Here is a 144,179-nt window from a genome sequence, read left to right as displayed (position 1 = left end):
CAAAAACCCATTGGCTCTTCCTAGTCACATAAGTGCCGCAAGATCAGAGCTCTGCTTTCAGATTTTGAGGTGCTTTTCCATACTTCTTAGCCTATGGTTAGTAAGATGTTAAATCAGCAAGTGAAAGATGTCCTTGTTCATAAAATTCAATTAACCTGGCATGTTACGGTAAAGTTTGGCATCAATCTTCAGCACTGCACACACACTTATTTTCAAGTTAGTCAGTTATGCCTAACAGTTAGAGGATAATAAATAAAATTGCCCTGAAAGAGGTGGTTTATGGAGTGGTTGCTTTCACCTTGCTTCAGTGATGTTGTTAAGGATAGGGAGAGGGCACCTGTACTGTTTTTCTCCTTTAAAGGACAGTTTCCTAGAGTCTTCCTACAATCCTTATTGCAGACATATCTGATGTTACAGAAACCATGTGCATAAAACTATACCTATCTATTGATTGTCGTATTCTATAAAGATGTATTAGAATTCCACTGTATCAGTGCTATCAACTCAGATTCCTATCAATTGGTTTCATTCTATTTTCTACACAGTCTTCCTACATCTTTGGAGAAGATTCTAAACATGAGAGGCAGTAAAGAGCTAATACTATGAGCACACTGTTTGTTCTTAAGAGTATTAAGAGATGGGCTTTCATTTCTAAAAATCTTCATTTTGGATTCCTAAATCTATCACCTCAACAGATTTTTTTTTAATTTAAGAAATTTTGTTATTCATTTACATACCAACCACAGAGCCCCCACTCATTTCATCCTCCTGCTCTTCTCCAGCCTTCCTCCCCACCGACCCAGCCCCTCATCCCCTCCTCTAAAAGGGTAAAGGATGCCATGGGGAGTCAATGAAGTCTGATACATTTAGTTGAGGCAGGACCAAGCCCCTTCCTCCTGCATCTAGGCTTAACAAGGCATCCCACCATAGGTAGTGGGCTCCAAAAAGCAGCTCCTGTATCATGGATACATCCTGATCCCACTCCAGGGTCCCCTCAAACAGAGCAAACTACACAACTGTCTCCCACATGCAGAGGGCCTAGTCTGGTCTCATGCAGGTCCCACAACTGTTGGTCTAAAGTTCATGAGTTCCTATGAGCTTGGTTCAGTTGTCTCTGTAGATTTCCCCATCATGATCTTGACCCCCTTTACTCATATAATCCCTCTTCCCTCTCTTCGACTGGACTCCCAGAGTTTGGCCTGCTGCTTAGCTGTGGATCTCTGCATGTGCTTTCATCAGTTACTGGATGAAGGCTCTATGATGACAGGGTGTTCACCAATCTGATTACAGCAGTAGGCCAGCTCAAGCACCTCCTTCACTATTGCTAGTAGTCTAGGCTGGGCTGGTCCTTGTGGATTCCTGGGAACTTCCCTAACCCTATAATGTATCCCCCTATCAAGACATCACTTTCATTGCTCTCTCACTCCATCCCACCCCCCAGCTCAACTATCCTGTTCCATCATATTCTCATCCCCCATCTCCTCCCCTCTATTGCCCCTCTTGATCCAAGTTCAATGGAGATCTCATCTATTCCCCCATCCCAATGCGATCCATGCATCCCTCTATGGTCCTCCTTGTTACCTAGCTTCTCTGGAGCTGTGGGTTGCAGTCTGATTATCCTTTGCTTTACATCTAGTATCCACATACGAGTGAGTACATACCATATTTGTCATTCTGAGTGGGTTACCTCACTTAGGATGATATTTTCCAGTTCCATCCATTTGCCTGCAAATTTCATGATGTCATTTCTTTTTACAGCTGAGTGGTACATATACACAGTGGAGTACTACTCCATTCTTCAGTTGAAGGGTATCTAGGTTGTTTCCAGGTTCTGGCTATTAGGAATAATTGTGCTATGAACATAGTTGAGCATGTGTCCTTGATGGTATGGTTGAGTTTGCCTTGGGTATATGCCCAAGAGTTGTATCATTGGGTCTTGAAGTAGACTGATTCCCAATTTTCTGAGAAGTTGCCATACTGAATTCTAAAAGGCTATACAAGTTTGCACTCCCACCAACAGTGGAGGAATATTCCTCTTGTTCCACATCCTCTCCAACATAAACTGTCATCAGTCTTTTTGATCTTAGTCATTCTGACAGGTGTAAGATGGTATCTCAGAGTCGTTTTGATTTGCATTTCCCTGATGACTACGGATGTTGAGCAATTCCTTAAATGTCTTTTGGTCGTTTGAGATTCTTCTGTTCAGAATTCTCTGTTTAGATCTGTAGCCCATTTTTTAATTGGATTGTTTGGTATTTTGATGTCTGGTTTCTTGAGTTCATTATATATTTTGGATATCAGCCTTCTGTCAGATGTGGGGTTGGTGAAGATCTTTTCCCATTCTGTAGGCTGTTGTTTTGTCTTATTTATCATGTTCTTTGCTTTACAGAAGCTTCTCAGTTTCAGGAGGTCCCATTTATTAATTGTTACTCTCAGTGTCTGTGCTACTGGTGTTATATTTAGCAAGTGGTCTCCTGTGCCAATGCGTTCAAGGCTACTTCCTACTTTCTCTTCTTTCTACTTTCTTTCTTGTCAGGTTCAGTGTAGCTGAATTTGTGACCTCAACAGATTTCTACACTGAATATCATCTATTTGCAAAGCCTGATATGGAGAAAGCGCTCATCTATATTGGTATTTTGAAAAGAAAGGATACATCCAGTTCTTATCCTGATTTTCCTAGACCTTCACACATGCTGTGCATGAAAATAAAGCTGTAACATGATGGAAGCAAAGCTGGGGTGGAAGGAAAGGCATCAACCATCTTTTTAACCCCTACCTCAATAAGGAAAGAAAATTCAGAATGCTGAGTTTCAGCACCCATGACTCCACAGTCTCCCTTTATCATAAAAACCAGTTACCTGCTATGTTTGAATACCCAGTACTCAAGTACTTAAATTGAAGGTAAATATGTTAGACTTACAGTCTTCCAGCTTTATGGTATATAAAGGGAAGAAAACAAGATACTTATTCTACATTAGAATTGTCATTATACCCCATAGATTATAAGTGATGATTAGACAATAACTAATCGTGTGCTTTTAAGTTATTTTATAGCATTTTTTCTGCACTTTTTATAGCCTTTATATGTAACAACAACAGACCTGGAAACAGGGAATGATGTTATGAAGAAGTTACTACCTACGATAGGAATGCCTGTAAGTTACTTTCAAGCTACTTTGACTTAAATTTGAGAGGTTTTTCTAAGATCCACATATGTACAAATGTGCATATAAAGATATACAGAAGACACTTGATCATGATAAATTTACAAATCATATTTTACAATCTCCTTTTAGAACTGAAACATCTAAGATATAATGATAGATTTTAGACGGACATTTTTCTTGAATATTTGTCTAAGGTTCATGTGAAATGAAACTCATAGCTCAATGGGTTTGAGCTATACTTTTAGTCTCCCTGGGCAATTTACATTTTCTATTGTAAAAAATAATTGAGATTATTTGGTCATAAGCACACATCAAATTTAAAGACTGCCAATCTTAGAGGGAATGATGTTCTTCTTTTTTATTTTTTGATTATTATTGTACTTCATATTTGGTATCTAATTCCTTCTCCTCTCCCATTCCTTATTCTTTCACTTCTCTGTGTATGGAGGTGTAGATGTTGTGTTTGGATGTGTTCTTTTTTCTCTCTCTCTTAATATTTATGTGTATGTGTCTATTTCTATCTCTGTTCTTCTTTCTCCTTTCTCTCTGCATACATATCTGTGTTTAACTTTGTCTTTTTGTGTGTAAATATACATGTGTCTCTGTGTACTTATGTCTCTCTTTGTGTATATGTTTCTCTGTATGTGTAGATGACCCTCTCTATCACCTATTGTGAGTCTGTATGATTTCTCTGTGTTGTTCTCTCTGTCTCTGTCTCTCCCTGTGTCTATGTCTGTCTTTCCCTGTGTCTATATCTCTCTCTCTCTTTCTCTCACTCCCATGGTGTGTTGTGGGGGGTGGTAGTGGTGTGTTTTTCTGCTTGAGTGTGTATGTCTGCTCGTTTTAATAATTAAGACTTCTACAGGAGAGTGCAATTGTTTTTAATCTGGAATCAACAATAAAGTCCAATTAATGATAACTCCAGTTAAAGCATATTTTTACTTTACCCACTATAGTAGGGTGCTAAATATTTCAACAGAATACTCTATTTAGATGGTTGTTCCAAATGGATCCATAGCACTGTGTACAGTAATTGTGTTGTGGAGCTTGTTTCAGCATCTGGCCTATTTTCTAGGTTAGACACATGTCCTTCCTCTCACAGATTGGACATCTCTGAATGAAAGCCAGAAGTTGCTTTTATTCCTAGGCATCCTCAAAGCCTCTCTGTTTTTTGTTTTTTAGTTTTTTGTTTGTTTGTTTGTTTTGTCTATTTTTCCCAGCCTTAGTCTTTCAAAGGATACTTTGCTCAAGAAATCATAGGCACTGAGGGTGTGTGGCTCTCTGGGTAATAGGTTGTGTGGGCATTTCATGTCAAAGTTCAATATTCCACACACATGTCGACAAACAGATGTAACAGATCTTGGAATAACCTTTTTCTTAGTGTTGATAGGCAAATGTAATTTTTTTATCCCATGGTCATTCAGATTCTATTGTGGATCAATTAGATCTAGGCTCCATCAGAAAGGCAAGGCAAGTACCCAAGGGTTTTCTCTTGAAATTGTCGCAGATGACTCAAACCTCTAGTCAAAAGACACATCATTAATACTGATCCTAATAATTTTCCTGCTGGAGAGCTGGGAATGGTGAGGAAAGGTATTTTTAAAGAATCCACTGTGAAAGATTATCTGTGATGGTTGGTTCTTTTTGCATCCCCAGAGTGCTCAATATTACCAACTATGGTTCTGTTGTGGCCTCCAAGAAGCCCCAAGCCTACTCCAAAGTAAGTAACAGGGAAAACTAAAGAGGGCTGACCAAGGCAATGTTTTCACCCTGAATTCTCAATGTTTTCGTCATTCAGTCTTAAAGTTAAACCAACATTAAAAGAAAATAACTTAAACATTATTTCATTCATTTAATTCACAATTACCAACTATTTAATAGAACCCAGTCACATGATACTATCTCTTTATGCAACAGTCTATGGGCTGGTGAAAAAAAAACCTGGAATTTTCCTGTGCATTTCCACACACGAAACAGAATTTTCCTAAAAAGACAAACAAAACAAGACTTTGGATTTCTTTTTTTTTTTTTTTTTTTTTTTTTTTTTTTTTTTTTTTAAGATTTATTTATTTATTACACATACAGTGTTCTGTCTACATGCCAGAAGAGGGCACCAGATCTCATTATAGATGGTTGGGAGCCACCATGTGGTTGCTGAGGATTGAACTCGGGACCTCTGGAAGAACAGCCAGTGCTCTTAACCTCTGAGCCACCTCTCCAGCCCCCGGATTTCTCGATTCTAAATAAAAAATTTTTAAATTTTCATTCATTGAAGACTAAAGACAATACTAGGGGCTAGAGAGATGTCTCAGTGATTAAGAGCACATATTAACTTGTTGTTCTTGCAAAAGGGCTGGTTTTCATCTACAACACCCACAACCATCCAAAACTCGAGTTTCTGGGGATATGATTCCCTCTTCTGACCTGCTCAGGCACCAGGTACAACATGGTGCACAGATATACATGTGAGAAAAAAAACACACACACATAAGTAAAACTGAAATTTAAAGACTTTAAAGAATATTCTGTTTACTCCAAACTATGTAGCTTCTGTTTTGGAATGAAAATGTGAAATCTAGCCATTTCTCTGAATCCATGTAAATATAGTCAGTTCACATCTCTATATGACCTCATTGAATGGAAAATATTCTGTTCAGACTTTTGGAGCCTTCCTGATTGAATCACCTGTTATTCCTTATGTTGCATTTTTCTGGAATTTTTCACAAGATTATTGACATATAGGTAATAGTAATAGACGATTTATCTGAAGCATTTGGATAAGAATTAAAAATCTGAGATTACCAAATCTGCTCCTGAGGCTGACCTTCAAAAGATACTGAAAAGGTGATGTTCTAAGACATGTAGTGACCCTCAGACAAGTAACAGTGAGGATGTCTGTTGGAGGTGAGAGAACATTACCTTGTTCAAACCTTTCTCACATATCCTAAGAACAATCTGTGGGGACATTCTTGGTTATTCAAAGTACAGAAATCAGGCTAATTTTTAAAAATATTTATTTAATAATGTCTGGTCCTTTTGCTTTTTATAAGGTAGATACAATTACAGTTCTCAATCAATGATAAGACAAATGTAGGGGCTTATTAAAAATATATTTAATTACTGAAAGGTGTCAACTTGGTAATATTTTAATTCTAAGGTTTGGAAGAGCTTTGTACATCATGGATGCTTCAGAAATCCCAAGAAATGAACAGTCTTGTTTATTTCTGAGCATTCATTTTGAATGTGTATTTCAACCCACAGGCTATATTCAAGTAAGTTATGCCTAGTACCTCATGCCTAGATTGTTCCATATTGATCCCTTGGAAGCTTCTAGAGTCTACTAATTTAAATGTTACTGTAACTCTTGATCTGATTGTAGCACTGTCACTGTATCTGTGTCAGAAGGAAAGGCAAAGCAAGAGCTTAATTATACTGGTGATTAATCAGAAACAGACGGGGCAAGATTTCATCCTTCTCAGAAAACCATATCCATGTCACAGCACAGACTCCAAGATTCCTTTAGAGAAGAAAAAATGTAAAACATGAGAGAGCAAGTAAGACATTTGGGCATTAATTCCAATTTTGTAGATGTATTTCTAGCCCACAGTCGCTGTCAGAACACAGTCCAAGAATGGAGTCGTGAGAGGGAAATTCTGAGTGCTTGTGAGAAAACTCCACAAGACCAAGACAACGGTCTTGTGACTTCAGTTTCATCAAAAACACAGAAATGTTTTTGGCGTGTGATTGTGTGCTCTTCCCAGGTGTAGCAGATAGGAGTGAGTTCATGTCAGCTGCTGTTACTCAGCAGCCTCTATGGAAAGTATGTTTGCCATGTGCAGCTTGTCCTTGTGACTGTGCACTTTGCTCAGGAGACTCTTCTTCACCCTCAGAGTATCAATTGTCTAATGCTCTCAATAAAGTTGGCTACCTCATGAGACTTTAATCCACCTCATGTTAAGGCTTCATATCTCAGGTTTGCGCCCCCTCGAGTGGTAAACAACTGCTGGGAGAGCAAAGAAAACATCTCTACATTAATTCCAATTTTGTGGATGTAGTTCTAGCCCACAGTCACTGTCAGAACACATTCCAAGAATGGAGTCTTGAGAGGGAAATTCTGAGTGCTTGTGAGAAAACTCCACAAGACCAAGACAACGGTCTTGTGTCTTCTGTTTCATCAAAAACACGGAAATGTTTTGGCATGTGATTTTGTGCTCTTCCCAGGTGTAGCAGATAGGAATGAGTTCACTTTCACGTCAGCTGCTGTTACTCAGCAGCCTCTATGGAAAGTATTTTTGCCATTGCAGCTTGTCCTTGTGATTGTGCACTTTGCTCAGGAGACTCTTCTTCACCCTCAGAGTACCAACTGTCTAATGCTCTCAATAAAGTTGGCTGCTTCATGAGACTTTAATCCACCTCATGTTAAGGCTCCATATCCCAGGTTCATGCCCCCTCGAGCCGTAAACAACTGCTGTGTGCAGGAGGCTTCTGTGTTTTCAAGGCAGAAACCAGCAGGCCTTAAAACTGTCACAGGGAGCACAGCAAAATCCCCCACACAGTGCGCTGATGGGCCTATGTTCTTCAAACAAAGTGACAAGTGGAAAGTTTTCTGTTTTTAGAGTTCTCAGCTTACACATCCTTACCTCATCAGAGCATCCCAGGGAGGCTCCTGACGCTCTGCGTGTACAGTCTACTTGGTCGAGAAGCACAAGGAGAAATCCAATATAACAGTTCATGCTAAAGCACATTGGCAGGTTTGCTCACATTCATTGCCCTCAGTTTCAACTCACATTCCTATTTTCTTCTCATAGAGCATGAGCATCCCTATGACATCATCATGAGAAACATTCAAAGTAACGTCAGTCAACGACGACGACGGAAATCAAGGAAGTGCACAGCTTTTCCTGCCCTGCCTGGGCTGTATGTGGAACAACCAGATCTACAGGGGCGATTCATCCTAAAGCCCACAGACCCAGCAGGAAGCCAGAAGCAGAGCAGTGAGTCCCTGACCTTCCTTCAAGTGGCCTTTCTCAATTCCAGTTTCTGTTATGCATACAATATCAATGCATAGTGTCATTTCTTGCTTGGAAAGGGGCACAATAAGGAACAAAATCAAAAACCAAACAACATTCCCCAGGCCAGACTTGAGAGAATTCTAAGTGCTGCAAGACTCACTTGTCCATAGGGAGAACATTTTATTCTTCCAGACAGATTGTCACCATAAGTATGCCAAGATACTGCCTACACATAACCATGTGTGCAGACAACTTTGGTCCCATTAGAATATGATTTCTAAGACCTGGATCCTCATATGTTCCCCATCATGTGGTTTCATGATCAGAGCAAAAAATGTCCTAATCACTACACTTAGACAAACCTGTAATGAAAGTTATACAGAAAGGTTACATGTACAGAAGGGGAGATCATCTGTTCTGGACTTGGGTAGAAATGGCCTTAGGATTGGAGCCCAGTCTCTAATCTCATTTCAGTTCACAAAACAACTTTGTTTTATGTGTGTCTTTAGATCTGAGTCTGAACTGGAAATGGACCCAATATTTATATACTGGGGCCTTTGAATTTATTTAAATATTTTTTTCAAATTACATTATACTTTCATTATTTTCCCCTTTCCTCTCCTTTCTTCAAAACTTCCCATGAACCACTTTGATTGCTTTCAAATTTTTGTCTTTTAAAACATTATGCCGGGCGGTGGTGATGCATGCCTTTAATCCCAGCACTTAGGAGGCAGAGGCAGGCGGATCTCTGTGAGTTCGAGGCCAGCCTGGTCTACAAAGCAAGTTCCAGGAAAGGCACAAAGCTACACAAAGAAACCCTGTCTCAAAAAAAATTATTACATATATACATGTATAAGCACATGTGCACACGAACATACACACACACATATGCTCACTCACTCACTCACTCATTCACACATCTTACTCAATCTGAATGATATTACTTGTGTTTTAAGGCCTGACTATTTGGTATTGGAAAGCCAACCAGTATATTGTATGCTGAGAAACACTGTATATTTTGTGTTTTGTTCTGTGACTCCTTTGTTTGCTGTTAATTGTAGTAACTTTTTTAAGATTTCACTATGGTCCAATATTCTAAAAGTAATCTCAGAAGAGGAAAAGAGACTTTGATCTCAGCTTTGAACTAACACATGGGGGCATGGGCCCAGAGTCTGCCTGACAAACATAGTCATGCACACTTTCTCATGAGGGCATCTGCTGCTGAGGAAAGAAATCTGACAGTGGTTCTTCAAAAAGCTCAGCAAGAAAGCTAAGAATGGGACACTATGACACTGGAGGACAAGAACACAGCTTGATTTGAATACCAGTGAGGGAGGCTGTGAGAAAGGAAATAACCGCTGAGGCCTCTGATGGTGTATAACTCAGGAAGCTTGTTCAACTGGCTATCAAGTACCTCATGATGTAATGGGGGCTAGACAGCATTGTGTTGTGAGAATTCCCACCGAAGAACACTCAGATCAAGTCTCTGAGACTAACAACAGTGTAGAGTATAGAGAAGAATACACACACACACACACACACACACACACACACACACACACACACACACACGACAGGATGAGTAACCAACTTAAGAATGTGGGGAATTTTATATCAAAAATGATAACCTCTTTGTATGCGTTACACCAGGTACATTATAAACTGGGAATCTGCGACAAAGGTTACATAAATGAAACTACTCTGTGTAATGATCTCATCTCCTCTTTAGATACAGAGGAGCCAACAGTTAAGAGAAGATGGCCTTTCATATCCTGGTTGTTCCACAAGGGCTCTGTACCTCACCAGGACCAAGTGTGCACAGCCCTGCCAGTTGTGAAGACAGGAAAACTCTTCGGAAAAGATCTGACTGCCATTTGTGAGGATGGCAATCTACCCACAGCAATTCTGGTAGGTCTCATATGGTTCTTCTCTGGCTGCCCTGAGGACAAAATCTTGCTTCTCCTAAATACCTCCCCCCTTCGATTCTATCATCAAGTGGAGAAGCAAGTGTGCATCAAATCATTGGCTTAAGAATAGGAAGGTAAGAGAGGGCTATTCACCACAAACGGTGTACTGGAAAAGTTGGATTAAATCACTTTACTGTAGTGGAAAATCTGATTACAAATAAACAATGCCTGAGGTCTCAGGGTTAACATTAGGGTGGGATGGGTACAAAAGGAGATAGAAGCAACAAAACCAGGTCAAGGTCCTCTTCGTCCACGCCAGCTCTGGCATTGCACCTGCGCACACCATTAGCCTGGTTCTCAAGAAGAAGGGACACCTGCTCTGTGCTGCCAGTGGAGTGACAGGTGTTTCTCTTTCTTTTCTCAGGACATACTATCCTTTATTGGTGTAAGAGGGCCAATCACTGAAGGCATCTTCAGCACACCTGGCAAAATAAGACCATTCCTATCCCTAAAAGAAAGGCTGGATTCTGGGACAGAAGTGAACTTGAACAACGAAAGTGTCCCTGTTGTGGCATCTATCTTAAAGGTAGGGCGAGTCCTCGCATCCTCTACACTCAGGATTCCTCCCAATCGGTGTGAGTAGTTTCCTGCATCATGTGTACTCTTGAAGGACAGTAGACAGGACTGATAGAAGTCTGATAAGCCAAAGGTTCCTCTGATGCTCACAACAGAAGGGTTCAAGCATAAACCAGTCACAGTGAAGGGTAAGGTGACTAAGTATCTTTTATTTGATTCCTCTGTTCCTCATGCAAAACAGGTTTCAAAATAATAATAGGGTATGGAGGGTCATTTTATACAGTCATATGAGTGTCACCTGTGTACATGCCTAGTCAGATGTGTTTTGTTACCAGTTTTCATCATTCTCTGTCACTCTTTAAGTTTTTTCTGAGAGGCGAGTTTTTCTTCCTTAGTAGAGCTTGCATCTCCTCCACATACACTTTGGCTACACATAGCCTGTAAGATCCCATGATTTTCCTGTCTCCCTCTCATGCAATGTTGAGATCCAAATGCAGGTCCTCATGGCTTTGAAGCTGGCATTCTTAATCACTGAGCCATCTCTTCAGCCCCACAAAATGATACTTTTATGTTACTATTAAAATTCAACTTAAATTACATCATTTCACTCCTTCCCTTTCCTTGCTCTAAGTTCTCATGTTTCCCATCAGCTTCCCACTTCCTCTCAAATACAGGGTCCATTTTCTTTAATTTTTGTTATTACATACATATATACATATACATCCATAAAAATGTTAAAACCACCTGATGAGTTCACTTATGGTTAGCAGTATATGCACTATTTCTTAGCCACCAGTTGGTATTGGATTACCAATTAGGGGGTTCATCTTTGAGGAAGACGTACTTTTCCACTCTCAGTAGTATTTATGTGTCTGTAGTTGTACATCTAGAAGTTTGGCTTCATGAAATTTCCCCATCCCAAGTTAGTGCTACCTAGGACGATATTTTTTTTTCAGGAATATTGTTTAAGCAACCATACTGTTGCTCAGTCTTGTGATATTTATTTGACAGTCACTATACAGAGACACACATTCCATTTCCTCTGCAACTTAGAGGATGTTGTTGTTTTTGCTCTTTTTTGTGTGTGTGGGGGGGGGGCACTCAGTTCTCAAATAAACTACACACGAGGCTTATTCTTAAGTATAAAAGCCCAGCCTTAACTTGGCTTATTTCTTGCCAGCTTTTCTTATCTTTAGATTGTGCCATCTACCTTTTCCCTCTGGGCTTTTCCTTTTCTTACTTCTGTATATCTTACTTTTTACTCCATGGCTTGCTATGTAGCGGGGTGGCTGAACCCTGGAGGCCTCATCCTTCTCTGGCTCCTTGATCTCCCCCTTCCCAGATTTCTCCTTCTAGGTATTCTTTCTGCCTGCCAGCCCCACCTATTTCTCTCTCCTGTCTCCCTCCTGGCCATTCAACTCTTTATTAGGCCATCAGGTGTTTTAGACAGGCACAGTAACAGTTTCACAGAGTTAAACAAATGTAACATAAACAAGAGTAACACACCTTAAAATATTCTACAACAATGTTACTACAAGCATTTTCTCTTGGAGAACGAAGCACATGAAAGAAAGTCCAGGCTCACCCAGCCTTTGCTTATGAGTGCATGGGTCCATGCAGTTAGATCACTTGTTTCAGAGTCATTAGGATAAGAAGCAAAAACTCCGTGATCATGGAGAAATTACCGTAATGTATATGTTTGTCATTTGAACGTAAGAGTTGAGATGAGGTATTGATCTCTTAAGTGTGTCCTAGTGTGCTCTACCCAAAATCTGCTCTTAGGTTTCTAGTTTTGATGGACTTTGAAAGTATTTTGAGCAATTTCTGTGATGTATATTTTCCACAAAAATATTTTTTTTTCTATGTATGTAAGGAGTTTCTAAGAAATATACCAGGAAGTGTGCTGACATCTAGACTATATGATGAATGGCTTGGTGTCCTCGACCAAGTGTATGAAGAGAAGAAAGTAGCTGCAGTGCAGAGGTAATGATTCACTAATTTCCTGAGCAACACCAACAAAAGAAGAATAATGTTTGCTTAGACACATTAGATCCTATACTACAGAATCATTTACTAAACATATTGACTGACAACAAAAGGTTTCAATTGTTCACAACACAGAAGACATTGTGAAAGGAGAAGTATGACTTGGCTAGTCACAATGGCCCATGCTTTTAATCTCAGCATTTATGTAACGTGTGTGTGTGTGTGTGTGTGTGTGTGTGTGTGTGTGTGTGTGTGCACATATCAATTAAATTTGTCTTTTTTTTCTGACTTTGGGGAGATATTTCAAGCATAATTTGTAGGACACATTCCTCCTTCCATTTTATTCTCAGGGGACCATGAATAAGATACAATTACTCATTCCCTTTCTTTATATTTACAATTTCATGAGTAAATTTTATTGTTTTAAAATAAGTTGTCTCTGTGTTCAGTCTTCTAGAGCAACTACCCCAACTGAATGCCATTCTTTTGAAACAACTTTTCAGAATATTATACAAAATTGAGAGAAACTCTGAAGTCAACCACATGACATCTTCTAATTTAGCCATTTGCATAGCCCTATGTATTCTATGCCTGCCTAGTTCCTGCAACTCAAGATTGGCAGATATCACCAAAAAGGTAATGAGACATATTTTATGCCTAGAGTAAACACGTCTTCACAATGAGATAGGAATACAGGATTATCCTGAGAGTCTGGGGTTTGGGTTTTTGTTGTTGTTGTTGTTGTTGTTGTTGTTTATTTGTTTTTGTTTTTGAAATGAGTGCACCCTTGATTTTCATTCATCTGGAAAGGAAAAATCATTTGTGGATTTTGAGTAAGTGGAATTTAAATGGGTATTTGAGCTCAGTGACTCAGTCCTTTGTCGACTGCGATTTAGAATGTTGTTAGACTAATCCACTGAGAACTAGTCTTGTAAAATGATAAGAAAACGGGGCTGGAGAGATGGCTCAGAGGTTAAGAGCACTGCTTGCTCTTCCAAAGGTCCTGAGTTCAATTCCCAGCAACCACATGGTGGCTCACAACCATCTGTAATGAGACCTGGCACCCTCTTCTGGCCTGCAGGGATACATGCAGGCAGAATACTGTATACATAATAAATAAATAAATAAATCTTAAAAAAAAATGATAAGAAAACATGGGTGCTGGATTAGAAAATCAAGACTGAACCCTTGATGTCATCACTGAGGAATGTGTGAATTTCTAATTGTTTTCAAGGTGGTTTCCCAATGAAACAAAGGCAATATGGATTGTTTTATCAGATATGTTGTTCTGAAATATGGTAGTGTGATTAAATATATCCTTGGCCTCTTGTTGCTGATTATGGTTGGATTAGAGACACTTTTCTATGGCAAACACATTTCAAATACTGTAATAAAATATCACAATTTATGACTCTCAGTATTTGGGTTTCTGATTAACTATTGATTGAGCAATTGCTCTTGGGCCTCTAAGAAGTACATCACAGGAAGACATGACTCAGGACATCTTTTCCTCATATTGTATAGAATTAATGAGTGGAAGAGAAAGCTAGAGTTCCAAACAACCTGTCATTGCAGATCCACAATTATCTACTTCACTCCAAATAGGCCTTACATCAAATATTTCCCAATATAATTGTAGGGAAAGGGGGCTGGCTAAAGAAACCCACCCTGACCCTGGAGCCCAGAACTAGGGAAAGATGGCTCAGATCAGGACAGAAAGAAATACAGTTAGGCTCAGATCAGAGTCATCTCTGCTCCTGGACAACTGACCTGTGAAACCAACCAATCACAGAGCAGGAAAGTAGCACCCTGACCCTGGAGCCCAGGACCAGGGAAAGAAACACAGCCTGGGTTTGGGACCTGAGCCAGAGAAATGAACACTTTATCCTCAAACCCAGAACTAAAGAAACATGCCCTGACTCTGACACCAGTACCAAAGTAACATTCTTGGTCTCTGGAATCAGAGTCAGTGAAAGAATGTGCCCTGGCCTTAGAATTAGTGTCAAAAAGCTGAGAAAGGCCAGTGAAAGAAACAGTTTGGCTCTGAAGTCAGGGCCATCTCTGCCCCTAGCCCACAAAACTGATCAATCCCTGGGCAGAAGAAATCTAGCCAATCCCTGTTGACTCTGCCCCCCAGACCTCCTATATAAACTGCCCTGCCTGGTCAGTTGGGGGCTCTTCTCTCCACTCTGGTAGAGGTAGATACTCTCCTGGACTCCTGCTTCACAAATAAATCTCTTTCTCAAAAGAGTTTTGGGTGCAAAGATCTTAATTCACTGGCACACTGAAGATCTTGCTGAGATGTCCCACAATGGACTGAGCAAAGAGGAGCTGAATAGAAGATCTTTGTTGAGACTTCCCACAGTGGACTGAGCAAAGGAGAGCTGAAAAAGTAACACTTTGCTCTGGAGCCAGAAGAGATTGCTACATTTCTGCAGGGGTTTCTCCTTTTGCAGAGTGAAGCAAAAAGTAACTTCTTAGGCTGGAGAAGCTGAGCTCTGCTAGGAAGCCCTCTTAAGTGGGGCTGAGCAAAGCTCAGCTGTAGCAGCTCTCCAGAAGAGGAGCAAGCTTGCTATATCCTGCGGGGAGACCATGCCCCACCACACCAGGTATAGCCTGACTCTCCCAAACAGTCAGGATATCCTTCCCTGATGAAGCAGTTCCATGCCTGACTCTCCCGAGCAGTCAGAATAACTTCCCCATCCAGGGATGAGCTGTCTTTTTGAAGCTCCAGCCACCAGAGCTGTCCTAAGCAGTTCAGGGTGTCCGGGACACCTCCAGAGCAGAGCTGTTCTAAGCAGTTTGAGGTGTCCAGGATACCTCACTTTCCTGGGCTGAATTGTCTCTTTGCAGCTCCAGGCAGCTGTCTGTAGCCCCAAGCAACCCCCACCCCCGAGTTGCAACAAACTTACTTATATTTTGGTGCCCAAACCTGGGACCAAGCCCACAGAGTTACAAAGTTACTGATAATAATGAACCTGTTTGTCAAGCTGTTGCACATTGTACTTGCACTGAGCAATCAGAGACACATGAACGCTGTTGCTCCGTTGGCTTTGCCTGTCTCTTCATTTTTAGTCACCCAGTAGGAACTTTCAATAGGATGGAGCCCACATTGAGGGTTAGTCTTCCCTCCTTAACTGTACTTTTCTGTAAGCATCCTTACAGACATGCTCAGTCATGTCTGTCACAAGTGGAACAAAAGTTACTCAAGTTAACAGTATATACCAGTCATCATATTGGGAGCATTAGAAATCATCCTCTTATATAGTATTGCACTGTAATGATCACACTTTATCATCTGATCTCAAAAATCTTCTTTCATATTTCTAACAGTGCCCATCCCCCCTCATATTTTATAGAAGTTGACTTTTTATCTGAATTTTGAACTACATACTTTTAGCCTAAGGCTCATATATATGATTTACAACCATGTGAAATGACAGAGACCCTTAGTATTTGCCTTGTTTTGTCACAGATTTCTCTTGTTAAATTCCTTATTGAGAATTATCCAAAAATATTTGGAGAAGACATTTCATCTCATTATGAGAACTCATTGTTTGCCCTGATGGGGAGAAGGCTTACAATTCCCTGGACACTCCAACTGACATTGTTGAGACAGAGGAGAAGGAACAAGAAGACAACCTCTGTCCCAGTGGGAGGACAAGACCCACAGGCAATGATGCAGTGCCCATAAGTCCAACTGCTCTTCTCCACAGTGAGGGAATTATAGGTAAGTATAGATGTTCTATTACCTTAATCTATGAGTTAGACACATTTATCACCTGAAAACATCATTTACAACAAACAGCTATGTAGCTGAAAGTTTCTTCGGTCCTGCCTGGCCCCACAGCCAGGATGAATCTCTCCCACTTGTGTCCCACAGCCACTTGGTTCCAAGTAAGCATACAGAGGCTTATATTATTTACAAACTGTATGGCCTAATGGCTCAGGCTTCTCGCTAGCTAGCTCTTACAGCTCAACCCAGCCCATTTCTGTTAATCGATGCATTGACATGTACCATTGTGGCTTACCATTACTTTCACATCTCGCTTCTCCTAGTGGTAGCTCACAGCGTCTGCCCCACTCTCCTTTTCTTCTCCTCTCTCTGGTTCAAATGCACTGCTTCACCTTATTCTGCCTCATCATTGGCCAAACAGCTTTATTTATCAACCAATCAGAGCAACACATATTCACAGCATACAGAAAGACATCCCACAGCACAGCGATTGGGAGTCTGATTGTGAAGTGAAACTTCACCTATACATTACAGGTGCTTTCCCGTTGTCAGAAACTGCCTGTAAAATGTCATTCCTTCTTCACAGTGGTCCTGAATTTATGTAAGAAGTAAATCCTAGAAGTGCCAAATATATAATCAATTAAGAATATGTGGAGAAATATTATGTACCTTGATATCTTGACTCCTGAGTGATTTTTATAATACTCAGAATAGCCACTCAATTTTGCCAGTCAGGGTTTCTCTCTTTAACAACCCTGACTGTCTTGGAACTAGCTTTGTAGAGCAGGGTGGTCACAAACTCACAGAGATCCTTTTGGCTCTACCTCCTGAAAACTGGGATTAAAGGTGTACACCACCATGCATGTTCTTTTGGAAGTCTTCATATAGCATAATATACCCATAGGAATGCTATGACCTCAGAATTGATCTCATAGTTCAAGGGAGAAAAGTTAAAGACTGTCAGAGAAATTTAGTCAGGCAAGTTATGAGATGAAGTGCAGATACTGCTCTTAAATTATAGTTGCCCTGTTTCTAGGCACAGGAATATAGTAGGAATTCAGCTGAATATGGAAAAGCTAATACCTGGAAGAAGCTAAGGGCCTTTGAGAGGATTAAGCCAAATATCAATGAGTATTTGGCATTATTTTTCTTTTAATATATCAGCTGTCTTCTGCTATTAATTTCATATGCACTCATAACTTCCCAGGAACTTTTAACAGTGTATTTTTCCTAAAATTCTTCTCAAGCAGCCTAGGCTGTAATGGCAAATGGTCTCCTGAATTAAGGTAAACACCCTTCTAGAGACACCACCTTGGAGACAGGCTAGGTGCATAGCCTTATTTCTTGTGCAGATGAAGCCCAGGACACACACACACACACCCCTTCCTCTCACAGGCCAAGTGGCATTCCAGAGCAATTGACCCAGGACAAAGGGTATTTTTTTTTTTTTTTTTTGCATACCAGGTAGAGGAAAGCAATTGAGACAAGATTCCTAGCCCAAGGAGAAAGCAACAAGGCAGAGTTTTTGCAGATTGTAGATGGATTGAGTTGGGTCTTGAGAGCAGGAGAGGAAGTAAGGAAGATGGACAGAGAAACAGACAGAGATGAAGATGAAGTTGAGATGGAAAGAGCTTAGTAGGAACTAGGACAATGACAGGACAGGAAGAGAAGGAACAGAGAGGAGCTAAGTATAAAAACAGAAAAGAAGCCGGGTGGCAGCAGTGGCGTTGGCGTTGGCGGCAGCGTTGGCGCACGCCTTTAATCCCAGCACTCAGGAGGCAGAGGCAGGCAGATCTCTGTGAGTTTGAGGCCAGCCTGGACTACCAAAAAAAAAAAAAAAGAAAAAGAAAAAGAAAAGAAAAGAAGCTATGTAGAGAACTGACTCAGAAAAATAAAGCATATGAACTAAAGAGTTTCATGTGCATAGATTCATTTAATATTGTCAAAGATTAGATTATCAGCTAGTTGTAGATTCTTCCCAGACCCTGGGAGAGGTCTATCAATGGGCTGGACCCCCGCATAGTCCCAATTATTGCCCATGGCTGTTCAGTCAAGAATTCACACAGGAGGACTCAGATTGTATACTACATCACTGCTTGATTCTAATACCTATATGCATAGCTTTCAAGACAAACACCAGAAATTACTGATTATTGTAAGTAAATTGGTTGCAACTCTTTGGGTTTTATGTCTTGGGTTTCGGCACCAAAAATGTAGGTAAATTGGTTGAAGCAACTCTGGGGAAATGTGTCCTGACTTCCTGGGGAGTCAGGCAACACCTTGAGCTGCTTAGGACAGCTCTGATGTCTGAACTGCAAGGAGACAGTTCATCCCTAGAGGGGGAGGTATCCCAGACACCTCAAGCTGCTCAGAACAACAGCTCTGCCCTGAAGGTGTCCCAGACAACTAGAGCTATTTAGCACAGCTCTAACTGCTGGAACTGCAAAGAAGCAGCCCAACCCTGGAAGGGAAAGTTTTCTGACTTCTTGGGAGAGTCAGGCCTGGAACTGCTTCAGCAGGGAAGGGTATCCTGACTCTTTGGGAAAGTCAAGGTATACCTAGTAAAATGGGGGGATGGTCTCCCTGCAGGATATAGCAATCCTACTCCTCTCCTGGAGAGCCTCTACAGCTGAGCTTTGCTCAGCCCCCACATAAGGGAGCTTCCTAGCAGAGCTCTGCTTCTCCGGCCTAAGATGTTGCTTCTTTTGCTTCACTGTGCAAAAGGGGAAACCCCTGCAGAAATGTAGCAATCTCCTTCCGCTCTGGAGAAAAGTCTTACTTTTCAGCTTGCTGTGTCCATTGAGAAGATCTTGGCAAAGATCTGTTCAGCTCCTCCTTGCCCTACTCTTTCAGCTCTCCCTTATTTTGTCCACTGGGGGAAGTCTCAGCAAGGATCTTCTCTATGCTAGTGAATGAAGATCTTCATACCCAAAGAACTCTTTTGAGAAAGAGATTTATTTGGAAAGAGTCCAGGAGAGTAGCTACCTCTACCAGGGTGGAGAGAACAGCCTTTTTTTCTAACCGACTAGGCAGGGCAGTTTACACAGGAAGTCTTGGGGGTGGAGTCAACCCCAGGCCCAGGGTTCTACTATCCTGCTCTATGATTGGTTGGTTTCACAAGTCAGTTGGCCAGGGCAGAGATGGCTCTGATCTTACTGAGCCAAACTGTATTTCTTTCTGCCCTCATTGGAGCCATCTTTCCCTAGTTCTGGGCTCCAGGGTCAAGGTATGTTTCTTTAGCCAGCCCCTTTTCCCTACAATTATACCTACAAGTATGGGACATATGCAGCTAGGTATCATGTCCCTCGGGATGCAGTCTCATTATTATAAATGTTATATTATTGGTTCTTGTCTGTGTGTCATGGTGATGCTGAAGGTATGTAAGCTATAAAATGAAAAGGCATGGAAGCGTTAAGTGAGTCCAATTATAACATACAGTGATTTCCCTTTTTTAGATTCTGAGGAACATGTCAAAATGTCTTTAATACATTTGATGATTACATGGGGCTCTGATATCAGCCAAGACAACGTGTGCTTAATTCCACCAGCACCAAATGAGGAACACCCCACTGGAAATTCTGATAACCCACTAGCACCAAACAAGGAACTTGTTGGAAATTCTGACATCCAATCGCCATCAAGTGAGGAACTCTTTGCTGTAAATTCTGACACCCCATTACCACCCATAAGAGACACCTCTTTGGGATGTCTCTCCTGAGTGTGTGTGAGGATGGCAGTCTGCCTACTCCAATACTGGTGAGTTTCACTCTGGGTGTCTACAGCTCTCCTGTTCAACATAATTTCCGGAAACCTCTGTTTTCAGTGAATTGTAAGACTAATGAATGTCTAGATAATCTGTCCATGAGAGTGAGATCCTTTTAAAATACTGCCTCAAAAAATTAATTCTGCAGAAGTTAAAACCATGTAATTCAAGAAAACTGGAAAAAAATAACAAAAACCTACAGTGTTTCCACGTCTTCCACTATTTTCCATAAAGACCCAAACCCACCAGCTTATTGGAGGAAGTAGGTCTATGGGTGAGACCCTCTGAGTCCCAAACCTCAACTCTTCCAGCTTCTTTCATGACTCTGAATTACTCTGGATTCTTCCTTAGTATCATTGCCACTGAGATTATTCCACTTTATAATTCAAAATATCTAGGGTGTTTTCTTTTGTATTATAAAGGAAGTATGTATAAGCATTGTTCTGTGGTATGTATTAACCATTTCATCCTAGTAGAATGTATTTACAAGCCACCCTATATGACATGAGCTATTTTAAATGTTACTAAATTGCCATTGAAAATACACTTTAAGTATGTGGCATCCATTTTAGCTCTATACTCAGTTTCAGGAATTTATGCTGCATATGAACAAGCTTGTCGTGTCAGAGACACGATAATTACTGTCCACACCTTGTGTATTTTACAAAATTTTCTGGTAACCATTATGATCATCCCAAATTTGAAAATAGAGAAAATATTCAGTAAAGGTTATGTATGGTAATCATTTTTACATACTGAAAACATGGAAGACGAATTGATATTCCCTTGGGTCCTTGACTGTGACAGCACCTTATGACATTAATAGTTGAAAAGAAAAGTCACAGACAAAGGAAATGAAAGTCTCTGTCAAAGGAAGTATAACAAGATAAAGCTTTCTAAAAAACACAGATTTTAAGACTCATTACAGGGCCCAGTACAGACAGGAAGTAATAATAACAGCTGGGACACTGGAAGGGAAATATACCAATAGTAACTGAGAAAGGCAGGTGTGGGAAAGATGTTCATAGAAGAGAAGGCAAGAGTAAGAGGGGACCATTCATCAAAACACTTGGGGACAGAAGTGTGAGTCAGTGCCGAGGAATAACTGATTCCAACAAAACCCCAATGTTTCAAATTAGGAAAAAGTAATTAGGGGAGAAGATATATCTAGAAGCTATAAAAAGAAACAAAAAAATGAAAGAAAAAATTCAAAATCTTCCTTCCTCCCAGGTGTAGCTCTGCACCCATGCCTGCCCTTGCTCTGGTTCTCAGTAAGAGACACACTGGTGCTTCAAAAGCGTGGATCTATAATAACTGAAGCTTTTCTTTACCTCACACAGGACATGCTCTCTATTATTGAGGAAAAGGGACTACATACGGAGAAGACCTTCAGAACAATGTCCAACAAATCTTTCCGAACCCTTAAAGAAAAGCTTGATAATGGGGAGGAAGTCAACTTGACTGAGGAATCTGTCCTTGTTGTTGCATCTGTCTTAAAGGTAAAGAAAGTTTAGCATCCTCCACACTCAGCATCCCTCTAGAGATGCATAAGTACTTTCCTTCCTTGAGATAAACTGATGATGATAGTTTCCTTCACATAATGACCTAAGGATAAGAGGCCTGATAGATAAAAGTCTGACAAGCTAAAGGATTTTCACAAAGACACAGTTGAAGAGCCTTCTGTTAGAAGTTAACGTCCCCATATGTTAGGTGTGCTTTGGTTTGCCATTGCAAAGGACTCCACTGATTTCACCTCTGACCACACCACGTGAGGAAATAAAAAAAGTAGTAATAGGCCGGGTGGTGGTGCACGCCTTTAATCCCAGCACTCAGGAGGCAGAGGCAGGCGGATCTCTGTGAGTTCGAGGCCAGCCTGGACTACCAAGTGAGTCCCAAGAGAGGCGCAAAGCTACACATAGAAACCCTATCTCAAAAAACCAAAAAAAAAAAAACAGTAGTAATAGTGGGGAAAGTGGTTTACAAATATATATATCCTTCAACTACAACACAATGGCTAGTCCACCAATTATCTGTAATAGGTTCACAGAGAGTTGGATGTTGCCAAGTACAGACATGAAATTGTTTCCATCACTACCAAAAAATAAATAAGTACTTTCACATTTACAAGACATTGCCATCCTAATCCTGTGTCAGATAATCAAGGATTAGCCTAAGCTACTCATGAAGAGTCTACCACATTGAACTTGCCATGGAGCTGTCTATAAGCAGTGGCTCTACAGCAAATACTATTGGTTTATTTTAACTGAGCCTTGTTCTGAGTTCACCACTCAGTAGACTCTGGAGCATTGGCCCCAGACATCAAGGGGAGAGATAATGCCTGAGTGTAGGCAAGGATAGTAACATCATGTAAACGTACCCCTTGATCCCTTCTTGACCCCAGAGGTTGCCAGGTGTGACTTGCTCTCAATGCCAGAAAGTTGAGACCACACAATGGGGAAGAAAGTGAAGACCAGTGACTACCAAAGCAGTCCTTGCACTCATAGCCCATTAAAGGTACAAGAAGACGTAGGATTTGTCTATTTTTCTCATTTTTCTATCCTTAGTGCTTCAACCCATTCTTGACCCTTTACAGATCAGGAAACACTAAAATGAGTCAACCTTTTGTAGCTGGAAGATTTTCTGTGACCCGGCCAGCTGGTGGTCGAGACAAATCTCTCCTACTGGTCTTCCCCACGTAAACACACAGAGGCTTATATTAATTAAAAGTGTTTGGCCATTAGCTCAGGCTTTCCACTAAACAGCTCTCATATTTAAATTCAGTCCATTTCTGTTCATCTATATGTTGCCACATGTTCTGTGGCTTTACCTGTGTGCTGCTCCCTGGATGGTGGGCTGGCCTCTCCCCCCACCTTCTTCCTGTCTCTCCTTTTGAATTTCCCACCTGCCTCTAAGCTGCCTTGCCATAGGCTGAATGGCTTTGTCAACCAATCAGAGAAACACATATTCACAGCGTACAGAGAGATATTCCCCCATCAACCTTTACTGAATCATGAATATGAAAGTTGATGGTGGTGTTTCCTGAAGTAGTTAAACCTGAGCTGTTCTTGGCTATTTATTGAGAAAAGTATATGTGTACATGTTAAGCTATTTTAGGTAATTTCATATCTGGCTCTTTTTCTTACCAAACATATTTAGAGATTCCTCCCATTTTATTTTAGTTTGGTCATTTATTTAGAGATTCATCTGTCTTTGAAACCCTCTCTAACCTCTAACCTAAGGTCTCACTGCATCATTCTGAGTTCTGAGATTTTAAGTGTGTAATATCATACCCACCTAAGCCTCACACATAAGTGTGCTAGCTTTTTGAAAGTGCAGTATATACATGATCAAACCTTGGGTTTAGAAGGAATCAGATAAAGGGATTTTGCCGTCCATCACACAAGCTGCTGCTTACAATTTAAAGAGTTGAATTTTTGCACAGTTAAGGGAGTGACTGTGAAACAGAAATTCTCAAATGGGACACAAGGAGGTCAGGTGAGAAAATTCAGCCCTACTCCAAGTGTGTCTGTAAGCAGAGCTCTACATGCACATTAGGACTTTTCTTACCATGAATTTGAATTAAAAGTTCTGATTCATCAAATTGTAGAATCAGGATGAGGTGTTTACCGACCCTGCCCTTTTTTCTGGTTGCTTATATCCAGGATGAGCACTTTTAGCAGAGAGTAGGTTTATTTTATTGCCACCACATCCAGACTCTTAGGTGAGAAAACCCAAGCTCCTGCTTCTGGGTTCCACAGTTGAGCTGAGATGCTGGGTAAATGATACATTGAGAATTCCTTAAAGAAGTGGGGTCTAATCCAGTGGTTCTCAACCTTCCTAATTCTCTGACCCTTTAATACAGTTCCTCATGTTGTGGTAACCCTTAGCCATAAAATTATTTTGTTGCTACTTCATATCTGTAATTTTATGAATTATAACTTAAATGTCTGATATGCAAACTCAAAAGGAGTCAGGACTCACAGGCCACGAATCACTGTTCTAAGCTGATACTTTTCAACAAAAATGTTTCTCAATAATTTCTCCAATGTATATTGACCATTGTGATTCTTTTTTTTAATATAAGGAATTTGTTCGACATATACAAGGAAGCTTGCTTTGTTCTGACCTATATGAAAAATGGCTTGAAGTCCCTGATAAAGGATTTCTGAATCAAAATATTGCTGCTATCCAAAGGTAATGATACATTAATTACTTGAGGAACAACACAAAAGAGAAGCAATATATTCTTAGAGGTATGTTAGCTTGTATTTACATGATTCTCACTGAAAGGATGTCCCATGCCAAGAGGTTTCTTTTGCTCACACAAAAGAGACACTTTATAAACAGATGCATTTCTCACTCATGTGTGTTGCCTCATGCCTGTAATCTCACTATCTGGAAGGCTGCAACATTATAATTGTCATGGTTTGGCAGACAGCCTCGGCTAGATATTTGGGTCCAGGCCAGTATAGAATACAGTTTTGAGTTCCTGCATGAGACAAATTAAAAGGTGTGTATGTGTGTCTGTGTGTGTTTGTGCATATGTGCATGTGTGTGGATGCGTGTGCCTATGTGTGTATGATGCCTGTGGGTTATTTCTGTCCTAAAATTGCCATGGAGTATTTAATGATATTTCACATGCTGAATATCTGACATTGATTGGTATATAGAGCTGTTACTGAATTCAACTTGCTGAACTCTAGTAAGCTAGAGAAGTCTAGGTTAGGTTCAACTTCAACTTCTTTGAAACATTTTCCAGTACAATACTCCATAGAATGATTTCTTAGGTAACAGAGGAGCTTTGAGCTCCTATTACCAGCCAGGACTCTAGCATCTCAGCCTTATCTATAGAAGCAGCTTTTATAAGTGTAAGGCTTAGTTTCATCAGTCCTGTTCAGCTCATCACATTCTAGAATGACAAATGATTGTTACATGTGTTCATATGAAGTTACATATTACATGTGTCTGTCTCCATGGTGTCTGGAGAGGGCAGATGGTTCCGTGTTTAGCATCTCTGGATGTTTCCATTCCCAGGACCCACATGACTGTTTGTAACAAGTACACATGTGGTGCACAGACACACATACATGATTTTCAAAAAATTCCCATGGTTCTCTACACAGAAGTGGTTTGCAGAAAATATCTTGGGCAATACTTTAGCTATATTCTTGACTTCTTTTGAATTCTGCTAGTTCTATGAACTAGTCTACAAAAGATTTATCCTTCTTTCTCTTGGTATTTACAGATTCATAAATAACGTTACTTGTAGGACAAACAAACATAACTGCCCCATTTTTTTCTGTTTAGTCTTTTATCACAGATACCAAAACCTAATTTCATTCTCTTAAGACACCTTATGAGTGTATTATACAAGATTAAAAGTCATTCTTCCATTAATCACATGGACGCTTATGGATTGTCAGTTCGCATAGCCCCTAATCTTCTATGGAGGCCTACTTCTTACAGCTCGGGATTTGGAGATGATCTCTCAAAAAAGGTAAGGGTACTTGTTCTCTGCCTTTGGGAACAAAGTCTCCACTGTGATCCAGAAATTGGGCATACCTTGGACAGATCATTGCTGTTAATGGACACTCTTGAATTGCATTCTTTTTGTTTGTTTGTTTGGTTGGTTGGTTGGTTGGTTTTGTTTTTTGAGACAGGGTTTCTCTGTGTAACTTTGGAGCCTGTCCTGTAACCTGCTCTGTAGACCAGGCTGGCCTCGAACTCACAGAGATCCACCTGTCTCTGCCTCCTGGTGTTGGTATTAAAGGTGTGTGCCACCACTTCCAGCTTGAATTGCATTCTTGTGAGGTGGAAACGGAAATGGTCTATTTCAGAGAGCTTTGGGAAGGGAAATTGAGAATGTGGATTGGAAGTAAGTAAATCATTTATTTCCTTTTTTTTTTTTTTTTTTTTTTTTTTTTTTTTTTTTTTTTGGTTTTTCAAGACAGGATTTCTCTGTGTAGCTTTGGAGCCTGTCCTGGAACTCACTCTGTAGCCCAGGCTGGCCTTGAACTCACAGAGATCTGCCTGCCTCTGCCTCCTGAGTGCTAGGATTAAAGGTGTGTGCCACTTCTAGAAGCATGTGTTTATTTGGGGCTTCAAGATTAGAATCCTCACAATCACAGCAGAGGAGCATGGCTGCCAGCAGACAGAGCAACTCAAACAGGAAGCTGAGAGCTGAGGTTCTTGTCTTGGACAGCAAACATGAAGCAGAGAGAGTACAGTGGAAACGGCTCATGGGTTTTGAAACCCTAAGTTCCAACCAATGACGTACTTCCTACAGGAACCCAAACCACCCAAATGGTGTCAAAAAGAGGACATCAAGTTTTGAGATACCTGAAATTAGAGGGGCATCCCATTCAAACCACTGCAACCAAACTCCTCCTCCTTCTCATCTCAAAACAAACAAACAAATAACAAACAAACAAAACCAAGGGGTAATCATGGTACCTGTAAAGTCACCAATTCAATTCATTCCAGTTCCTCTTGGCAGCATATCAGTTCTGAAATGTCTGTTTGCTTTCTAGTAGTTTCTTTTTCTTTGCAATATGTATAAAATTTTAACAAAATATTTTAATAAGATGCAAAGATCCTAGAATCTCCATTCCAGACAGAGACCTTGGAAAACAGCAGTATGCTTGCAAAAGGAAATAAAAGCTGGTGCTTAGGTGATTTCAACATTGTTTATTCTTTTTAGTCAATCTGGGACATACATCAGTGGATTTGGGAAGACTTACCTCCTCATTTAAGGCTGTCTAGAAATACACACAGACATACCTGGAGGGTTTTGTGTGTGTGTGTGTGTGTGTGTGTGTGTGTGTGTGTGTGTGTGTGTGTGCAAGGTAAATCACAATTTAGTCAGGTTAACAGTAAGAAATTTCCAGGGGGAAAGATACATGTCTCAGGTGTTAATAGGACTCTTGCAGGGGACCTGAGTTGGGTCTCTTATCACCCATGTCTGGTACTCTACAACTGCCTGAAGTCTCAGCCTCAAGCATCTGACCACCTTTTCTAGTTTCCATGGCCATCAAGTACTCACAAGGTCATATAACTGCACACACACACACACACACACACACACACACACACACACACACAGAGGCACACACACAGAGAGAGAGAGAGAGAGAGAGAGAGAGAGAGAGAGAGAGAGAGAGAGAGAGGCACACGCATGCACCATTAAGAAGGAAACAAAACATTAGTCATTGCAATGATATTGAAACTTTTGAAATATTGAAGCTTTTTCTATTTATTATAATGTACTATACTGATTGTATAATTAAATACATGTCCATAATATCCATAGTCATTTCATGGGTTCATATCTGTTTAGAGTAACTGCTATTCTCTTCATAATTCTGGATTTCAAGTTTTTTTTTTTCCTTTCAAGACTCTGAATGTCATATTTGATTGTAAACTATGTGGAATGACAGAGGATCCTGTTTTTGCCTTGTGGTGTTACAGGTCTCCATTGTAGAAATTCTTATTGAGAATTTTCAAGGGATATTTGGAGAAGATACCACTGTACTTCCTGAAGACATCGGAAAGAGTTGTGATGACATAGAAATGTCTTCAGATTCACTGTATGATGGTGAGTCTGACGACATGAAGGATGCCAGTGATGACCACAGTGGCTGTCCTGTAAAAGGACCTGTCCTAATGGTGATGATAAAGTATTCAAGAGTCCATCTGCTCCTCCTCAGGAGGACTGTCCTGCATGTAAGGGAAAGTTTTAAATCATCATCAAGTGAATGGAAGAATGACACCATTCCCTGATTCCATAAAGTTGTATGTGACCTCTCAGCAGCATTGGGCACATCATGATGTCACAGCATGGGGAAAGTTTTTTAAATAACACTTTAACTGAATTACATACATATATATGCATATACACACATTTATACACACATATAAATATATACACATACTTATATACACACACATGAATATATGTATATGACATGTGTATATTAATATGTAAATATATGACAGATGAACTCCTAATTTAATCATTGTAAGTACCCCAGAATATTGCTTGCTATATTTCTCACCTTTCTTTTCCATGGTACATGAGTCATGGTGGATATCTTGGATATTGAAATTGTTAGTTTTGAAAAGATAATTTACAATGATTTGTTTAAAATCTGTCAAACATTTTGGAAGATAAAGCCCTCTGCTACTGTCTATGAACTGTGCTATCCTTGTGCATAAACAATATTGTTAGTTTGATTTCATAACAGAGATCAGTCTTATCAAATACTTAGCATTGGTGTAAATATTAAATGACACAGAATCACTACAATAGATATGTGAAGAATGATCAAGAGGTTAAAATTTACCACAATCAACAGTTCAATTTCATTCAAATTCAGGTAGAGTGTGAACCAAGTAATTCACTGTGTAGAGCTGAGATGAGGTTTGTAGTTGATTTTCTTGGCTTGGTGGTATTTGTCTTATTGACTTGAGGAAATACACAGAAAATTATCTGAATTGATGTGACTCTATAATCTAACAATCTTTTTATCAAGATGACATTTTATGTTTCATTTAACAGTGAGCAATTGAACAACTTCGATATCCAGTAGCATCGAAGGTCATAGTGTTCTACAGAACCAAAAACTGGAGGATGATGATTGAGTCAGCTTCTGGTTGGCCAAGCTATCTTCCTGCCCATGATTTTTTCAGTAATTTGAGACATGAGTCCCCAGAACTCCATTGGGCTACATCCTTCACTTTCTATATTATTCTACTGAAAACCAGTTTTTGGAGACCACTTACAGCATTTAACAGAATTTGTTTGAATCTTCTGGTTTTATCCAGAAAGGAGAATTCCTTTTTAAAAGATATTGAGCATGTCACCATCAACCAGTGGAGAAACCCAAAGTGATGGTTTTAGAGTATGAACTTTAGTCATGAGTAAGAACTTCTCAGGATCCAACTCATTCCATTTGAGGGTTTCTGTCTACCTCCCACTTATCCATAATTTAGAAAACCTTATTATATGACATTCCTTCTGTTCTTCTATTTTGTCATATTTGTTACAAATAGTTTCACTTGCTATATTTTATGATGTATATTACATATTCTTTACTGTTATAGTAAATGTTATCCAATAACTTGATTGCTTAGACTCCAATGTGTCTGTCTGTTTCATGATTCTCCATAGTCTTTGGAGGACGCCATCTGGCAGTCTTCTCCTCTACCTCAGTTACTCAGGGACGTGCAGTTATGTGGCAGAGCCACTAGAATCTGTAGCATGTATCTTAAAAAGTTCTTATTAATAAAATCAAACCCAGACTAGATATTGGGGTGAATTCTAGAAGATCAAAGAGACAGAACAAGCCACAGCTAACCTTACCTGGCCAACTTCTTAGATGGTCTTGTTTCCTCAGACTGGATGCTTCTGTGTTCCTCATCCCAATGGATCTCAGCTGAACTGCTGCTCGAAAGCCTGAAGCTTAACCATCTAAAAGCTTAACCAGCCAAATGCTTCTAGTTCCTGGTCCTCACGCCTTATATATCTTTCTGCCTTCTACCATCACTCCCTGGGATTAAAGGCGTGTGTCACCATGCCTGGCTCTTTCCAATGTGGCCTTGAACTCACAGAGATCCCAGATGGATTTCTCCCTCTGGAACGCTAGGATTAAAGGCGTGAGTGCTACTATTTTCTGGCCTCTGTATCTAGTGGCTGTCTGTTCTCTGACCCCCGATAAATTTATTAGGGTGCACAATATTTTGAAGAATACAATACCACCACAAGAATCACTTTATTAGTCTTTTCTTCTGAACTCCCATTACATGAACAGATTTCTGAAACTGTATTTATCTGTAATTCCTTCAAGTTTCATACTTAGTTTAGTAGCTCTGACAACACTGTTTGCAAAAGCAATATCTTGGTATTCTTAACTGAAGACAATCTTATTTTTTATGTTTGAATGAGTTCATAAGGGAAGTATTTCTAGTCTCTGAGCTCAAAACTTCAAATAGTTAATACGAGTACTTACTTGTTTTGTTAGTATCTCCAGCCCCCTTACAACTTCATCAAGTAGGTGTAATTTAATAGTTTTTGAAAGATCACCACTAATTATTTCACAGAATTTACTCTGAGATACTCATCGATACCACTTTTGCCAGATACTTTTTATCCCTTTGAAAGTCAGTGCATGGTGATCACACAAGCATAAAGGTAAATGGAAATGATACAGCCCGGGCATCTGAAATTACAAAGCAGACAGCTCAGAGGTTGAACAAGGAGCACATGGCTGTAGAGATACAAACACAGAGTTCTTAATGTTCTGTTGCCAGGGAGAGAAACCTGACCCTTCTGATAAAGCCACTTTCACCACCAACAGGGATTGGAGAGCCAGTGTCTCCAACAGCAGGGAGGGTCCAGCTACTGTTTCCAGCAGCAGGAAATGCTGCTGAATAAACAGGGCTTTGAAATCCTCAGATATTCAGAGATGTTCTCAGAAGGTGAGCCTCGAATTGTTAAATCACAATGTTCATTATCACAATTATCAAAATCATCATCATCATTGTCATCAACATCATCATCATCACCACCACCATCATCATCATCATCATCATCATCATCTGCGCTCACACTTGTGTCCCACTGCACACTGGCATTTAATTCTTCCATTGATTACATCTTTTCTCAAGTGTGAGGTCCATTGTTAAGTACTTTGCATATAACATTTCATTTGGTAAGTTTTTAACCTAATTTTATAGATAGGAAAATTAGCTTTTTTGAGTCATAAGTAACCATCTTCAGCACAATTGGAATTTAAGGTATTGTGTAAATAACAATCCATCCAACTTTGTGTGTGTGTCTGCGAGAAGGGGAGATGGTGGGGAGGAAATGATGAAAACAGTACTTTTGTATGAAATTGTTAATAAAATAAAATGCAAAAATATTACTTGCAGTTCTTAAATATTTTTGTTTATATATACATACATACATATATACATATATATGATATAACAAATTTCTATCACTCATGCTAAAAATGTAAGTTTTATCAGAATGTGAAATGTAGGTATTATTTCTCAATGTGTCCTGTCAAAATCACTAAATACTTGATGAAAAAAAATGAATACATTCTCAGATATTAGCTAATCTCAGAAATTATATTACTGTAACATTCAAGAATATCTGTTTAACAAAAGGGTAGGTAAAGTAGGAATGCAGACACTGACCACTAAACTACAGTCCAGACCCATGTCATACTGATGTGGATTGTACAACTAAATGACCTTCTGATAACTGCCACATATTATGAGAGATTATTGTCATGACCCTGGATACACTAATCAATAGACAGAACCCTGAGCAGCATTGAAGACAGTACTTGGCAAAGCACGCTTCTGGCTCAAGAATAAACCAACACAGTGGACTAGGAGAAGCTCTCAGTCTTCCACTTAACATATACCATGTTCAAGAACGCTGGTTTTAAATTATGTCTTTTGCTCACCTGGAAATCTGAGAGTGTGTGGTCACGATGAAAGTTTTAATTTACTTAGAGAAATCATTCATGATCTATTATTTTTAATATTTGAATTATAATTTAATTACAACATTTCTCCCATTTCATTTCCCTAGATCTTCCCATATACCCCTCACCACTCTTCTTAACATTCATGGCCACTTTTTTCATCAAGTGTTATTGCACACATGTATGTATATACATATATATTCCTAAATATTCACTGTTAAGTCAGGATAAAGTTACTTGTATGTTTGTTTTCAGGGATGACTGTTTGGTACAGGACAACCAATTGGTGTGTTCTTCCCTAGGGATGACCACAATTACCCCTCCCAGCTTTCCTCAGTTGCCTGTGTTTCTTTGTCTAGAGTTCGGCCCTCAGGGACTTTTCCCCATTCAGTTTCTCGTGTACATGGGTGTTATCCTTGTTCAGCTAACATGTGGGCAGTCGTGTCAATGAGGCTTTATGGGTAAGGCTTAGGGAACATTGCAGAAGAGAGAGAGAAGAGTGTAAAAACCAAAGAATCAGGAAGTTTTCTGTGAGATTGTTTTCTTAGTAATATCAGAAGCCTTATAAATTTTATTTTGCTGAAAAAGGATAGAATCAAAGTGATATTTTATAGCCTGTTCATTTTTACCATATTAATCCTACCAATTCTTGAGCAAGGGATAATCTTTTTATCTTCTGTTATCTTCTTCAGTTTTGGGACAAGATACTGGTAAATACAGAGGAATGACAAGACACCATATTAGAGATGGTGCAAAATCTCCCCCTAGACATTCCTGTGATACTACCCCTTGACTCAAGGCCATGCAACTGGGCGTGTTTCAGAAATGAGTTTTAAAACATGGAGGAGGGGTATGAACACTCAGGATGAAGCACGGAATCAGGGACCAAACACTTGTTTTTATTTCTGTGGAAAGTTTCCTTGTTTGTTTTTAGTTCAATATACATTTTTAGGAATGACTTTGTTTTATCATATTATATTTATTCCAATGAGTGATTGATTGGGGGCAGTGATATGTGTGCCGACATTCCCTTTGTTGGTCAGAGGACAACTTGCAGGAGTCATCTCTGTCCCTCTCCCTAGGGTTCCTAGGGCTAGAACTCAGGGCTGCAGGCCTGCAGCAGGTGCCTTCATTTGCTGAGCCATCCTGCAAGCCCTAGTTTTGGAGCTATGTGGATTGGCACTGTTCACTGATGGAGACTCCACTGCAACTTAAGAAAATATTTTCAGAATGTTTATAATTTGCCTGTTACATGGAATTAAAAGCTGTGTTGGTTGACATAAGGGAGAATGCAAACAATTCTTCTGTTCCTTTACTGAAGCAAAAATAATATTCAGCTTAATATTTAATTGTCTTTTATTTTTAAGACTATAATAAAATCCATCATTACCCCTTCCCTTCCTTTTCTATAAACCTACCAGTATATCCCTCCTTCTGGCTCTCTTTCAAAGTCATGGCCTCTTTTTTTATTAATTGTTGTTATATCTTTATATATATGCATATAAACATATATATACATATATTCATAAATGGCTTCGTCTGTATAATGTTATTATATGTATGTTTTCAGGAGGTTTATTTTAGGTGAAGAAAATGTTTTCTCCAGGTATGTTTCTGGGCACTCTGGTCTAGTTAATGTCTATTTATCTAATTCATCTATTGATACATACTATCCAAATGACTTTACTTTATAATGAGACATAGTCCTCAAGTTTGAGATTAGTTTGTGCTATAAGCACAGAAATATGAAGTAGGAATTCAGCTGGCACTGATAAAGCTAAAACCTGATATAGCCAAGGGCTCTGCCAGAGGGAAGTCAAAACTCAAGAGTTTTGGTGATGTCGGCTTTTGAATATATTAGCTGTGTCCTGCAGTGAATTTCTTGTGTGCTATTGTAGCTTTCCCAATTGATTATTTTCTTCTCAAGAACTTCTAACAATGTGGTTGATCATTTATTGGACACAACTTCTATGCAATTGGGGTATTTGGATAATATCCCCCAGCTGCGGGTGTTACACAGTCAAGACTTGTAAAACAAATTTTAGAATGTCTTATAAAAAAAAAAAAAAAAAAAACGGAGCCAGATATTGGAGTAAATTCTGAAAGATCAGAGAAACAGAAAGAGCTACAGCCAACCTTACCTTGACAACTCCTCGGCCCATCATGTTTCCACAAATCCTCAGACTGAAAGCCTCTGAGTCCTCACCCGAAAGGGTCTTAGCTGACTGCTTAAAAGCCTCTAGTTCCTGGTCCTCATGGCTTATATACCTTTCTACTTCCTGCCTTCACTTACTGGGATTAAAGGCATGTGTCATTCCCAAGCAAAGACATGAAATCTCAAGTGCTGAGATTAAAGGTGTGTGCCACCACACCTGACTCTGTTCCCAGTGTGGCCTTGAACTCATGGAGATCCAGATGGACCTCTGTCTCCCGAGTGATAGGATTAAAGGTATGTGTGCCACCACTGTCTGGCCTCTATGTCTAATCTAGTGGCTGGTCTGTTGTCTGATCCCCAGATAAATTTTATTTGTTAGAGCACAAATAAAATATCACCACCACAAAGAACCCTTTCCCATAATCAGGTCTTTGTTCTTCTTATTCTAGCATAGACTTAGAGTCTGCTTTCCTGTAGTTATCCTCATTAGCAGACATCTGGCCAGTGCCATCTCCAGACAAGTATTTCAACTCAGACACTTCTCAAACATCCAAGGACAGATCGCAGATAGATGAGCACTAGCATGCCCTGAGCTCACCTACAGGAAAGAGAAGCTAACCTCACCAACCTTAAATCTTTAACTCCTCACCTTCACCCCACTTTATTAACACAAGACCCTAATTTAACAGATTTACTGCTTGCAATTACTAGGATGGTGTTTGGCCATCTGCTCGTTATGGAGATAAGATAAATATTTCCACTGATCCAATGAGACAACTGCCAAGGCCAGGCAGATGATAGCTGCCAAGCTTTGTTTCTTATGCAAATTAAGCTTAAATCCTCCTCTTTTATCTCATAGCCCAGGTGTTATTCTTAGTTCTAAAGATTCCTTCCTTTAGCCATGACTCAGAGTGAAAGTGCTTTTATGAAACAAATGTTACATGTTGTTACACAGGGCAGGTGCCTAGTAATGGAGAACACTTCCCCCACCCTGCCAGAAAATGGTGCCGCAAAGTACCTGAACCAGTAGTGCCACCTAAGTAAAAAAAGACAATTTTACTTTACTTGTGACTTATACTAACATATAAACTCCTAACTTTTACCTAGCCACTTGTAAGAATATAGTCTGAGCACATAAATTCCTCTTTAGATTCGCTAATTGATTCACTTAGTTGACCCTACCAGAGAACTTCCATTAGTCACTTCCCCTTTGGGTTGTAAATGAAAGCTGACAATTACTGCTGAATGTGTGGATCTTATCACCTCTCTCTATTACCCGAAAACTTCAAGCTTCGAATTGCATTGCCAAAGAATTACGCTTGTAAGTGTATACAGACCTGTACTCCCATGACACTGGTAGAATTGAGTTAGAAGAATAAAATGAATGGACTAAAAAAGCTCAGTGTACATAGATTCATTCGATATCCCTCAGATTAGATCCCAGCTGCTTGTAGCATCTCTTTTGGAGGCTGGGAAGAAAACCCCATGGGGCAGGTGGGGGGTGGGGGTTCGATACGTTTGCTTTGTTTCTCCGGTATCACTGTAACTATGCTGGGTTCTTCACATTTGTATATGCATATTTGCATGTGTGTACATACACATACTGATTTTTTAATATTTTCTTTTCACTTATAGCATTTCATTAATAAAAACTGCATGGGACATAGAATACTAAGAAGACATCAAAAACTGTTTATTTTGGAGCTGGAGAGATAGCTCAGTGATTAAGAGCACTGGCTGTTTTGCAGCAGTCCTGGGTTCTGTTCCCAGCACCTACATTGTGGTTCACAAATATCTGCAACTCCAGCTCCAGGGATCTAGTACACTCTTTTGTAAGAGCTAGTCATGCATGCAGTACATAGACATGCACACAGGCAGAATGTTCATATACATAAAATAAAGATTTAAAAAATTGTGAAAAGTTTATTTCTAAAAAAACAATGGGTGTCTAGGCAAACTCATGCTTAGTCCCCTTCCAGCTGCAAGAGCTGTCTCTCTGCTTCCCAGGGAAGTCTGCTGCCTTGCCCTTCACAAAGGGGAGCCTGGTTTCCACCCTTGTTGAGAGTTTGCAACTTTGCTGTCTGTGTCTTGATAGAGTTTAAACTCTCCTCCTACCTCATTTCAGAATCATAGAGGGAGACATTCAATTTTATTTTAATAGTTATAGAAGTAATGAGCACCAAAGTGACCTGTGACCTGATGCAAAGGCAGGCCCTGGTCTCATCCTAGAGTCTGACTCAGTGAAGGACTGGCCTACAGTTACACACTATAAATCCCTCCCCAGGTAATTCGGCCACACACTGACACTGGCTCTTCTCTACTCTCGGTGAAGAACCACTGCGAACATGACCATTACTGAACACTCGAGATCTCCATTTTAAAGAGAAAACCCTGACTGCGACTTCTAACACACACACACACACACACACACACACACACACACACACACACACACACACAGTTCCTCACTGAAATGTTTTATCCCATGAGTCGCTCTGGCCTTTTTAGTGTGATCTATAAAAGAGCAGCCTCCACCTGCAGTCTTTGGTGACATGTATCTTTCTGGAAGGAATTGTCATGAGCCTGACAATCTTCAGTTAAATGCTTTCTTTAGAAACATGAAAAGATATTTAAACTCTGAACAAAACTCAAAATGGACTCAGAATAGTTTATCATAAACTCTTGGGACTAGGAATATTTCACAGTTTGAAATATTTTCATAATTTAGAATATTTTATACATGCATACACACATACACACAAGACAGTTAGGGGAAAGGGAAAGTCTAACTGTAAAATTCATGTTTCATTTCTACCTTAGGTGGATATACGGAAGGCTATTTTACAGTATTCTACATATGGGACACATTTCCTTTTATGGCATCATGTTGGCCTTCAAAATTTTGGATTTTGTATCAGGGGTGCTCAACACAGGGGTCACTGATGTGTGCCAGTATGGGAAACACTGAGGGCAACCGGGCAGGTTAAAAACAGACACAGAGCTAGAGGGATGACTCAGTGCCTAAGAGCATACATTGTTCTTCTGTAGGACCTGAGTTCAGATCCCAGCAACTTGGGCAGCTCACAAGCTCCGGGGGATCTGACAGTCTCTTCTAGCCTTGTGGGTGCCTACACACACACACACACACACACACATACACACACACACACACACACACACACACACACACACACACACAATAGAGAGAGAGAGAGAATTTTAAAAATTTTTCTTTAGAAACGTCTGTCTTGATCAAATGATCATCTCTGTATCTTAGAAACAAATCTGAGAACTCTTACATCGTAAAGACCTCACGTGTCCTGTGTACACTTATGCTAATCTTCCATAAATTCAATGAAGTTTAAGGGAATCTCATTTTGAGAGAAGACACAGGAAGTCATTTCTCGTCAGATGTGCATGTGTTTGTAAAAGGGAGTTAAAGGTTGACAAGCTACTGTCCATGTCACCTCGGGAAAGCTTCACCTGAGCAATCGATTCTTTCTCCAGATGAGCTTGAGACCCACAAGTGATGGCCTTTTGATCCTGAGGAAAAGGCAACACCATCATTCTTTTTAATATTTAAGTATCACACATCAATATATCCATTTTCAATGCAAATGTCTCACCTTTAGAAATACTTTGAAAAATAACACTATAATATTTGTAAAGTCTATTGAGGGGTTCAGAATATGCATTGCTTGCAGACTGCTAGTCATGCTTATTAAAAGGACTCTGCTGTGTGTGGTGGCGCACACCTTTAATCCCAGCACTTGGGAGGCAGAGGCAGGTGGATCTCTATGGGTTCAAGGCCAGCCTGCTCTACAGAACCTGTCTCTAAACAAAAGCAAGTTCAACTTTAGGTAAATTCTGACTTCACTTTTGAGCCCTGTGCTCCTGACTATCACGTGCAGTGAGTTCTTATACTCAGGCCATGGCTGGAGATCATTCAGCCCCTTTTCTAGTTTCTCAATATCTGGAAACTGTGGCTCCATCAGCATCAGCCATGAGGATCTTCTCTCCTGGAGAACTGATTAGAGCCTGTATTCACAAATTCCAGGAGAAAGAGAGTTGCTTAGAACTAAGTTCAAACTCGATGGCATTTCAGTTCATTCTGTTTTAAGACACCCAAGAGTGAAGTATTAGGAATAATACGGCAGAAGGAGGCCAAAGTTCACAGCTAAGCAGATAGGAAGTCCCCACATGTATCTACTGTCCATTTCATTGTTGCAAAAAGTTTCAGACTCCTCCTCCTAATACCCTGGAAAGTATCAAGTCTGAATACAGTCAACTTGGAGAAGAAAGGAAGTCCTCAGCACTAACACAGAAAGCAGGACACAGGTCACACCATCTATGTGTCCCATTGTGGTAACATTTGTAATCTATGAAATAAAACTTGCCTGAAGATGAAAGGACATAGCCAGCCACAGAGTTAAACATAGAGGTCAGGCAGTGGTGGCACACACCTTTAATCCTAGCACTCGAGAGGCAGAGATCTGTCTGGATCTCTGTGAGTTCAAGGCCACACTGGACTACATGAGATTGATCCAGTATAGGAGAGAAACAGAGCCAGGCAGTGGTGGCACACATCTTTAATCCTAGTGTTTGGGAAGCACACATGCTATTAATCCCAGCACTAGGAAGGTTGAGATAGGAAGTGAAATGGCTGAGCAGAGAAAGGCATATCAGGCATGAGGAGACAGGAACTAGAAGCCTTTCAGCTGAGGACTCAGGAGCATTCAGTCTGAGGACTCGTGGAGACAGGATAGGTTGAGGAGTTGGTGAGGTGAGAAGTGGCTGTGGCTTGTCTCTCTGATCCTTCAGCATTCATCCCAATATCTGGCTCCAGGTTTTTTATTATAAGACCATTTAGGATTCATGCAACACCCCAGGTTAGTGAGTCACAGTGTTCATGTAACTTGAGGCAACTTGAGCAACACAGGAAGGAACCTGTCCCTAAACCAAAATGACACATGTGCTCTGGATATGGCTGTGCATCTGTAATCCCCACTCCGGAGGTAGAAGCAGAGAATTTCCAGTTTAAGGCCTCATATTCTTTTTTTTTAATGCCGAATGCCATTTATTGAAGGAGGGAGGAGGTCTTAAATATAGACTTACAGCACAACGGGAGAACCCTGGAGAGCAGAAGTTCGCTACCGATGTTTTACAATCTTGCATCTAAGCTGTTAATGCCCATTATGCAGGATACACAGAAAAGGAACTTCCCTTAAGCATTCAGGAGGGTGGAGCCCAGCAGGGAATTAGCATAGGGAGGATATCAAGGTCAAGGTCAACAAGCAAGGCAACAGTTACCCAAAATGGGGGGGGGGGCTACAGGTCCCCCTTTTACTAAAAAATGAGCTTCTGACTTAGGTTGCATGGGACGTCAGCAGGTCACCTTACCCGTCATGGAGACGCCTGTCCAGGCCACACAGGTGCTCTGTCTTAGGTTGGTGAGTGCCCCCCCCAGGTATTACCCGTCTATGAATACTCATTATCATACAGGCTCAATTGTGTGTGAGCTTGCAGGGTTAACTGCTGCCAAAGATCTCCAAGTGGTGCTTGAGATTATTGGCTACTTTATTTATCTAAGACAAAATTCTATCTACATAGCTTCAGTTCCATTCTGACACTCGGTTCCTCTCTGTCCCTTCTTTTTCTGTCCTCTCACAGCCCTAAGTAAGCTCTTCTGCTATCAATCTCATCTTCGTCCTCTGTTCCTTTGTCTTCCATCTTTCCTTCCTCTCCTCCTCTCCTGACCTAATTCAAATCCATCTACAGTCTGCAAAAACTTTTCCTTGCTCCTTACTCCTCTGCCCAAGCCACTCTCACCCTACCATCTATAGAAACTCTGCCTTGCTTTCTTATTTCCAGCCAAGGGACTCTGCCCCAACCAGGAATTCTGCCTCAGCCTTCACTGTACCTGGTTACACAAAAGCCCTTTTGTCCTGAGTCAATAGCTCTGGAATACCACTAGGCCTGAATGAAAGGGATGGTCTGAGCTTCATTTGCACAAGACACAAAGTTATGCATCTACATACCTGCCTATCTCCTAGGCTGATCAGCAGTAGGTCTGAGAAGCTTATACTGTTTGCCATTAGGCCTAGTAGTATATGAGCACACAAGAAATTCATAGCAGAAGACAGCTGATATATTAAAAGCTGAATATCATAGAATATTCCTTGATATTTGACTTTCCTCTAGAAGAATTCCTTGAACCTTCTAAGTATAGCTTTAATATATACAGCTGATTCTCTATTTCATATATTTGCAGCCCGCAGCACCCGACTGTGAATGCTTTGTGACCAGCTGACTCACACTCCTGCCTCTGTGACTTCCATCACTGAGATCTGAGTTCAGGGCTTAGAAACTCCTTGCCCCCAACTGTACAGACAGCAAAGGGGGTACTTCTTGTTTGCCATGGCAATAGTGAGGCACCCTTCTTGACCAAGAAACACCCCAGATCAGGACTTGGATTGAAATGAAGTCTAGTCTTAACTGCAATTTTCTTTTTCTTTTTTCTTTTTTTTTTTCAAAACAGGGGTTTTTTTTTCATGTTGTTTTGGTGGTTGTCCTGAATCTCACAGAGATCTGCCTGGCTCTGCCTCCTGAGCACTGGAATTAAAGGCGTGTGCCACCACCGCCCGGCTGGAGTTTTCTTACTGTGTCTATTTTAACTCAAAGTATTCAAGCTTCCTAGTGTGTTCCTCAAGCTTTTAACTAAGAGCTTGTATAATAATTCCATTCATGGTATTTATAGTGGATTGTAAGACTAAGGAGACTAAGACATTGGCATTTGGAGGGAGGGCCTCATGGAACAGAAAAGATCCAGTAAGAGATCCGCTCTTATTCACTCATTGGATATTGATGAAGGCAACACAGTGATTCAGTGGGGAAAGTAAAGTTTGTTCAATAGAAGAAGGGAGGGGAGAAAGAGGAAGTGAGGGAACGAAAGAAGGAAGAGAAATGTAAAAGGGGGAAATTTTGAGGAAAGCTGGTTATTTATATGAAAATGGAAAATCATACTTCACCACTTACCATAGACACAACTCAATTCAAGATGAATAATAGACTCAGTAAAAGTTAAAACTATACTTTTAAGCTGGATGCGGTGCTGTACGCCTTTAACCCCAGTGCTGTGGGATGGTCTGTATGTCAAATTACTCTGATTGGTCAATAAATAAAACACTGATTGGCCAGTGGCTAGGCGGAAGTATAGGCGGGACTAACAGAGAGGATTAAAGAAAGAACAGGAAGGTGGAAGAAGTCACTGCCAGCCGCCGCCATGACAAATGGCATGTGAAGACGCCAGTAAGCCACAAGCCACATGGCAAGGTATAGATTTATAGAAATGGATTAATTTAAGCTATAAGAACAGTTAGCAAGAAGCTTGCCACGGCCATACAGTTTGTAAGCAATATAAGTCTCTGTGTTTACTTGGTTGGGTCTGTGTGACTGGCGGGTGACAAAAATTTGTCCTGACTGTGGGCAAGGCAGGAAAACTCTAGTTATACCCCAGCACTTTGAAGGCAGAGGCAAATGGATCTCTGTGAGTTTGAGGCCAGCCTGGTCTACAAAGCAAGTTCTAGGACAGCCAGGGCTACACAGAGAAACCCTGTCTCAAAAAAACCAAAAAACACAAACAAAGCAAACAGAAAAAAAAAAAACTATACTTCTAGCATAGAAGAAAATACAGCAGAATATTTTTGGTAACCTGGGAGAGGGGAGGGTAGGCAACTGTCTCCTAAAGAGGACACAGAAAGCAATGAACAAAAAGTGAATAAATGAAAAACTTCAAAATTAAAAATACACCTTTAAAATATTTCCAACTAAAACCATATAACCACAGGTGGGAGAAAATATTTGTAAAGCACGTGTCTGTTAGAAGAATATGTCTGGGACATTCTAACAATTCCTACAACTCCACACAACAGCCCAACAGGGAACTTGGAGACAACATATTTTACTCAAACTTCAAATGTAACAGAAGAATCATTTAATGATTTTGAAAGGTAACATTCATTGGCATATAAACTTGTGCATTAAAAGGGAAATCATATAAAAACCAACATCTCTTTCCTTTATTAACCATACCCTACTTAATACAACAGTTTGGATAATAATGAGTAACTAAAAATCACACAAAAAAAACCTGAATTACATATAATTATTATTATTTTTTATTTCACAACCTTAAAAAATATAAACCATTAGGTATTTTGAAAAACATACACAAAATAATCATTTGGCATTTACAATATTAAAAAGTGAACGAAAATGGGCCACACTGTACAAGACAAAATGACCTCTGTTGGGAGAATGGACCGGGGGTCAAGGGCACGTGGTGGATCAGCACTGCCATTTTTCCCAGGGTCTCGTGTCACTAAAACCCATCCCATTTGGTTCAAGAAGACATGCAATAGGTAGAGGGTAACATTTTTGATTTAGTTCCAACACACTAATTTTCCTTTTCCTCAAGGAGACAAACTCAATGCAAGAAGAGCAGTGAAGCCCACGGATGTGGAGCATGTGGCTGGCTGCCACCTCCTCCTCTAGCTCTAAAACACACCCGAGAGAGAATGGTATGAACAGTGCATACAAAAGCCACCATCCCCATGTGGCTGTCTCAGGTGAAATTAAGTAAAATTTAAACTCTGCTAGCCATATTTCAGTGTTTACTAGACACATGTGACTAGTAGTTGCCGTATTGGGCATCACAGATATAGAACAGTTCCATATCACAGAAAGTTCTTTTGCACAGCTCTGGGTGTGGGAAGTGTTTCTTCTCCCTCTGCTTGGCCAGTACGTAGGCTGTGAGTAGAAGCAGCTCAAGAGGCGATCTCCCAGGATATTCCTAGATTGAGAGTAGAGTCGCAGAAGGAAGAGAGGTAGCGTTTCTGAGCACAGAGTGCCTTCTTCTGTGTATGAAAGGGATGGCCTTTATGGGGATCAAATACACAAACTTGGTTACCACCAAAATGTAATGAACATGAAAATGATGGAGCAGATTAAAAAGGAGCAAAAAAAAAAAAAAAAAAAAAAAAAAACCAACCCGTTTTGATCCCACACCAAAGCTCCACGAGGAGATCGTGAAGACCCCACTACACGCACAAACACAAATGTGCAGGCTTTCAGGATACTTGATTAGAAACTCCTGGTGCAGGGGAAGTTAGCTGCCCAGAGAGAAGCCAGATCTGATGAACATTGCCTGAGAACTAAGGAGACATCTTCATTCTGTGCAGCCATATCACCTGGTGGTGCGTTCTCACCCCACACAAGATGGGAGGGAGGAAACCATAAGTTTCACCTTTCTTGAACACTATGCTTCTGCACAACTGTACTTTGTAACCAGGGCATAGACTTCTGGTTGTCCACCCAAGATCCACCCCCATTGTTCTTATCTAGAGAGTTCAGATTTTAGTTAAAGGCAACAACTATATCATTAAAGAACCCTACAGAGGACAGTGGCCACTGACATAGTTTTAGCCTGTGTTTCTGATAAGCTCTTTAGAAAGATGTGGATTCAGACTGTCATGTTCTGCTATTCCTCCTGGCTTCCTTCTCCTTGTGGGGAGCCATGGAGACCTTATCAGAACCTGGAAAAAACATCACTGCCTCGTAATGGTGACATGAGAAACCACAAGACCCCTAATTGGTTCAAGTCCCTGCTTAGTAACTTCCTACTTCATTGAAACAACAATCCATCCTGATTCTCAACTGAGAGTAAGATTTCTTCCTATAGTAAAACAATTTTGTCTAAAGAGCCTGGACCTATGCAATAAATTCCAGTAACTTTGGAACATTAATGCCAACAAAGCAAAGGTTGAGTGTTGAGTGTAGAGCTTATTCACTTGGGCCCATCTGCTTATTCTGGATTTGTGAGACAGGCCAAAGGCAGGAGAAGTGAGCAGGGCCCTTCACCCAAGAATCTGCTGTTGCAGATCACAGGAGGGATTTTTAGCTTGATCCAGGAGGAGCTTTTTCCTTGTTTGTCGCATTATGATTTCTTTCCAAACATAGGGTGCCTTTCTCATTTCCCAGCTTCTTATTTGGTAAAATGCTCACTACTCAGACAACTAGACTAGCTTTTAATCTGAGACCTTATTTATTTATGGAAACAAAATAACAATTGAATATTTGAAGAATTTGTATAACTGATTCAAGCAAAAAACAAAACAAACAAAAACCCAGTAGTACACCTACCACTTAACTTGCCCTTATATGCAATACAGATACCTGACTAATTCTAAAGATCTTAGAGCTTTAATTGCAGACTTTGCTTAGATAAGTACAAATAGGACAGGCTATCTGCAAGTTATTTTGAAAGTATAGAACTCTGCAGATACTTTACATTCTGCATTAGTATAACTAGAATTCTAAAAGTCTCTAAATCATGACTTGCAGGGGAGGGGGGAGGACATTTCCCACTATCCTTAAATGGCTTAACCATTCACAATGCTCAAAATTCTCATCATTTATAATTGAATTCTAGCGCACTTAGTCTGAAACTAGGCAGAATTGGGAACATAGAATGTCACATTAAAAATAGGGTGCTGCGTGTTTTTTGCATACCTTGTTCCAAGTTTCCACCTCTGCAATGAACCAAAAACAAATCCTTTCCTCCCCAGAAGCCCGTGCACAGGGAGAACTCTGGGCAAATCCCCCATGCTGTAGGACTGCACCAGATGGCATCAGGCCCACAGCCACGCTTGTGCCCTGCAATTGACATACAGGCATGGGGAACTGTGGGCGCCATGGGCCCTGACCCCCGACTGTGAGTGGCTGCTGCCTTGCTTGCCTGACCAGGTGTCCTTCCTATTCAGATTCCCTGTCGGTGTCCTTCTCGGCTTAGGATCATCGGAGAGCTTACCGGAGGTTCTTTGTTCCTACATCCTGCTTGTGATGTAAACAACTTAGGTGCATCCTGTATTTGGTGTAAACAACTTAGATGCAAGAATGCAGAACTTTGGGTCTAGAATGTAGACCATTGGTAGCGAACTTCTGCCCTCAGGGGATCCTCCATTTGTGTTGTAAGCCTGTATTTAAGGTTTCCTCCCTCTTTCAATAAACGGCATTCGACATCCAAACGTACGAATGACTCGCTGTCTCTTGTCTCTATTTTTTAATCCGCAGCCCTTCGCTCAGACATGGTGAACGGTTAGTGGTAACGCAGGCGCTACTGCTACAAATGGAGGTTCCTACCGAGATCTGAGAAAGAAAGGACCAGCTGACGGACACTCTTGGAAGGCCGGCCGGCATTTTACGGTAAGAGTGGATTGGAATGGGTGCTACTAGCTCACAGTCGCTCCTCGAGGAACAATTAATTGGACTGTTGAGGCGGCAAGGCACTATCATTAAGAGCAAGACGGCTAAAGATTTTGTTCAAATCCTCCAGAATGCTAGTCCTTGGTTTCTGGTCTCCGGAGGATTTAATATACCAGATTGGGAACAGGTCAAGGTTGACTTACAGAAATATTTGCATAAAGAAGGACCTGATTCCGTATCCTTAGCTACTTTTTCTTTGTGGCGCTTGGTTAAGGATGCATTGCTTAGTGATGATATTGAAGTCCAAGAACATTTAAATGAAGCTAAAACTGTGTTGGAGGAGTCTCAGATAGAGGAGGCTCTCAGAACCCTTCAAACTTCTGATGTTTCTGATTCGGCAGAGTCGTCTTCCGATTCTGCAGAGTCATCTTTAGAGGGTGATGATGTAGAAGTCAGATCAGAAAAGGATGCTAGATGCCTAAGAGGGAAATCACAGATTTCTCGCAAGGATAGACCTCCAACCTATAATCCTGACTTTTGCAACACGGAGGTCCTTCCTTCCGCACCCATGGAGGGATTGACGGGGGGAGTTGCTTACCCGGTTATAGAGACTCAAAATGCTCAAGGGCAGAGACAAAGGGAGCACAATCCTCTAGATTTTAAAAGCATCAAACAGCTCAAGGAAGCTGTGATGTCATATGGGCCCCATGCTCCTTTTACCATCGCTATACTTGAATCTTTTTCTGCCTCAAATTGCACCCCTAGCGATTGGATGCAGCTGTGTCGCGCCGCTCTCTCTGGGGGGGATTATTTAATTTGGAGGAGTGAGTTTCAAGAACATTGTCAAACTACAGCTAATAGAAATGCTGCTGCAGGCTTCCCGGCTCGTAATCTTGAGATGCTCACGGGTTCAGGGCAGTATGCCACTTTACAAGCACAGATTTTGTATGATCCTGCAGTTTATGCACAGATTAGTGTGGCCGCTACCAGAGCGTGGAAAGGGCTACCTAATAAAGCTGCTGGTGAACAACTATCTAAAGTCATTCAAGGGCCGTCAGAACCATTTGCAGAATTTGTAGATCGCCTGCTTCAACTAGCAGGGAGAGTGTTTGGGGATGTTGATCAAGCCATGCCCATAGTAAAGCAACTGGCCTTTGAAAATGCCAATAAATATTGCAAGGAGGCCATTAGGCCTCATAAAAATAAGAGCTTAAATGATTATCTTAAACTATGTAGAGATATAGATGGGCATCACATCATGGGACAGGTAATGGCCTCAGCCATGAGGGGGATTAATTCTGGAGGAAACCGCCCAAAAACCTGTTTTGGATGCGGCCAGCAAGGTCATGTTAAGAAAAATTGTCCTGGAGCCCAAGCAACGGCAAAGACACCGGGACTTTGCCCGCGATGTAAAAAGGGGCATCACTGGAGTAATGAGTGCCGATCTAAGGCTGATGCTCAGGGAAATAGGTTACCGCCGTCGGGAAACGGGCAGCGGGGTCCGCTCCGGACCCCCCAAAGCCAGGTGTACGGAGCCCTGGATACACCTGTCCCATCCCCAGTTTCCCACCATCCCATCCAGTTTGTTCCTCGAAGGAACCCCTTTTTGTCCAAGACCTTATCAGAGGCACCCCTGGAAGCGCAGGATTGGACCTCTGCTCCTCCACCAGAACAGTATTAACACCTCAGATGGGTCCCCAGGCTCTCGGTACTGGAGTTATGGGTCCACTACCTGCAGGGTCTTTAGGACTGATTCTGGGCAGGAGTAGCGCTCTTATGCAAGGTATTAGAGTAATTCCAGGAGTGATAGATGAAGACTCTGAAGGGGAAATTAGAATCATGGTTGAGGCTGGTAAAGGGGTGACTATTATTCCCCAGGGTGCTCGCATAGCACAACTGCTTTTGATGCCCCGCTTTCATACTAATAATCCTTTTCTTAAACCACACAGAGGTGAGGGCGGATTTGGCTCTACGGGCCCTCTAGCGTGCTGGGTTTCCACCTTAGAACAAAGACCCATGCTAAATTTAAAAGTTAATGATCACAATTTTCAGGGTCTTTTAGATACTGGCGCTGACACTTCAGTTATTTCTTTAAAACATTGGCCCGAAGCTTGGCCCCTTAAAGATTCTACCTCTCACCTACAAGGTATCGGCACAGCTCAGTCGCCATTACAGAGCAAGCTACTTTTAAATTGGAAGGATGAGGAAGGTCATGCAGGAACTTTTCAACCCTTTGTGCTACCTGACATTCCAGTGAACTTGTGGGGACGGGATGTGTTGGATGGCATGGGAGCGGTGCTTACTACACAGCCTGTACAACAGATGCTGAAGAGTCAGGGCTACTGCCCGGGCAAAGGCTTAGGGAAAATGTTGCAAGGAGACCCGCTCCCTGCGGCAGACAAAAACTGTGTCACTAGGGGTCCTGGCGATACTAGAGGATTAGGATCTTTTCCGTAGGGGTCACTGCACAGCAGCCTTCAATAATACAACCGATAAAAATCACTTGGAAGAGTGATGACCCTGTATGGGTGGAGCAGTGGCCCCTTGCTAAGGAAAAATTGGAGGCTGTGTATGCATTGGTTAAGGAGCAGTTAGATGCTGGACATATCATTCCTTCCACTTCACCTTGGAACTCACCTATATTTGTTATTAAAAAGAAATCAGGAAAATGGAGGCTGTTACAGGATCTTAGAGCTGTAAATAAAACCATGCTTCTCATGGGAGCAACACAGCCTGGCCTGCCTGCCCCTGTGGCAATTCCTAAGCATTGGCAGTTAATTGTGGTTGACTTGAGGGATTGTTTCTTCACCATTCCTTTGCATCCCGAGGACAGTCCTCGCTTTGCTTTCAGTGTTCCTTCAGAGAATCTTAAGGAACCTTATCAGAGATATCAGTGGGTGGTATTGCCTCAAGGAATGGCCAATAGTCCTACTATATGTCAAATTTATGTGTCTTTGGCCCTAGCTCCAGTTCGAAAAGCTTTTCCAGGTGTTTATATAATTCACTATATGGATGATATATTAATGGCTGCTAAAGATAAAAAACTTGTTTTTGATGCCTTTTCTTATTTACAAGAGGTTCTTAGCTTGGCTAATTTACAGATAGCCCCAGAAAAGGTACAAGTATCTTTTCCCTATCATTATTTAGGTCATGAATTGTTACGCACGGGCATACGCCCACAAAAGATTACTCTGCGTATGGATCAGCTACGCACACTTAATGATTTCCAAACCTTTCTGGGAGATATTCAATGGCTTCGGCCCACTTTAAAAATTCCAACAGGTCAGCTTCGCCCCTTGTATGATGTCTTAAAGGGCGACCCTGACCCTTCATCTCCCCGTAAATTAACAGCTGAAGGACGTGTAGCCCTACAACGTGTGCAAGAGGCCCTGGAACAGGCTCACGTACAGTATATAGATCTTAATTCTCCCTTATTGTATTTGATATTTTGTTTTACTCATTCACCTACTGGAGTGTTTTGGCAAACAGGTCCTATTTTATGGGTACATTCCCCAGCTTCTCCAGCAAAAATCATCACTCCTTATCCACAAGCTGTCGCTCAGATTATATTTAAGGGAATCAAGATCAGTGTTCAAACTTTTGGTAAGGAGCCAGATATTGTGGTGACCCCATACACCCAGTCTCAAGTAGCATGGTTGCAAGCTAATGATAATGATTGGGCCATATTGACATGCTCCATGCAGGGTCAGTTTGATACTCACTACCCCTCCAATGATGTGTGTCAATTTTTTAAATTGCATCCTGTTATATTTCCCAAGATAGTACAAATGACTCCTATTCCTCAGGCCCGTGTGGTATTTACTGATGGCACTTCACGTGGTTTTGCTGTGGTGGTTTCTGGTAATATAGTAAAGAGAATAAAAGTCCAGGGCACTTCTGCCCAGGTGGCAGAGGTACAGGCGCTGTTGCTTGCTTTACAGATGTTTTCTGATGAGAGTGTAAATATTTATACCGATAGTCAATATGTGGCACATGCCATTATGCCTTTGGAAACAACAGCCTACATACCATCCATTTCTTCCATTCATGAATACTTATTGCAAGTGCAAGGACTTATATGGTCTCGCTCTCATAACCTTTATGTGGGCCACATCAGAGCTCATACTCAATTGCCTGGACCTCTAAGTGAAGGTAATCAGAGGGCTGACGCCATTACTCGTATGGCTGTCACATTAGTCTGTTCTGCCTTTGATAAGGCTACTCAGTTGCATCAGCGTTATCATCTTAATGCTGGATCTCTCCGTTATCATACAGGCATAACCCGGGAACAAGCCATCCAGATAGTTAAATCATGCCCTACTTGTGTGGAATTTTTACCTGTTCCTCATTTGGGAGTTAATCCTCGAGGACTTTTACCTAATCATGTGTGGCAGATGGACGTCACACACGTGCCTTCCTTTGGAAAATTACAACATGTCCATGTGTCTATTGATACATATTCTTCTCTAATTTTTGCTTCTGTCCATTCAGGGGAAAAGGTTAAGGATGTAAAGAATCATTGTCTTCATGCTTTTGCTTACATGGGAGTGCCAAAATGCATAAAGACTGATAATGGTCCTGCCTACAGTAGTACGGGATTTTCAAAATTCTGCCAAGATTTTTCTATTGTTAATAAGACTGGTATTCCTTATAATCCTCAAGGGCAGGCTATAGTAGAACGCTGCCATCGTACCTTAAAAACTTATATTGCTAAAGTAAAAAGGGGGGAGTTAGGGGCTCATCTCTCCTCTCCACATTCTATTCTTTCCCTTGTTTTATATATTTTAAATTTTTTATCGGTGGATTCTGCTGGAGTATCTGCTGCAGATAAGCACTGGAGGGCTCCTGTTGCAAATCATCCTCTGGTGCGATGGAAAGATCTTTCTACTGGCACTTGGAGGGGACCCGATCCAGTGTTGGTGTGGGCCCGGGGATCTGTTTGTGTCTTTCCGCAGGACAATGAAATTCCTCTGTGGGTTCCTGAACGCTGTGTACGCTCTGTGGCTGCTGCTGAATCCCAACATGGCAGAGACCTATTGGGCCTTCGTAAAAAACTCTCCCCTTCTGATGCCAATGGGGATTGAGAGCCCAATATGGCCAGCCTTGGCAAACATTATTGTAAGCCTAGGAACTGTAGCCATATGGTTGGATTCTTCAGAAGGTAATGTATGGTAACTTTTTTCAAAAAACATTGAGAATGTATCACACCTTGGAGATTAAGGATAACTCTGAAGGTCAATGAACTTCATTTGCTAACAGTAGCATGCCAGCTAAGCTTTTCGCATTTTGCAACCCCCCTCAAGCTGGTGTAGTACCTACTTTTCAGGAATGGCTCTGTGCAACATTTATTTGCCTCCTGAAATTCATCTAGCCTTTTTGAAGATACCTCAAAATTTGTGAGCCTGAATGTAGCCATTACTGAGGCCATTAGTTCTGCTCCTTGTTTGCTGTTTTTGTTTTCTGTTTTCTTTATGTTTCTCAGTTGTTCTCTTGCAGACCTGCCAGCCTAAGTAGTGCTGGGATCAAGAAAAATGGGCCTTGGTGGTTCGTGTTCCTGGAGCCGTGTCCATGCCAGTGGACCGTGGCAGCTAGACACAGATGATGCTCACACGCTCCAGAAGAGACTCTGACATCGCTGTTGCCACTGCTGCTATTGTTTCTGGGATTGCTATTTCATAATTGGTTACTACAGCTAGCACAATGGAGACCCTGGCAGCAAAAGTAGCTACCACAGTTAGTTAATCTTTCTTCTTATTGGGCATGATAAATTTAATTCCACTTTTATACATTATAATTGGCTTTGTAAGTTGTAAATTATTTAAAACTCAAGTTCCATTTGCTCAGGATACCACCTTACAGGACTCCTATTTGCGGTAAGGCTCGTTTAAATAGGGAATGGTTCAATTGCCTGTAGCCCTCTGGCTATGGGTGGGTTAGGACTCCTGCTGGTCTTTTCTGTGTCGCACAGATTGCAAGCCCAGTGCCACTTTGAGATCTTTGGCGGCAGTCACTCTACAGCTCACATGGTTGAGTCTGTATGATAATGAGTATTCAGAGACGGGTAATGCTTGGGCCGCTGCCTCCAACCTAAGACAGAGCACTTGTGTGGCCTGGGCAAGTGTCTCTATGACGGGTAAGGTGGTCTGCTGGTCCCACGCAACCTAAGTCAGAAGCTCATTTAATAAAAAGGGGGGACCTGTGGGCGCCATGGGCCCTGACCCCCGACTGTGAGTGGCTGCTGCCTTGCTTGCCTGACCAGGTGTCCTTCCTATTCAGATTCCCTGCCGGTGTCCTTCTCGGCTTAGGATCATCGGAGAGCTTACCGGAGGTTCTTTGTTCCTACATCCTGCTTGTGATGTAAACAACTTAGGTGCATCCTGTATTTGGTGTAAACAACTTAGATGCAAGAATGCAGAACTTTGGGTCTAGAATGTAGACCATTGGTAGCGAACTTCTGCCCTCAGGGGATCCTCCATTTGTGTTGTAAGCCTGTATTTAAGGTTTCCTCCCTCTTTCAATAAACGGCATTCGACATCCAAACGTACGAATGACTCGCTGTCTCTTGTCTCTATTTTTTAATCCGCAGCCCTTCGCTCAGACATGGTGAACGGTTAGTGGTAACGCAGGCGCTACTGCTACAGGGAACTACTTTATCAGACATTTTAGATTTTGCAAATGGGAATGTGACATCATTCTCATTCAACTTAAAATGACCTTCTCTAGTCAGAATTGTAGATTCATTGTGATTACAAGTTTGGAAATTAGCAAACAACCAAGATTGTCCTAATAAGATGTGAAGTCATCTTAAACAACTAAAATTTAGACCTAATTACTAAATAGTAAATTTGTCTTCTAACCTATGTGAAGTCTTTTTGTTGAAAAGGAAACAATAATATTGCATAATAAAATTACACTTACAAAATGAGCAGTTATTTTAAATGTTCCTGACTTACCAAATGCTTTAGTGCTAATTCATATTTACCTCATCTTTCAAAATATTATTGGCCAGGCATGGAGGTACATCCTCATCAGGAGGATGAACCGGGCAGCTGGTGTGTTCTAGGGCAGCCTGGACTTTATAGTGAGACCCTATCTTATTCATACATATAGTAGAATTCAGGGTTATTAGGATAAGGGTGTGGTCAATGAATTGAGTAATCCATACATGCAGAAGTATTGTGGATACCAGCACATTAGATCTAGTTCAAATGTGGTTTTTTTTGAGCCAAGCATAGTGGCACATGCCTGTAATACCGGAATTGGGAGTCAGGGATAGAATGACAAGTTCAAGGTCAATCTGGCCTCCAAAGCAAGTCCAAGCCAGCTCAGGCTACACAGCAAGACTCTGACCCAAGAAAATTAATGAACAGAAAGTATCTCTACTTTGGGAGATCAATTTTGTGCTAGGTCTTGGAAAATGATGATTGGATAAAAGAATTAGAAAAGGCAATTCTTCTCGAGATGTTGAATTTCAAAGGCAGAATTTCTAACTAGAGGGCAGGGCAAAAGATGCCACCAACACATTCTGAGGGCAGATGTGAGGAATCTTAACTTCTGTTTTAGAAATAAGTTCCAGGTAAAAGTCAGGTGAGAAGAATAAATATCCTGGGCAGGGCTACATAAATGACTTAGTGCAGTGGTAATAGAAAGGAGGCCACTCAGCCAGGCGGTGGTGGCGCACGCCTTTAATCCCAGCACTTGGGAGGCAGAGCCAGGCGGATCTCTGTGAGTTCAAGGCTAGCCTGGTCTACAAAGCAAGTTCCAGGACAAGTTTTCTATTCTCTCCAGTCAGTGAAAAGTTGCAGTGGATTATACTCCTGGACCCCGGGACTGTCAGCAGGGTGAAAAGATTACAAAATCAAGAAGCCATTTATAAGCAATTTATATTCTGATTATTTACAAAGTATGAAATGATCATTTTCTGTCCTTATAAACAACCATAATTGCTCATTAGTCACTCCCACGTTCATTTTCCATGTTCAGATTAACCATGCAGCCCTGTAACAAAACATCTCTGCATAGATGTCAGCTAATTAGAGGACTATTGTTCAAATCACAATGCAGATTCATGGCTGCTAAGTTTGGAATTCAGGCTGGAAATGGAAATCAAGCCTCACTATCCCTCTGATAAAGATGTGATAAGGAGACAAGAATTTACCCAAGAAATAATAGCTAAAATAAACCATTGTCTTCATTTAAAACTAGCTTTATTGTGTCAGAATGACATAGAATATGTAGGAAATCAACTTATTGTCTCCAGCCAAAATCATTTCTGGTAGTTACCCACTTAGACGGGGCTGTTTTTACTTTCCTTTAAATTATCAACTGTTCTCTTCTGCGTAGCTTCTGTATTATCAGCCTAGGCAAAAATTGATGTTGTGGGTTTTAACTCTCCATAGACTGTGCGCTTGAGTGTGTGTGTGTGTGTGTGTGTGTGTGTGTGTGTGTGTGTGTAAAATTAGTGTTTCCATGGCATAGTGTGTCCCATCCTGAGAAGATTAACCCCAAACCTTCCCGACTGAAGACAAATTATGTTTGCACCTCTGTACTATTTTCAAAAAAGAGGGGAGTCGTTAGTAAATTTGCAAATGTTCCGGGCTTCTTTTTTAACTCCCACAAGCCCCAGTCTCCTCTTTGACTTTTGCAAAGGTTCAGACATATCCTTCCTTGGCTTCTTGATTCTGGAGGAAGCTCTCCAATTCAGAGCAGAAAACCCTCACCTTCCAGGCACCTGTTTCTTGCATCCTGATACTTCTCTTTGATAGGCCCTGGATCTTCAGACACTCAGTCAGAGTGAGAGGCCCCAACATACCTTTTGTAAGAAGAATTCCACCACCCACTGTCCAGCTTTGCGGGGGTTCCCAGGCTGTGATCGGACTTTGGTCCTGGGTACCACCAGTCAAAGGCACCAGCCTGGGTCCCGATGACATAGATCTAGGAAAAGTGACCAGATATGATGAATGAAATTATGTCTCAAACTAACATTGACCTTATTTAGAGTGCACAGGTGGATTTTACTCTTGAGGGTCAGCCTTTCCCAAGATGTCTGATATATTAACCACAAACAGGCCTCTCTCGCTTCCTTTCTGCTAGCCTGCCCTCCATCCAAAGGTTATTTTCCAGGGAATCATTCTCATAATCACCCTCTGCTGTCTCAGGATCTAAACCCACCTTTGACAAGCCCGCAGACTAGACTAGGAATAGCAATCAAAAATAGGAGGAAATCCACCTTCCCGCCCCCAAACAAGTCACTGAATCATTTCTCCTGGGCACCACCATTGAAACTGCCCTCAAAGCAAAGCTCACACTCTTTAGTAATTTAGATAATTTTGTTGGAAGTGGCTGAACTGAGTTGACTGAGTAATAGAATTTTCCACCCTTAGATACAAATGCAGTTGGTCTGCGAGGAAGAGTTCGCAGGTGTGCATACCATTCTCGCCCCCAAACTGACCTCTGCGGGTCTCTCCTCCCAGGATCAGGCTTGCTCTAGAAGAACTTGGCTCCGGGGTCAGACTCCTGTTCCCGCGGTCCCCTGCCCTGAGTGGGTCCGGAGACCGAGGAGGAGTAGAGAGTGTGTCCCCCTGCCGCCGCTCCCGAGGTGTGTACCTGGATCCCGGCGGAACTGAGACCAGCTCAGCGCTGGGTCACACCGCTTGCTCGTTATTGAAACCCCACGGCTCCCGGTGCAGTGACAGGCGCCCGGGCTGCAGCGTCCCGGCCGTGTTGGCCACCGAGTTCTTCAGCTGCTTGATGACCACGAAGAGCAGGAGAAACAGCAGGAAAAGCAGGAAGAAGAAGAGCGCCAGGTAGAGCAGCAGATTCAGCTCCCACTCCATTCTGGGCGCTGCCCGGGAGGTGCGCGCTGCGTTTGTCTGGAAAGGCTCGGCGAGCTCGTCCCCGGGTCCCCAGCTCGGCTACGGTCCGTCTGGCCTCCGCGGCTCCGCGCCGGGACCCTTGGAGCAGATCTGCGAGCGCCGCGGAGCTTCTTCTGCGTGGAGATACCAGCTAGCTTCTCCAGAGCGAACTTCAGCGGGTGGAGACACGAGAAACCGCCCAATGTCCCTGGGTGTCTGCAGCTTGCTCCCTGCAGGTGTTCTTAAGATTCCCATTGGAGACAGCCAGTGGAGCCCCTGCCCCCTCCCTTCATAAATAATGTCCTTCATAGTGTGTACCACTCGCACCTTTCCAAAAGAGAGACACAAAATTAAAGGTGGCTGAAAGTGCCATGGGAAGGTTGGGAGATACTCTGCTGTGAGGTGAACTAGGGATGCGTCCACAGTTCCACTTCAAGCTGCCTCGCCCGTTAGAATTTCAGAGGCCATGCAAGACTGTATTTTTCTCCTCTGCGTTACAGGTCCTTACAGAAACACTAACAGTAAAATGCATTTCAAATGCCGTATTTTACAAAAGCTTTCTGTTGTTGGCTTGAAATTCAACTTCTTTTGGTGAAAAGAGAAACAAAAAGTCTTCTGTGAGACCCCACCCCAACATCTACGCGTTTGGAAGAACCAGTACCCGAGATAGTGATGCTCTGACAGAAACAAAGTGCCTTGTTACTGAGTATGCCCGTCAGTTTTTGGTCCGAGTCACAGAATGCATAAGAGAAATCACTTTAAGGAGGATAGGGTTATTCGGCGTCATCATTTCAGGAGTTTGGGTCCTGGTCAGCTGGGTCCATTGTTTTTAGGCCTGTGAAAATGGAAGCACCATGCAAGGGCCCCAGGACAAGCTGCTCCATCAGACAGCCAAGGAAAAAGAAGAAGTGGCAGGATCCAGGGACAACACTCACTCTTCAAAGCCACGCCCCGTGTTTTAGTGTTTCTAACCAAATCCACTTCCTGAGAGCTCATTCTAGCCTGAGTTTATCAATGGATTCATCCATCCATCGATGAAGTTTGTGTCCTCATGATCCAGTCACCTCTCAATTGCCACTACCAGCTGAGGACCACTCCCTCAGCACAGGACACTTTTGAAGGACACTTACACCCAAATCATAATATTGTGCAACTAGATACCCCAAAACTCAGTGACTGAAAACAGCAAGAATGTTGGTAATTTCTGCAGTCATCTGTCAGTCAAGAATTTGAGAGTATTTTAGTCAGGTGTGGTGGCTGGCACACACCTATAATCCCAGGTGTGTGTGTGTGTGTGTGTGTGTGTGTGTGTGTGTGTGTGTGTGTATGTGTGTGTGTGTTACTTAATCTGGGTGATTCTAGCTTGCAACTTCTCAAATGCTGTGTCATTTGAGGACTGACCTGCAACCCAGGTTCCCCTTATAGGACAAATAACTCACAGCTCCAGGGCGCAGTGCTGGTTGTTGGTGGGAAACTTCAGTCCCTTCAAAACGGGCTTCTCCATAGGCCTCCATAGCCACGTGTCTGGTACAACAGGTGAGGCAAGAGAGCTAGGCAGAGGCTTCAGGGCCACTGCATATTAGCTGCAGAAGTCACATGTCATCGTGTCTGCAAAGTCCTAATGGTTAAACAGCTCAGTTCCCCAGGATCCAGGGACAGGAACATCAGAGCTTCCTGGAAGCCTTCAAGTCTGGCTGTCACCAAAGTTTGCCCAGGTCATCTCCTGGGCCTCCAGCTTTATTTCATTCTTTATTTGTAAAGATATGAGAGCTTCCAAGCCTGAGACAGAGGGATGAGACCTGACAAACATATACCAAATTATGTGATGGGTTGAGCACAGTATGTGATTGTTCCAATGACATCAAAGGTCACACAGACAGGAGGGTAGGAGTAAACTGAAGGTCAGAGGACTCAGTTCTAGTCCTAGCTCTGTCTGGCAATGGTTAATGCTTCCCTGATCTCTCTGATCCCTTTGCTTACCTTGCCCTTGGATATGCTATGAGGATCAAAATGATTGGGATGTTAACAATTTATTTTCTACATATAATGTCAGGTACCAATACTCTGTTTTTTAGGATCTCCAATATTACAGGCTACTGTTAAAATTTTACAAGTCTTTGCTTCAAGCATCTTAGTGGGTACAGAGTTAATCAACAAATAGGTAGGTAGGTAGATCGATAGACAGACAGACAGACAGACAGATAGATGATACATAATTGTGATTGACCACTATCTCTGTCTCTTTGTCTCACTGTCTTTCTTTCTCTTTGTGTATGCATGTATATTTATATCGACCTACTTCATAGCAGGGCAATGTTGGCACTGGCTCCTAGGAATTACTGTTAAATGTTTTAAGAAAATTACTAAAATACAACTATTATTAGAAATTACCTCATATAAATTAATAATGTTAGCAACAAACGAATACATACTCAAGCCTCATCCTCCCATTGATTTTTCCATATATCTCCATCATCAATGCATTTAAGATGTGTCTGTTGCTGCTGTCAGATGGGCAAATACATGCTCCTGCTTGTTTCTTCCTAACCATGCTTGCTCAATGAAGGTATTTTCTTAGTTAGGGTTTCTCTTGCTGTGATGAAACACCGTGACCAAAAGTAACTTGGGTAAAAAAGGGTTTTTTTGGCTTATACTACCATATCACTGTTTATCACTGGAGGAAGTCAGGACAGGAATTCAAACAGGGCAGAGACAGAGTTCATCCCCAGGAAATGGACCAATGCTACAAATCAAGACCAGGGCCAGTTGTTAGTATTATCTAATGAACCACTGTCACAAGGCTACTAAGGAGTCTGAATTCTTATCCACATTTAACAGAATTCTGACTTCCCAGAATCCCAGCTGGGAAGCACCACATGTTCCTCTGGGTAGATTTCTCTGTTTTACCTAATCTTGGCAAGAGAACAGATCCCCAAACCATGCTTCCGCTGCTTCATCCTATTATGGAAACCTGGGTAGCAGATATAGTTTCTACCCGACTCTGAAACAGTGAAGAGAGAAGGGCATGAAGAGTCATGCTAGAAACACAACTAAATATCCTTCATTCCAGACTCAAACTTGGAAATGACAGACTGGGGCAATGATTGGAGAGGTTCGTATGTCCACTCTGAGGTGCACTGAGATTACGAAGAAGAGTCCAGTGCCAGGGCTTGGTTCCTTCAGCCCACTGCCACAGCAGCCTTGACTCCTGGCCCTTCCCAACTGGGCCCTCTGCCTTGTTTCCATTTTTTGTAAGCTGCCAGATGCTTCAGAGATTTCACTCTTGCAGTTAGTTGAGGTGGTTAAAGACAGCTTGCAGAGAAGCATGCTGACTGACATGAAATGCATTGCTTACACACTTCTCACAAGATAAGCACCATAATCAACAAGGTGTTTGATAGAAAAATCACATGCCAGCTAGGCTTCTGTCTTAGGGTTTTTATTGCTGTAAAGAGACACCATGACCACAGCAACACTTATAAAGAAAACATTTAATTGGGGTGGCTTGCTTATAGTTTCAGAGGTTCAGTCTATTATCACCATGACTGGGAAGATGTCAGTGTGCAGGCAGACAAGGCGCTGGAGCTGAGAGTGCTACATCTTACAGGCAGCAGGAAGTCGATTGAGACATGGTATCCTGAGCGTAGGAAACCTCAGAGCCCACCCCACAGTGACACACTTCCTCCAACAAGGCCACACCCACTCCAACAAAGCCACACCTCCTAATAGTGCAGATTATGGGTGCCAATTACATTCAAACTACCACAATATCTAATGGCTTAAAAAATTGAAACTGAAGACTGGAAAGAGATTCCATGACCTGATTATTTATCCCATGTTTCCTTGGATGTAGTTAACCTCTTTAGGTTGGAGTTGGTCTAGCACCTTCTGTTGGACTGTATTTGTAGGTACATAGATATTGCTTAAATTAGTTTTATCATGGAATGTCTTATTTTCTCCATGTATAGTAATTGAAAGTTTTGCAGGATATAGTAGTCTGGGTGGGCATCTGTGTTCCCTTAGAGTCTGCAGCACATCTGTCCATGCCCTTCTGGCTTTTAGAGTCTCCATTGAGAAGTTAGGCAATTATCCTAGTAGGTCTCCTTTATATGTTATCGGTCCTTTTCCTTCGCAGCTTTCAGTATTCTTTCTTTGTTCTGTATATTTAGTGTTTTGATTATTATGTGTGGTTGATATATTGTGCACCCCAATAAACTTATCTGGGGGTCAGAGAACAGAACAGTCACAATATTAAACACAGGTTTAGGCAGTGGTAGCACACGCCTTTAATCCTAGCATTCAGGAGGCAGAGATCCGTCTGGATCTCTGTGAGCTCAAGGCCACACTGCAAACAAAGCCAGGTGTGGTGGCATACGACTTTAATCCCAGCACTTGAGATCTCATGCCTTGCTTAGGAAAGACACACACCTTTAATCCCAGGAAGTGATGGTAGGAAGCAGGAAGATATACAGGGCGTGAGGACCAGGAACTAGAGGCTTTTTAACCTTTTAGGCTTTTGAGCAGCAGTTCAGCTGAGTTCCATTCGGGTGAGGATTCAGAGGTTTCCAGTTTGAGGAAACAAAATCAGCTGAGAAGTTGGCAAGGTGAGGCTGCATGTGGCTTGTTCTGCTTCTCTGACCCTCTGGATGTGGAGGTAGGGTGGGAGGACCAAGAATAATTCTGGAGAGGCCAGAATGGAGAGCAGGAAGGAGAGTGAAAATCATTTACCAGCATCCCAGCCCAGTGTGGCCACTGGGGGTCCCTGGTAGAGAGTGTTTCTGGGATCAGCAGCTGACCCAAAGGAATGCTGATAAGCTAAGGGAACCCTGGGTCTCCTCCAAGAGCTGGAGTCCCCAGGACTGGAGGTAGAGGAGGATGAGATGCCGCCAGAGGCAGGTTGCAGTAGAACAAATAAGAAGTCTGGCAAGACCAGGCTGAAAGTGCAGGGGACCCTCCCCTGGAGACCTTGAAGGCTGAGGTGGATGTGGTGATGCACACTTGTGATCCCAGAAATTGAGAGGTTGGGGCAGGAGGCTCAGAAATTCAAAGCTGCCTAGGTTGCATCAGACTCTGCCTCAGAAAAAAAAAATCTTGAAGGTCAACACTTCAAGTGAGTAAGTATCCTCCTGAAGAAAGAAGATGTTCTGGAAAGAGGATGAAGGATAAAGGTTTTATGCTGCCATGCTCAGATTCACTTCTACTTAGACTATCCATTATCTCAGCAGCTTAAATGAATTTATAAATATTAATAAATACTTTATGCATTCTCAACAGACTGCATTTAAACTAACTTTATTGCCGCAAGAATACCATTATGTTTATCCCATGCTCCCAGTATGTTCTAGCTGTCATAGCATTTTATATTGTTAAGTCTCAAACCCAGGGCCAAGTGGCTGAGATGTCCATTTAACCTAGTAAAGTGGACCTAGCTGCCAGGTTCTCCCAGCATCCCTCAGTCCTTACTTTTTACTCGGTATGGCTGGCATACCCTATCCTCCACCCTAAACTTCTCCAGCCCAGGGGCTGGGCTGCCCTTCCCCCAGAGGCTCTTCCCTATACAATCCAGCCATTTTGGTTACCCACGCTTTTGTTCCTTTGCCCTCCTGACTGCTGTACCTCTTTCCCCTGTCTTCCCCTCCCCTCTTCCCACATGACCCACCTCAGTCTGGCCATGTCCACTCTGGACTCTCTGGCTATGCTCTCCACGTTATCTACAATAAACTTTTTCCTCTACCACACCTAGGAACACTGATGTCCTTCCTTCTTATTTCTTCTTTACATTCATATACCCTAAGACCATCTGAATTTTGGGTTCCGTGATATAAATAGCTCAGAGGAACAAATCTTTCTCCTCCTAAGTATGCATATTAATGGAAATCCGTGGAAAGAAACCTAAGTATGTTAAAGATTAAAGCTGTGCATGTTCCTCGGCTACAAAGAACTCTTGCAATGCGCAGGTGGGAATGCTGGAGTCCACACCACCACCCATAATGTGGACTATGGACGGGGACACACACACACACACACACACACACACACACACACACACACACACACCACCCCCACTAATACAGCCTGCCTTGTTCCCAACTCCGTCAGGAATTGTGTATTTTCAAGCACTTTATCTCCTCCCCACGGCTCTCAGAATGGCTGAATGCTGCTCCAGACCCCACAATCCCGGCCTCTGACATCTGTGGTACATAGTTAAGAGCTATTTGACTGCCTGGTTCCTCCCCACCTTCACATGACGTATCCTTTGTCATAAGAGGCACCGCGGACATTTACCAAGAGCAGAGGCACAACAGCTTGTCTTGTAATTGTGCCGCAGAAACAAGGGCACCTGGAGTAGAATGTGGTCGGTTTTCAGTCTAAGCTTACCTGTTGGGGCCTACAGGATGGAGGCAGCTTTGTAGAGGAAGTCTGGGGGTGGGGGAGCACAAGGCTTCCAGAACCTTTATAAGGCTGGCTCAGTTGGGTCCGAAAGGAACCCAAGAGAAACCAAAGAAACAATTCTGCCCCGTGCTATGGTCTTGAGAGGTGGTTTGGCCATGATTGACAGGACTAGATTTTTCTGCACCTTTTCCCGGTGCCATGAGAACTGAGTTAGTAGATGTAGGGAGCTCTGATTAGATAAGGCAGCTTTCAAAGCACTTCATTATGTTCTGGAGATAGGATCCATACTCTGCTTCATTCATTCCTAAGTGGTACAAACTAGAGTCTCTTGCCATCCTTATTCGCCGTTGTCATGTGCCAGATGAGGACTAGAAAGGCTATGAGACTGTCACAGCTGTGGGAGGGTAGAAAGGTCAATCCTTCTACTTGAAAATGTTGTGTAAAGTTAACTAACCAACAGCAGCGTCCATACCTTATGCCTTCTCCTCTTCCCCCACTCCATCCCATGGGAATAGCCGAAGTGGTTATGCAATGCTTTTACAACAAGATTCTCTTCAGTAAATAAGACATCTGTGATGAGCTTCTCAAGTCTCATGGTGGGGGTGGCCCAAAACAGCTTGACCACACAGCTGCCATGACAAGCTTAGAGGCTCAGACACAGCTTCTGGCAGGCAACACCTGGACTCAGGAAAAGGAAATACCTGACATCCCAAACATTCCCTATACCCTAGACAAATGTCCATCAATCAGGGTCCTGAACCCTGGAAATCCCCTCACACCAACCTCTGCTATGATAGAAACCCCCACCCCACCTGGGCTTTGGGCTCTCTGCTTTCACTGCTGCATCGGACAGAGTCCACGCTCTGAGCTTGAAAATCAATTTGCTTTTACATACAGGATTCGGTCTCTGTGGGGGTCTTTTGGGGGTCCTTGTGATCTGGGCATAACAGTCACGGTCTAGGGATATCAATGAGGAGGGAAAGAAGCAAGGACACCTGGGACATCTGGGAAGAGAGTTCTGTGAGGGGTCTGTCTTAGTCAGGGTTAGCATTGCTGTGATGAAACAACATGACCAAAATCAAGCTGGGCGGGGGGAGGGAGGGGGAGGCGAGGAGTTTATTGGGCTTATGTTTCCACATCATAGTCCTTTATTGAAGGAACTCAGGACAGGAACTTATGCAGGGCAGGAACCTGGAGGCAGGAGCTGATGCAGAGGCCATGGAGGAGTGCTGCTTACTCACTTGTTCATAATGACTTACTCAGCTTGATTTTTTTTATAGAACCCAGGACCACCAGCCCAGGGATGGCACCACCCACAATGGCCTGGGCCCTCCCCCATCAATCACTAATTAAGAAAATGCCCTACAGGGTTGCCTGCCTCCAGCTCTATCTTATGGAGGCATTTTCCCATCTGAGGCTCCCTCTTCTCAGATGACTCAGGCTGACATAAAACTAGCCAGCACAGGGTCTGTAGGATGATCCCAAATTTACCACTTAGAATTCTTCTGTAAAAACCATTTTAGATTCTCTTCTCAGCTTAGAATGTCTTAAACACAACAGATGATGTATCAAATCTATCCCATTCCTGAAGAAAAATATTGAGTGGCAGATTGTAATCATGGCCAAGCAGTATTTCTTTAGAGTCTTTCCTGTAAGTTAGTCACGAACATTGGAGTCAATCCGACTGTGGTTAACCTGAGACGTGGATCAATACTGTCATGTAGCAAAAGAAAGCGTCTTAGCATTTTTGAGAGACAGAGCTTTGTTCAACTCAGTTTTAAAAGCGGTCTTTGAGACGGCTGACACCAACAAGGTCTACAGACTTTGGAGGAGCTGATAGCGTTGGGATCGGTGTACCCACAGGAGCAGGTGCCACAGCTAAAACAGGCTGCTCCAAGAGGAAAAGGGATGGAAAGGACACTTTGTTGGTGAATCATCAGCTCGTCAGATCTGGTGACTCTACAGCCCGAGCCCTCACATCTGGTGCTCCAAGCTGTTGTTCACACATCCGCAGCGAACACGAAGACATCCAGACTTGGATCTCAGCCCTGGTCCCCAGCGCTCTCCTTTCCTATGGTACACAGTGCTGTGCTGGGTATTTTAAGTGCTGCTGTTACCTTGGGTGTCTATCCTGGGACACTTTTGGTTAACCACCAAGTCCCAAAGCTTTCTTTCTTCCTTAATCAGAATTCTGACTTTATTCAGGAATCTCCCTCTTCCCCTATGGCACAGATAAAACTGTTTCAGAGAAGTGGGTCCTGAATGGTCTAAAAATGCACACAGAGAATAGAATGGTTTCTTATTTTTGGTCTACAAGAGAGCCTGTGGCCTACATTGACTTAATATATGAGACAGCCTCCCCCAAAACAGAACAAAGCTTCTGTAGCCATTAAATGGTTACAAGGCTGTTAAGTGGGGAGAGATGTAAAACAGTGAAGTCTAGATACACAAAATCACAGCCCAAGGCTGGAGGCACAAAGAAACAGATCAGTACTGCAGAGTCTGCTGTCGCTGTATTGGGAAGGCCACCAAAGCTGTGTCCTGGGCTGGAGGAGTAATCAATCTCTCTGTAAGAGCCAAGGGCCACAGTTACCAGCCGCTTCCCAAGATACCACCAGAAGCCAGGTAGCAGAGAGGTTTCCTCCCACCTCTGTGGGACAGGAAACTTCATGGGACGCTCCACAGCAGGCGGTCTAGGTGTTCTCTACAGGAAGGAAGAGAGAATGGCCTTGGGTAGGGCAAGAGAGCGGCTGCCCAGAAAGTTGATGTGATCCTGTAATTCACATGTTGAAGATTCTCGCTCTCCTCCTCCTCCACTCTCCCAGCCTTTTCTCTTTCCTCCCTCTCTTTCTTTCTCCCTCTCTCTGCCCCCACCCCCATATCCAAATACCTGCTGGCAGCCAGCCTGCATCCTCCAGAACCAGCCACAGGATAAGTTCATTTGATAAACTCATGGCAAAGCAAACAGAGCCTGCATCCCTGGTGGCATTGTTGGGCTAGCAATCCAAACTGTCCTGGAAACTTGTTTCTGTCCTATTTTAGATAGAATTCCACTATTTTTAAATTTGGTATTTCTGAGAGTAGTTTGCTGATATATTCAAACCCATCATTTTTCTTATCTGTCAAATCAGGCTATAATATTTTAAAGACATCTAGTACTTGAATAAGAGAATTGTAACTAAACTAAGTGGGATCGTGTGTGAAGCAAGCAAAACACACACACACACACACACACACACACACACACACACACACCATTGACTCTTCCTCTGGAGTCTCGAGAAGTTCGTATTTGATTGTCTATATTTATGCACACTTCAATCATATGTGCTGTCTTTAATTAATCTCAACACCTAAACAAGATGTCCAGCATTAGAGGTGTAGAGGACTTTAAACCTTTCCCCACTTTCCACAAGTTCAAAAGCCATGGGTTGTAAATTCAACAATGAAGAGACTGTCCTGTTGTTTTCTTTTGTTGTTTCCACAAAGCATGGAAAAAGAAAATGTTCAGGGTACTGATAAACTAATGGCGCTTGACTACCAATACTGTCTTGTGGGTTTCAGTCCATCTGAAATCTGTTGGTTGGACTGCACATAACAATTACTCAATAATGAACAGGAAGCTTTGCAATACCCAAAGGAAAATCATGATCCTTCTCCACTGGCACCCATCACTGGCTACTTATAGTCAGTCTCTCCATAGGTCATAGGGCTGAGCTGCTGAGCTCAAAACTTCACTATACATCAAGAATTACACGCCGGGCGGTGGTGGTGCACGCCTTTAATCCCCAGAGCGAGATCCAGGACAGGCACCAAAACTACACAGAGAAACCCTGTCTCGGGGAAGGAAAAAAAAGAAAGAAAGAAAGAATTACATTCCCCCATCCTTCCCAGCAGTACCACAACCATTCCTCACCTAGGAGAGAGAAGCTCACAATTTCCAGTTCTTTCTCTTTTCTCCTCCTGTATTTGTCAGCTGAAAGGTTGTTTGAAGAGGAAGCCAGCCAGACACCAGCTTTGCTGTTTTGCTGATGTCTTGATTCTTTACCAAGTTGCTCTCCCTCTGCCGAATTCCCTCAGATTTTCAGGTGTTGGAGAAAAAGTGGATGAAAACTTCAGAGGCCAGGGTTCTGGGCTGTCCTGTTCTGGCACAGGCCCTGAACTCTGGGCATGGCCGTAACTTCTTTGTGTCTCTGTTCCCTAAATTAGGGGCATACACACAATTACCCCCACACCCTTCTGTTCTTTCTGCCAAAACCAGGGACGGTGGAAGGGGGAGATTGCCCGGGTGGATTGCTCCCCAGCTGTGGTGATGACAGGCAAGGCTTGGAACCCTTCTTTCTGGAGAGCACTCTGCTCTTGGAAGGCCCTTGACCCACAACAGAAGAGGCCTACTGCCCTCCCCAGCCAGCACATTATTCCTTTCACTTCTCAGCAGTCATTCAGTGTAATGAGCAGGTTGGTTGTTTCTAAATAGCCACTGCAAACCACAAAGCAAGACTGAGCACAGCATGGCAGTTCCCCAGAGAAAAATCAAGGCCACCCGGGCACATGCTCTTCTTTTAACTCTTTCTTCCCTGGTAAAATCATCACACCTTCCTCCGGTGTTATGTAGAAAACCTGGGGAGCAGCCTGAGCTAGCTGCTAGCTGGAGGTGTTTCAGATTCTCTTTGAAATCAAATGGACTCTGCCTACAGGAAGTCTCCTACTAGCTGTTTACACTGATCTCTTCAAATTCCTTGCTCAAGCCCACAGCATGTCCTACTTGGAAAGGGTGTGAGAAAGACAGCTGTGTTAATGAGATACCCCAGCTGGCTGCTGTGAGCAGTGTCGTTTGCATGTGTTTCATTGTTTGTTTGTGAGTGTATGCTGTCTTGTTTTCTATCTTTGATTTTTCTCCCTTCATTCTCTTTGTTTCATACATTTACATAACGAATTTTAGTCAGTTTCATGCCAATTCCTTTTTCTCACCCGCTCCCACCCCACATAAACCCTTCTTCCCCCCTCCTACCTTCATGTCTTTTTGTTTGTTTTTTCCTGTGTGTGACCCACTGAGTGGCTTGTACAGTGTGGTTATGAGGTTATCTACTGAACATGAGCATCTTATCAAGGGCTACACCCCTGAAGAATGGCTTTCCCTTTCTTAGGAATTATTAACTAATGGTCCTGTGTAAGTCATAAGGTAAGAAGTTGTAGATCTTGGACCTCCAAGCAATTCCTTTGGCTTTCTTCATCAGATCTGCTGTCCCTGCTTGCAAGGTGCCCATCACCATCAGGCTTGCTGACTGTTGACATTCCCTCATAGAAAGAGGGGGTCAGCAAAGCCTGGTACATTCAGTTGAGGCAGGACCAAGCCCCTCCCCCCTGTATCAAGGATGAGCAAGGCGTCCCACCTAGGGAATGGGCTCCAAAAAGCCAGCACATGCACCAGGGATAGATCCTGATCACACTGCCAGGGGCACCTCAAACAGACCAAGCTACACAGGCTTTGCTGACTCTCCATGGGAGGCCTTACCCTTTTGGAGGAGGGGATGGGGGAGGGAGGAGGGAGGAGAGGGGGATCTGTGGTTGGTATGTAAAACAAATAAAAAAAATTTTTAATTAGAAGGAGGAGGAGAAGGAGAAGGAGAAGGAGAAGAAGGAGAAGAAGGAGAAGAAGGAGAAGAAGGAGAAGAAGGAGAAGAAGGAGAAGAAGAAGAAGAAGAAGAAGAAGAAGAAGAAGAAGAAGAAGAAGAAGAAGAAGAAGAAGAAGAAGAAGAAGAAAGGAGGATTAGGAGAGTTATTGGACTTACCTGAGATTCCATGCCTCTTCCCAGGCATTTGTCTGCAATTCTTCCCTAATTGCATATGACCTCAAAGTCTTGGTAGGTACATACTTGAGGACATACTTGACCGGAACTTAAAGGAAGGGGGCATCTGTGAGTCTGTGGGGAAATCATCATCCATACTGACTAAAAACTTTTCAGTGCAGCTGCTTTGGGGGCCTATACTGTGGCAGACAACTCCTTACCCATGATCTGTAAACAGGCTCAATACAATATTTGGTTACCTGGGGTAAAGTTTGGTTTGTCCTTGAGAACTTATGAAGGACGGGTAAATATGGTTTACGTCTCCCTCGGGAAGGAATTCTTACCTCACTCATCCGTGATGGGTATGTTGATGAACATTGATGGGTGTGTTCTTGTCCAGATCGTGTGCAGATAAGCACAGCTGCAGTGAGTTCATTGCCTGTGGATTTGGGGCCACATACAAATGTATTGTCTAGGCTTAAGATGGAGAAATCCTGATTTTTTACCACCCCAAGGAAAAGATTTCTATTAGTCCTCAGCTAATCTGGAGCACAAATTCTTCTCATTTTATATATTTCTTTAGAAAGACTGAATAATACTAGAAGAATATTTTGTTACCAAGCAGTTGGCAACCTATGATTTGTGTCTTCTTTTATATCACAATAATCATTTCACAGAAGAATTTGAAACTGGTGTACTCGACAGGTCATCCACAAACCTGCATTTCTAATGAATTTCACAATTCATGCTACCAAGGGGAAGTAATATCTGTTCTTAGCTTGAACACAAACAGAATGTTAATAAAAGAATGGTTATTTTTTCTGATGTTCTGTAACTATTGATAGTATTTGTAAAAATTAGCTCACTCACAATGGCAGTATGCCTGAAACTATTCTTCACACTGTGATTTTTTTTAATATTGTGAAATTAAGTTGTGAGATAAGTTTTCCAATAATGTTGCTTATACTCTCCAGTTATGAAATTTATATAAAAATAAAACAATTGCATGTTTTTAATGAATTATTAGTGCAGGTAATCTTTTTTCTAGAGGCTTTCTAATGAAAACATGAAATTTGTTTAAACTTATCACTGTAGATACAACTTTGTCAGAATTTAATATTTGCCACCCTAGACAATCAAGCATTTTCAAAAAGCATGTAACTTTAGACACTGCTTCCTATTGCAATGTGGTGACTATGTGTCTGAGCTCTGGAACCTTTGGCTTCGTCCTAATGGGCAGGGGCCCCAACTCTCTTGACTCAGTTGCTGCCTTGTCTGCAAAATAGACAAAGCATTGATCAATCTTTGCTCCTTTTAAGTCTCAGGTATTTATCAGTGACAAAAAACTGAGATAGCAACTTACAAAGAAGGTTTTATTTTGGCTTGTGGCTTTGTTGTGGTCAGCCCGTGGTTGTTGGTCCCCTTGTTTTGGGGCCTGTGGTGCGTCGTGGTGAGGCATTGGGAGTGGAGCAAAGCTCTCGTATCACAGATGGAGTGTAAAGACACAAGAAGGGACAGGAGCCTCAGTCTGCTTCAAGAGCATGTCCTCAAAGACAACCCTCCTCTGAGCCCTACCTTCCAACAGTGCCAAGCTGGGGCCGTGTAGCAAATGCGTCTCCCCCTGAACATTAGTTACCTAACAATGTACCAGCCTCAAACACTGTAATGGTGTTTCTTGTCAATACCAGCCTCAGTAAGGCCCTTTCCAACAAAGTTTCCCACCTCCAGGGACCCTGATGGTCACCTAGTCAAATAAGAGTTCCTTCCTCTCTCAGATTTGCATATGTAGGGTCATGAAGCTAAACACCCCTTCTGTGGGCTGAGCTTGAAAGAGTCCCAGTGCTTGGGCTCCAGTGCCACCTCTTAGGTCCGAGACTTCCTGGAAGTCTTGCTTAATGTTCCCTATTTGTGCCATTTGTGATTGTTCTTTAAGAGTATAGTTTTGTGCTGTTTTAATCAAATGTAGGTTACCAGCATTTATAACAGTAAGTCAGTATAATAGAAATTGTTTTGCAGTTATCTTCACAGGATATGATCATAATGAGCTATGATAAAACAAGCTAGTAAGATATTTTCAACGTAAGTATATATTAGGATTAAAAATAGGGAAAATGGGGAGAGTAATGGTAGTTGGAATAGAAAAAGAAATAGAAATTTATTAATGTTTTGAACAAATAATGGGCTTCAAACAGTGTGAGATGTTATTCACTGAGAAGGGATAAAATCACTTTTGAAAACCATACAACTGATTGTCATAGTATATACCCATACTATGAGGACTTGGGAGACTGAGACAGGAAGATTGCGCACTTGAGGATGTATGGGAGACTGTCTCCACAGCTCCACACTACTTATCACTTGCCCATCTCTCAAATTAAGAGGCTGCTCAGCCAACATGGAGTCCTTGGTAGAATGAGCATGACTTTGTCGATCTAGTCTGGTTCAGTATGCTAGCACTTAGTGGGTTGTGGGGTAGGGCTCCCCTCTCTGCTTTTTTTTTTTGTTTGTTTTTTTGTTTTTTTGTTTTTTTTTTTTTTTGGTTTTTCGAGACAGGGTTTCTCTGTGTAGCTTTGCGCCTTTCCTGGAACTCACTTGGTAGCCCAGGCTGGCCTCGAACTCACAGAGATCTGCCTGCCTCTGCCTCCCGAGTGCTGGGATTAAAGGCGTGCGCCACCACCGCCCGGCCCCCTCTCTGTTCTAAACGTTTTCTGCTTCAGATCCTTGATGGCTACATCACCCCCACCTCCTCCAAGCAGTAGCCCAGGAAGCCAAGCCCAAGCCCCTGGCTTTTATGCCTGGTTGAGGAAGCCCTTCTAAGCTTCACAGTGTGTGTTAGCATCCTGGCATCTGCTGGTGCCTCTGTGTTCCAGCATCCTGTTTTAAAGTCACAGCTGCTCCTGAGTTTGAGGAACTTGTTCCACTAGTGTTGGGAGCAGATTGCCCATGCAGTGGGCGTAGCCTGTGAGGCCCTAGGCAGCACTCAGACCTGCAGTTATGGAACAACGGGAAGGGAACAGCTGTGTGGTAGAGCGGGAAGCCTGCAAATTGCTGGGGGCATCCCTGGTGCAAGACAGTTCAACTACATGGTCCTGGGAGCCTGCGGGGGGGGGGGGGGGGGGAAGGTCCTTGTCACTGGGTAGCAGCTCACAGGAGCTACTCATGTCCTTCCTGATGGACTCTTGAACAGTGCAGAGATGAGCGGATGTCATTCCTGTCTCCAAGGAGTTCCCTGCCACTGTTCAGAGCTGTGCCTTCGGAGTTCCAGCATGCTGGGGTCCTGCCGACCTGAGGAAGCACAGGGTAGGAAGGGGAATCTTCTGGGCTGGTTTCCTCAGGAAAATGGGTGGTCTTTTCAGTTCGACACAGCTCTCAATTGTCCTTGAGAAGCTTTAAAATTTGCGGGGGGGGGGGGGAATGGAGATTTTTCGGATCAGCCATTAAGAGTAGTTTCCACTCTTGCAGAGGCCAGTTGTTTATTAGACAGTACTGTGTTGTCACTGAGGCACTGGTAACCCTGCCTCCCTCTCTCGACTGGCTTGGAGTCAGAGGAAGTCCATCTGGGCTTCTTGGGGACTCTATCACTGAGTGTCAGCATGGCCCTGGTCCTGAAGCCATTCTTCTGTGTTCCCTGTCTGTAGCTCACTCACTACAATACAGATTGTGTCCCACCTCTTTCCTTATTTCCCACTCGTGTTCAAAGATGGACTAGTGGTGTTCTCTTTGCCTCTGTTCTCCCATCCACCCACACTTGTTCTCGGCAGCCCAGAAAATCTTGGCACTCCTCATACAGCTACCAACAGATGCTCCTTGCCAAAAGGGCTCTGACATCAGCTCTGCAGCCAATGGCCCCAACTCTCTGCAGCTGTCTCCTGTTTCTTTCTGAGTAATATGACACCCACAGAGAGAGTGGGGTGAGCTTGGCCCCAGGAAGCATCCCTCTGTGTGCCTCTGAGCTCTCTGGCAGCTCTTTAATAGCCAGTGTGCATCACCAAGTGTGAGTAGATGACTGCACGACTAAGTACAATGTTTCACAGTGTAAGCTAACTAGCCATCACAGTTTGCTGGGTGCCTTGGGACAGAATCAAGTCCTCCTAACCAATGCTGTAAGTCTACAGTCAAAGCAGGCTTGTAGAGACTCGGGATAGCTCTCAGTAAAGTGCTCTCTTATGAGCAACAGGATTGAGCTCAATCTCCAACCCCTACTTAAAAAGTTAGATGTAGTGGTGTGCTTTTGATTCCAGTGCTGGGGCACTGAAGACAGGCAGATTCCTGGCGCTCACTAGTCACCTAGCCTAGCCTAATCAGTGAATCCCAGGCCAGGAAGAGCCCCTGTCTCAAGGTGGACAACACATGAGGAACAGCACCTGAGGTTGTCTTTGGTCTCCATACAAACATCCGTGCATCCTCATATACACAGACACACACATGTACCTACCTTCCTTCCACACAAAGGACATGTAAGCCCAAGAGAAGCAACCACAATGTGAAGCCACCCATCTAAAATTCCCAGGCTGTTGAGTCTACGTAGGTATGAGCCAAATGTTCTCTCCAAGTCCCAGTAGGAGCTGCTAAGCAGATCTTGTGTTTCTTCCTGATTTTTATCTACATTGCATACAATGAGGTATCAAATAAACACATCTCAGCACTCTGGTGCATTCACTAGTTTGAATTTTATATATAATTCTTCTCAGTGCTTACTGCTATGGAATTATTTAACGAAATGATAATGCACCAGCATGTATTTCTTTCAGTATAAAACCTGAGTGTTTCCATTTAAATAGTGTGTTGTACAGAGGAGCTTGTGAAACACATGTTCAATGGCTAGATGTCTTTGGAGGGTTTGGATTGTGTGAAATTTCTCAGTTCTGAACAATTTCTTCATTAGTCTTAAATCACCAGGTTGGTAATGAGGAGAGTGTGGTGAGGGGGAACTAAGAATTAAACCGTAAAAACCGGTTTCTGGGGGTGTTGCCACTCACAAGAGGGGACACAGAGAGTGACAAGTTCATGTGGATAGAGTGAATTAGAAATACCCATGGCACATCTGGAAACATCCAGAGTTCAGCTGAGGGGTCAAGTGTATTGCACGGTGATCACTTTGTGGAGGAGAAAAATCCTCAAAGGAAGCAGGAAGGAATGGCCACAAAGGGAGGAAAAAAGCAAGAGAAACTACAGGTCCCTGGAATCAAGGACAGGAAGTATCTTCCAAGGCAAACCATACAGAAAAATCAAATAAGAGACTGGGTTCTCGTTAACATGAGCACCAGGGGTAGGAGTCAATCGGAACTCTGGAAACACACCAGGGACATCAGCATGGGGTTGGTGTTGCTTCAAGATTCCAGATCTGTTCTTTGCTTTTCTCCCAGTGCCCCCATCATTTGTAGCTGTTCTGTGACTCAGCTAAGACCTCTCCACACTCTGAAAGTAGAAAAGGAAAGAGAACACGGTGTGGAGTGCAACTCACAGTTCTGTGACCAAAGTCACACCCTTCCCATTGGCTCCCAATCCTGGCTGTTGACTGGAACTCCCCAGTAGAAGCATTTTAAGCTAAGACATCATCATTTTAAAAATGTTGTTAGCTGGGTGGTGGTGGTGCACATCTTTAATCCCAGCACTCGGGAGGCACAAGCAGGAGGATCTCTGTGAGTTCAAGGCCAGCCTGGACTACAGAGTGAGTTCCAGGAAAAAAAGCACAAAGCTACACAGAGAAACCCTGTCTCAAAAAAACAAACAAACAAAAACAAAACAAAACAAAATGTTGTTGCTGTGAACTTCTAACTTGACCAGCTGACATTTTGGAATTTATTCCTTACCTCCTAACAACTGTAATGGTAGGAGGAAACACTGAGAAGGGAGGGCTCCTCATTTTAATATTTTTACAGTCTTTAGTACTAGCCTTCATGTCAGACCATATCACCTAAACACAAACTATAACAACAACAACAACAACACAATAAAAGGAAAAACACTTGTGGTTTAATTCTTTGCTTTAAATGATCGCAAATTATGTGCAAAGGAAACATGTGTAGTTGCAAAGGCTTCCACAGGATGATGGCTGACTTATTCCCAAAGTCCAGTTCATCACATTGAGATGGTCAAATGTGTAAGAGGTCTAGAAGCCAATGGGTTAGATATGTAACATTTTTACATAAAAATCCTTCTAAACGTGATTTAATTAAATAGGATTTGCTAACAGGGCAGAAGAATGTCACATTGTGACTCATGTCCTACCTACATTTTCCTGTTGGAACTTCTCTACTAACAGATGAGTGATCTAATTTTATGTTGGATCAACTCCACAGTTTGATGGAGTTATAGCTTCGAATGGGCATCAGTTGATTGTTGTATATTTAAATGTTCTTCAGGACTATGCAATCACCTTGTTCATTTCAGAAAAAGCTAAAGTTATGAAGAAAATGTTCAGTGACCTCATTACTAATAGGTATAAGCCATATTTTATCTGGAGGCAAACAGAAGTCCCCAAAGATCCAGAAGTGTCAAAACTGTAAACTAAAGGGAGAAAGAACTTGCACTGTTTTCAGGCAATACCCTAAACCAGGTTCCCAAACACATAGTCTGCCTGCCCTTAGAACTAGATGAGGTGAACTTCAGAAGCCAGCCTAGGCTCAGTCCAAACAAAATTTCCCAGATAATCTAATGTCCAAGTAACATCAGATTATTTTACAAAATGAATTTGCAAAGCTGATGTACCACACACAGGGAACCCAAAACTGTAAATTAACTAGCTATTATAAACAATTATTTAATCATAACAAAATATGCAGGTGTTTTACTTCCTAATGATATAATTTTGCAAAGTCAAACATTCAACAAATAGCCAGGCAGTGGTGGCGCACACCTTTAATCCCAGCACTCAGGAGGCAGAGCCAGGCGGATCTCTGTGAGTTTGAGACCAGCCTGGTCTACAGAGTGAGATCTAGGAAAGGCTCCAAAACTACACAAAGAAACCCTGTCTTAAAAAACAAACAAAAACAAACAAACAAACAAACAAAAAAACACATTCAAGGAATATTTATGAGGTCTCACTTTGTGTCTTGAGCTGTACTATGGCTCAGTACCCCCTTCTGTGACATATACTATCTGTGATGTAGAAATCCCTATTAGCAAGAGTCATAAGACAGGGTTTCAGAAGACAGACAGCTTGCATCGAAATCCTATTACTTAAATAGCTGTGTGACTTTGGAAAATCCATTTTTTTTTTCTGTTCATCTCTGCTCATCTGTAAAATGGAGGGACTCTGCTTAGCTAACAGCCCCTGAGAAGGGCATCCTCAGAAGGGCAAAGAAAGTCATTCAAGAGAAAATAATAGTAGACCCTAAGAACTCAAAGGTAGGAATTTCAGGGACTGTAACATTCAGACTACTGAGTCCTGCTCTCAGAGTTTCTGACTCAGTTTTGTCTGGAATGGGATCTGGGGGTTGTGTCTTTGCCTAAGTCACTGCCTATGCTCCCAAAGAGATGATCACAGCAGGAAGTGAGTGGCAGTGGGTTTTTTTGTTTGTTTGTTTTTTGTTTTTGTTGTTGTTGTTTTTAGATGAATTATGTTCAGTAGGAGTTCTGGAATTCCTAATTAAGATCTTGGGATCAGAAATTTAGTTAAAAGGAGCAAAAAACCTTTTTAGCAGGTTGTGTATATTTGAATGGATTGAGGTGATGAGGATAATGTCTAGGGAGACAAATGAACTAGCAGCCTATATTTTGTATCTGACTCCTTTAGACCCATCATGTACTAACTAGTTCAGGGTTTAAAGAGTTGGCAAAAAAAATTACAGGATGTCCAGTTACATTTGAATTTGAGATAAAGTAAAGCATTTTAATCAAGTGAGGGAACCCTGCAGTGGTTCAGAAAGCTCGGTTCAGATTGACTTGTCAACTTAGATCAGGACTTCGGAGAACTGATGCCAGGCAGTTTATTCCCAACAAATTTAAACACAGTATAGTATGGAAAAAAGTTTCCTGGTGTAGTACAATCTCTGGTGAATAAGGAAGTGTAATTATATTGAAACTCAACTCAGGGTACATGCCGTTTCTTCTAAGAAGATGGGTTCTAGAGATAGACTGCCTCTATTAGCTTAAGGGCCTAGGGAAGGCTCCAGCTTGATCTCAGTCATACAAATAGCATACATTTGGGCTATTAGCCACCTTTGGTCCTGGTTATGGGAGCTTGGGGGAGCCTCTGGTTATAAAGGTCAGTTAGATTACTAGCCGCCTCTGGTCATACCTGTAGGAGCTTGATATGGCCTGGTGCAACAGATATCACAGAACAGCAGGCTATTAATCACCTCCAATTCTCAGCTTTCTGGATGGAAGAACAGGTTTTATGTGCATTCCTTTGAGAGGACAATCCTGCATGCTTAACACTCCTGGTTTTCCCTGGAGATCTGTGGACACAAGGACCTTCATGCTGTGCTCCCAACAACCAAGTATTGCCTGTATAATATTTGGGACAAATTGGACACATACTAACAAAATAATGTGCTTATCTGAAATTCCATTTTAAGTACACATCTTTTATACTATCTAACAATATAAGCTTTCTTCTCCTTGCTTGCCATAGACGAATCATTTGTATTAGTTGTCCCCGGCCTCTACTTGCCAAGTCTTATGTGTTGAAGTCCTAAACCCTCATGTGATGGTTTGGGAGGATGATTAGGACATGAGGGAAGAGGCTTCATGAATGGGATTAGCATGTAAGCAACCTGTGAGCTCCCCATAACTTGTTACAGTTTGAGAACACAGCATGAGCACTATCTCTAAGTCTAGAAACAAGTCCCCAATAGACACAAAGTTGGTTTTGCAATGATCTTGAATCTTCCAGCATTTGGAACTGTGAGGAATAAATTTCTATTGTTTATAAGCCACCTGTCCCATGGCATATTGTCATAGTGGTCTACCAGAAACCAAAGGGTTGACAGCAGCCTAACATTTTAGAGTTCTGGTGGCCAGATATCTAAAAGGTATCCATAAGGGAACCTTCTGCTTGGAAATCATTTTCCTTTTCCAAAGCTAGCTAGATGGTGCCTTCTTTCTTTTCTGATCTCAGTGTCTCTTGCCACCATGCCCTTCCCCTGGTCTCTCTTTCCTTTGCCTCCCTTCCTCTACTCTTAATAGACTTGTTCAGGTAGTACAGGATAATCCACTCATCTCGAAATTCTCAGCTTCAAGATTAATCACAGCTACAAAATGTAGTGGTAAGTTTCTATGGTCCTGCCCGACCTCACGGTCCTGCAGCTGCTTATAAAATAATCACTCAGAGGCTTAATATTATTTACAAACTGTATGGCCTTACGGTAGGCTTCTTGTTAGCTAGCTCTTTCATCTTAAATTAACCTATTTTTATTAATCTATGTTTTTCCACTTAGCTGTGGCATTACTGGTCTGCTGGTATTTTGCTACTTCTCAGGCAGTAGCTAGGCGTCTCTCCCTATTCTCCTTTCTTCTCTCTGAAGCTCTGCTTGGATTTCTCACCTCCCTCTAAGCTGCCTTGCCATAGGCCAAAACAGCTTTATTTATTAGCCAATGGGAGCAACAAATATTCACAGCATACAGAAAGACATCCCACCACAACAAAATATTTGCCACATTGAGTGACATATTCACCATTTTCAGAGATCAGAATATGATCTTTGAGAAATGTCATTAAATTGCCTACCTTGCAACTCTCTTGACATTTATGTGCATTACAGTCAGCTAATCCCACTTCTTAGTCTCTGTTCTATTGCTATGAAGAGACACCATAACCAAGGCAACTTTTTTTTTTAAGGTTTATTTATTATGTATACAGCAGATATGACTGTAGGCCAGAAGAGGGCACCAGATCTCATTACAGATGGTTGTGAGCCTGTGGTTGCTGGGAATTGAACTCAGGACCTCTGGAAGAGCAGTCAGTGCTCTTAACCTCTGAGCCATCTCTCCAGCCCTCCCCCAAGGCAACTCTTATAAAGAATGCATTTAATTGGGGGCTTGCTTACAGTTTCATAGGTTTTGTCCATTATCATCATGGTGGGGAGCATGGTGGTGTGCAGACAGGAGCTGAAGCAGTAGTTGAGAGCTTTACAGCTTGATCCACAAGCAGAGAGGGACACAGGGCATACAGTGAGCTTCTGAAACCTCAAAGTCCATTCCCAGTGACTCACTTCCTCCAACAAGGCCACACCTCCTAATCCTTGTAATCCTTTCAAACAGTTCCACTCCCTGGTGACTAAGCATTCAAACACATGAGCCTATGGGGGCCATTCCTATTCAAACCACCACACCCCACAATAAAAATTTAAGGTACAACTGCATTTGTAGAAATCTAATGATTAAAGATATTAAAGTTTAATAACAGCAACGTTTATTAAAATTCTCTTATCTGGGTGTAGTGGTTCATGCCTATAATCCCAGTATATGGGAGACTGAGGCAGGAGGGTTATCATGAGTTTATAGCTATCTTGGACTACCCTGGATGACAGTGAACTTCAGACCAGCCTGAGCTATGACATGAAACTGTCTCAAACAAAACAAAAGTTTATTCTCTTCATACTAAATTGCCTTGCAGGAAAGAATAGATTATGTCTGTAAAAGCCTGTTTGTTTCAGAAAAGAAGGAGAAATCACATGGGCTGGAAAGAGGGCTCAATGGGCGGTAAAGTGATTGCTGCAGGAGTATGAGGATCCAAGTTCAGATCCCTAGAAGTCATGTAAAGCTGAACTGTATGTGTCTGTAATCCCAGCACTTATGGAGAGGTGGGAGGCTGAAATAAGAGCATGCCTGAAGCTGGGTGGTGGCGCACGCCTTTAGTCCCAGCACTCGGGAGACAGAGCCAGACGGATCTCTGTGAGTTTGAGGCCAGCCTGGGCTACATACAGAGTGAGTTCCAGGACAGGCTCCAAAGCTATACAGAGAAACCCTGTCTCGAGAAAACAAAAACAAACAGAGAGAGAGAGAGAGAGAGAGAGAGAGAGAAAGAGAGAGAGAGAGAGAGAGAGAGAGAGAGAGAGAGAGAGACATGCCTGAAAGCTCTTGAGTCATCTAGCCTGGAACACATAAGGGCAAATAACAACATACTCCACTTCAAACAAACTGGAAGGCAGGACTGACGTGAGTGCTGTCCTCTGACTTCCACATGTGATGTGGTGTGCATACACTTTCCACACACATGCACATAGAGATTAAAAAGAGAAATTATGGAGTGCTTGCTGTGAGATGCTGAAGATTTAGAAGACTGGCTTACCCAAGTGTGTTGGTTTGGAAGACAATGGCCCCCAAAGGGGATGGCACTATTAGGAGGTGTGGCCTTATTCAAGTAGGTGTGGCCTTATTGGGGGAAAGTGTCACTGTAGGGGTGGACTTTGAGATCTCCTAGGCTCAAGCTACACCCTGTGAGACAGATCACTTTCTGTTGCTTTCAGGATCAAGTTGTAGCTCCTTCTCCAGCACCATGTCTGCCTGCATGCCGCCATGTCCTGCCATGATAATAATGAACTGAACCGCTGAAACTGTAAGCCACCCAATGAAATGTTTTCACAGCATAAGAGTTGCTGTGGTCATGGTGTCTCTTCACAGCAATAGAAACTCTAAGACATCAAAAATGTATGAAACTTTTCTACAAACATGAATAAGAGCTCGCTTGAGTGTCCTGTGTCCTTAGTCTGCTGGCTATCTTGAAAGCTAATGAACTAAGTGTATGAACACAATTCCTGTCTGCTGGCCATATAAGCCCATTTTACCATGGTCTTTGCATATTATTCTTTCTGTTTGAAACACCTTTAACATCACCATTTTCTAGAATTCTACTAAACAGTCCTGTGCTCAGATAGCACTGATCAGTGAACAAAATGATTCATTTGCTTTGGGTTTTATTGCTGATTGAAGCAACTCTAAATTCTCTGAACTGAAAGATTTTTTTCCACTTCCTATTCTAGAACAGTTTTTTTTTCTCCTCCTCCTTCTTCTTTTTAGGACAGAGTCTCACAGTGTTCACTGGGCTGGAATACATAGACTAGGCTGGTCTTGAACTCATGAAGATCCACTAGTCTCTGCCTTCCCAGTCCTGGGAGTAAAGCCTTGTGCTACCAAATCCTGTTGTGATCATTCTTAAGACACAATAAAAACTCAAATATTTAGTAAGCACATACATTCCAGAAGTTTTACTAATGGAGACAAAAATGTATCACTGACAGAATAAAAAGGTGAGAAATGAAACCTACTGGGATCAATGTAGTCACAGCTTACAACTTTCTCTCTCTCTCTCTCCACCTCCGTTTTTCAAGACAGGGTTTCTCTGTATAGCCCTGTCTGTCACTCTATAGACCAGGCCTCAAACTCACAGAGATCTGCTTGCCTCTGCTTCCTGAGTGCTGGGATTAAAGGTGTGCACCAGCTGCAACTTCTAAAGGAAAAGGAAACAGTAACATGCAAGCTTTTTCTTGGTGTTTCCTCTTCACCGTGCTTTCTACACATACTGACTCATCCTTATTTCTCATAGGTTGCAGCCTATTACAAAGCATATATTCTAAGTAACTTGCCCAGAATCACAGAAACAGTCAAGAGCAGTGGCTGATTTGAGACCAGACAATTCAGAGTTCCTGGGTTTAAGTATTTCATATTTCAACTCCCCAAAAGCCTAGCATTAAGCCTTCCACCATTACTAAAGTTTCTGTGAGATAGAAGAGGTGGCCTGCTTCCCCCTAGGGCACAGACGGGTGTTGAACGCTCTTAAGATTTCAGAGCTCTGAAAATCACTATTAGTGTTATTAGTGTTCTCATAGTAAGTGTTCCTTCTGATGCTAATTCTTTAGTTAATAAACAAAGACAGTGGGGCTGGGCAATATGACTTCCTATTCAGCACCTGTTGGACTCTCTCTGCTGTCCCAACAAAAGAACTGTCAGTCAGTCAGCTGTATCTCTACAAACAGTACCAGCCTTCTTGACTATTCCACTGACACTCTGATAACATTACATACTGACTGCAGCTGGTTGCCAGTCTCCTGGACTCAGCCATGGTGGTTAGGAACAGTTTGTACCAGATTTTCTGTATTAGGGCATCTTAAACTTTTTCCACTCTTACCCCCTTTTCACCTGAGAAAGTTTTACATAACCCCAAGTATGTAAGTATGTAAACTACGCATACAAGTAAAATATACAACAAATTATAAGGAAACTTCTTTAAATAAAAAGGATAAAAGGAATTTTGCATACTAATAAAATGGAGGTACTTGGGTATATGTGCAAATGTGCATATCTGTGTGATGATGCATGTGTGCTGTGCACAGTATCCTTGGAGACCAGAAGAGTGTTCAGATCTCCAGGTGCTGAAGTTATAGGTGGTTGTACAGTGCCCCAGGTGGGTGCTAAATTTGATAACTCAGATCCTGTGAAAGACCAAGTATTTTTAACTCTAAGCCATTTTTTCCAGTCCCTACACCAAAAATTTTAACACAATATTATCCAAAGATATATTTATCCAGTATATGTTGCTGGATGGTGATAGAAAAACATTAAATTCTTTGTTTTCCACAGTTAAACCATTATGTTTCTGAGGAAACAAAAGTCCAGATACAGTAAAAGATGAAGGCTCAGGATCACTTAGTGAGTTGCCTGAAAGACACTAACCTGTGCTGTCTCCTCTGGTTTTGAAGCATCTGACCTAATAAAAGTTTTCTTTCCAGTGATCTTTTCCTGTCTTTCTGTTCTGTGACCTGAGGGGAAACATGAAAAGCAGCTAGGACAGCAGAGCGTGGTGATGGCAGACGCAGCGGAGCGAGCTGGCAGCCGAGCTGAGACAGCGGCAAGGCAGCTGGCAGCCCAACCCCTGACAAAGCAGCACCTGGGCAGTTCAAAAGCAGCCTGGACTGGAAGAAAGGCTGCACTGGACAAGGACGGCCAGAGGGAACAGAGAGCAAGACCAGCAACTGCAGTCCTGATAACTAGCAAGCATCAGAGCTGTCAAGTCTTTGGGGCCGAGGTCTCCGACGTGAGCCAAGAACTGTAGCACTGAATCCCAGAAACAAGATCAGTCAGGAAACTGCTAGCTAGCCAAGAGCTGGGGAAATCCCTGCTTCCCAAATCCATGCAAGAGTTGTTATGACTTGTAGGGATAGGTGGATTCTGTTAGTTCCAGACCAACCAGTGATATATAGTGAGATTGTCACTTGAAAAAAAAAAAAAAAGGTAGGAACAGGGGACATGAGCACTAGAAGGCCACCTACTGCTGCCCCACTTTTGCCAGCTGCCAAATACCATCCCTCCCCTCTCTTAATTAAAAAAAAAATCTTGTATGCACTGGTGTTTGACTTGCATGTCTTTGTGAGGGATTCAGATCCACTGGACTTGGAATTACAGACAGTTGTGAACTGCCATGTGGATGCTGGGGATTGAACTGGGCCCCCCTAGAAGAGCAGCCAGTACTCTTAACCGCTGAACCATCTCTCCAGCCAAATACCATCTCTTGATGTGGGTAGACCAGGACACTGGCCAGCAAATGGGGAACACGTTTGCGTCTGTAAAAAATAAGCCTTGCCGACTTAAAACGACAAACGAGGTTTCAGTGCACCGGGATGGAAAGCGTCGCTTCACTTCTTTTCTTGTCCCCTGGTCTCAAGTGAACTACCTTCCGCCTGCTACATCCTCCCAAAACCATAACTTGGTTGGTCCTCACCATCACCAAGCGCTTACGAGGATTCTCCACCGGCCCGCCCGCATCACCCTTCCGGCTTTCTTTGACAGAAGTTAGCATCCTCTGGAGACTGCCCACAACCTGGGTCAGTCTGGAAGCTGGTAGAAGGCCAGAGTCAAGAGCTGGGGAAATCCCTGCTTCTTACCCCCAACCCCAGCCCCGCAAGCAAGAGTTGTAGGGATAGGTGGATCGCTGTTGAGTTCCAGGACAGCCAGAGATACGCAATGAGATTCTGTCTTAAAAAACAAAACAAAACAAAAAACAAAAAAATCCAGGGCTGTGCTGCAGACGCTCATTTCCTCTGCAAAGCCCCCCGGGTCCAGCCACGAACTTCTGAAAGATAAACTGCACAGCCCCTCCCTGCAGCAGCCGTCCGGGATCTCTAGCCCCGCCCACACCGCGCTCCGAACCCGCGCGCCTGGATGACGTCAATTTTCCACGCCGGGAAGAAGCTAGCGTGTGGAGTTTTCTTGGTGCGCTTTTTCTTCTGCGTGTCCCGACACTATGAAGGAAACGCCGCTCTCCAACTGCGAGCGCCGCTTCCTTCTCCGGGCCATCGAGGAGAAGAAGGTGCGAGGCAACGGTGGCTTTGGGCGTAGACTCGGGTTGCCCGCGGGGTGGACTCCGGTGGCCCGTGGATTCATTGTCAATTTGGTCTGTAGTGTGGTGGTGGTGTGGACTGGTTCCCAGTGTGAATTCTGCCCATTTCCCCGGCCCCAGGCCAATGTTTTATCCTGGCCAATTTCTTTGAGCCGCAAGCCACCAATATTTGTCAGTGCCGGGGGTGTTGGGGACCAGGACCAGACAAAGTTGATACTCATAAATATGTTAAAGAAGTAAATGTTTGCTTACAGCGGCTGGATGGGAGACAAACCTATGATTACAGGAACATCAGGATCTCATTCGGAACAGATTATGGATGCTGTATTGTAGAACTTGGGAAAACAAGGTAACAGGATTCAATTAGATAAAGCCACAGGAGGTATGAAAATTACATACTGACTCAGTTGTTCACCGAGCAGCTCAAAAATCCAATCAGTGCTTTCTTTTATCTGATGAGAAATGTGTTTCTTTAATGCAAGCCTTTTTGGTTTTCTGGTCACACTTTAACTTTTAACCATGAGTGCTTTCTCCTATATGAATATCATAGTGCCTCGTGATCTTTACAAATCATGTAGGCAGCTGACATCGATCACACAGAATTTGTTACCTGTATGTCTCTCATATTTTAATGTGAGGATGTCTCAGTTTCCCTTTTATTCTTGAGTGATATAAGAAGCAAGAGATTTCCTTTATGCCATCCTTTTTAGGTATATGTGTGTGTGTGTGTGTGTGTGTGTGTGTATGTATTTCTGCACAGAATCTTACATTTAAACATTATTATTCTGTATGTGAACGTTTGTGTGCCAGCTTTGCTGGCCCCAGTCTACTACATTCTATATGTAATTTCTGCTTTTAAGTCACATTGTGTTATTTAGAATTGATATGTTATTCATTTCATTTTTTTTTCATTGAAAGGGAAGTATGTTTAGTTGACTGCTTTGTACCTTTATTTTTTGCAGAGTTCTTGGGCAGGTTTCCTGTGAACTTGTTTCTCCAAAACTCAATAGGGCAACAGAAGGTATTCTGTTTTTTAACCTTGAACTTTCTCAGATGGCTGCTCCAGCTTTTGAACCTGGCAGGTATTTTGCTCTTTCTTAAGCTCCTTTAGCCATAGAAGAATTTAACAACAGTAAACTGTTCTTTTAATGCTCAGAGTTGTAGTTCATGACATTAGTTCATTCTTGTTTCCATAGGCAGTCAGATCTCTTGGTGAAGCTAAATCGACTCTTGGAAAGGTGTCTAAGAAATTCAAAGTGTATAGACACTGAATCTCTCTGTGTTGTTGCTGGTGAAAAGGTGGGAATTATGCTCCAGATTCATAACAATGGATACTGTTATTCAGACACAAAACATTTGGGAGACTGGAAAGATGGTTCAGTGATTAAGAGCACTGGTTACTCTTTCAGCATCTGGCTTCAGTTCCCAGCACTTACATGTCAGCTCACAACTACCTGCAACTCTAGTTCCAGAGGATCTAACACTTAGGGTCTTTGGGGGCACCAGGCATGAGTGGGGCACACATATACATGCAAGTAAATGTACACACATGTAAACTAAAAATGAACATTTTTAAAAAAGCATAATTAGCTGTGCGGTGGTGGCGCACGCCTTTAATCCCAGCACTCGGGAGGCAGAGCCAGGCAGATCGCTGTGAGTTCGAGGCCAGCCTGGGCTACCAAGTGAGCTCCAGGAAAGGCGCAAAACTACGCAGAGAAACTCTGTCTCAAAAAACCAAAAAAAAAAAAAAAAAAAAATCATAATTAGGTTTTAAATGTTGGAATGGTTCCATTTATTTACATATTGTCATGTTCTCAAAGGACTCACATAGAAAAGTTTACTATTAGTATTTCAAATGTTTTTCTTAAAATTAACTGCATTTTTACTGGATAAACTGGAAGGATTAACTGCATGATTTAATTTTTTAAAAAAAGAAAAATGTGTGCAGTGTTACTTTTCCAGTGGCTACTGGTCGTGATCAGTTAGGATTTATTTTTATCTTAAATTCACTTTCAGGTTTGGCAGATACGTGTAGACCTCCACTTATTAAATCATGATGGAAATATTATTGATGCTGCCAGCATAGCTGCAATCGTAGCCTTGTGTCACTTCCGAAGACCTGATGTCTCTGTCCAAGGAGAGGAAGTAACGCTGGTAAGCTTCCAGAGTTCAGACTGGAACTGGTCCCATGAACGAATGGGTGCCCTAGATGTGCTGACAGGTAGTTATTAGTGGAGGCATGTGGCAGATGGTATTCAGATTTATTCTAGTATTTGTTCATAAGACAAAAACTGCAGGTATTCAAAATTGCCCTAGAAATTTCCAGTTCCCTTACAGAAGTGTCTGTCAGTAATACCATAACCCAACTTGGTTTTCTGAAATACAACTCTGTGACCCTTTCTTTGGATTGACTATTAGAGGAGATGGGTTGGTTTCTGTATAGGGTCAGCGTGAGATGCTTACTCTTGAGAGGCCGGCAGTACCTGAATAGAACTGAGATCATCAGATTTATGTGTTTTCTTCAGGCCTTTTGTTCCCTAAGCCAAGTAGATGATACACATTCATCGGAAATGCCTGGAGCGCTTGTTAACAATGTACTGCTAGGCCCTGCTTATGCAGGAGGGTAGAGATAGGATCTAAGAACTTAGACCTCTAACTCAGTGCTCAGACAGTCCCAGTGCTGGTCCAGGGATCACTGTGAGAACCAGTGGTCTGTGCTGTCCTCCTCTTTTTGCCAGGTTGGTCAATTTTGATTCATATATATCACATGCTAGAATAATGGCAGTGTACTGTTTGAGCCCTGAGTTGCAAAGGGAACCATCCAGTGCCCAAGTTTTCATAATGCTGTTTTGAGGTACTTTGCCAGAGCAGAATCTGAAAACTTGGAGGCCAGAACAGTGCTCCTACAGAGGAAGGAGTGTATAAGGAAATTTAAAAACAGAGTGTGATTAGTTTTGCATGGAGGTAGAGCCCTTATTCTGAGAAGTGCCAGGGCTCCTGTTGGCAGTGGACATACACCTTACTAAAAAGGCATCAGGGATAGAAGATTAGACATAGATGGATGTTTTATCATCATAAAATAGGAACACAGTTGTCAAAGACATTACTTAGCTACTCACAATGAACACCTTCTTAGTGTCTGATAGCAAAGTGAGTTTTGTATTCTCATTTGCTGACTCTAAGGATTTGGCCTTGTCTTCTGACAGTATACCCCCGAAGAGCGCGACCCCGTGCCATTGAGCATCCACCACATGCCCATCTGCGTCAGTTTTGCTTTCTTCCAGCAAGGGTAAGTGTCATGGGCCTTGTCATGGGCCGAAGACGTACGTATACCTGGGAATTGGATCCTGTTTATCAAAACAGGGTCCCATATCTCATGCTGGTTTTGAGCTCTCTGTACAGCTGAGGTGACGTTGAACTTCTGATCCTCCAGCCTCCACTTCCCATGTGCTGGGATTCCAGGCAGGCATCTACTGCCGTGCCTGGCCGATGTGGTGCTGGGGACTGAACTCCAGGCATTGTGTGTGCTGTGTAACACTACTAGCTGAGCTGTGTCTCCAGCCCCAAGCTAGGACCTCTGTTGCTCTGTTCTGACACGACCACAGACACGCTGGCCTTAATAGTAGAGCATCTGGGGCTGGAGAGGTGGCTCAGAGGTTAAGAGCACTGGCTGTTCTTCCAGAGGTCCTGAGTTCAATTCCCAGCAACCACATGGTGGCTCACAACCATCTGTGATGAGATCTGGCTCCCTCTTCTGGCCTGAAGGGCTATACGCAAGCAGAACACTGTATGCATAATAAATAAATAAAAATTAAAAAAAGAATAGTAGAGCATCTGTTGGTCTCTCCCTGTCTTTGTAAGTTTTGGAATGGAAGTGACAAAATTCAGTTGTTAAAAATACACTTCCCATCACTTTTCTGCTCATAGCATACTTACAGAATAAGAATTCAATGCGATCCTTACTTGGGCTAGACAAATGTGTTGGGAATGACATGTGAGCTCTCATTTGAGAAAGGGGAAGAGTTCCTGTGGACCAATGAAATGCAGGTACTGTGAAGCAGAGTAGAGGGGGTAGTTCTAGAAGCACATTGCAAGGGAAAGTGATTTGCAAACTAGAAAACTTGTTTCCTTCAGCTGTCTGGCCTTTTCTTCACAACTCCTTGTTAATCTTAGTATACAATGGGGAGTCTTATATATCCACAGAATGTGCTTCTTTCTAAGTAAAGATTGATTCCTAGATTTTCAGGAAAGTTCTTTCGTGCATAAGAACTAGATAAAAAGATTTCAACTTTTAGTTATTGTAGCTAATTCTGTATTAGGAAAATGGACCAGCATTGTCTAGTAAAATAAAAGGTATATGCCATAAAAGTAACTTAAAATTTTCCAATAGTCACATTGAAAGGTAAAAGAAACATATTAAGTATGGAAACCAGAAATTGGGGAAGACCTCAGTGGCTTTCAGGCCAGCCTGGGCTCCATAGCAAACTCTAGGCAAAACTCAGAAACATAGTGGGGTCCTTTCTGAAAACAAGATAAAAACAAGTTAAAGAATTTTTATATTTCAGCTGGGCGGTGGTGGCGCACACCCCAGTATTCGGGAGGCAGAGGTAGGCAGATCTCTGAGTTCAAGGCCAGCCTGGGCTACAGAGTGAGTTCCAGGAAAGGTACAGAACTTCAGAGAAACCCTGTCTTGAAAAACCAAAAAAAAAATTTTTTTTTATATTTCTTTTAACCTTATAGATGTAAATTTTGTTTTGTTTTTGTTTTTCAAGACAGGGTTTCTCTGTGTAGTTGGTGCCTGTCCTGGATCTTGCTCTGTAGACCAGGCTGGCCTGGAACTCACAGAGATCTGCCTGGCTCTGCCTCCCGAGTGCTGGGATTAAAGGTGTGCGCCACCACCGCCCGTCGTAAAATATTTTCATTCTACTATATACCAGTATTTTAAAGATTATTCAAGATTTTGCATTCATCTATTTGCACAGAGTATTTTATATCCGCAGTTGGAGCAGCCCAGTGCCCGTGTGTCTGCCAGCACTGCAGGAACTGCTCTTTTTTGTGCAATCAACAGGTTCTAGAACTTAGAGTTCAGGGCCTCGGTGCCACTTGAAAATGAACCCAATTAATGTTATCTAAGTCTTTATTAATGAGCCAGAAGTCATTTTATCAAAGAGATGGTGTAAGTATTGGGTTATATGTTATTTAAATTTCAGTCTGACTTAGTGTGGTTTCATTGTAATGGCCAGAGAAACATACATTCCATGTAACTGAAATTGTTGAGTTGAAGTGACTCAGCTCCTTCAGAGTTGACTTTGGATGCTAACTTTAAAAAACCCATTCTAGAAACAGCACTCATCTTCAGATATGTTTCAGGACCATTTAACATTTGTTTCAGAACATATTTATTGGTGGACCCTAATGAGCGAGAAGAACGAGTAATGGATGGCTTGCTGGTGATCGCCATGAATAAGCATCGAGAAATTTGTACTATTCAGTCTAGTGGTGGGATAATGCTGCTCAAAGACCAGGTTGGTGCCTTGACTAGTTTCCCTGTAAGAGGTCTCTTTTCAGAAGTTTTCTTGTTACTTCATTTGTCTTAAAATTATCTTTTTTTTTTTTTTTTTTTTTTTTTCTGTTTTTTGAGACAGGGTTTCTCTGTGTAATAGTTCTGACTGTCCTGGGTAATACCAGGCTGGCCTCAAACCCACAGAAATATGCCTGCCTCTGCCTCCTGAGTGCTGTGATTAAAGGCATGCATCCTTAATTGAAACTCATAGCTTAGTTATCTTTTAACCAAAAGCTGCAGGGTACTTTTGATAAGTAAGTCTAGTTATGTTAGAATCTGGTTTTAGTCCAGACATTACATTCTAACAGGTGGCCGTGAGTTATCCTTCCTATCCTTGCCTTCCCTAGATTTGTCCTTCTAGGATCTGACTGGAGGAACACCTTAGTTCCTTCAGTGAAGAAAGACTCATATTACTACTTTTTAAAGTATTAAATGCAGACATTAAGAGAAAACTAAGTTTTGGAATTTGGATACAACCAGCAGTGATACTCAAACCCAGCCACATATCAGATTCACGAGGTTATTAGAAAACAGGGTGCCATGTAGCATTATAAGCATTATGTCCAAGGGAGCTGTTTCAGTTCAGATTTTAGCTGATCTTTATAGCCTTTGGGCAAGTGACTCATCTCTGGGTCTCTGTACATTAGGGGATGATTCTATTGCTGGTGTTGTAGAAAGGATGGAAGGATGAATGTAGAGGCAGATTATAGGTGTCTGGGATAGAGTGCTCAGTGGATGTTACGTTGTCATCAGCACCACTGTTGATTCTGTTTCTGTGGATTACTTTCACAGAAAGGAAGTCTGTATTCCTGAGCATTTTATCTGTGGTCTCTGTGGTGTCTTAACTGTTGCAAAAGAAAAGTGCTCAATGCCAGGCGGTTGGTGGCACATGCCTTTAATCCCAGCACTTGGGAGGCAGAGCCAGGCAGATCTCTGTGAGTTCAAGGGCAGCCTGGTCTACAGAGCGAGATCCAGGATAGGCACCAAAACTACAGAGAAACCCTGTCTCAAAAAAACAAAAACAAAAAAAAGTGCTCAAGTCTGTTCCCTTAATGTGCTAGACCTTCAAAATTTAAGTGATTTTCAGATTTTTGTCTTAACTGTATTTACTGTGCCTTAATCTTGTATTTGGAAAAGAAATGCTTAAAGTGTAAAGGTAGAAAATTCATGTCATGGTTTTGGTTTCATTAGAAAAAGCCATTTAGTTCGTTGTCTTTAACTAACAGCTCAAATTTACAAACAGGTTTTGAGATGCAGTAAAATAGCTGGTGTGAAAGTAGCAGAAATTACAGAGCTAATACAGAAAGCTTTGGAAAATGATCAGAAAGTTAGGTAAGTTAACTTCTCAGAACTATATATGCTCTTTAAATGCATGTTTTCTAAGGGCTTTTATCACACAAGGGCAGCCATATAATTGCATAGTTGGTCTTTACTTAATCTCAGTTGTATATACTAGTATTTAGTTGAGATTTCATTCTAAAAAGTCACAGAAGTGTTTTCTTAGAAGTGAACATGCTCTTATGAAAAAAAGAATCTAATAACTCAAATTAATAGAACAGGCTGGTTCATAGCTCTACTTCCTGTTACTTTAAGCAACAAATAGCCAGCACTTCAGTGTACTTTCTTGTCCTGTGGAGGCTTAGAGAATATACTTCAAGTACCTAGTACATATGCAGCAGAGCTTCAGTAATTATGGTGACATCTGTCTTGATAACTACGGTAGTATTCAAGTTTGATTCCCATTGCTGTGATAAAACACTGACCAAAAGCAACTTAGGGGAGGAAAGGATTTACTTGCTTGCAGTTCCAAATCACAGTTGCCCATGAGGAACCTGGAGGCAGGCCTCCTTGCTAGTTCATGTAGCATCATGTCTACTGGGGATCTCACTCAGAGCAGAGGAGTACAGCCGAGCCCAGAATGCTAATCCTGGCTCACAGGCTCAGGCTCAGCTACCTTTCTTATACAGCACAGGACTAGCTGCCCAGGGGATGGTGCCCCTCATAGAGAGCTGAGCCCTCTTTCATCAATTAACAGTCAAGATACTCCTCCACAGATATGCCATTGTGGTCTGATCAGGGCCTCCCTTCTCTTGACTCTAGGCTGTGTCAAGTTTACAGTTAAAGCTAACGAGGACAAGTGGTGAAGTTAAGCAAGTTTATTTCTTATCTGCCAAAGCCAAAATAGTAATCTTTTTCTTTTCCTACTGTCATCTCCAAAAACCACTACCCAAACCCACATACAGGAAAGAAGGTGGAAAGTTTGGCTTTGCAGAGTCGATAGCAAACCAGAGGATCACAGCGTTTAAAATGGAGAAGGCCTCTGTTGATACCTCCAACATAGAGGAGAAAGCAGAAGAAATTATTGCTGAAGCCGAACCTCCTCCAGAAGTGTATCTAATATTGGGTAGTTTTTACAGTAACAAGATGCATACATTTTTTTTTGTTTGTTTGTTGTATTAAGGCTATAATGTGCATATTGAAATTTGCTTTGGGGGAATTCAAACTGTAAGAGAAAAATATGCCATATTAAGTGACATCTAGCTTCTCTTAGCTATCTCTAAAAAACACATTTTTCTATTTTAAGAACCAACTTAGAGCCCGGGGATGTAGCTCATTGGTACTGCACTTTTCTAGCTATGAATAAGGCTCTGGGTTCCATTCCAGTACTGTAGGAAAATACAAACAAAATTCTAGCATTCATTTCCCTTTGCAAACTACTTCAATACATGATAACATGTTCTTTACATGGTATTACATAATCTTGAAATCATTCATTACCAAATTATTGGTGATGTCCAATTATGTTATTCAGCCATCCGTACTATAGTTTTATTTTTATTCCTAAGAATTTGTGGGACACGTGCAGCAGTCTTGTAAGAAAATAGCTCATTAGATAGCAATTTGGGATGTTCAGTTTTCTTAACTTGTTCAGTGTTTCTGAACCTGTGTTGTGGACTCCTGGAACTGCCCAGATTGGAGATGGAATAGGAAACTCCTGGGGTGACCTAGAGGATTCTGAGAAGGAAGAAGAGGAGGAAGGGGGCATTGATGAATCGGTCATTCTTGATACAAAGATGGACACTGGAGGAGTTCCTGATACTGGAAGCCAAGGTAGGTGATGCTTTTGGCTTTTAATGTATATTATAGAGACAGCTATAAACTATCTAAACTGTATATAAGCTATAGATATAAACATATATAAACTTGTACATATGTAAAAAGGTATCTGTATGGAGATTGTAGATCATACATAGGGATATTTCCTGTCTTGGAAGGCTAAATATTTTGGGATTTAGTGGTATGTGTTGGCATGTAAATGATAGTGATATTTTTTTTTTTTTTTCTGGAGCTGAGGACCGAACCCAGGGCCTTGCACTTGCTAGGCAAGCAGTCTACCACTGAGCTAAATCCCCAACCAGATAGCGATACTTTTAAACAATTAAAAAAAAAATTACATCTGGCCAGATGTGGTAGCATACACCTTTAATCTTAGCATTGGGGAGACACAGGCAGGAAGATCTCTTTCTACATAGGGAGCTTCAGGACAGCAAGAACTAAATAGAGATCGTCTCAAATAAAAATCTATTCATGGGTATTTGAAGGTTTTTCCTAAAGGTTTCATCTCTGTAAGTGGCATTGTTTGACTCAAACAAAAAAAAAAAAGGCTCATTATTTGGGTCAGAGAGGTAGGTGGCTCAGCTGTGAAGATACTTAATGCTAAATAAGACAGACAAGAATTTGGATCCCAGTATCCACCCACATTTCTGTATTCCAGCTCCAAGGGAACCAACACTGTCTTCTGGTCTGTGGAGACCAGCACACACGTGTACTTACACTATGACACAGTAGAATTTTCAGTAGACATTTTCATAGAAAATTTCAGTAGAATTTTCTATGGTAAGAAATGTCCTTGGGGTTGGGGATTTAGCTCAGTGGTAGAGCAAGCACAAGGCCCTGGGTTCGGTCCTCAGCTCCAGGAAAAAAAAAAAAAAGGAAAATGGACAAAATAAGAAATGTTCTTTTTTTTTTTTTTTTTTGGGTTTTTCGAGACAGGGTTTCTCTGTGTAGCTTTGCGCCTTTCCTGCAACTCACTTGGTAGCCCAGGCTGGCCTCGAACTCATAGAGATCCGCCTGGCTCTGCCTCCTGAGTGCTGGGATTAAAGGCGTGCACCACCACCGCCCGGCAAGAAATGTTCTTTATATGCATTGTCCAGGATAGCAGCCACTGTTGTTTACCTATTGAACATTTGAAATGTGGCTTGTCTGAGAAAATGGATTTTAAATGTGAGTTAATATAATTGACCACATCAGCAGCAGTGACTATCATTAGAATAGAAGCCCCTAGAATGGTTTTACTGTGTTCTAAAAGCCTGATAAAGAAACATTAACATTCTTCCATTTAGTGTATGTGTGCATATATGTGCCTAGGTATGCACATGCTAGAGTTCCAGGAGGCATGTGGGTGCTGGGAACTGAACTCAGACAATTTACTAGAGCAGATGCACTCTGGTAGACAGCAAGGGGCTGGCTGGTGATTCTACTGATGCACATTCTTCCTATCTTCATAGAAGAGAATTGTTGGTTTAATTAGGTTTTAAAATAATTGGGTCTATTTATTAAATGCTGACTAGAATCCCTTACCATTCATTGTATCCAGTTGGTTTAACCATCTCACTGTTACATTGTTGCATATGTGTATCTAAGGTTTAATATGGTTTACAGATAGCTAAGATAACTAGGATGATGGAGAAGGGAGAGCTTTTCTAAAGCATGTGAACAAAGAATGCTGAGACAAGAATACACAGCCAGCCAAATGGGCAAGGGATTGATTTGCATGCTTTATTTACAGATATATATATAGATATATATAATTAATGTTAAAGAGAAAAATGGGCAAACAAAACAGTTTTCTACATTTTTCATGGTCAGCCCTGGTAGTAAACCAGACCATCCTGGCCTACATAAAAAAGCCTACAGAAAATAGGATTTTTACAATTTTTTTTGAGAACTGCAAGGAGCTACTTGAAATAGGGTAAGATGTGGAAAGAGCATGTATGTTTGTCTCGAGGCAGCAGAGCTTGGCTGTCCGGGTATGGAAATGGGCGCGAGCATCAGGCCCCACCTCTGCTGTGGATAAGTGGTTACTTCTACTCTTGTGCTGTCTTAAAGGTGCCCCTATAGTGCTGCTGTCAGATAGTGAAGAAGAGGAAATGATCATTCTGGAGCCAGACAAGAATCCAAAGAAAATCAGGTAACAGACTCTGTTTCTTTCAAGTATACATAAAACCAGAACCCAGTTCTGTAAACAGGATGCTTTTAGAGTTCTCGTTATCCGGTCGTCCAGGATTCAGTGGGCATACAGTGAGCTGTCATTCCTTTATTCACAGAGCTCAGACCACCAGTGCAAGAGAAAAGGCACCAAGTAAAAGTCAAGGGAAAAGGAGGAGGAAGAAGAGAACTGCTAATTAAAACTAAAATGGTATTTTTATATGTATATACTACTAAAAGGATATTTATTCAGTGCTGTTAACAGCCCTGGGTATTTTTTTATTTGAAAATCCATTATAAGAGCTGAACTTTGATAAATCGTTTTGTCTTTAACATTATGCTTTGAATAAACTTTCTGTACAACTTTTCTGTTGCACAAAATCTTCTAAACATGTTATTTGTAAAAGTTGACAAATAAAATATTTTAGTAAACTACTGTAACTTATGCAGAGCTGAATGAGTCTGGGGATCTCTACCATACGGAAAAGAGTCTAGTTTTCCTATTTTATGACCAAGGCAGCAGCAATTTGGTTCAGTTGCTTAGAATCAATGTCAGAATTGGAAGGTCCGTTTCCCTGTTTAAGTTTTAGAAAGCTTTTCCACCCTCACTAATAACAAACCAAGTTAGCTTTTCCAAGCGACACTATCAGTCTTTTTTTTCTTTATCTCAAATTAACTTTGACTTGCAAAGATTTCCAAATCAATTTATTCTTATCCTGACAGTTGGCAGCACCAATGTTAACAAAACCAATTAAAATTAGCCAAATATCTAAGATAGACAATGTACAAAAGATATACAAATTAAAACCATTTAAAAAGCAATGGATACCATAATTTGTCTGTGGCTATACCATCTACATTCTCAAATGATTGTAAAATTAAAACTCAAGATAAAAACTGTACAGTGTGAACTCCGAGTGACTCCCATTTTAAACAAAGGTAGTCTTTCATTCTTACACATTTAGTGTCTCTGGTGGGTTGAGAAGAGAAACACCATGATATCTGTTGAGTAGAAGGAAAAAAAAAACTTAGTAAACAGAGATCACAGAACAATTTATGTACTCCCAGACTGGAGAAATGTGGTTTCTATTTGATTAGACTGATGAGTTGAGAATCATTTGATGCTCAGAACATGTGCGCCCATCCCCTTACTCCTCCCCTACCTACCAGATGCCAGGGGGAAAATACCACGTACAGCATCTTCCTAACACATGACTTACTGTCGTACTCGGCAGCTGTGGCAGACTACTGTACCCTTCCTTTAGGGAATAAAGAATCTGATTCTTACTTTGAATGTTTGTACTTTTCCCTTATTGACTGTTGGGCATGCTGTGGTGCTCTGAGGTAGGTCTGATGAAGGTCCATGAGACAAGGCTTAAGACTTTCCAGGGTATATCCAGTCTTTTGTACCAATGACTCAGGCTATAGAAAAAAGGCAACCATTGAGTTTTTAGTAACAGCACAGGGCACTGACCAATGCACTCAGTTGATTATAATGTTGGCACTAATCTTTTAATGTTTAAGCTCACTCCATCTTTTATTTTGACTGGAGGATTACTTCCACTGCTAGCCAGCAGGCAGCTGTCCAAGATTCTTGAAGCAGAGCTTTCAAATGCAAGCTTCCAGCTAAGCTTTCTGCTCAACCCAAAGTAGCATTAATATGTGGTGGTATTGTGTTCCCCAAAATACTGTGCACCCTAATAAACTAATCTGGGGTCACAGACAGAACAGCTACTAGATACAAAGGCTAGAAAATGGTGGCACTCACACCTTTAATCTAGCATTCCAGAGGTAGAAATCTGGAGCTCTGTGAGTTCAAGGCCACATTGGAAACAGCCAGGCATGGTGACACACGCCTTTAATCCCAGGGAGTGATGGCAAAAACAAAGAGATATATAAGGCGTGAAGACCAGAAACTAGAAGCATTTGGCTGGTTAAGCTTTCTGGCTTTCAAGCAGCAGTTCAGCTGAGATTCATTCTGGATGAGGACTCAGAGGCTTCCAGTCTGAGGAAACAGGATCAGCTGAGGAACTGGTGAGGTGAGGTGGCTGTGGCCTGTTCTGTCTCTCTGATCTTCCAGCGTTCACCCCAATACCTGGCTCAGGTTTGATTTTATTAATAAGAACTTTTGCCAGGCGGTGGTAGTGCATGCCTTTAATCCCAGCACTCAGGAGGCAGAGCCAGGCGATCTCTGTGAGTTCAAGGCCAACCTGGGCTACAGAGTGAGTTCCAGGAAAGGTGCAAAGCTACACAGAGAAACCCTGTCTCGAAAAACCAAAAAAAAAAAAAAAACAACTTTTAAGATTCATGCTACATTAATACTTGTGAAGGCAAGTGTTATACGTACCCAGCTTTGTCCTGTGACTGTATAGAGTGCTAAGTGAAAGGCAGCTCCAGCAATAAGTGATGGCAAATACTTTAGGTATGGGTCAGCATCTATCAAACTTAATTCTCCCAAAAACTGGAGTGAAAAAACAAAAAGAATTAACTATAATCACTATAGCTCTAAGACTCAAACTTTGAATCCTTGCATCCTGACCCGTTTTTCCTGTCTTTGATGCTCACTAGTCCTGTGTCCGTCCTGGGAAAATTATTCCAATGTTGCTCCATCCTCAGCTTACATTTCTGCCCCTTAACTTAAAACATCTATCAGAATGTTCTCTTTAAACCACCGGTGCTTTTCTAACAAGGTCACTTCTGGGTATCCATTGGGAAATTCTCTTCTGGACCTCTGAGCCCCTTCCCATGGACACCAATAGTTAAGTGCCTTACACATAAAAGGTTCACCATTTTCACACAAACTAGTGTTACATACCCAGAATATCGCTAAATTACTTATCATACCTAATAACTAATCAGTACACATATAGGTACACTGTTTAGAGCTATACTTATCCAGTGCATAGGGCTTTTAATGCCTGTTGGCTAATTTCATAAGCACCGAACCCACAGATAGAGGACAACTGTGTATTTTTCTGTGTACTGGAACACTGTCTGAAAACAATCTCTTAAGCAATGCTATACAATAAAACCAGGGCTAATTAAAAAAAAAAATCCCATAAAATGAACTCACCATTGCTAGGCTTTCAACTTTGCAGTTTGCAGGCTGCTGGTGCAGGAAGTATTGGGTAAGAAACTGATTTATTGTTGGTGCAGCTAAGTCAAAAGCAAGGACTTTCAATACTAGGTGCTCCATTCTCAGAACCTGCTTCTTGGAATAGGTATCGTCTGTTATATACACAAACTCTGCTACTTCTGGGGGGTATATTTCTTCAAACTTTCTACAACAAAAGAAATTTTAAGTTGAGTTTTTTTTTCAGAAGCAGGCTTTGTCTTATTCTAAATGTTTGGGCTGTATAGACTCACTTCCATCAACCACATCCCTACTAACAGTTGACCACCATCTCTAGTTGAGATGATCAACAGCCAATCAGTGAGGGGCTTCTGGTATGCCTCCTATGTAGTCAGAGGAAATGATGATTTGTAAGCTTTCCAAGATGCGGAACAAGGACAGAGTAGCTAAAAACTTAGATAATCTAAAGTTTCGGGAAAATGTTTTACTTTACCTCCCCTCCCGCCCCCCAAGACAGGGTTTCTCTGTAGTTTTGGTGCATGTCCTAGATCTAGCTCTGTAGACCAGGCTGGCCTCGAACTTAAGAGATCCGCCTGACTCTGCCTCCCAAGTGCTAGGATTAAAGGTGTGTGCCACCACCGCCCGCCAATGTTTTACTTTTAAATGTCATTTCTATATCCTGATGGAGGGAAGCTATGCTTATACTCCAGTAACTGCTTTATTGTGGAACAGTTTTTTTTTTCTTTAAACTTTTAAACTCTGTGATCTAGCCTAAAATGTGGATGGTCTATGCCCATTCAAGGCATGTGAAACCCAGATCTAGAAAGTTTTATGTTCTAGACTAGAAAACAAGTTTCATCCTCTACTCAGAGGCGCCTCCTACTCCAGTTGTCCCTAAAACTGTCAGTGTTAAAATGTTAAGAGTTGGAAATCTTAATTTATTCCCTTCATTATAAAATAATAAGTGGGGGTTGGAGAGATGCCTCAATGGTTAGAGCACTGGCTGAGACCCAGGTTCAATTCCCAGCACCAGCATGATGACTCATAAAATTGTCTATAACACCACAGTCTTGAGATCCAGTGCCCTCTTCTGGCCTCAGCAGGCACTGTCCACATTTGCTACACAGATATACATGCAGGCTGAACACCCAAAAAGTATAATGGGGTGGTGGTGAGGACTGGACGATGACTTTGAGCTGAACTCGCTGTACTTACGAAGCTAGCAGCATAGCAGCCGTGCCCACAAGCTGAAGCTTCCCTCTCAGCACAGACATGGAAGAGAGGAACCGATCAATGTAGTTCACGGCCAAATGCAAGGTCTCATTCTGTAATTTATATTCTTCTCCCACTTCAACTAGCCAGTCCACAAGGATGGCCCGCATACTGTTAGTGATGTCTGGCTGCTTCTTCATATAACCCACTTTAGGTTTACATTTAACCTGAAGAAAAACTCAGTATTGTTATAATTAGGTTACTTTACCATTCACAAAGATGCTATTAATATACACTATAAACATAAGTTTAGCATTAGAGTGACTCACTAGTGAATAGATGTCAACATTATCCTTTCAATTTTATTTAGTCATTTTTAATGAAGAGTCTTACCTCCATTTCCCTAAGGTATGTGTGAATATCTTCATGATAGTCGGGCACTTCATTAACACTCACTGGCTTTTCGTCTTCTAAGACAATAGACATATCCATAGCATGTGGTGATTCTGTGTATGATATTAAAACCAAAGTATTTATCTGTCCCAACTGAACAGACCCTCTGGCAAAGCAACAGAGTCCTATTCTGGTCTTAGTATTTCTGTCCACATAGATTTAGGATGAACTTAATTCCCAAAAAAGAAACACAGTACATCAATGGGCTACTAAGAGAACTGAGAATTACCTTAAAGTGTCATCTTCCACAAGGGAATAGAGGGTACAGTGTTTCTGTTCCGACAGAATGCTTAACAAAGTTTTGAAATAAGCATTTTTTTGTCTTAGGGGACTTGGTGTTTGTAAAAACAGGGTCTCATTTCTGTAGCCCAGACCGGCAATCCTGCCTCAGTGTCCTGAGTGCTAGTTACAGGCATGACCACTCAGTTCTAGCTTTTACCATTTAAATTACCTTTTGAGGTAATTTTCATTTTTTCTTTCCAGAGCACCTTGAGTTAAGAAAAAGCTATAAAACTTCTAGATGTGCACATCTGTAACCCTAAGATGGGGGCAGGGTGGGGGTAGTTGAGAATAGTCAGATCCTTGGAGCTTGATGGCCAACCAGTCTAGCCAAATCGGGGCCTTCCAATGACTTTCTAATTAAAAAATGAGATGGAAATGTAGTTAAAGATATCCCAAAGTCAGGTACACCTCTGGTCTCCACATGTACCAGCATGGGTAGGCATCCCCCATCCCCTGACACACATAGCAAAAGGCAAAAAGTGGTAGATACCAACATCCTAATAGACAGACCTCTGGTCTCCACACAGTGAGATCATAGCAACAGTAGAACTGTCTGCAGCAGCTACTCTGCCTTCCTTGTGCATTAGTGTCTGATCTGCATCAGATGAGCATTCAAATTGATTTTAAAGGCCTGGCAGATACCACAATGCTTGAAACTGTAGCTTCAAGTAGCACTGTCAGGAATGGCATGTTAAGAAGTGAGTCATAAATACAACTGAAATCTATTCTCGCAGCCAAACATGTATGAAGTTAGATTAAAATAAGCATTTACAATCTAATTAAAATTGATAGTTTGCCGGGCCCTCCTGCTTGTTAAGGATGAGTTATTTTGTAGGTCACTAGGTCTAAGTACTAGCCATACGATCTGAGATACTCTTTTCAGCCCACTGCAGTAATCCTAACCTACTGTTATGATCAGGTAAGACAGTCATAGCTGGGCATGGTGGCACACATCTTTAATCCTGGCACTTGAGATCTCTGAGTTTGAGGCTAGCCTGGTCTACAAAGCGTTCCAGGACAGCTCTGGCTACACAGAGAAACCCTGTCTAGAAAAAACAAAACAAAATGACATAGTTTTAAAACTGAAAGTAACTAACCCAATCAACTAATTTCTTAGTTTGATAAAGATCTTTTAAAAAGTACCAAGCAGGGTATGGTATCACAGGCCTGTAATCTAGAATTTGGGAGGCTGAGACAAGGTGGTTTGAGTTCAAGACTAGCCAGAGCTACAGACTGAGATCCTGTCTCAAAAATAAAAAGCAAAAACCTTACCAAAACTGCCATCCATTGGATAATCAAGAGGTACCAGTGGTTTTCTTGCTCCGGGTAAAGAGACCGCTGCATTGAAAGCCAGGACATCTTCACACTGTGTTTCTTTATGCTCAGCTGGCCTCTTCTGGGTCTCTTCTGGTTCATCCACATGAATAGTAAAGGCAGGCTGTTTACTGTTTGCTTTCCAAGAAGGACCAACAGCGACATGTTCATCGTTTATAGGAAGGTCCTTAAGAGGCGCGACCTAAAAAGGAATTTAAGAGAATTTTGCTTTCTTGCCCCGTGGGTCTTAGCTTTTATTCCCAAAACCTCTATTAGGAAAAATTAACTTCTTGAGGCAAAGCCCAGATAAATAATAGTTTGAGTAATCCAGGATAAAGGGTGAACCGATTTGTCACAGCCATTCCTACAAAGGCTATAAATAGAACTGATTGGAATTACAAACTAACCAAGGCTATAAGTTTAGGGGAAAGTATTGATTCAGAACTTTAGCCCCAGGGTGGAGCAAAAATGCAGGTCTGGCTAAAATGGCGGAATTTACCAAGCAAAATATTGCTTTATATTCTTCCTTGAAATAGAGGTAATCTGTAAAGCAGATGGTGAGGGGGAAGGGAATCTGGATCCTAAAGCAATGTCTGTCTTTAAAAGTGGAGGGAAAGGCACACAGCTGAGCGAAGTCGACACGCGCGGGGGGCGGGGAGGTTGGGGGAAATCGCTCGGTATGACCCCGGGCATTTTTGGAAAGAAGCTGCCTCTACTGCTGAAGGGCGGCATACAAGGGTCGGCAGGGCTTGTGGGGCTAGAAACCCCGGGACCACGCAGCCTGCCGCCCGATTGCCCCTAGAAAGCGCAGCGTGCTTTCTGGCCCTCTCTGCTAAACCCAGGCCCTCTCTCGCCCGGCCCTCCCACCGACCCTCGCGCCCTTTTACCCGCCGAGTCTTGAGTCTCTGCTGCGGCGCGTTTCCCCGCGCGTTCCCGGCCTTCAGCGCCGCCTGCGCCCGCGGCTGCGGGGCTGGCGCCCCCTTCTCGGGGTTGACATTCTCCTGGTCTTCCTGCTGCAGCGAGAGCAGGGCCGAGCCCGCCTCGCGCCCCGACTGTCTCGAGCTGCCCGGCATCGCGGCTCCGGTCGGGATCCGTCGGCGGCAGAGCGTGCACTGCGCCCGCAGCTCCCAGGCTGCGCGGGACCCTGGCGGCCGACGCGCGGAGCTGGCGCTGCGGGCGGGCGGGCGGGCGGGAGGAGCTAGAGCCCAGGTGCCGCGAGCAGCGCGCCGGCCGCCGGCTGTTCGTGCAGTTCAAGTAGCCCGCGACTATTGAAATGGACCAATGGGGGCGCCCGGGGCCCGTGACGTCACCAACAGCGCCGCGTCGCCGCGAGCGAAGGCCCGACGGGAACCTAGCTGGGCGGGCGCCCGAGGACGCGCCTGCGCGAGGCAGGGCGGGGTGGGCGCCAGCCTCCGGCGACTTCCCGCAGCGCGGGGTATCTGTAAGCCTGCGCTTCGCTGGATCCCGCCGGAGCAGCAGGGCGGAGCAGACAAGCCCTCGGGCCTCGAAGTGACAGCGTTCTAGTCGGCTAACCCGAGTAACTACTTCCCTGGCCGCTGGGTGGTGCTTAGGAAGAGCTGCTGCTCACTTAAGAGACACCCTACCAAAATACTTTTTATTTTTCTCTCTAGGTGGTGCTGCCCATAGAACTCATGAAACCTCTAGGGCTTTTACTGTTTATTGTTGCAACACATCTCCACTATATATTGTTTGTTTGTTTGTTTTTGAGACAGGGTTTAATAATGCAGTCCGGATTGTCCTGCAATTCAGACATCCGCCTGGGCGTGTGACACTATGCCCAGCATTCCAGTAAGCTTTTTTCTCCTCTGTAATAAAGATGTGATCAATGTAAAATGCCAACTTTGAGCTATTGTTGATAACCATGTAACAAAATGGTGTATTACAAGAAAATCAAACGTTCGTTAATTTTGTTTTTCCTTGGTTGTGACATCCAACAAATAGCACACCTCGAAGTCCCACGAATCCAATTAATACTACATTTAGAAATGAAGTGCATGGTGATGCATACTTTTAATCCCAGAGCTTCGGATCTCTTGAGTTCAAGGCCAGCTAGGCCTACATAGCTAGTTTCAAACCAGATACATAGTGAGACACTGTCTCAAAAAAAAAAAAAAAAAAATGTGTTCATATGAAAATTTCACAGGGGCCTGGGTGTCCCAAGAAAGCCTCCAGAAAATATATAAGAAAAAAATAATGTGGCTGGGCAGTGGTGTCGCACACCTTTAATTCCAGCACTGGGGAGGCAGAGCCAGGCGGATCTCTGTGAGTTCAAGGCCAGCCTGGGCTACAGAGTGAGATCTAGGACAGGCACCAAAACTATACAGAGGAACCCTGTCTCGAAAAAAACCAAAATAAATAAATAAATAAATAAATAAAATAATGATAATAATATGACCTTATTAAAGACCCAACATATGTGCCTTATATGTTTGCATTTAATGTTTAAGAATTGTACATAAAATATAACAAAATGTAATTATCGTTCTGAAAAATTCATAGCTCTATCTTTTGAAAACAAAAGACAGCTATTTCCCATTATCTTTATAATATTTTTTCCTGTGAATGAATAAAACTTCTGTTGCTTGAAAGTCTTCTTCCCCCCCACCTCCATCCCCTAGAACATATAATAAAAAGGAGTTTGGTGGATACTAGCATAGGAAAATCTTAGACATCATCACTCTTCCCTGAACACTTTAAAGCTCCACTGGTTACATCTGGACATCCACAGAGAGCCCTTCGATCTGAGCAAGTCCTGCTTACTTCTCTGGCCACAGTCTACAGCACTAAGCCAAGTGTTTCACAGCCTCCAGGAGGATGACACCACCAAGTAAGAGAGAAATGGGGCGTGAATCCATTCCAAATCCTAGGAAACAAACAAACAAACAAACAAACATGTTATTTCCACCTCATGATAACACAGCGGAATGGGGTACACATATAAGCTTGTCCCAGCCGTATAAGATACTAGCATGGCCTCTTCCTCTCTTCAGCTTCACTTACATGGTTGATGAGTTTACTCAACAGCCAGGAACATCAAGGAATGTGATACATAATGGGAAATACATTATGAAACATGAAGTTTATACACTTTAAATGTATTTTATAAAAATTATATATTTTATTTTCCAATTCTCAATTTAGAAATTAAAATACCACTTGGCAAAAAGTCATTAATAGCTCTTAAAATCATTCTACTTATGTTTGTTTCTCTGGATTTTTTTTTTTTTTTCTGAGACAGTTTCTCTTCATAGCTCTGGCTGTCCTGGAACTCACTTTGTGGACCAGGCTGGCCCCGAAAACACAGAAATACCCCTGTGTCTGCCTCCCAACCCCACCCCCGCCCCCACCCCCCACCCCCCACCTCGCTTGTTTAGATTTTTGAGACAGGGTCTTCTGCTTTAGCCCAGGCTGGCTTGGACCTTCCTATGTTACATAGCCTATCCTTGATTTCACAGTAATCCTCTCTCCTCAGCCTTCTGAGTGCTAAGAATCCAGGCATTAGCCACCACACCCAGTTCCATTTGTGCTTTAGAAATAAAATTCTCCTCATTAAACAATTTTGATAAATAGTAGCATCACTTAGTTATCACATCACAGATGTTCTATGTGTTGAGAGTGGTTCTTAGTTATCACATCACAGATGTTCTATGTGTTGAGAGTGGTTCTTAGTTATCACATCACATGTTCTATGTGTTGAGAGTGGTTCTTAGTTATCACATCACAGATGTTCTATGTGTTGAGAGTGGGTCTTAGTTATCACATCACAGATGTTCTATGTGTTGAGAGTGGGTCTTCCTCACCACTTTTTGTCCAGCAGGATGCACTGCAAGCCCTACCTTGTTTATCTTTCATGCTGCATCGAAGAAAGAAATCAATGCGTTCTGGTCATAGCTGTCAAGAATCTCCAGTAGAACGGGTACTTTGGTTTTTACATTAGTGCCTTTGAACTTAAATTTATCTATGAAAAGATCAGTAATCATACCTATAAAGAAAAATGTTATTTCCTGTCATTGATTAGTTCTTTAACAATGCAGTTAATACTCTATAATCACTGGAAATTCCATTATTCAACATATATAAGCCTTGAAAAGGTTGTCCTTTAAAAAATAAATGTGTACGTAGGGAGGGTTTTAAGCAACTTTCAAGACATAAATATTTAATAACCTTCCTGACAACTGGTAAAAACTGCTGATTCGGACAGTCTACTGCTGGCCTTTTTTTTCCCCCATGCAATAGTCAACTTTACTCAGAACATGGGACAATTTATCCTCTGAGGGTTAAGAGGAGTCACATGAGTAAACTGTACAATCACAAGGACAAGCTGCATGTGGCAAAAACATTTTTCCATAGAGGCACATAAACAAATAACAATAGCCTGTTGTAATAAATAATCTAAAGTGAACTCTCTTATCTGCCAAACCTGGGAGGAGCATGAAAACACATCCCAAGAATATTTCTGTGTTTTTGAAGAAACTGAGGTGCTGGTCATTTTGAATCCCAAGCCTCAACTGATCTACAATAGTCCACCTATGGGTTTATTGGATTCATAGGTCAGGGGCAAATTATTTCGCCTCTGAGTTTTCCAGATGTAAAACATGGATAGTTCAAGTTGTCAATCATTTATACAAGACCCCTGAGACAAGTATATTTTAGGAATAGAAAAAAGAGAAAAAGAATATACCATGGGTAGTACTGATCCAATGGGACTGAGTAACAACATCTGATATCAAAATGGCAATACTTTTGCAATAAAATATATAGGTGAATATATTTTTTGCACTAAGTGGAATTAAAAAAGATTAGAAATAACCTCATGTCAGTTTAAATCAGATTTTATCATTAAATCAATCAGAGTAAGGCACATTTTGCTGGCAAATGATTTACAAAAGTAAAGCTTTTGTTTTCAAAGCCGCTTTCTGGATTTTGGAATCACAGATAAAAGATGATAGATCTGCAACAACACACTTAAGGATATTGTAAAAGAGAACCTGTGCTTGCCACATAGCGAACATTAAAACAGTATTACTGTTCATTTGGGAGAAAGTCTGCAGGCCCGTGGATCAGTGTGGACTGCTGATAACACAGGACAGTAGCACAGAGCAGAAGGTACACATTCCAGAGAGAAGGGCCTAATGAAGGCTTCGCCACAAGCTAGGTATGTGACGGCAAACTTTACTCTCACGTTTCAGCTAAAGAATATTGAAAATGAAGATAAAAATCATCTTCCTTGTAGAGCTGTTACAACCATTAAAAATCTTATGGGAGACAGTGCAGTGTGCTACATACAGCAGGTCTCACAGAAGGACTGCTCCAAACCTTTCTCTCGGTCTGACCCTTCCTTCTTCCCTCCCTCCATCTCTGCCGTCCCTTCCCTTCATCTTTTCTCTTTCTTTCAATATAATCTGTAACATACCCAACTCCTCAGCACTAAAGCAAAACAAGTTTTAAATTGTAAATTTAAACATCACATAAATATCTCTATTAAGTCTTGCTTAAATAGATTAAATGGCTGCATTTTTACAACAGAACCTGAAAATCGTCTGTGTGAAACAGTGTGGATGTCTAGGCTTTATGAGTGGAAACACTTCTTCACTGTACACATATATGTTCACAGTATAATTCCACTTTCACATTTACTTGCATTTTTAAAGTAAAGAAGGTTAAGATGTAAGGCTACCTTGGCCAAATACAGAAATACTTTGTACAATAAACTGGCTGACACAGTCTCATAACTGCTGCAATCTCTGCCCAGCTCCTTTTATAACTCTGGCAAACAAACTGCTTCAAAGAAGTACAGCAAGTTACACTAGAAAGGTCCACTCACCATAGAGCCTTTCAAGATGTGCAGGCTGCTTTTTGTATTCTTCTTGTAGGTGATCTGCCTCTTCTAGAATACAGCGATATTCTGGAATCAGAAAGTTCGTATTTCCCTCATGAACCTGCAATTCCTTATTAAAAAAAAAATAGAAGCACCTTAATGGTCAAATTTTAATCTAGTATAACATTAAAGTATTTTAAACTAGAAAACCCAGTGCTAACAATCATGCTCATGATTGATGTACATCCTTACCTTTAAGGCATCAATTAACTGCACTTTCTTAGCCAGAAGCAACTGATACTCCAGCTTTGGGTGGATTAGCTTTAGGGTATGCTTGACTGAGACTTCATTTATCTCTAGAAGAAGTTGGTCAGGCACAGTTAGTTAAGTCACTTTTGTGAGAAACATTGCTATTATAACAACTGTAAAAAACTGGGATGAATGAATGATTTTCCTTTTTTACCGTATGATATGTTGAGGTTAATTTTCCTTTTTGTAGCTTCTTTAGAAAGTACATCTTTTAGGATGGATATTGTAGAAATGTTGTCAGATTTGAAAACTCCTTCTCCTTTTCTACAAAATCAATATATTTTTAAAAGAAAAGCTGTAGGAGCAAGTAATCCTATAAATACATATTTAGTTTAGTGTTTACTTTAAATTTCATTTGACTTTACATGATCTGTGTATATCATTAACATAAAGCATACTTAAACATATACTCTGTCCTTTTTCAAACCAATGCAGCTTCTGAATTCAAAACTAAATATCCTATTACACACGATCCTCTTAAGATGAGAATGTTTAAGTACTTCATTTAAAACTGTTTTCTTTATGGACATTAATATTGACAATAGCTAACCTCATACATAAAATGCATTTAGAATTGCTTATTTACACACACATACACACACACACACACATAAGTACATTTTTCTTTAATGTAATCACACAAATAAATTATAGTATTACTGTGTGCTTTATCCTTAAAATAAATCTGGTATCCAACCTGAAAGAGAGACACCTGTTGTTTTTTAAGGATTACTGTCCACTGCCACTACTTATGACCCCAGGACCCTTAGTTCTCTTTAGGAAACCCTACTTCCCATGCCAGGAAAAATGGAGCACACTTGTAATCCCAGGAATTAGAACATCCCACCAAGGACAAGGAAAATGAATATGGTCCACACTGCACTTTCAGAAATTTGGGACACAATGAAAATCTCAAATCTAAAAATCATAGAAATTAAGAAATTCTTTTTCAAAGACATAGAAAACAGTCTCAACAACATCATAGCAGAAAATTTCCCTAAGTTATATAAGAAATGGCTATGTAGATATGGAGGCAGTTAGAATGCCAGACAGACAGGGCCAGAAATGAACTGCCCCTTGTCATTATAGCTAAACCACTAAATATTCAGAACAAAGAAAATACATTGCAAATAGCAAGGGAGGATCGTCAAGTCACATATAAAGGCAGGCTGATCAATAACAGTAGAATTTTCAAGAGATACTTTAAAAAGCTAGAAAACTTTTTCAAGTTTTGAAAAAGAATAACTGTTAACCCAGACTACTACTCCCAGCAAAGCTATCATTTTTCCATTATAAAAATAACTCATGACCATCAAGCCAACTCACAGGAGACACTTAAAGGAACTCTCTGACTGACAAAAGACAAACGCATCCACTCAAGTAATAATAATTAAGCAGAAGAGAATAGAAAAACACCAGAATATTGCAAAATCAACGAAGAACAGGCAATAATACAGACTTTTCAGCTATAAATCAAAATACTAATGCTCTCAATTTCCCATTTACCAGTTACAGACTAACAGAAGGGACCTAAGGGTAGGACCTATCTACCTGTTGTCTCTAAAGCCCACACCTTGCCATCAAAGACAGAGGCCACTGTAGGGTGAGAGGAAGGAAAAACTTATCCCAAGCAAATGAGGTAACAAAGAAGCAGGTGTCACTATTCTGAAATCTGACAAAATAGACTTTAAACCAAAACTAGTCAGAAAAGAAAAAAAAATTAACTTCATTTTGATTAAAGGAACAATCTGTCAAGAGGACATTACAATTCTAAACATACATGAACTGAACATGGGTCCATTCTGTCTCACCAAACAAATACTAATAGAGGTAAAGTCACAGGTTAGTCCAACACAATAATCACAGGAGACTTCAATGCTCCATTCTCATTGATTGGTAGATCATCAGGGTAAAAAAATAGAGACATCTTAAATGACATTATAGATTTAATGGGTTCAACAGATATCTAAAAACTGTAGGAAATTACATTTATAATTCAAATATTACTATAGATTTTATAGACATTATATTATTACCGAAAAATATTAATCTTTGCATACTCGCTTTTACTAATAACATTTTTACACTCAATTCTATTTAATAGCTTCTGTTAAACATTCCAGATTTTTAATTACATTATTTTGAAATTATACCTGTTTTGAAACTTTGCTGTTTTATGTTACCATTTGTTAGTAGGTAATAAATTTGATTTACCTGTATATGCACTCAAGTTGTGTATCCAGAAAGGTATTCTGAAAGTAAAATGTTGCACTTTCTCCTGCTGGAGGCTTTTCAGGAACTTCAGGCAAGCAGAACACCACCCAGGAGTGAACTTCAGCGAAGCTGAACTGGCCTACTAGAGTTAATGTATTCATGGGTCTGCAATTTAGCAGTAGAGACATGCATTTGTGTGGGGATCCATGAAAATACTATACACATACATTTATAAGCAGAATTTCAAATACAGCCAAACACTTTATTTTATTAATTTTAAAATTTTTATACAGGGGTTTTGTAGCCCAGAAACTCACCACATACACCAGGCTAACCTCAAATGCACGTCAATCTTGCCTGAGTCTCTCAAGTGCTAGAATTACAGGTGTGTGCTACCACTCTCAGCTTTAAATAAATACTTCTAAAAAGAAGTGTTATGAAATTAATCTTACACATCAATCAAATGAACATTTTAATTTTACAGATAAAAATCTGAATGCTTGTCTATACCTATAATTGTTTTTGCTAAGTGCCTTATAGTTAGATGATGTGAAAAACTGTTTTGTTCATCACAACATGCTTTATAAACTAAACTGAGGTTATTCAGGTAGATTTGCTTGTTTGAAAATTCATGCATTATTTGTATGACATAGACTACAAAATATATATGAATCACCTCAGGGAAATAATCAACATATTGTAAACCTTAACAGCTGGGCTTGAGGTGGGGTAGGCATGAATTTGAATCCTTACTCTCTACCAGCTGTGTCCCAGTGACAAGTTAGAAAACAGTACCTTCTATCTCGCATGCTTTAGTTAAAGAGTTTTATAAATTATTATAATAAAGTAAGGGAGAGATTCTAAAATAAATCAGTCTGGAGCGGTGGCTCACATATGTAATCTCAACACTCAGGAGGCTGAGGCAGGAGGATTTGAACTCAAAGCCAGCCTGGACTACAAAGTATGAACCTGTCTTAAAAACATAATTATCAATCACTCAACCAAAGAGTTTAAAACACAAATGGGTGTTTATAAAAAGCTAAGGAAGCGCATAGAAGGGAGTGTTCACAAGGAACTTCAGTGGGATCAGAATCAAGTTAGGAATCAAAAGCTAGAGGGGACTTGTGAGCAATCCTCTCATTTGCAGATGAAAAAACCTACAACCCAGAGAAATAACAAATCACTTAGGAACATAATACAACCCAGGTCTCTGCCAATGTTGCTGTTCCTTCCCTGTTAGTGCTGAGCCCACTAACCTTAACCTTGACTTGTAAGCAAAAAAATGCAACCAAAAGGAATATTTCTCAGCCATACATCTTTAATTCTAGTTATTTGGAAGGCTACAACAGGAGGATTGCAAGTTTAAGACTAGTGTGGGCTACTTAGTAAGATCCTGCCTCAAAATAAAAGATACAAAAACGTCTTGGGATACAGCTCTATAATAGATTGTCTGCCATACAGGAGGCTCTAGGTTTAATATAAAACAGAAAAAATGGCCAAAAATTAATTCTTTTTAATGTTTCCCAGAAAATTTCCTAAGAAAACTTCCCCCCTTGTATCTTATTCCAATTATACAACCTTTAATGTGCAAGCTGCATTATGAAGAACATGGGCCTTGGCTTCTAACCACAGCTCTGGTACTTGTATCAAAAAGTGGGCTACTTTTCCAAGCCTCTACTTCCCATTTGCAAAACAGAGATATAACCTGTCTTGCTTTAAGAATCAAGAATACTTGTGGGCATGACTTGGCTGTTGTTTGCTCGAACTGACAGTAGTCACGGTAACCTACACAAGACTGGGCCATCTATATCATGTCACAGAACAAGGAGGTGCTCAGAGGCAGAGATCTGTCTAGATCTCTGTGAGTTCAAGGCCACACTGGGAACAGACGCAGGCGTGGTGGCACACACCCTTAATCCCAGGACTTGAGATCTCATGTCTTTGCTTGGGAAGGACACATGCCTTTAATCCCAGGAAGTGATGGCAGGAAGCAGAAAGGTATATAAGACATGAGTAAGACATGAGGACCAGGAATTAGAGGCTTTTATTTATTATTATTATTATTATTATTATTATTATTATTATTATTATTGGTTTTTCGAGACAGGGTTTCTCTGTGTAGCTTTGCGCCTTTCCTGGATCTCGCTCTGTAGACCAGGCTGGCCTCGAATTTACAAAGATCCGCCTGCCTCTGCCTCCCAAGTGCTGGGATTAAAGGTGTGAGCCACCACCGTCCGGTGAATTAGAGGCTTTCAAGCAGTTCAGCTGAGATCCCTTTTGCAAGAGGACTGAGAGGTTTTCAGTCTGAGGAAACAGGATCAGCTGAGGAGTGGAGAGGTGAAGTTGACTGTAGCTTGTTCTATCCCTCTGATCTTTCAGCTTTCACCCCAATATCTGGCTCCAGGGTTTTTTTTTATTATTATTAATAAGACCTTTTAGCAATTTGTGTTACATAATCCCATGTTATCTTGTTCCCCTCAAAACACTATCAGCATTAAGATGCTTACATTAGAAATATCAGGAACTATCATAGTTGACTGCTCTACATCTACTACTTGAGGGGCAAGAGAAGGGAATATGATGTTGAGGTTAACGCAATGCAGGCTGTTCATAGGAAACCACTGTGCTGTCTAAATGCTAAACACTATCTGCTCACGATAGCTCCTTAAGAAAACTGCTACTTCAGTGACCTCAGAATGGCAACAGATGACAGGGAAGTCAAACTCAACACAGCTTCTAAAATAAGGCAAAGTATCTTGTGTTTATTAGAAATATTAAAGCCATAGCTAATTATTAAACATTAAAGTTAAAATAACTTTTAATTTTTAAATCTTGACACAACTACCACACACACAATGTAATATTATTTAGCTGTTAAGAAAAATGGAATTGTGAAATTTGCAGGTAAATGGATGGAGCCAGAAACAATCATCCTGAGTGAGGTTCCCATACCCAAAAAGACAATCATTACATGTTTTCTCTTATATGCTTTAGATACGCGTGTTTCCTTTAGAATACCCACAGAGGTTAGGTGGTTAGTAAGGGACCAGGGAGGAGAAGGGGATCTTCAAAGGAAGGTTGAAATAAAATACAGTGTTATATAGGAATAAAGGGGGATTAGAACAGGAGGACTAAATGGGGTGGGGGAGGATGGGAGGATAGAGTACAAGAAAAAGCCATATGGGACTTATTACTGTAGAAGCTTCCTAACACACACACACACACACACACACACACACACACACACACACACACACACACGAGTTTAAATGGGCGATGGAATACCCCAGTTAGACATAATATGCTACCAAATAAAATCCCCAGTACCAGCAATGGATTTAATCTTTTTGAGTTGTTGGCTTAGTGGTATCCTATAGATTGCACTCCCATCCCAAGCATAACAAAGTATTGCCAATGCTATTGATTATCTTTCACAACTTGATAGTAAGACCCTACTACTGAAGATGCCATCTACTTATGTTATAAAACAAGCAGAAATCTAGCTGGCATTCAACTAGTAGCTTGGTCCCTACTGGTTCGTGTTTATAGTGCTGGAAGGTGTTAGCCATGCTCCTGGGAAAGAGAAGAAATCTTCAGTCTCAGCAGCCCCAAACCATGTGCGCTACAATAATGAATCGCCTGCAAGACACGCCCACTGCCTGCAAGACACGCCCACTGCTGCAAGGGCGGCACGAACGTTACGTGGGGCGGGGGTAGCCAACCGCTTTTTAAAAGACTGGCTTTATGGCCCACTCCATGAGACAGAACCCATACCTGACACTGTCAATGAGGCTAAGAACCTTGGTTAGAAAGGTTAATGGGTTCTAGAGGAACCAATGATTATTATTCTGCTAAAGAAATACAGCAATAAAACAACTCCTAATGGCCTATTTATTCCCATACATCAGTGCATTGCTCAGTCCTCACCAGAAAAGCTTTATATTTATTTATTTATTTATTTATTTATTTATTTATTTAGCAGTGGATGGTAATTAATGGGAGTGATGACCTCAGGGCAAGATCTCACCCAGCTAAATTTTTAATTAAAAGGAACTAAAGAGAAAGGGAATTTAAGAAGAACTTAGAGCCGGATGTGGTGGCACACACCTTTAATCTCAGCGCTGGGAGGCAGAGGCTGGCAGATCTCTGAGTCTGAAGCCAGCCTGAGCTACAGAGCAAGTTCAAGGATAGCCAAACTTACACCACCAAAGGAACCTTGGAAAACAGAAAGCTGGTGAAGATATAATTGAACAAGGAGGCCATGTTCCAGTGCCGGCAAGCAGCAGAACTTGGCCACATGGTTCTGACTTTAGAGTCAAGGATACAGAAAGGCATTATGGAACCTGCCTCTGTGACTAAGAAATGCCACTGAGGCCAGGCATGTGTCAGGGGTGTCCCTGAATGAAGTCCAGAGAAGCCACTGTGTGAAGCTGGGAAGGAGAAGCCAGGATTGCTTTGGAGACCTCAAGACCTTAGAGATGCCAGAGTCTTGGAATATCTGCCATGACTGCTAACAGGGAGTGGAATCAGTCGAAGAGAAAGATGTGTGTTGCAGTCAACAAAGCTGAAAGGAGCTGGAGATCTGAAGAGCGTTTTGATATCAGACATGGAGATGCAGAGTTTGGAGTTCTGGAACGGTAATGTATATCCTGGGCCATTATACATTGGAAGAATGTGATCTGTTTTTTTATTTTGATTTTTATAGGGGATTACAATTAGGAGATTGCATGAATTCCAGAAGAGGCTTTGGACTTTTAAACACTGTTGAGACTGTTATAGACTATAGGGGCTTTTGAAGTTGGACTGAATGCATTTTTACATTATCATATGGCTACAAGCTTTGGGGGACCAGGGAGTAGAATGTGATGGTCTGAAAGAAAATGCCTCCCAAAATGAGTGGCACTATTAGGAGGTGTGGCTTTATTGGAGTAGGTGTGGTCTTGTTGGAGGAAGTGTGTCACCGTGGAAGCAGGCTTTGAGGTTTCCTTTGGATCAAGATTTAGAACTCTCAGGGCGTTGGTGGCGCAGCCTTTAATCCCAGCACTTGGGAGGCAGAGCCAGGTGGATCTCTGTGAGTTTGAGGCTAGCCTGGTCTACAGAGTGAGATCCAGGAAAGGCGCAAAGCTACACAGAGAAACCCTGTCTCAAAAAAAAAAAAAAGAAAAAAAAAATTTAGAACTCTCCAGAACCATGTCTGCCTGCATGCCGCCATATTCCCAGCTGCCATGTTCCCTGCCATGATGATAACGGACTGAATCACTGAATCTGTAAGCCACCACCACAATTAAATGTTTTTCCTTTATAAGAGATGCCGTGGTCATTGTGTCTCTTCACAACAATAGACACCCTGACTAAGACACTGGGTCTATCAACCAAACACCAGGTGGCCCCATGCTCTGTCAAGACAAACTAGACTCTTTGTTCACTTGCTTTTTGTTTTAGGAGAGAGAAAGTGCATGAAGTTTGATGAATAGGGAACTGGGGGGAGATTTGAGAGGAAGTTGGGAGAAAGGAAAATATGACCAAAATATATTGTATGAAATCCTCAAAGAATAAATAAACCATCTAAGTAGGAAAAATGAAAATATTAAATTTTGTAAAAAGTCTTTTTTGTTGTTGTTGTTTTGTTTTGTTTTCCAAACAGGGTTTCTCTGTGTAGCCCTGGCTGGCCTTGAACTCAGAGATCCACCTCTCTCTGCCTCCGAGTATTGGGATTAAAGGTGTGTGCCACTATTACCCAGCTGTGAAAAGTCTTAAAAATAAAAATAAGCAAATAAATAAATAAAGTAGGCAGGGGTGGGCGAGGTGGCTCAGCAGGCAAAAACACTTCCTGTTAAACCTGACAACCTGAGTTCAGTCCCTAAGACTCACACAGTGGAGAGAGGGTGCCGACTCCCACCAGAGTGGAGAGAGGGTGCCGACTCCCACCAGAGTGGAGAGAGGGTGCCGACTCCCACCAGAGTGGAGAGAGGGTGCCGACTCCCACCATGGTGGAGAGAGGGTGCCGACTCCCACCATGGCACCTGTGCACCCACATACATACATACAGACATAAAGTAAATAAGATGTAACAAAAATAAAAATGAAAGCAGGCTTGTCTGAATAATGTAATAATTTAAAAACACAGCACTCTCCCCCACGCCCTACCTGTCGTGGTCAATAAAGTGAGTTCTCTGATGGAGTGAGAGCGGTTTGATGTGGTACTGGCGAACCTGACAGGTTTTTGGTTGAATTCTTGGAGTCACATATGCCTGAAGTGTGCCATACTGGCCTTCAATTGAGCGAATCTGATAGCATAAAAAAGTAGAAGTCAGCAACATAAATATATTTTCAGATGTTCACTTAGGTATCAAATACTTAAGTCCAATCTTTCCCGGACTATTCAGAGGAATACAAAACATCTAACAAACACGTCTGTTGCACGAGTGTAGGAAAACTTTAAACGATCCTGGCAGCCTTTAAATGACCACCCTCTAAGTGATCACCACCAGGTATGTTCAGTTGATCTGTCCCAGCTCATCGCTCCTACGCCATTTCAAGACAAGGCATCATTCTCAAACAAACCCTGCATAACTAAAAAATGAGTACATAATATACTTAAAGAATCACAAGAAAAATGGTTAAAAATTCGGCACTTTTGCCAAATAGAAAAATAAACTTTTGAAATAATTAAAACTAAATTAGAATACTTGACTTTCTCAGACTTGGGGATTATAGAGAGATATTGTTACAAATCTGTTCACAGAAATAGATGTTTCCAGGAAGTAAGTAGAGAAGCAAATTATAAACCAATCACACCCAGACTGGGAAATCCTTCATTTCGGATGTTTTGAACACGGCTGGTTGGAGCTGGTGAGAGGTCAAACACCATGAAAGAAACGATGTACTAAACTGCAGAGATTTCACTCAGAGCAGAGCTGGAGGTGTGCAGCCTCTTCTGCCTGCCCTGACACAACTCCAGTAACTCTGCTATATGGAGACCATAAATGGATAAATATGTAAAAATGAACCAGCAGAATTTACACATTATATTTCATAATAATAATTACTGTCAAATTTTGTTTGGAAATAGTATTATAGTTACATCTTTTTTTAAAAAAAGCACTCTTTTTTTTTTTTTTTTTTTTTTTTAAGACAGGGTTTCTCTGTGTAGCCCTGGCTGTCCTGGAACTTGTTCTGTCGACCAGGCTGGCCTTGAACTCAGAGATCTTCCTGCCTCTGCCTCCCAAGTGCTGGGATTAAAGGCATGAGCCACCATGTACTGGTTTAGTACACATCTCTTAAATCTGATGAAATACTTACAAATGAAATATAAATACATTGTATTTGCTTCAAAGTGATTTTAGGTGGCAAGACTGCCATGGCTGATCAGCATGCTTAGAATTTCCATAACAGAAAACCAGCAAAGCCAGGCATGGTGGCACACATTACATTTGTAATCCCAGCACTCGGGAGGCTAACCGCCAAAGTTCAGGTTCAGCCTGGGCTATAAAGTAAGACCAGATCTCATCCCCACCACCCTTCTCCCTGACAAAATGAAAGAAAACTAGGGAAAAAAATTGTATTTGGAAGAAGAGCAATATTTTTAGAGACGGTTACTGACTACAATTTTAGAGATGATTGAGTACTAACAACAGATACAGAGGCCAGGATGAACTAAAACCCAACTGCTCATTTTGAAGGTGTTACTTCAAAATGATTCATTTCACAGAGAATTTATATGCAGGGAAATGACATCACCTATAAGATATACCAAAGAAAAAGAAAGTTTGAACATTCAGAAATAAAGGTAATAAGGCTGGAGAGATGGCTGAGTGGTTAAGAGCATGTATTGTTCTTCCAAAGGCCTGAGTTCAGTTCCCAGCCACCCACATTAGGTGGCTCACAACTGCCCCAACTCTGCTCCAGGGCATCTAATGTCCTCTTCTGTTGTTTGAATCTTAGATGGTCTTTTAATAAAAAACTCAGAGCCAGATATCAGGGTGAAAGCTGAAAGATCAGAGAAGCAGAACAGCCAGCCACTAGTTCTTAACCTCTATGAAATCCTTAGTCTAAAGGTGTGTGCCACCACTGCCTGACCTCTATGTCTAATCCAGTGGCTGGCTCTGTCCTCTGATCCTCAGGCAAGTTTATTAGGGTGCACAATGTATCACCATACTCTTCTGCCCTTAGTGAGCGCGCGCGCGCGCACACACACACACACACACACACACACACACACAGTTAAAACCCAAAACTTGTAAAAATTGTTCTTGAGCATCAAAAAATAAAAATAAAATGGAAATAAAGGCAATTCCAACAATTTCTTTTTTCTTTCTTCTTTTTTTTTTTTTTTTACCTTGAGCTCCAGCCTGGTGGTATTTGCCTGGCACCGATAAGTGGCAAGAAGAAAGTTGTCGTTTGACTGGAAGAGTTTAAAGTGTAGAAACAAAAAACCATCAATCATACTGTTTGCTATTTACTTGAATAACTATCACTAAAAAAATAAGGGCTTAGGAGGAGCAAAGGAGACAGCGAGAAGGGGACCATATGTTGAAAGTGATGTGTGGAGAGGATTATATTTGTCTTTCTACTTTTTTAAATATTTCAAATCTCCACAATAAGTATTCTTTCTTAAGAAGCCATAGTCCCACAAACAATTTTTTCTCTTCTTTTCTTTTCTTTTCTTTTCTTTTCTTTTCTTTTCTTTCCTTCCTTCCTTCCTTCCTTCCTTCCTCTTTCTTTCTTTCTTTCTTTCTTTCTTTCTTTCTTTCTTTCTTTCTTTCTTTCTTTCTTTCTTTCTTTCTTTCTTTCTTTCTTTCTTTCTATTTATTTATTTTGGTTTTTTGAGACAGGGTTTCCCTGGCTGTCCGGGAACTAACTCTGTAGATCGGGTTGGCCTTGAACTCAGAGATCTGCCTGCCTCTGCCTCCAAGTGCTGGGATTAAAGGTACCCGGCTAGAAACAAGTTTTAAATTAGCATAAAATAATATTTTCAAATAATTCCACAGTGATGTAAATAAAGCAGGTTAATTGCTTTTTGTTTAGGACAGGGCACCTTGCATCCCAGTGGTATAGCTACGTAACCAAGCATAGCCTAGAACTTATGACCCTCCTGTTTCCTCCAGAGTGTTGAGGTCACAGGTATAAACCACCATGCCAGGTTAAGGGAGTGCAGGGCATGAGCCCCGGGCTTTGTTCATGCTAAGCAAGCGCTCTGCCAACTGAGCTACATCCCCGGGCCCCACACGGGTTACTTTATCAGAGCAAATTCAGAATAAAAGTATTTAAATTTATACCTCTTGTTTCACTGGGCAGGTGTGAGACAAGGTAACCACTACATACCAAGGATAACCTTGAGCTCCTACCACCTCCAAGTGCTGGGATTACAGGTGTGAGCCACAATGACCAGTTAATTGGATTTGTATTCATATAAGCAGGCTCTTTATGTTTACTCACAAACAACATATGACAAATCATGTATCAGTGACATGAATGATTTAAAATTTTTTCTCTTAACCAGAAGAAAATCTTACTATGAGATTATATTTAAAATAAGATCATCTGCTGGGTGTGGTATTGCACAGCTCTAATCTCAGCACTCAGGAGGCAGAAGCAGACAGACTTGAGTTTGAGGCCATCCTGAACTATATAGAGGGTTTCAGCCAGCCCAGCCAGGTATTCAGTGAGATTCTGCCCCAAGTGGTAAAGAAATAAACAAAATTAGCCCCTCATACCTTACATAACTATCCACTTTTCTTAACCTGTTTTCATTTTTTTTTCTTGTTTTCCTTTGGTGATTCTAGGGATCATATCTAGGACCTTACACATGCTAGGCAAGCATTCTACCACTGAGTTACATCCCCATCCCTATTACTCCCTTTAAAAATAAGCACGTAACTACCTAATCTCTCCTATGGTCTGCCTTCTCTAGTACCTCTAATTCTGGCTTTACCTTGTCCCTAAATTCTCTTCAGGGGTCATACCTTGCTCTGAAACTGCCGTCTGCCAGTACTAAACAGAAGGAAGTGGTACGGCAGGCATGTCCCCCAATCCTAGCACAATCTAATCACAGGTACTTCATAGAGTGAGGGCACAACAAAAGGCCACTGAAGGATGGCTTTCTGTAAGCATCCAAGAAACCCAGAGTGTACCAGAAAGAACAGGAAGGAACAGATATGTACTAATAATGTAGGGAAGTGCAAAACTATAGCATTTTCAAGAAAAACGTTCAAGGACATTTTTGCCACAATAACTGTTTGTGAAAAGAGAGGTAGCACCATGTAGCAGTAAGCTGGGGATCAATTAAGAGCTGAAACATAGAAAGACTTTCATGCACAATGAAGACCTAGACCTCAGCCAGCAGGAAACAGGAATCTTTAATACGTTGTGAGAAATGATTCAGTGACATTTGCACTTTTCGAAGACCTCTCTGGTGGCGTCGGCCAAGTCCTGCGGTGAGTGGCAAGACTTCAGGCAGAGAAGCTAAAGGGTAAGTTGTGTAGCAGGACACGGGAGGGCCAACGGTGAGTTAGCAGACAGGAAGCAGGATGAGTGCAGGGATGAGGGCTCAGGGCAGTCTAGGACAGGACCTAGGAGTGTAGGGCGGGGCCTCAGGGGCATAGGGCGGGGCCTCAGGGTCAGGACTTCTGAGGAGAGGGAAAGGACGAGAAAAGCCAGTGAGGGGATGGTGGAGACAGCAGTTTCAAACCCTGGCAGCACTTACAGACTTCACTCTAGACAGTGCAACAAAACCAAGACGCGAAGAGTTTTTTGTTTGTTTTTAACTTACCTCTGTGTCACAGCTGCTAAAACTCACAACAGCAGAATTCTTATCCACATCAAGTAGATCTATTGGGACATCACTCTACAGCAAATATTTAAAAACAAAAAAGGTTCAGAAGGAAAACCTAAAAGTATACACAAAATGTGTACTCTGATTCTCCCTAGTTCTGGTTCATATCTTCAAGTTTGAGAGTGTGAATGCTTTTAATTTACACTCCTCCTTCCCGGGTGCTGTCTGAGACAAGCTCTCACCATGCACCCTCTACATGTAGACCAGGCTGGCCTTGAACTCACAGAGATATGCCCACCTCTGCCTCTCCATTGCTTGGATTAAAGGAGCGCTTCACTCCTGGCTTCTCCATTTGTAAAAAGGGTCTCACTAGGAGTCTGGCCTTAAAACCTGGGATCCTCCTTAGGCTTTTGAGTGTGGGATTATGGGTGTGCAACACCATGCTCAGGCAATGGTTTATATTTCTAGACAGTAAGTTCAATAAAGAAAAAAATTTTATGATCATCTATTCTTTAATATTTGGCTTATCAGAAATCAGAGAACAATCTCTCTTATCTCCTTAAAGAATAATCTTCCTGTTTTTGCTTTTATTAGTGAAAAGATGTTATCGTGGGCTTTAATCATGAAGTTATTCTGATTATATCAATTATATGTGTGTAGTGTATGGGTGTCTTCCGTGGTCATTTTCCACCTTAGTTTTTGAGACAGAGTCTCCACTAATCCACTTAGCTACACTAGACCAGCTGACCAGAAAGCTCCAGGGATTTGCCTGTCTCTACCTAGTGCTGGGACTACAGAGCCAGAGCCACCTGTGGACCAAACCCGAGTCCTAACGCTTGCATGGCAAGCGCTTTGGCAACCGAACCATCTCCTTAGCTGACAGCTCACTTTTATCCAGTGGAATTTCATCTGTCACACAATCATATGGTCGCCTCAGCAGAGACGTTTCTAAGAGAAAACTGCTGCTGCCCTGGAGTGCATGAGACTGGAGCTCCTAGTGTGATTCAGTGTGGCAGCCTGTGAGCTAACACAATGAGAGAAGGCTTCCTCTATTTAATTAATAATCTGATTCTTTATTGTATCTTTTGGGCAGCTAAATTGTGTTCTTCCAATTTAATACCCTCCCATTTTTATGAGTTTTTCATCTAATTTTCATCTAATCTTCCATCTATCCTTTTCTATTTCATGTCTATATTCCAATTTTAATAAATAAACCAAAAAACAGTTGTGAGTTACCTAGTAATATCCCTAAAATCACCCCCTTGAGATTAGCTACTTTGCCTCTGGTCTATCTGGAATCTGCTGGGTTAATAAGTAAGATATCATCTTAGTATCTCGAGATTCAGAAAATGCTTTTACAAAGGACTAAATATTGGACTCTTCCCTGCTTTTTTTTTTTTTTTTTTTTTTTTTTTTTTGAGGCAAGGAAGGTCTCATTCGATAGTTCAGAATGGCCTCAAACTTGTAGCCGTCCTCCTGCCTCAGCCTTGTGAGTGCTAAAATTACAGGCCAAGCCCTGGCACCTAGCATATACTGGAGTTTTCTAAGCCACATTAGGTTAAGATTCTCCCAGGGGGAGGCCAAAGAAGGGAATCCTGTTGTTCTTTCTATTTATCCTGGACACTGACGTTCACACATCTTTGGTTATTGAGTATACAATAAATAAAAGGTAAAGATATAACTCAAATAACTTATAGGTAAATTGACTACCTAACAGAAAATGAAGAATCTGCAAACATTTAAAATTACTGTCTAGAATTAAAAGTGTTTGTTAATAATAAGGGTACATGATTGGTTTGCAAAAAACAAAAACAAAACAAAACACAAAAAACCCAGATCTAGCCTAAAACTAAGAAGCTAGGCATTGTGCTTACCTGTATTAAGACGTTATCTATTGCAGTCTGCACCTCTAAGACAAGGCTGTAGCTGGCATCATCTTTATTCAATGTGAACTTGTCATTTATACTAAATGAAGGAACTGTTGACTTCGCTTTGCTTGACTGTGAAGACTGTTGGTAGTTTTCTCTTTCCTGCAGTACCTTAAACTGCAGATGTTCTAACTCACTCCTGCAGGAAAATACACACACTCTTATCACCCACAGACACTTGAGATCCCTACAGTGTGCACAAATGTATGAGGTGTTTCATTTTTGAGAAGCCAGGCTTATAGGCTGAGCTAGAACTGTTTCATACCAATAGGAACATGTTTGCATCTATGACTGACCAAATCATTCTACGTCATTTATCATTGATCCAAAAACTGAAACATCTACTCAGCCCAATAGCAATATTACTAATAGAGCTGTATCAAGACTGCGAATTACCAACTCCACCCATGATCATGGCGACAGTTGTAGACGGCGCTGATCAGAAGAGAAGCTGACACAGTCGACCACACACAGGAGACCTAACGAAAAAGACTAAAGTGTGCAGCCAGTCAGCATGAACTTCTCTATAAGTCAGCAGGGCAGACACACAAAATAGGGAGAAGGCTGCAGAATGTTCACATTTGGAAGAGACAGGATGGTTAGGAACCAGTGGTACCACTGGAGTTCTATCAAACGTTGGAGCAGATTCTCTGAGTGTTGTCAAGGGGTGTTTCGGTTAAAGGCTACGTGCAAATGAAGTACTGGGGCAACATGAAAGTTAGCCCAAATTTAGGGGAAAGGTCTGAGAAGATTTAATGGGATGCATGCAATAAATCAAGGAAAATATTAACTTATCCAAGAAATATTTACTCATCAACATTACATATTTACTGCAGTGTTCTATGTGCTGAATGAACAAAAGAATATGTTTATAATACAGCTTATATCCTATTGTGATAGAGAAGGGGAAGATTTGGTTATAAAAGAAAGGTTATTTGAGAGCCAGGTGGATCTCTGTGAGTTCGAGGCCAGCCTGGACTACCAAGTGAGTCCCAGGAAAGGCGCAAAGCTACACGAGAAACCCTGTCTCGAAAAACCAAAAAAAAAAAAAAAAAAAAAAAAAATGTATTAATTAAATTTGGCCGGGTGGTGGTGGTGCACGCCTTTAATCCCAGCACTCAGGAGGCAGAGCCAGGCGGATCTCTGTGAGTTCGAGGCCAGCCTGGGCTACCAAGTGAGTTCCAGGAAAGGCACAAAGCTACACAGAGAAACCCTGTCTCAAAAAACCAAAAAAAAAAAAAAAAAAAAAAAAAAAAAAAAAAAAAAAAAAAAGAAAAGAAAAGAAAAGAAAAAGAAAAGAAAGGTATTTGGGTCAGGAGAGATGGCTCAGCTGTTAAGATCACTGGCTGCTCTTTCAGAGGACTTGAGTTCAATTCCTAGCAACCACATGGCAGCTCACAACCGTAACTCCAGTTCCAAGGGATCTGATATTCTCTTCTAGGTATACTGAGTTTCTAACATAGCAGTCAGTCACTAACTCTAGTTGGTATTTTTTGAGGAAGTATGTGTGTGGTCTACATGTGTGCATACATGTTCACAGGCATGTGGATGCACTGTGTGTGTGGAGGCCAGACGTTGGTGTAGGGCCTTCCTTGGTCACACTCTCTACTTTACTTATCAAGGCAGGGTTTCTCGTTGAACCTGGATTTGTAAATCCCTCATCTGTCTCCTGAGTGTTGGGATTATAGGCAGACCACACCTGCCCAGCTCTTTACATGGGCACTGGGGATTTGAAATCTGCTCTTCATGGTTTCCTAGCAAGTGAGTCATCTCACTATTTCCTTATTGCAGGAACTAGGATACCCTGAATAAATCTGGCACAATTAGCTTGTGTAATGCTTTCCTAATGCTCTTTATAAACAAGATCATTCAACTAGTACTTGTGGCATCTGTTGCCTTAAAGGTTCCTATAGCCTTCAACTACCACCAAAACAGGTGAGCTCCTACTTCCCTAAGAAGTTAGCAAGGGCTACAATGGGTGCCCAGTCAATAAAAGTTTTATCAACTTCCATTTCCTTATTGTATGTGAGCATGAGGTCAACTTTTCACAGGACACATCGAATTGAACGGGCCATGAAAGCAATGTCAGCACTGAAGGGAGTCAGCATTATTCAGGTCCAGCAAGAGAATTTGACAGATCAGAAGGATTCACAGGAACAGTCAACATCAGAGTGAATGAAAAAAAAAATCTAGTAACTTCTGTTCATTTATTTGTAATGCGCTGAAAAACAGAAGCAAACATTTTAACTACCTATAGCTAAGTAAAAAAAAAAAAAAAAAAGAATGCAATTCTGGATCAATAAATCAAGAGAGACCAATGCACCAAATGGATGTGGTACAGCACACCTGGACCCAGCACCATGGAGGCAGAACCAAGAGGATCAGAAATTCAAGGTCATCTTCAGCTACAGAATAAGTTAGAGAGCAGCTTGGGCTATGAGAGACCTTGTTCCACAAAACAAAAACAAAAACAAAAAATATCTGGGCGGTGGTGGCACACGTCTTTAATCCCAGCACTCGGGAAGCAGAGGCAGGCAGATCTCTGTGAGTTCAAGGCCAGCCTGGTCTACAGAACGAGATTCAGGACAAAACTACACAGAGAAACACTGTCTCGAAAAACCAACCAACCAAACAACCAAACAAACAAACAAACAAAAACTCAAACAAACACAAAAAAAGAATAATGCATAGGGAAGGTATTTTTCAAACTCAAAAGATTAATCAACACTTACTGCTAATTTTGTCAGGTGTATAAATTTTTATGAAATGTATCATTCTGACCAATAAAATTAAGCAAGTGAGCCTATGGTTAGCATGAAGGGACAAGTGCAAACTTTGATGAGATGGAAACAGATAAATGTTACCGTAAAGAAGAAATTTTATTCTGCATTTCCTGGTTAAGTTTTAGCTCTTCTCCTGGTCCACTTTCCTTATGAGTGGGCTCTGTTGTCAACCCTGTAATCCAGCCTGTAAAGATGAGTTACAATCACACTTAGTGCTGTGTGTAAAAGCTAGTAACAGAACCCCCAATTACACTCCCCTCTGTCCACCATCATCAACCTAACTTAGCCCTACAGTTTCTTAGAAAATGGAACAAAGAATTCAAACTAAATAATATTTACATCATAAAGGAAGTACTTAAGCATTTCATGACACTATTTTTTCCTTGAAGTACTGCAATCTTTCTATTCTTAAAAACCTCAGTTTTCAAGTATGGTATTAAGTCAGTATATTATAGCAAATTCAAAAGTAGCTGAAAAATCAGAATTAGCTGTTACTAATTATTGTCATTGAAATTCTGCATTCAAAAGACTACTATGAAAATACAAAAACTATCTCTTTGAAATTAAGTTGGTTTTTTGTTGTTGTTGTTTGTTTTTTGGGTTTTTTTTCCGGAGCTGAGGATCAAACCCAGGGCCTTGCGCTTGCTAGGCAAGTGCTCTCTGCCACTGAGCTAAATCCCCAACCCTGAAATTAAGTTTTGTTTTTTCTTTTTTTTTTTTTTTTTTATAAGAAATGCATTAGGCCGGGGCTGGAGAGATGGCTCAGATGTTATGAGCACTGACTGCTCTTCCAGAGGTCCTGAGTTCAATTCCCAGCAACCACATGGTGGCTCACAACCATCCATAATGAGATCTGGTGCCCTCTTCTGGACTGCAGTCATATATGCTGTATACATAATAAATAAATAAATCTTAAAAAAAAAAAAAAGAGAGAGACAAGAAATGCATTAGGCCAAAATGTCTCAATTTTAGCAAATACTTCTCTTTAAATTGAAGAATATAATTTAATTTACTAGAGACAGGCAAAGCACTCTTCAAAATATCTAATGTTAGATCCAACACAGGGGCCCTACACATTTGAGGCAATAAAACCACTGAGCTATGTCCCAGTCATTTTCCCTTTTTTTAAAAAAAATATTACATTTATTTAGACAGGGGGTAGGGGGTGAGGGGTAAATATGCCAGGGCACATGAGTAAAAGAAGTCATACAATTTGCAGACATTGGTTCTTTCCCTCTCCCACATGGGATCTGGGGATGGAATTCAGTTATCAGGCTTGGCAAGCACATACATCATATACTACATGTCACACACACACATACACACACGTAAAATAAATAAAATTAGTAAAAAAAAAATAACTTTATTAAATCTAGCTCTTTTTTTCATTATTCTTCAACTGCCCACCATCATTACCTTACCTGAATACGTGGCCAGCACAATTTCATCATAACCATCTTTCCCTACACAGCCACCCTGGATCGATGTAATGCTTTCAGACAACATCTAAAATAAATGTAAGACCATCCACTTCATTAATATTTCAACATTTCAAAGACATGTTCAAGTAAGCTGTAAAACCTCTCTTCCTGTCTCCAGATACTCAACACATATTTAGTGTATATTCATCATGTGCAGACACTGAGATAAGGAAAGATCTAAACAAATGCTAGAAAATTCCAGCACTTTTAAATATAGGAAAGATTCAAAATAACTAGCATGTTTGTACCACCCAGTATCACCATCTAGAAAACAAAGCTTTTTCTATAAAGAAGGAAGGTTTGGTCAACTATATGAACAAAACAGCTAGTAAATTTAGTCTAGTCTATGAATTTCTTCAGAGGGTTTTTTTTTTCCTTTAATGAAAAAAACTATGCTTTGTTGTATGTTTGTAACTTAACTTCTAGAATTTTTATTATAACCTCATGGAAGTTATAATATTTTAAAATAAAACCATGACATTTAAAAATCATACCCAGTCAATCTAAATACCAGGAAAGATTTATATATACAATCACTGACATTGAAAGTACGAGATCTCAGTTAGGATAACTGAATGTAACAGAAATGCTACAATGTTCCTTTTTCTTCTTGAACTTTTATTTTACCATTCATCATAATTGTAAACATATATGTATGTAGATGTATGTCTAAGTGTGTGAGCATGCATGCTACAGTGTGAATGTGGAGGTCAGAAGACAACCCCAAGGAGTCATTTCTCCCCTTCTTCCCTTTCCACCTTACAGGACTGGGGACTGAAATCCATTTGCCAGGCTGTGTGGTGAGCACCTTTACCCACTAAACTATCTTGCTGGCTCCTCTTCTTTTAAAAATAAAAAATTTCGTGTGTATGTTTGCTTGCATGTACATGATGTGTGTCAACTTTTATTTTCACTCCACTTTCCCTACATTCATGTAATACACTCTAATGTACTTATATAATATAATTAGATGGAATCCTTTAACATATATTTATTTGTTTGTGTGGGGAGGGGAGCAGTATGTGCATGTGAGTACAAGTCCACAAAAAAGCCTGAAGCCTCAGACCATCTTGGAGCCAGAGTTACAGCATCAACATGCATGGTGGGAATAAAACTCGGGTCCTCTTCAAAAGCTCTTAACAATTTAGCAATCTCTCAGTCCAGTATGGGATTATTTTACATTTATCTATAACCAAAAGCTTACGTTGAAATTACTTTCTCTAAAACCCATATCTGGCACCATTACTGGGCCAAGAATCTATGGTTAGACAGTTCCTGGCCTTAGGGAGACCCTACCCTTACACCTGCTGCTAAATGGGACACAGCATGAAACTGACTCCTACTGACTTATCAATGCATCTCTCAATCTCATCTGAGCAGCTTCGATTTGTGGCAGATGGTGATTAACACCGAGAGCCACAACCAACCAAGGTGCAGAGGACAAGAGACTGGAGTACTCAGGCACAAACACACCACCAATGCTCAGAGGACATTTCAGAAGAGGACAAAAGAGTGTAAGAGCCAGAAGCAGTGAGTGATTAAAAGAAAACATCTACTGGACACAGCAGGGCAGCTGCATATAAGAATTCATAGTAGTTGTGATAGTACGCACAAAACTTGTGCGAGCCCAAGCCAGACCAAATCTCAGCATGGAGATGGGAACTGGGCACACAATCCCAGCCAGACATGGAACCATTGGCAGAAAAAGCACATCATGAACCAATACTGTCATATACTTTGAAGCCTGAACTATTTCTTTGGCTTTTGTTTGTTTTGTTTTGTTTTGGAGATAGGGTTTCTCTGTGTAGCCATGGCTCTCCTGGAACTCACTCTGTAGCCCAGGGAACTCAGAGATCCATCTGCTGGGATTTAAGGGTGTGTGTGCCACCAGCACCTGGCTCTAAACTATTTCTTGAATCTTACATAGTAAGATGACTTTTTACAGTAAGAAGAACAAGTTTGAACCACATCTGTAAAACAGTCAACTGTGTAATGTTTTAATTTCCACACAGCCTCCTCTGCAACACACTTTGTGGACACTATTATTTGAAGCAGCCTCAGGGAACATGTGGATACCCACAGGAGCTTCTGAGGTAAGAGGTGACTATGGCTAGCTCCTCTGCTTCTGATCTTTCAGCTTTCACCCTTGATATCTGACTCCAGGTTTTTATTATTAAACCAATTAGAACTTACACTACAGTTTTTATATACCAGAAAAATAAATTAATAAATAATAAATTGAAAAAAGTAGGAGAAAAAAGATTGTATGTATGCCCGAATGCTTGTCTATGTTGGCTCTATATGTTTTAATTACATTAAACATTTCTGAACTAAAATACCTTTACCTGGCATTTATTCTTTTCTAAGAAAGCTGGTCCTAAGGTGTCCAGAAGCCAGACCATCATTATCCCTCTGCTTCAAGGTGGTTCCTATGGAATCCTAACTGTATGACGTTCATGTCTATGCTCTTACTACCTTAAAACAATCTCATCAATGAAAACCAAACCTTTAAGTGTTTCCCCTCTACTGTGTTATTATGAGTCATAGAAAGTAAAATAAAATATTTAATACCTAAGAAATTAAAAATTATATTCAAGAGTGATACTGAAAAGGAATTTATTATTCAGCTTAAAGGTAGTACTCTGCCACTAAAACACAAAAATAGACTAGAGATTTTGATAATGGCAATATTTTTACAAGTATTTATTTATCTATTTGCCCAATGGGTTGAACCTAGGGCCTGGTGCACACTAGGAAAGTGTTGACCACTGTGCAATATCCTGGTCCTTCTTAGTTTCTGCTTTGGGACAGTCTCACTAAAGCTGCTTACTCTTCAAGACAGGCCTTGAATTTGTGATCCTCCTACCTCGGCCAGAGTTGCTGGGATTTAGAGGCCTCACCACCAGGCAACAACATTTTGTTTTAAAAAGCAATATTTTGCTATGTTTGGATTTACTAAAATTCAAACTCTCAATAATCTCTACAACAATGGACATATAGTAAGTATACAGTCTTTTGTCTTCCTTCTAGTTTACAGTATTAGGGATAGAACCAGGACTTTATACACAATTGGCAAGTACTCCACCACTAAACTACAGCCCCAGTCCCCACACAAATCGTTCTAAATGAATTTACCTGATCATATCGCAGCACGGGCTCATTAGCATTCTCAAAACTGTACACTTCCACCACTCCATCATCTCTCCCAACAAGTAAATCTTTAACCCCATCACCCATGATATCAAAGCTGTCAATACACAAGATACCTATGAAAAAGGAGGAGGTGTAAGCAAGGAGAGTGATGAGTTAAAAAACCAATAGATATGCAAGAGAATATACACATGTATTCATATATTTTCATGCTACAGTTATGAAAATTTTATATAGTAACGAAAAAGAACAACTGCACATAATTGGGTATTTTTTCCCCTCTTTTCCGCCTATATTCATTGATTTCCAAAGCTTTAGATACAATTTATACAGCAATGGACCTCCATTGACATTTGCCTTTAGCTCGGCTTCTCAGTAAGCCCCAGGCTCTTATGGTCAACTTGGTACTTCCTGTGCACATGGGCATCTCAAACTGCTCATGCCCCTAGCCCAATTCTTTAATGTCTTCACTGCCCTGCATCAGTACCGCTCTCACTCTCCAGGCTTCCTCAGTTTTCAGTAAATTACGCCTCTGATGCATAGGCTAAAGAATTCTAGGCTATATCTCTGATATCATTCTTCTCACTCTCTGTATCAAATCCTCTACCTCCATATACATACTTCCATTATAGTAAGGATGAACCAGGATGCTCTGGACCATAATAAATCATGGTGACTACAACACCATCAAAGTGGTCTCTATGTTTCCAATGTGGATGTTTCTTCCCAAATCCATTCTCTATGAAAATCTACTTTGCTTCTTTTTAGTGAATTTGATCATGTCACACCTTCCACATACAAATCTCCTTGGACTTCCCACTGCACTCTAATTAAAATTCACATTTCCCAGGCTTCAGGCCTGCAGTCTGGTCCTTCTCCTCTAACGTCTCCTCAGGCCACATTACTGTGTTCAGCCACACTGGTCCTTCTACGGTTCCCCAATGAATCAATCTCACCTCTGTCTCAAGGGCTTTGCAATTCTTTTTTCCTCCTCTTACAATACTATTTCCCCCAAATCTTCTCAACTCAGATTTACCTTTTCTAGAGCACTTTCTCTGATCACTGAGTCTAGGAGGAGCTGCTTCCATCATCACACTACCATATACTAACTCACTGCATTCTCTTCAGATGGCCACATGAGTGATCACACACAGTCATTCACTGGCTCTTTGTTTCCCCAGCAAGTATTTGCTAAGGGATAAATGAACAGACAAACAAATATCCTGTACATATAACAGCCATCTCACTACCTCCCAAGTTAGGTATAAATTCTTGGAAATTTATAAACTCTTTAGAAAATAGGAATAGTCTCTGACCCACTACTACATTCTTTACATCCCACCAAATGTCTCAGATTCCAATTAAGTCTCTATTCCAGTGCGGTTTAACATGGAATAATGGATATTAACCTATATGTCTATCCCAAACTACAAGTAGCATTTCTAATTTTAAAAATTACATCTATAATATAATAGATGCCATAAACAAATAGTAGATAAGTCAGAGGTGTCTCTGTGAATCACAAAGCCTGCTATATAAGATAACCAAATAAAACGGAATAAATTGCATACTCTATTTTATTAAATAACTGTTGAAATTTCATAATCTGAACTAGATTTAAAACGTACCTCCCCGCTTTTTGTCATTTCGAATTTCCCATTTGTGTATGGGCTTGGATGTGGTGATCTGAATAAGCCCAAGCTTTCCATCTGATGTACCAAACAGAAGGCCTTCTCCAGAGTCACCTAACGAAAATTAAAGGGAACATATGAACACTAGATCTTAAAAAAAATTAACATAAAACTCTCACTTTTCAAATATTACATAAAGCCAAGAAACTTAATTTTGGAAAAATTTTTAAAGAGAAAAATATTGTGTGTGTGTGTGTGTGTGTGTGTGTGTGTGTGTGTGTGTATACACACATCATATGATAGATACTACCATCCACATATAGTTTTTTTATATGTCAGAAAAATTAATAAAAAAAATAAATGTCATGTATGCCAGAATGTTTGTCCATGTTGGCTTTATACCTTTTAACCACATTTAAAATGTCTGACTAAGATTCCTTTCCCTGGCATTACTTTTCTAAGAAAGCTGGTTCTGAGGTGTCCAGAAGTCAGACTATCATTACTCTTCTGTTTCCAGGTAGTTCCTATGGAATCCTAACTATATGATGTTCATGTCTACGCTCTTATTACCTCAAAGCAACAATCTCATCAATGAAAAGCAAACATATAAATGTTCCCCTCTATTGTGCTGTTATGATTCATAGAAATTAAAAATAAAATCATCACCATGTGGTCACAAGGTAAAGCGTATTACCTACACCTAATTTCAAGATGAAGAAGTTCAATAATACATTACTGAGCAGGCAAGTGAGCAGAGGTGAACACACTTAATTCTGCTACATTCTGTACACAACTTTCTGTTTTTACTTAATAATCTTTACACTCATAACTGGCAGTGATATTGAAATCTGATTACCGCCATCTCCATTATGTAGAGCTAAGACAGTTGGTGGACCAGGAACTTCAATTTCATATATCACATCAGATCCCTGAAAGAAAACAAGAATTACAAAAGCTGAAACAAACAAACAAAACCTTCAAAAAATACAGAAATCTTGGAAAACATCAATATCTGAGTCTATTAACTCATAAAACATTTAAAAGTACTTTATGAAAGTAGGTCATAAATATAAATATGTTTATCAATAATTTTACATATACTTACACATTGAAAATAAAATATATACACACCAAGGAGAAAAATACATAATATATTCTCTTTTCAATAGTTTATTTTTTTAATTTTGAACTTTATTAGAAAAAAACATAATTAACCAGATCCAAAAGCCGAACAACTCAATGAACTTCTAGACACAGGAGCCAATAGTTTTTATCTTTAATGTGCTGTCTATCTGAAAACCATATACTGGTAAACCTCTTTCAAAGCTCTCCAGGAACAAGTGTTATTTCTTCTGTCTTCTCTAGTGTTAACTGGTGTTTAAGACAGAATAATTTCAAAACCCTGAGCACACCCAAAGTCACTTCCTAAGGAAATCCTGGCCTTGCCTTTTGGTAGTCCTCAAACTCACTCCAGCTAAAAGGCAGAATCACCTACTACTTAGATACAAAAGCAAGCTGTTGTCTTTTTTTTTCTTTCAGTTTTGCTACTTACATAATTTAATGACTAAAACCACTTAAAGACTTTAATGTAGATTTACAATATGGAAAAGAGCCATATGCTTGTCCTTTATTTATCATTTTAAAGTTTATAGACATCTACAAGTAAAAAAGAACATCTACAAGTTGTAAAAGAGGCGAGTTTAGGGGATGGAGTATTCTCAAAGGCAGGAAAGGAGAGACGAGCAAGGCAGAAGGAAAATGTTCAGTTTTCTCCTTTCACAGATCCTTGCTGATTTATTTTTAACAATAAGAATATAGGCAGGCAGGCTGGAGAGATGGCTCAGAGGTTAAGAGCACTGACTGGTCTTCCAGAGGTCCTGAGTTCAATTCCCAGCAACCATATGGTGGCTCACAACCATCTGTAATGAGATCTGGCGCCCTCTTCTGTGTACATAATAAATAAATAAATCTTTAAAAAAAAAAAAAAAAAAGAATATAGGCAGGCATGGTAGCACCTTTGATCCCAGCACTTGGGAAGCAGAGTCATGTGGATCTCTGTGAGTTTGAGGGTATCCTGGTCTACATAGCAAATTCTGGTCCATACAGGGACTATATGGTACTACCATGTCGTGAAAAAATACAATAAGTAAGAATATAGATGGCCTCGTGTGAAACAAAGCAGCACCCTAGAAACCAGGTAGGCAATCTCTAGCTGAATGCTAGCCCATTCCTGCTTTGTCTTTTTTGAAACAGAATCTCATCTATCCTGGGCTGGTCTCAAACTCCTTACAAAGCTAAGGATGATCTTGGGTTTCCGATTCTCCTGCCTCCACCTCCTGAGTGCTGTGATTTGGGGCTTGTACCACAACATGAGGTTTATGTAGCACTGAGTTTCAAACCCAAGGGTTCATACATGTTAGGCAAACACGCTACCATTTATTTATGCAATGACTCATTTACTGAGTACTTTATTCTACATACTGTGATTAGGTGACAGATAAATTCAAATTATCTGTCACCTTCTCTTCTACCCAATTTCTCCCTTTAATGTTGAGGACTAGAAAAGTCGTGAAGGAGCGAAGTCGGGAAAGTGTTGACAATAGTTCTCTGTATGAAGTGCTCCATTCTGATGGTCTGCATTCAGGACTGGGGACAGGGAAGCAGAAACGAGCCTTTTCCCTCCCTATATATTTTCTAAAAACTTTCAAAAGATCCCAACAACTTGCCTGAAGTACGAAAGAATTATCAAATGTAAAATATTTTCTCACATTCAACTTTACATAGGATACTTAAAGAAGGAGTCATTAAAGAAACTTTAAACATGAGGAACTCATAATGATTTCCTGAATAATGAAAAGATTGAAAAATGCAAAGGACATCACCTGTAAAACTCGGAGCACCCTGTCCTGGCAGGCCAACACTGGTGTCATTCGAGATAACCTTTCCACAGGAAGGCAGATGACATCATTGATTTTGTCCCCAGAAAGGTAATAATGTTGGTCTTTGCAATCACAGTAATGACTATAGATGTAGCTCGCACTGAGAAAGAGGTCAGAGCCGGAGATGTACCTGAGGACATTCAAACAGGAATTTAGGATGTTTCTATTTTAAAGCATAGGGAACTGATTTTCTTTCAGAGGTGAAAAGAGTTTATTACATTTTATATAGATGAGTTTTTTTTTCCTTTCCCCCACTTAATTTCTGTCCCTCCTCTTAGACAAGAGAACAGGAGACAGGCTCTGCTAGGCTGTTCTGACCTCACTCTAATAGCTGAGATGGCCATGGACCATGTCACCCTGCCTCTACCTCCTAAGTGTGGGGTTCTAGGTACAAACTATGCCCCTTTCGTTTCTAGTCATTTGATGTAACACTTCTGACTCTGAATGCAGCAAAGGAAGATTATAAGCTAGGCTTCTCACTAAAAAGCCCAGAAGAATGAAGAACAGGTATGTTAATTTGTCTGTTTTTCAAAACACTATGAAAAGAGAAACTTTTAAAATGTGTACCATGTGCCAAGCGCTGTCTGAACTGATATACACAAATTAGTACATTAGCACTCATGCTCCTACATGGAATGTTATTATTCCTTTTGTAAGTGAATAGCAAAATGTTAACAGGACTAATGGCTCATACTGTAAATAACAGACTAGAGCCTGGGTAATTTCATCTCCAGAGTTAGCTTCACACTAATGTGCCTAGAAAAGTACACCTCACATGAATTGACTTTAAAGTTAATGGTGAACAATGATTAGAATGTTATCTTGAAAATAAGCTCATTTATAATTGTTTTAACAAAGTTCAGTTAATAATCATAGCAAGTTTCAAATTCTTTATCTACAAGGGCATTTCAAACAAATTATATTTTTGTTAAACCACTTGAAATTATTTTCACTTATTAATGTTGAATTCTTGTCTCATTTCACCAGAGTTTTAAATGTCCTTACAATCAAGAGAAATGTTATGCACTACATAGAATGATACATAATATCTGTCTACTATAGAGAAACGCTGTGCACTGCATATAATGACACATAACATCTATCTACTGTAGAGAAATGCTATGCACTGCATAAAATGACACACACATCTGTCTTATAAAGAAATGCTATGCACTGCATAGAATGACACACACACACATCTGTCTTATAGATAAATGCTGTGCACTGCATAGAATGACATATAACATCTGTCTACTATAGAGAAATACTATGCACTGTAAAGAGTGACACATATCTGTCTACTATAGAGAAATGCTGTGCACTGCATAGAGTGACACATAACATCTATCTATTGTAGAGAAATGCTATGCACTGCATAGAATGACACATATCTGTCTACTATAGAGAAATGCTGTGCACTGCATATAATGACACATAACATCTATCTATTGTAGAGAAATGCTGTGCACTGCATAGAATGACATATAACATCTGTCTACTATAGAGAAATACTATGCACTACATAGAGTGGCACACATCTGTCTACTATAGAGAAATGCTATGCACTGCACAGAATGATACACAACATCTGCCTACTATATAGAGATGGCATGAACTAGTTTCCAAACCAGGCCTCTGGCTATGTATCCAACTTGGCTGCATCACAGCAAAGGAAGAAATGTTAAAGCCACCCCTAGTTACTCTGATTACCAAATGTGAGGCATCTACCATTAGGCTTCCCAAGAGGTCTTGGGTTATCAGGGTTAAGAGGCTGGATTAGAAGTCAGGTGGTGGTGGTGCACACCTTTAATCCCAGCACTTGGGAGGGCAGAGGCAGGTGGATCTCTGAGTTTGAGGTCAGCCTGGTCTACAGACTATGTTTCAGGACAGCCAGGGCTACACAGAGAAACCCTATCTCAAAAATCAAGAGATAGAGATAGATAGATGAGAGAGAGAGAGAGAGAGAGAGAGAGAGAGAGAGAGAGAGAGAGAGAGAGAGAAGATAGATAGATAGATAGATAGATAGATAGATAGATAGATAGATAGATAGATAGATAGATAGATAGATTCTGGATTAGATGACTTTTAAGGCCTCTCTAGCCCCCATAGCTCAAAAACTAAAATTTCAGGGCTGACAATAGCTCAGAGGATAAAAAGCTTGCCATGCAACCCTGATGATCTGAATTCTCTCCCCAGAACTCTCCTCAGTCTCACATAGGAGAATGACTCTACAAAGTTGACCTCTGACCTCCACACATAGACCAGAGCACATGCATGCCCACACATACATCTCTTTCGCTCCTCCTCTTCACCTATCTCTCAATAGAAAAAAAATCTAAATTTTTATTTGTGAAATTTCTTACACCAGAAAGTCACTTATTTTTCACTTAGTTTTACCCAATTCACCAGAAATTCCAACCACTAGTGGCCATCAACTTTAATGGCCAGGCCTTTGTTTTGTCTTTTAGTTTTTAAGACCAGGTCTTACTCTATAGCCCACATTGATCTTGAACTCATTATGCAGCCCAGATTGGCCTCAAATTCACAACCTTCAGCCTGAGTCTCTCAAGTGTGGGGATTACAGACAGGAGGCATCACATTCAAGTATTGGTCAGCCTTTTAACATGATATTGCTACCTCAAAATGAGAGCTAGCTACCAATGAGGAATAGGAATCTATTCTATCTATATCTAGAGAGGGTTTTTGTTTTAACTTTTTACATATACCTTGATCATGATCATAATCAGAAATGAACCAACCAGGCAGTGAAAACTGAACGAACGTGTTCAACAAGTTATGCTCAAAATTAGTAGAGAGGATTTAGAATGTTCCCAACAATAAATTCTGTCAGAGGTGACAAATATGCTAATTACCCTGATCTGACACCACATACCATGTACAGGTCTTGAATATCACTATGACTATAAATGCACGCAATTACTATGTACCCATTAAAAACACAAAATATACTTTTAGAAATGCCCCTCAAGCCAAAAGTGAATGTGAGTGTCTACACACACACACATGCATACTGTGAAGTTAAACCATTGAAAACATTACAACAGCCAGTCAACTCTGCATTGATTCCAGGTCCTGACCAATGAAATACCTGCAGCCAGTTTTATTTTCCAGGGAACCTACTAGTGTACATTGATTTAATCAGACATTTTACACCAACCCAATGAGTTATAGATACATACATAAACTCGACAGAGAATAAAACATACATAGCTTTAATGCTTTCCGTGAGGTTTGTTTCAAAGGAGAGAAACTGTTTTCCTCTCTTTGTGAAGCCTCTAATCTCAGACCCTGCAGCAAGGAAGATTTTCTCCTGGGGCGTGTTAAGAACCCCTCCCAGCTCCAGCCTCGAGATCTTCTGCCCTGGCAAAGTCTTGAACACTGGCTGCAAAAACCAATTGAGGAAAAAGTTGTGTAAAAGTTATCTTATTGTAAACATTTTCCTTTACGATAAAAGCTATGACTTTTAAACTTATAAAATGTAACAATTTATTTTCCATTTCTACATTTTAGGAATATTTTCACTTAGGAGTATTCAGCAAGTAGTGCATCTGTCTTTTGGGAAAAGTGCAGCCTTAAGACAGGGCCACTCACCACCACCTCTCCTTTCTTCATGCCGAAGCACATCACTACCCCGTCTTGATCTCCAACAACCGCCTGTAACAGAGGGAGTCAGAGTGTACATTTATGGTCATGGTGAAAAGTTCACCAGTGCCTCAGATTATACACTGCAGGAATAGCCAAAAAAACCTCATCAAATTTAAAGACAGAGTCAAAACTTACAGTTATCTGAAAAAGCTACTTAATCATCTTTATTTATTTTCAACAATATATCCATGTAAGCTGATTTAATGAGGCTTTTTTCTAGGTATTGCAACCAAAACAATACATCACAACAGACTGCAGAAAAGACAAGAGAAACCATCTACCTTTGCTTTTGGCACACATTTAAGAGTTTGCAAAACAAAACAAAACAAAACAAAAAAACTAATACACTATTATTTCTACATTCTTCTATTTTGACAATACATACACTTTTAATAAAAATATGGTTGTAATGTAAACATGATGAGTTTCATTTTTTAATATTTTAAATATTTCTTAGATTTAAATTTAATATTGTTAAGTACTGGTGTAGCATAAATAAGTTCTTTCAGATTCTCAACAATTTAAATGAGTAAAATTTTTGAGCTGTCATATCTTGAATATAATAAACAATAATCAGAAATCAGTTGATTCTCCTGAAGTTCTGTTTAAAATGTCAGATTTCTCTCACATATATAAATGTCTTATTTGGAGGAACTGCCCTTATTCAAATCACTTCAAAAATGTAGCCAAAGGTCAAATAATACATTTAAGTATGTTTATCAAGAAAAAAAACCTCTAAATTCATCTTGATGTTAATAAATCAAGATAATACATTTACTTTGCAACTATTAAAATAGCCTACTATCCTACAAAAATAATTGGTTCATGTCTATAAGAAGCCAAGTTAATACATAGTTCAACATTAAAAACAATAATTCAAACAACAAGAGACAATTTAAGCCAGGCGTGATTGCACATGCCTACAATTCTTGAACTTTTAATGATGAGGCAGGAAGATCAAGAGTTCAAGGCCAGCCTCAGCCATATGAAAACCTGTCTCAAAAACAAAATAAATAAAATAAAACAACAAAATGGAAGATTTAAAGAAATTACCAATATTCTGTTGTATTTTGCATTTCTTTTTCCATATATATATACACAATCTGGTACACAGAGTGAATTATTCCCCCCCCCAAAAATGGAGTGTTTTGTTTTGTTTTTGCAGAGCTAAACAACTCTCCCCCCAGAACTACAACTGAAGCTTACGATGTGTGGGCTTTATCAAGATGTATGGTCTTTACACAACTCACTAATGGTCTGCAATACATCAGTGTCCAAGAACATGGCTATCTGCAAATGTTTGTTCATATCCCAACTTCCATTCAAATTAAAGATGCTCATTTCCACGTTGAGATTAGCACTTTTTACACACTAGGTTACCAATAAGGAAGGCAGAATGAGCCTCCCTGTCAGAGCCCAGAGAAGGTGGAGAAGTCAGTGTCTACCGACTGCACCTTTTGTATAGTTCTTTGTCTTGAGGCAGGAAGCAACTTCATGGTCTTCTGAGAGGTCACTCCCACCTAAGGAAACAGACCAGGCAACTAGTGAATGTTTTCTGACGTGCTGTAATTTGAAGTTACTACATTAGAAATTTAAAAAGAACAAAAGACAAGATCATGGTGAGTTAATTTTTTCACTGAAATGTATATTCTTATCAGTTAACAATTACTAATTAAATACGTCAGAGAAAGTCAGAATACAGGAAACAGCCTAAAACATATCATAATAAGTTAAAAAAAATTATATAACATTACTGGTAAAGAGTTTCAGAAAATATTTTCAGTGACTAAAAATAGGGAGCTTTTGCTGAAATGACATTCATACTAATGTTAAAAACATCCAGTGTAACTGACAATAACTATTTTACAAAAGGTACTGTGTGTGTGTGTGTGTGTGTGTGTGTGTGTGTGTGTGTGTGTGTGTGTGTGAAAGCAGCATGCATGACTTGTTCAGCAGAGGTAGCTGTCACCAGAAGTGGGCCAGAACTTAAAAACAACCAGTCACGGGAAAACTGAATATAGTACAGATATGACTTTATTCTGAATTTTTAAGCATAGTGTTTTAAACAATCTGTTTAGCTTGACATTGTCAAGTGCCTCGAACCATGGCTTGGGGGAAGTTGAACATGGAGGTTGTAGGCCCCATCAATCCAAGCTAAAGGTATCGTGGAGATGGTGACTAATTGGACCGATCTAAGAGATATTAACAGCATCCATGAGACATTAAAGAGAAGTACCTGGCCCAGCCCCCGGGGAAACTATGCCAATGTTTGTACCACGACGAACTCTCAAAAGATGGTTTTAGGAATGGAAGTAATCATGCACCACAGGGATACCCGCTCTGGAGTCCCACACTTTGATTCAAATACCAACTACATAATGTTTGACTACGGGGTAAATGTCTTACCTTCTCTGGGTCCCTGACTCTTCATTTGTACTACCTAGTGGTAAACTTTTATGAAGATCTAGTAAGCTCAATAGGGTTGTGATGGTTTCCTGGAATATGGCTGGTGTGGTCAGCCCCAGGGGGAGTGACAGGGCAAATCGAGGCCACCGGGAGCAGCTAGAACACCCCTAGGACCAGGGCCTGGAGGGATCGCTGCTCCCCCAGGCCTGCGGACAGCAGCCACAAGTCCACCCAGGAGGGCGCCCGCAGACCGGTTTACCTGGAGATAATCAGTCCGGCTTAAAGTCAGGTCCATGGCGGCCTCACAGGGGGGCCGAGACAGCACGCCAGCCTGGAAGCCTTCCGGAAGAGAGCCCGCCACTCAGCAGACCCAGGAGCCTGCGTCGGCAGCAGCGCCCAGCAACGCCAGCTGCAGCTCGACACGTGACCAGTCTGCGCTCTCGGTCGAGTCCCTCCCTCTCCCTGAGAGCGGTCCCTGGACTTGCGAGCTACAGAAAATGCGGGGCAGAGGGGGCGGTCCTTAGGCCGAAGCCGGTTTCCAGGGCAACCAGGGTGCGTTCTCCGCCTCCCAGCTCTGAGCTGCAGCAGGGCGAGCCACCTAAGTTCTTCAGCTCTGCTGGAGCTCGTCATAGGCGCAGATTTTTGTGCCTGGTTCCACTTCTGGTTCTTTATTTTAGGCGTTGGCATACAAACTTTATTCCCAAAGGTTTGTTTTTATTTTGTGTGCATATGAGAATTGCATGCGTGTACTTATGTGCGTCATATGCTTCTTGCCTTCTGAGGAGGCCAGGCCTGGAATGTGCTTGCTGAGAAACAAGCCTGGGGTCCTTTGCAACAGCAGCAAAGCAAAACTGTATTTGTGTATTTGTTTAATGTGTATGTGTGTGTGTGGGGGGGGGGTGCATGTCGAAGGTGTCAGTTCTTTCCCACTACCCTACGTGTCTGGGAATAGAACTCACTCAGTGGCAAGTGCTTTTAACTGCTGGGCCATGTTGCCAGTTCCCTTTCTCCCATCCCCCACCCACCCTTCTACCCACAGGGCCACAGTGCAAGACCCTGGGTCAAACAAACCAAATCTAAACATAACATTAATGCTAAAGAAATGAGTTTGAAACAACAGAATAAATGAAGAAACTGAACAGTAACGACACGAAAAATCTGAATAAACCAATAACATCTAAAGAGAGAAGCAACTTCTAACAAAAACACCAGTTCTCCTCAAACTATTTCCTAAAATTAAAAAGGATGGGACTTTTCCAAACTCTTGTAGGCCAGTATTTCTTTACAACAAAATCAGACAAGGGCACAAGAGAAACATGCACACACACACACACACACACACACACACACACACACACACACACACAGCCTCTTGCCATGTGATGCCTTGTGTTACCTTGAGACTGCTAATAAAAAGACGTTCACCAGATGTAATCATTCCAACTAGCATGTACCAAAATTGTGAGCAAAAATAAACTTGTTTTCTCTCAAATAAAAACAAAAAAAAGGAGGGGGAGGAAGGAAAGGGAAAACTCTAAACATAGATCACTGATGAAACAAAAATGTAAAAATTTCAAAAATGACCCTCCCCCCAAAACTAGCAACGATTCCAACAGCACATCAAAGACATCATTCCAGCCACGCGTTATTCCATGTGGTAATACACACCTGTCATTTTAGCTACTCAAAGGTCTGGGTAAGGGGATCACAAATTAAAAGCCCTGGGCAACATGGTAAAAACCTGCCTTAAAAAACAAAAAATAAAATGTCAGCATCCTTTTGTGACAAAGGCTCTGAACACATCTGATTGTATAAACAGCATGTGTCATCATAAAGGCTATATGACGCACAACCACTGTCAAAATGAAGGGGGATCTGGAAGTACCTCCTCTAAGATCTGGATGGACACTTCCTTCTGCCACTCTTGTGCTGCACTGTAGAGCAGTCAGGAAGAGAAAGGAATAAAAGTATCCAAATAGGAAAAGAAGTTAAATTGTCTCTCTTTCCAGATAATATGATCTATACATAGAAAGCCCTAAAGACTTCACTAAGAGTGTTAGAACTAATACATTTAGTCAGCAAAATTAAGATATTCAAAATTAACACAAAAACCATTTTTGTGCACCAATAACAAACTTTCTGAGAAATAATGAAAGCAATCCCATCACTATTGTTACAAAATAAGTAAATAAATTGCTGAGGGGGTCTGAGGATGTGGCTCAGTTGGTATCGTGCTTACCTAGTATTCAGAAAGCCCTAGCTAGGTTTGATTGCCAACACTGTATAAATTGGGTGTGATGGTACATGACTATAAATTGCTTAAGGAAAAAATTATTAAGGATGTGAATATGCAGGTGTAGTGGCACACACCTTAAATCCCATCTCTAAGGAGGCAGAGGCAGGTGGGATCTCTGTGAGTTCCAGGACAGCTTGGTCTACATAATAAGTTCCAGAACAGCCAGGGCTATCCACTAAGACACTGTCTCAAAAAACAAACAAACAAAAAGGATGTGAATAACACTAATAAAAGAATTGAAACACACACACACACACACACACACACACACACACACACACACCTCACCCCATATTTTTGAATTGGAAGAATTAATACTGTTAAGACATCCATAAGGCTTAGAAATAATCCAAAGCATCTACAGCCAATTGATCAACAACAAAAGTGCCCAAAACAGCACTAGAGAAAACAGAAACTCTTTAATAAATGATGCCAGGAAAACTGGATACCCCCACACAAGAATGAAACCTGATTCTTATCTCCAACCCTACACAAAAACCAACTGAAAACAGAGATATGACTATCATACTTGAAACTACAAAACTACAGGGCGAGGCAGGGCATGGTGGCCCCCGCCTCTAATCCCAGCACTCAGAGGCAGAAGCAGACAAACCTGTGAATTCAAGGCCAGCCTGCTCTACACAGTGAATTCCAGGACAGTCAAGTATACACAGAGATCTCATCTCAAAACAAACAAACAAAAATCTACAGGGGGAAAAGACAAGGGAAATACATCAAGACTTTTGATATAGGCGATGATTTTTAGAACAAAATCCAAAAAGCACAGGAAACAAATGCAAAATAGACAAATGGGATTGTGTGGGGCCGAGACGCTTTGGGCAGAGAGGAAGCAAAGAAAAGAGTAAAGAGACAATTTAGAGAACAGCGGGGGATGCTTGTAAATGATTAATCTGTTAACGGTTAATATCCAGAATATATCGTGAACTGAATTCCTTAGAGAGAAAAAAAGAAAGCCACACCTATGTTTCTGCAAGTACAACTGATTAGAACTTTGTGATTGTGGAGAATTACAGGTCCACAGCCAAAATTACTTGGTGTCTTTTTAGCCCTCTTAATAGCTATTTCTTCCCACACCTGTATCTGACCTAATTTCCTGTCAACTATCAGCTCAAATACTTTTAAATGTATGACATAACAGCATTATCTCCCACCACCCCACACTTAAGGATGTCATCAGATAGTATCTAGAAACTGCATACCTGATTCCCCACCGATGCATTTGGTAAATGCCTTGATTTATGATTTTGTTTAGTTCTGGACTCATAAAAGTTCATGTAACCCTTTCCATGTCGGAGTGCTTCAGACAGGGCAACATGAATCCATGTTCCCGGGCCACATTTTCTGTGAGGTGATGGCATCAACAATATAATGAAGTACACACACACACACACACACACACACACACACACACACACACACGGCAACAACAAAAAACTCTCAACAAAATCCCCCTAATAATCTATTTTAAAACAGGCAAACAAGGTCGGGTGGTGGTCTTTAATCCCAGCACTTGGGAGGCAGAGGCAGGCGGATCTTTGTGAGTTCGAGGCCAGCCTGGGCTACAGAGTGAGTTCAGGACAGGCTCCAAAGCTACACAGAGAAATCCTGACTCAAAAAACAAAAAAAGAAGAAGGAGAAGGAGAAGGAGAAGAAGAAGGAGAAGGAGAAGGAGAAAGAAAATGAAAAAGAAAAAGAAAGGGGGGACAATCTGAATAGAAATTTCTCAAAAAAAGCTTACATATTTCTTTACAAATTATTGAATTTGTTAAATATACTAATTAAACCATGATCTGAATGTTGTTTTTGACTGAAAAAGGAACAAGGAACAGAATATAAGTAAAAAAAAATGTCAGAAGTCTTGAGTCTGTGACAATCCTCTAACTGAAAGAATCTAAGTGCCATTTTCTGGACAGGGTGATTTTGGTCTTGTTAACGTGTTCCTCTCTGAACTGTGCCACCACATCGTTGAACGCTCCTTTCTAGAGTTCTCTGCCTGTACAACAGATGTCAGGGCAAAGGCTTGCTGACTCACAGCCCTCTTTAAGCTCCCAAGAAATATTAATTTTGACAGTAATCCTTAACTAACCCTCAAAGTGACCTATGCCTTGGGTCTACTTCCAGAAGCAAATAATAAGACTTGGGGGCGGTGACTCCGTGTAGGAATCTCCCAGGCAAAATGGAGTAAGAAAAGGCAGGGTGAAAAGTTAAACACTTCTATTAGTTTTGTTAGTCAACTAAGAACCACCCATATTCTGAAACCAGGTTCCTCCTTGCCTTCAATGACTCAGCGGCCGCCATCATCACTAATGCGACCTGTTTCTGTTTCCATTCGTACATTTTTCCTTTGCGCATGCTCCATATCCCTTTTGAAGCCCACCATCATGAACTGGTCTGCCTCTTTTCTTCAATCCCTGCTCAGAGGCCGCCTTTTGCATCCCGCACCCCTACCCAATAAATCTCTTGCATGAGGTCTGTTGTGTGGTGTGATTTTTGTGACAATCCTTGGCCCTGATTGCCAAGTTACTCTTCTGCCACAAAACCCTTTCAAGTTTAAGTCTGGCTTCTCTTTATCCCTTTGGGAGTTCTCCTAGGTCAAGGATTGTGCCAAAAGGTTATGTTGGTTAAATGGAGAGTGCTGGAGGAAAGTCACAAGCCATGGTTACCTTTTTCGAACTTTATTGGGAAGAGGGGGAGAGAGAGAAGAAGAAAGAGGACAGAGGGAAGGAAGGAGCAGAAAGAGAGGGACGCACAGAGGGCTCACCCGCTTTTTAGGCTGGGATGCCGTTGCAGGCTGATGACGCAATTAAGGACCGAATACTTACAGGTTAGCCTTTCCTCGATTTGAGGGCAACCTTTTGTGCCCACATCCAGGCAGTCATTAACCACAGGGGAAGCTACTTGCTTTTGGCAGAGGGCAGATCTCTAAGAGTGACTAGCTGGGAACTGCTCAGGAGTATCAGGGAGTTGGGGTGTGCAGCCTGGTGTGCCCACCAAATCTGTCCTTACCTCCGTTCTCTACTAATAACTCAAAACCATGAAGAAGGGAAAGATGAAATATTAAGACAGCATGCTGGGAGAAGAAAAGAAGCTATCCAGAAGGGAGCAGGGGCATGTGGAGTGCAGTGAGCAGGCAGACAAATGAGAACCAAGTATAAAGACACGAACATGGAAATGCCACAATTAAACCGATTGCTAACCT

At 41.3% G+C, this 144,179-nt stretch overlaps 5 protein-coding genes and 1 long non-coding RNA gene across 6 annotated transcripts in view; 2 read left to right on the top strand and 4 right to left on the bottom strand.

The window, feature by feature from the left end:
- The window catches only part of LOC102922002 (rho GTPase-activating protein 20-like), a 49,396-nt gene extending 20,699 nt beyond the window's left edge, over window positions 1-28,697 (top strand). Inside the window, 15 exon segments of the mRNA XM_076573830.1 lie at window positions 3,078-3,155; window positions 4,824-4,887; window positions 7,976-8,161; window positions 9,909-10,087; window positions 10,511-10,672; window positions 12,536-12,645; window positions 13,098-13,284; window positions 16,124-16,199; window positions 16,202-16,378; window positions 19,840-20,093; window positions 20,096-20,140; window positions 21,488-21,646; window positions 24,232-24,341; window positions 25,455-25,644; window positions 27,615-28,697. Coding sequence (XP_076429945.1) covers window positions 3,078-3,155; window positions 4,824-4,887; window positions 7,976-8,161; window positions 9,909-10,087; window positions 10,511-10,672; window positions 12,536-12,645; window positions 13,098-13,284; window positions 16,124-16,199; window positions 16,202-16,378; window positions 19,840-20,093; window positions 20,096-20,140; window positions 21,488-21,646; window positions 24,232-24,341; window positions 25,455-25,644; window positions 27,615-27,926 — 2,289 coding nt within the window. The 3' untranslated portion in view covers window positions 27,927-28,697.
- Window positions 28,698-53,947: 25,250 nt separating this feature from the next.
- On the bottom strand, window positions 53,948-55,065 carry Smim43 (small integral membrane protein 43). The gene is made up of 2 exons (XM_042279008.2): window positions 54,514-55,065; window positions 53,948-53,996 (listed from the first exon to the last, which is right to left on the bottom strand). Exon 1 carries the CDS (start codon window positions 54,896-54,898, stop codon window positions 54,707-54,709), a length of 192 nt encoding a protein of 63 aa, XP_042134942.1. The 5' UTR covers window positions 54,899-55,065; the 3' UTR covers window positions 53,948-53,996; window positions 54,514-54,706.
- Window positions 55,066-71,750: 16,685 nt separating this feature from the next.
- LOC121830423 (uncharacterized) lies at window positions 71,751-82,177 on the bottom strand. Its single transcript, XR_006073632.2, has 3 exons — window positions 81,924-82,177; window positions 80,716-80,801; window positions 71,751-72,516 (listed from the first exon to the last, which is right to left on the bottom strand). It is a non-coding gene; the product is annotated as an uncharacterized LOC121830423 (long non-coding RNA).
- A 30-nt stretch (window positions 82,178-82,207) lies between these two features.
- On the top strand, window positions 82,208-93,650 carry Exosc9 (exosome component 9). Its single transcript, XM_006991832.4, has 12 exons — window positions 82,208-82,348; window positions 82,633-82,727; window positions 83,341-83,460; window positions 83,575-83,677; window positions 84,395-84,532; window positions 85,585-85,667; window positions 87,771-87,903; window positions 89,185-89,273; window positions 90,185-90,331; window positions 90,874-91,052; window positions 93,111-93,192; window positions 93,329-93,650. Exons 1-12 carry the CDS (start codon window positions 82,283-82,285, stop codon window positions 93,408-93,410), a joined length of 1,317 nt encoding a protein of 438 aa, XP_006991894.1. The 5' UTR covers window positions 82,208-82,282; the 3' UTR covers window positions 93,411-93,650.
- Window positions 92,767-100,765, bottom strand: Ccna2 (cyclin A2). The gene is made up of 8 exons (XM_006991833.3): window positions 100,431-100,765; window positions 99,502-99,745; window positions 97,888-98,000; window positions 97,498-97,721; window positions 96,283-96,490; window positions 95,557-95,670; window positions 94,498-94,631; window positions 92,767-94,211 (listed from the first exon to the last, which is right to left on the bottom strand). Exons 1-8 carry the CDS (start codon window positions 100,614-100,616, stop codon window positions 94,163-94,165), a joined length of 1,272 nt encoding a protein of 423 aa, XP_006991895.1. The 5' UTR covers window positions 100,617-100,765; the 3' UTR covers window positions 92,767-94,162.
- A 1,214-nt stretch (window positions 100,766-101,979) lies between these two features.
- Window positions 101,980-143,383, bottom strand: Bbs7 (Bardet-Biedl syndrome 7). The gene is made up of 21 exons (XM_006991835.4): window positions 143,255-143,383; window positions 138,923-139,151; window positions 137,712-137,777; window positions 136,204-136,266; window positions 135,819-135,994; window positions 132,535-132,721; window positions 130,509-130,581; window positions 129,650-129,766; window positions 128,007-128,137; window positions 124,812-124,896; window positions 123,472-123,574; window positions 120,554-120,746; window positions 118,677-118,751; window positions 116,244-116,309; window positions 114,053-114,192; window positions 107,906-108,070; window positions 105,846-105,955; window positions 105,635-105,738; window positions 105,389-105,512; window positions 103,401-103,546; window positions 101,980-102,427 (listed from the first exon to the last, which is right to left on the bottom strand). The coding sequence occupies exons 2-20, from the start codon at window positions 138,956-138,958 to the stop codon at window positions 103,413-103,415; spliced, it is 2,148 nt and encodes a 715-aa protein (XP_006991897.1). The 5' UTR covers window positions 138,959-139,151; window positions 143,255-143,383; the 3' UTR covers window positions 101,980-102,427; window positions 103,401-103,412.
- Window positions 143,384-144,179: the final 796 nt, after the last annotated feature.

This window comes from Peromyscus maniculatus, chromosome 6, assembly GCF_049852395.1.
Source record: "Peromyscus maniculatus bairdii isolate BWxNUB_F1_BW_parent chromosome 6, HU_Pman_BW_mat_3.1, whole genome shotgun sequence".
Taxonomy (NCBI): Eukaryota; Metazoa; Chordata; class Mammalia; order Rodentia; family Cricetidae; genus Peromyscus; species Peromyscus maniculatus.
The sequence above is the reverse complement of the archived record's forward strand: the minus strand, read 5'-3'. Positions and strand labels throughout refer to the sequence as shown.

Excerpts from the sequence above, each read along its gene's own strand:
- Smim43 (XM_042279008.2), bottom strand. The coding sequence starts at position 54,898 with ATGGAGTGGGAGCTGAATCTGCTGCTCTACCTGGCGCTCTTCTTCTTC.
- Exosc9 (XM_006991832.4), top strand. The coding sequence starts at position 82,283 with ATGAAGGAAACGCCGCTCTCCAACTGCGAGCGCCGCTTCCTTCTCCGG. Across the intron at positions 83,678-84,394 it reads GTGTTGTTGCTGGTGAAAAG|GTTTGGCAGATACGTGTAGA; the intron begins GTGGGAATTATG and ends ATTCACTTTCAG. Across the intron at positions 90,332-90,873 it reads GCCGAACCTCCTCCAGAAGT|TGTTTCTGAACCTGTGTTGT; the intron begins GTATCTAATATT and ends TAACTTGTTCAG.
- Ccna2 (XM_006991833.3), bottom strand. The coding sequence starts at position 100,616 with ATGCCGGGCAGCTCGAGACAGTCGGGGCGCGAGGCGGGCTCGGCCCTG. Across the intron at positions 98,001-99,501 it reads TCCAATGGATGGCAGTTTTG|AATCACCACATGCTATGGAT; the intron begins GTAAGGTTTTTG and ends TATCATACACAG. Across the intron at positions 95,671-96,282 it reads AAGTTGAAAGCCTAGCAATG|TTTTTGGGAGAATTAAGTTT; the intron begins GTGAGTTCATTT and ends TTTTCACTCCAG.
- Bbs7 (XM_006991835.4), bottom strand. The coding sequence starts at position 138,958 with ATGGACCTGACTTTAAGCCGGACTGATTATCTCCAG. Across the intron at positions 135,995-136,203 it reads TGAAGAAAGGAGAGGTGGTG|CCAGTGTTCAAGACTTTGCC; the intron begins GTGAGTGGCCCT and ends TGGTTTTTGCAG. Across the intron at positions 120,747-123,471 it reads AATAAAATTTCTTCTTTACG|GAGTGAGTTAGAACATCTGC; the intron begins GTAACATTTATC and ends ATTTTCCTGCAG.